This window comes from Ovis aries, chromosome 1 (assembly GCF_016772045.2).
Source record: "Ovis aries strain OAR_USU_Benz2616 breed Rambouillet chromosome 1, ARS-UI_Ramb_v3.0, whole genome shotgun sequence".
Classification (NCBI taxonomy): Eukaryota; Metazoa; Chordata; class Mammalia; order Artiodactyla; family Bovidae; genus Ovis; species Ovis aries.
Window position 1 is genome coordinate 61,665,282 of NC_056054.1, and position 143,287 is coordinate 61,808,568.

At 41.1% G+C, this 143,287-nt stretch overlaps 1 protein-coding gene and 2 pseudogenes across 14 annotated transcripts; 1 reads left to right on the forward strand and 2 right to left on the reverse strand.

Annotated features, from left to right (window-relative positions):
* Nucleotides 1–11,249: 11,249 nt before the first annotated feature.
* On the reverse strand, nt 11,250–69,541 carry SSX2IP (SSX family member 2 interacting protein). 14 transcript variants are annotated; one of them, XM_042250427.2, is made up of 14 exons: nt 69,429–69,541; nt 40,285–40,404; nt 39,516–39,685; nt 38,853–39,065; nt 30,038–30,148; nt 28,315–28,450; nt 25,701–25,776; nt 25,442–25,619; nt 21,529–21,679; nt 19,958–20,094; nt 19,444–19,614; nt 16,474–16,588; nt 15,842–16,007; nt 11,250–12,104 (listed from the first exon to the last, which is right to left on the reverse strand). In XM_042250427.2, exons 2-14 carry the CDS (start codon nt 40,313–40,315, stop codon nt 11,930–11,932), a joined length of 1,830 nt encoding a protein of 609 aa, XP_042106361.1. In that variant the 5' UTR covers nt 40,316–40,404; nt 69,429–69,541; the 3' UTR covers nt 11,250–11,929. The 14 variants fall into 14 exon arrangements, with proteins under 14 accessions (XP_042106361.1, XP_042106359.1, XP_042106357.1 ...); XM_042250425.2 differs by having other exon boundaries at nt 11,250–12,107; XM_042250423.2 differs by having other exon boundaries at nt 19,444–19,617.
* On the reverse strand, nt 62,439–64,367 carry LOC114115566 (activator of 90 kDa heat shock protein ATPase homolog 1-like; annotated as a pseudogene).
* A 10,139-nt stretch (nt 69,542–79,680) lies between the features above and the next one.
* LOC105612208 (large ribosomal subunit protein uL11-like) lies at nt 79,681–80,252 on the forward strand (annotated as a pseudogene).
* Nucleotides 80,253–143,287: the final 63,035 nt, after the last annotated feature.

The following is a 143,287-nucleotide window of genomic DNA, read 5'->3' on the forward strand; positions in this document are numbered from 1 at the left end:
GTGACAAGAAACGGAGGAAACAGTCTGCTTGTGCCATGCTCCTGCTCGACGTACAGCGTCACCGAGAGGATAAATTCAAAATCCCTTGTATCCAAGACCTCTTAGCCTGGCCCCTGCCTATCTTCCCACTGGTTTCCTAGGTCTTTTACTCTGTGCAAACAGAACCACTTAGAGTTTCAATAAAGTTCATGTGGTTTTGAAACCATTCACCTCAGATTGGGACTTGAACCGGCCAAAACACAGTCTTCCAACTGAGGTCACACACACGGTTTCAGGACCTAATGAAACTCAGGTTCTTGATATCTCATCACAGAAAGAATTCCATGAGAGATAAAAGTGACAGGTAAGAGGTGGATTTATTTAGAGGGAAACATTCCACAGAATGTGGGTCATCTCAGAAGGCAAAAGCAGCCTCGAAATGTGGTATGGTTAACTTTTACTGGCTGGCAATTTCATAGGTTAATGAGTAGGAGGATTATTCCAACTGTTTTGGGGAAGGGGAGGAGATTTTCAGGAATTGGGCCACTGCCCACTTTCTGGTCTTTGAAGGTCAACTTTGGAACTATCATAGCACCTGTGAGTGCATCCTTTAAGTTGCTGGTGTGGTACAATAAGCATATACTGAGGCTTAAGCTCTAGTGGAAGTTGACTTGTTCACCATCTTGGACCCATTTGGTTCTATCAGTTTGTGTTTCAAAAGTCGTGCTCTGCCCCTTTCCCTCCTGTTTCAATTTGACCTTGACTGTTCTGTTTCCTTTACCTGGAATGTCTACTCTTCAATATTTAGCTCAAACATCCTCTCTGATTTCCTACCTCCTAGTCAAAGATGCTGCCCTCCCTCCACCCCGCTTCTCTGATCCTCAGAGCATTCTGAGACCTCTGCTGTATTAATTTTCCAACTGCCTTCAATGGTTCATTCGTTGCCCCTTGGAAGATTGTCAGTTTCTGACAACAATCAAGTTATCTTCAAGGCCACAGCCCTTGCACCTAGCGCTACAATCCTAATAGCTCAATAAACATTTGCTGCGAGAATAAAAGAAAGTTAAATTCTGAAAGAAGAGAGGTGACTGCCTGCTTATAGAAGGAGGGGAAGTTGTGTAGACACAAGAACTTTTGAGTTTCTATTGAAGGAAAATAGACGTTATCAGATTGAGAGAAAATGCCATAAAATAATTTTAATTCGATTCCTATGCTCCATTATATATTAGCTGTGTGGCACTCGGCAAAATTCTCTCTCCTTGGTTCAGTTTTCTCATCTGTCAAGTGAGGATAACTATTGCTCCTACCTATAAAGCTGTTAGGAGAAGTAAGAGAAATTGCTTAGTATGGCTTAGAGTCCTGTCTGGAACACAACAAGGGATATTCGAAATTAGATAAGTTTCTATCCACAAAGATCAGTTTGTGTTACAGATGTACAGATCAAGGGAAGCTGGCATGGAATTTTGAGAGGCTCCCCAGCAGCCTCAACTATAAACGGTTCACTAGAAGGTTGCTCTTTTCTATCAGATCTGCTCTCACATAACACACTCCTGAGACCAACATCTGCAAAACTGCACCGTAATAAACACAGGGTGTTTGGGGAAAATAGGATTATGGGCACAACACTCAAAAAACTTCATCAGTGACCCAAAAAACAAAAGTCCTAATAAAATCAACAGCAGTGTTTTATACAGTTTAAGGGGTTAAGAAACACATGAACACTGCAATAAATACGCAACTTTAACCTTGGGAAAGACTGGAAGTTTGCTTGAGGAAGGGGTGTTGGAAATGTCATTATAGCTTGTGAGTTATTGTAAAGTGGTGGCAGAAGGTTGTCTGAAATGGAAGGGGAAATTATAACGCTAAATAGGAGCAGGCATTGCTGTCACACACATGATAAACTGAGGCTGCTGGTGGATATTTAAGGTGTCTGTGTGTTTTTTCCTCCCTACCCAGATCAGTTTGGCTGGGGGTAGTTTTTGCATTCATCTAGTGTTTCTCGTACATAAGCAAATGCAAATTTTGCTCTGTGATTAAATCATTCCCAAATATATCAATTACACTGAGACAAATTTGGTTGTGTGTTGTTTGTAAACCAAGTATTCAAGGAGAACTGCTCAGTAAGATAGACTATAACTCAATTCTATCTTTTGGAAACCATATCTGAGGAATGAACTAAAGGGAGCAGTTTTGAAGGGATTAGGATTCAACAATCGAAACTCAAGTCAGAGTTCTGGTTACTTAGAGGAGCCTTCAGCCACACAGTCACACACACTTCATCCCGCTTCACACCTCTGGTGTGGACCTCATTACAAACAGCTCCCTGTTCATTTCTGAAAATTCTCAGTTTGGACAGTAATTTATAGGTTTTAAATTAAAAGCATGAATTGAATTGGTTTCCTCAGATCTTTGCCTTTGATAAAAATGAGCAATCGTGTGTCACAAAAGGATCAAAGCTGAACTATTTCCAATTAAAATTTTCCATGGTTTTTAAAATCAAAATAGTTTCTTAGAACATATGCCACAGTTTTCTGTGACTAGTTTTCTGTGACCTGTTTTTCTTCAGGGCATTAAGTCTAGAACAAATAACTGTTTGGAAAAGTTTGCTTTCACTAATTTATAGAGATTTTCACTATGTAATATTTTTCACTTAAAATTTAAGAAATGAAACTATCAAAAATAATCTATCAAATAGTTACTTTTCCAGGTAAAAGCGACTGATTAAGGGAAAAGGCTAAGAGTTTAAGCTGATACTTCACAAAGCATTACACTCCTGGGCAGCTCTGAAAGGGCTGTGTTTCATTGAACATTTTCGTGAATATAAAATTAGGGGAGGGGAGGGGAGGTTATTTTGAAAGTCAGAGTTACAAGTATTTGGGGTAAATTAATTACGACATTATAATCCGATAATAACCTCAGAGGCGGACAGGATGAGGGGCAGATATTTGTTAGGGCTGAGAATCAGCAGGGTCTTATCCCGCCCCTGGCTGGACAGTTTCCACCTCAGCTTAGACAGCAGGTACTTTAGAGAATTGGTCCAGAGAACTGGAATGGAGGCAGGTTCTAGAAAGTCTGAGGGCTTAGGGAACATGCAAAATCTGCTTTTTTTTCTAATCAATGCACTGGGTTGGGGCAAGGTTTGCTTTTTGGAGCTCTATAACCAGAAAACTGCCTTAACAGACAAACCAGAAAACTAAACATCTAAATGCAGACACGACAGGGGAACTAGAAAAGCTCCAGCTGCCCTGCAAGCAGTTGTTCTTTTTCAACTAAGTCAAATATTCATGCAAATTACTTCATTCTACTACTGTAACGTTCATTTTTCATGGTGACATCCGAGAAAGGTTAATGGACCATTGGACAAAACAATCTTTTGGCCACTGTGACTATAGTCACAGAGCGACATGGTGCACATACTAAAAACAAGAAACCTGGCAGAAAGAGAGGCTGTCTAGGTATGTCTTAGCATTACTTGGTGGCCTTTCGTTATATTATTTGCTATTAATTTAGCTACTTCAATTAGATCCTTAATGTCCTAAACTTGAAATGGTAGAGATTCAGCTCATGGTCCCCATTCACAGAAACAAGGGTGAGTCTCGTCTATGGACCAAGTGGTCAGTACCTTTGGTGTTGAAGATGATAGCATGGTGGATTAAGGGTTGAGAACTGTACAGTTTCATTTAAAAAGTCATATAGAAGGTACTACAGCAGTCTGGAATAAGCCGAAATTTAGGGATTGGAAGATCTGGGGTGTTAAGTCTTGATTTTGTCACTTGTTATGTGACCTTGCATTTGTCCCTTGAAATCTGGGTCTGTTACCAAGTCTCTAAAAATAGGAAGGTTAACCAGAAGTGAAAGAGACACATGTACCCCAATGTTCATTGCAGCACTGTTTATAATAGCCAGGACATGGAAGCAACCTAGATGTCTATCAGCAGATGAATGGATAAGAAAGCTGTGGTACATATACACAATGGAGTATTAGCCATTAAAAAGAGTACATTTGGATCAGTTCTAATGAGGTGGATGAAACTGGAGCCTATTATACAGAGTGAAGTAAGCCAGAAAGAAAAACACCAATACAGTATACTAACGCATATATATGGAATTTAGAAAGATGGTAACAATAACCCTGTATGCGAGACAGCAAAAGAGACACAGAGGTATAGAACAGTCTTTCAGACTCTGTGGGAGAGGGAGAGAGTGGGATGATTTGGGAGAATGGCATTGAAACATGTATAATGTCATATAAGAAATGAATTGCCAGTCCAGGTTCAATGCAGGATACAGGATGCTTGGGGCTGGTGCACTGGGAAGACCTGGAGGGATGAAATGGGTAGAGAGGTGGGAGGGGGGTTCAGGATGGGGAACACATGTACACCCATGGCGGATTCATGTTGATGTATGGCAAACCAATACAATATTGTAAAGTAATTAGCCTCCAATTAAATAAATTCAAATTTTAAAAAAGTACATAGTACACAGATATATTGTACAGCACAGGGTCAGTTCAGTTCAGTTGCTCAGTCGTGTCCGACTCTGCGACCCCATGAATCGCAGAACGCCAGGCCTCCCTGTCCATCACCAACTCCTGGAGTTCACTCAGACTCATGTCCATCGAGTCAGTGATGCCATCCAGCCATCTCATCCTCTGTCGATATCTTCTCCTCCTGCCCCCAATCCCTCCCAGCATGAGTCTTTTCCAATGAGTCAACTCTTCACATGAGGTGGCCAAAGTACTGGAGTTTCAGCTTCAGCGTCATTCCCTCCAAAGAAATCCCAGGGCTGATCTCCTTGGAGTCCAAGGGACTCTCAACAGTCTTCTCCAACACCACAGTTCAAAAGCATCAATTCTCAGCTTTCTTCACGGTCCAACTCTCACATCATTCATGACCACTGGAAAAAACATAGCCTTGACTAGATGGACCTTTGTTTGCAAAGTAATGTCTCTGCTTTTGAATATACTATCTAGGTTGGTCATAACTTTTCTTCCAAGGAGTAAGTGTCTTTTTATTTCATGGCTGCAGTCACCATCTGCAGTGATTTTGGAGCCCCCCAAAATAAAGTCTGACACTGTTTCCACTGTTTCCCCATCTATTTCCCATGAAGTGATGGGACCGGATGCCATGATCTTCGTTTTCTGAATGTTGAGCTTTAAGCCAACTTTTTCACTCTCCATTTTCACTTTCATCAAGAGGCTTTTTAGTTCCTCTTCACTTTCTGCCATAATGGTGGTGTCATCTGCTTATCTGAGGTGATCAATATTTCTCCCAGCAATCTTGATTCCAGCTTGTGCTTCTTCCAGCCCAGCGTTTCTCATGATGTACTCTGCATAGAAGTTAAATAAGCAGGGTGACAATATACAGCCTTGATGCACTCCTTTTCCTATTTGGAACCAGTCTGTTGTTCCATGGCCAGTTCTAACTGTTGCTTCCTGACCTGCATACAGATTTCTCAAGAGGCAGGTCAGGTGGTCTGATATTCCCATCTCTTTCAGAATTTTCCACAGTTTATTGTGATCCACACAGTCAAAGGCTTTGCCATAGTCAATAAAGCAGAAATAGATGTTTTTCTGGAACTCTCTTGCTTTTTCAATGATCCAGCGGATGTTGGCAATTTGGATCTCTGGTTCCTCTGCCTTCTCTAAATCCAGCTTGAACATCTGGAAGTTCACAGTTCACATACTGTTGAAGCCTGGCTTGGAGAATTTTGAGCATTACTTTGCTAGCGTGTGAGATGAGTGCAATTGTGTGGTAGTCTGAGCATTCTTTGGCATTGCCTTTCTTTGGGATTGGAATGAAAACTGACCTCTTCCAGTCCTGTGGCCACTGCTGAGTTTTCCACATTTGCTAGCATATTGAGTGCAGCACTTTCACAGCACCATCCTTCAGGATTTGAAATAGCTTAACTGGAATTCCATCACCTCCACTAGCTTTTAGTGATGCTTTCTAAGGCCCACTTGACTTCACATTCCTGGATGTCTGGCTCTAGGTGAGTGATCACACCATCGTGATTATCTTGGTTGTGAAGATCGCTTTTTTACAGTTCTTCTGTGTATTCTTGCCACCTCTTCTTAGTATCTTCTGCTTCTGTTAGGTCCATACCATTTATGTCCTTTATCAAGCCCATCTTTGCATGAAATATTCCCTTGGTGTCTCTAATTTTCTTGAAGTGTAGTTAGCCAATATTTTATTGTAACTCTAAGTGAAGCATAACCTTTGAAAATTGTGAACCAATAAGTTATATACCTGAAACACATAATATTGTCCATCAACTATACCTCAACAAAATTTTTAATAAAAATTAAAAAAATAAAAATAGGTTAATATTCTTTTTCACAGCGTTGTTGAATCAACATAAAATACATGTTATGTACACTATGTTTTAGTAAATGTGTAAAACTACCATTTAAACTTTTAAAAACTTCATATTATGGAAAGGTTAGAGACTTAAAATATATCCCTTCCATAAATTAAGGCTATTTGAATCTTTAATAATTAATCAGCAATAAATGCTGTGCACAGAGAAGTGTGTTTTGCCGATTTTAAAAAAAATAATTTACGTGCGGGGTCTTGGTTGCTGAGCAGGCTTTTCTCTAGTTGTAGAGGGCAGGGGCTACCTTCTAGCTGCGGTGTGTGGGCTTCTGTTCGTCGTGGCTTCTTGTTGTGGAGCATGGCCTCTAAGGCACATGGCCTCAGTAGTTGCAGTTTCTTGACACTACAGCACAGGCTCCATAGTTGTGATGCACGGGCTTAGTTCCCCCATGGCGTGTGAGACCTTCCTGGATGAGGGATCAAACCCTCCAGCATGTCTGCTGCATTGGCAGGCAGATTCTTCACCACGGAACCACCAGGGAAGTAAGTCCCTGGCTGCTTATTTTTTAAATAAGTTAACTCACCAAACGTATTACGCAGCCAAGTAAGCTCTCAGTGCTCACCAAATAGCTACATTTCCTGTGTCCTCCAGTCTGGTTTGTTGTTAGGCTGGGGCTGTAGGCCTAGGTTCTGGATGAAGTAATGTGTAGAAAGCATGTCTCTTTCAGATCTGGTTCTTAACAGCCAACATCACCAACCGGTCTGCTTTTTCCCAGATGTGACAACACTGTGGGCCATATGAGCCAGATGGCATGAAGGAGGCTGACTGCCCGGCCGCACTGGTCATTTCACAAGCAAGAATTCAGTCTTTGTGCACAGCCACACCAGTTTGGTATTTTTCACTGTAGAATGGCTTACTCTATTCCAATGCCCTGTGTGAGGAATCAAACTACATCAGGTTGGAAATCAACCCAAAAAGGTGCCTATCACTATTGAGAAAGAAGTTTCAGGATTCTGACCGGAAATTTAGTCCATTCATGCCAATGAAGCAATGTGTTTCATTATACAAGTATAAATACTAGGTTCATTAGTATTTCACACCTTTCATTAACAAATATCCCATGCTCACTATGCATTAAGCATCTTACAAGGTACAAGTATTTCTGGATGTAAAATATGAGTATGGAAGGATCTCTACCAGGATCTTTATATATTACTGGCATTACAGTACTTTCTGAGACCTCTGAAATGAGGTATTTATAAATGTTAAAAAAAAAACCAAAACACTCAAGTGAAATATTTTTATATAAATCAAATAATTTAATTAGTTCCATTTCACTTTAATCTACAACCAACCTGAAAAAAATGCATCCTATTTAGAGAAATGACCGAGATAATCTACCTCATTATCCTTATCTACATGGCCCAAATCTTTGCAAATTCTTTCTCTATTAGATAATAATACATGTTCTTGTGGGCAGTAATTCTTAATGCTGCTTTGCAGGTATTTTGATTGTAGAAAACAAAACCCAACACCCAACAAAAACAAAATAATATATTAGTTACATAGTTCTTCCCATAGGAAATAACGCAAAGACTCTAACTAGAAGCTTGCCACAGCATTGTTATGAGATGGATATACAGTCCTGGAATAGAACAATCAGTCCACGGTTATCACCAGACTGAACATCTGAAAAGCATTTCCCATCGTTTACAATTTAGGTTTTTATAGCTGGTCTTTCACTCAACCCAGAGATTCTCAGTGGCAGAAAGCATTAGTTGTCTTTCTCTCCCTAGTGACTGACTAGAAGGTATTAATAAGGCCTGACACAGCAGGTACTTTATTTGCTTATGAAAAGATTTTTTAAAATTAAGGATAAACATAGGGAAAAAATATATTTAGTACACTCCCATGACTCACACGTATATTTTAAATACAATCTAGAAATAAGAACATGATTTACATCAGGCAACAAGGCATTCAAGACTTTTAGAACAGCGAATCACACAGGGGCTCGCTAGCTCACAGTCTGCAAAACCTCTCCCTGCATCCCAGGTGTTTTCAAATGCTCCATTAGGGTGAGTCAAGACTGGATTCTAGGGTGCTTTCCTTCTCACCATGCACCGTGAAATATGTTTTCCCAGAAAACCTGTTACATCACAAGCCTAAGAACAAGCCTGGTCAGCAAAGGTAGGAAAAATGGAACTTTTAAGTAACAATAGTATTTTAATTATACTATGAAGGAAACAATTTGCTGTGGACTGGTCTATGAATCTAAACACTTGATGCATTGCTTCTATAAGAAAATACCTATTTATTATGTTTAATTTTTATCTTAATTTTCTGGTAGGATTATTCTTCTATTAAGTTTCTCATCATATCCTGAAGATATAAAAATTTAAGAGTAGGAAATAAAATTTTTCTCTATTTCCTTTGCCACTTTTATGCTTCAAAAATTCAAAATGGGCATGTCAGGCAAAAACAAATAAGGCACAAAATATTTCAGATTTGCATCCTGATAAACAAGAAGATTGCCGGGAGAAATATCAATAACCTCAGATATGCAGATGATACCACCCTTATGGCAGAAAGTAAAGAGGAACTAAAAAGCCTCTTGATGAAAGTGAAAGAGGAGAGTGAAAATGTTGGCTTAATGCTCAACATTCAGAAAACGAAGATCATGGCATCTGGTCCCATCACTTCATGGGAAATAGATGGGGAAACAATGTCAGACTTTATTTTTGGGGGGGCTCCAAAATCACTGCAGATGCTGACTGCAGCCATGAAATTAAAAGATGCTTACTCCTTGGAAGAAAAGTTATGACCAACCTAGATAGCATATTGAAAAGCAGAGACATTACTTTGCCAACTAAGGTCCGTCTAGTCAAGGCTATGGTTTTTCCAGTGGTCATGAATGGATGTGAGAGTTGGACTGGGAAGAGAGCTGAGCGCTGAAGAATTGATGCTTTTGAACTGTGGTGTTGGAGAAGACTCTTGAAAGTCCCTTGGACTGCAAGGAGATCCAACCAGTCCATTCTAAAGGAGATCAGCCCTGGGTATTCCTTGGAAGGAATGATGCTAAAGCTGAAACTCTAGTACTTTGGCCACCTCATGCGAAAAGTTGACTCATTGGAAAAGACTCTGATGCTGGAAGGGACTTGGGGGCAAGAGGAAATGGGGACGACAGAGGATGAGATGGCTGGATGGCATCACCAACTCAATGGACATGAGTTTGAGTGAACTCCAGGAGTTGGTGATAGACAGGGAGGCCTGGCATGCTGCAATTCACGGCGTCGCAAAGAGTCGGACACGACTGAGCGACTGAACTGAACTGAACTGAAACAAGAAGACATTTAAGATGGTCAGGAGGGCTTCCAAGCAAAAGTGAACATGGTGCTCTCATGCACCATCATAGCTAAATGTAAGACTGCCACATGGCTCAACTACTAGAACACAGCAAATACCTACAGAAGGAAGGGAAACAAACTCTAGTAGGAGTTTTATATGTGGAGTCAGGAGTTATCCAGCATGGAAACCTTTTTAACATTTTGGGAAGCTTTGCGAAACTAGGAACCATTGTTGGAGCTGAAACGTAACTTACACTGTTAAGTAAAACACATGACTTCTGGCAGATCTATGCACACTTTTTTCAAAAGTATGATGACCCTGGCTTTCATTTTCTTTCTTTCACACCTGAGATTTCAAAGTAAGTCTCAAGGGAATTTTGCTTTTCAATAAGAGAATTCAACCAACTCCAAAATGGAAAGAAAAAACATGCTGCTTTGTAGAAATTCATCACTATGAAATGCAACATTCCCTAAAATAAGATCTAATTTAAAAACTAGAGCAAGTTTCTAGCCAAGTATATCATGGAAACCCCTGAAAAAAACACCCAATTCTTGACAAATATATCACTATTTAGAAAATTTGCTTTTCTTTGATATCATTATTGCTCAGTTCAGTTCAGTCGCTCAGTCACGTCCGACTCTTTGCAAGTAGCCAAAGAATTATACCACCAGCTGTTTCTTCCTTTGGAATATGGTACTATTTCTGAAATTCTGCATAATTTCTACTATTTTAAATGGTAAAGAAAGGGCATGCACCAAGCTGAATGTAGTGAGTGACTAATTTGCTTTTACTCAAGAGCCAGCTTTTTGAGACTGTAACTGCAGTACTTTCACTAATGTCTTATAAGATACTCAATGATATGCTATTAGCCCTGAAAAAGTTTTCTATACAGTGAGTGGGTGACAAAAGTACTATTTAACACGACAAATTTCAATGGGACAGCCGCAACCAGGTGAGTGAATATAAATGGTTAAAACTACTAGAAAATGGGAAGGCAGATGGGCCTCAACTACAATACCTGCAGCAAGGACTGGGTATGTGTAGGTTTCTACATGCAGAGATAAATAAGGGTTAGGTACTTAAAGCTTTCTGATGAAAACCCTGGAAAGGGCTTGGGCCCACACTTACATTATTCTTACTATAAATAATAACAACAACAACAACCATGAAGAAACATGCAATTAGTCCAGAAAATAAAACAAGTCTGTCCAGAGTATCATAGTATCTGGACTATAAAGTCTGATAATTTATGTTGTCAGATTCCCTTATTACTAAATATCTCATTGAAAAATTATTAAATAATTATTGGCAACTATACAAAGCCTTTGCTGGTACAGGCGTTACAGTATGGGTACCCATCTGGTAAAGAAAATATCACCATCCAAACATCTTAAATATCAGTATCTTCTAACATCGAAGTATCCTAAGCCAATACTCTTAAATTGTTTTATCCAAAGGTACTCTAATCATCTTACCTCTATTACCCTAAAATCAACAGTCCTTTGAAAATTGTAATATCCTTCATATTAAAAAAATCCAATGCTATAGAAATCTCAAAAATGGAATGTTAGTAATATTAATTATCTAAAGAACTTGGCTTCATGGAATAGCTTTTGAGTATTTATTGCTCAGATGGGTTCAAAAACTTCTTAAACATAATGCTGCAATGGCTTTCATACATCTGTAACAGAATATCACTAATAAAAATTTACCGGCATGAAATACTATAATTATGGATGTGTAAAATCTTTAAATCTTAAAGCCTCTTAACATAATCATGTATATCTATGTACAAAACATACATAAACTTCACTTTATTTAAAACATATGAAAGAGGGAATTTCAAATCACATTAAACATAATAAATATAGAACTTGCTTTGTTAAAAATCTACAGTATACATTCAAGGAAAGGCTAAACTTCCAATGCCAACTATGTATGAGACAAAATTAAACATTTACAATAATCAGTTTCCTAAAAGTGCTATTTTTAAGATCTATAATAGGAAACTCATTCTAGTGCTTTGTTTTCATCCAAACATGTATACATTCCTTTATTCACAGAACCAGATGCTTCTGTTACTAAAAATACATATCCAAAGTTTTTATATCCTTTTAAATAGATTTAACATTTTAGCTCTTTGGGGAGGAACAGGGAAGTCCAAACAAACAACACAGACCACCTTAAATTATTAAGAGATCACTGACTTTATAACATGCCCTGTTTCAACTCAGATGTGAAATCTGATGACCATGTTAATGAAAAAAAAAACTCCCTGTTCATATATCTAAGGTAAGTCATCCTTCTCTACATGAGAATTTGTGTAGGCCAAGGAGCATCCACTATAGCAACCTTCCTGTGACCCAGGCCTTGACGACATGCTCCACTTCTGATTTGTACATTCTCTTCCAACCTGATTTGGCTTAGTTTCTTCAGGGGTGATATTCAGTACATTGATTGAACTGCTGGGGAAAGAAAGGCAGATCTTAATTATTATCTCCTCCCTTCATACCTTAGATATGCCTGAATGTCTAAAATCTGATTTCTCCCTTGCCCCATGCTAAACAAAAATTTTGAGGACACACTGGTCAAGAACATACAAGTGCTTTAACATGGTCTAGTCTAATTTATCACTTTGATCTATCCATCTATTTATTTATCTGTTCAGTCTACTCTGAAGGATGCTACCCAACCAGAGCCTAAGGCAGACAGATAACATGTGAATTTTGAAAGCTAATGTCTCCCATACCACAATGTCCTAGTCTTTTTATGCTTTCTTTCTTCACTCATTGATTTGTTCATGCACGCTTGCATCCTCCATCCATTCAGCCATGCAGATATTTAATGAGGGCCTACAAAGTAGTGAAGAGTCTAGGCCCGAACAGATGGTTTAGGTTCACATCCCAGCTGGACACTTAGTGCATCATTTCTGGCAAGTTAAGCCCTGCTGTTCTTCAGCTTCCTCAGCTGTAAAGTGGAAATAATATTAGAACCCATAACTCATAGGCTTGAGGTGGAAACTAAATGAGTTAACACACACTAAGCACGTGTGATGATGCTCAATTAACTTTAAGTGTCAGACAACAACAATTTAAGTGTCTGAACACTGATACAGACCCCTAACTTCAGAGATACTGTCTGAGGTATGCTCTGCAACCAGCCTCAAAGCAAGGAAATTTAGTTAAATGACTACTCGCAAATCATGGGCTGAGCCAATGAACAATACATTTTTATCAACTAAATAGCTTAATTTTTTCCATAAAACTTATTTTCCCTAAATATTCATTTTTTGATGTGACTTTGGTTAATAACTCAACCTTATAATGTGGCAATCCTTAAAAAAATTAAGGTGCTCCAATTCTAAAACTCTAAACCAAAAACACTGACAATTTTATACTTATTTGCTTTAAAAAAAAAAAAAGGCACTTGCTTATAAATCAGATTCAGAATCCCTGCCATCTCAGATGAGATTAGATCAATGGTGAACTAAGTTTCCTACATAACTTAGTACGTGAGTTACTTTGCCGTTACGTTGCTGTAACGTGAGTTACAGCTGATATGTAACATTCCACTCTACAGTGAAGGAGGAATGAGGATGTGCTATAGAAATTAGGCATAAATACTCCTAATTATTTTGCCATAATCTTATTACAAACCCAGATCCAAAGTGCTTGAAGATCAGGAATTCAAATACACCAAATAATTAAAAATTTCAAGGCCGATGTCAAGCTGCACAGCTTCTTGCTTGATAACTAGTCACGTGACTCTTATTTTATCCTCAGAGGCCAGCAACTGGGAATAGCTTAACGAAATTTTCTTAAGCTCCAAAATTCTGTTTCTATGCCACTGATACTGTTCAGTGTAGCTCTTGGGATACAAGAAACAGAAAAGCATTTTTATAATCCATTTATGCTTACATATATTTTTATATGCTGCTACTGAAGGTTTACAAAGGGCCAAGTACTGTTTTAAGTGCTTTACATATACTGGCACTGCATCTCACACAGTACCCTTAATGTAGGTACTAAATGTTGGCCTTTTCATTAAACACAGTCTTCAAGGAGTTATAACTAAAAATAATTATGTAAAAAAGTAAAAATTCTAAATATATAAATATAATTGAGGCAACTAGGCTACATTCTCCTTTAGGTACAGAATGCATTATAAGCATACTTCATTTTATTGCATTTCAACTTACTGTACACTTTGCAGATATTGTATTTTTTACAAACTGAGGGTTTATGGCAATCTTGGGTTGTTTCCTAGTGATGAAGTATTTTTTAATTATGGTAGGCACACTGTTCTCTAAATACACTGCTACTGCACACTCAATCGATAACAATACAGTGCAAACACAACTTTTACATGCACTGGGAAGCCGGCAAGTTCAAGTAGCACGCTTTGTTGTGATATTCCCTTTTGTCTCAGTGGTCTGGAGCTGAGTCTGCAACGTCTCTGAGGGCTGCCTGCATTTGTGAATTGCGACTAGAATGTGTATCTAAATCTATACGCAGAGTTTTGATTGGTCAATTTGGGGGTTTCAATAACATTCTACACATATACTCTGAGCTTACATTATCTTTTGATTGTAAATTAAACAAACTTTACCTTCCCACATTTAACCCATCAGTCAACCCACTGGCTCTAACTGCAGAATACAGCCTAAATCTAAGCATAGCCCTATCTTCAGGTTATGACCCCAGAGTCCAGATGACTACGTCTCTCATGTCCACTCCACTGACGTCTTCTAACTGGGTCTCCTGGCTTATATTACTGGCTTCTACAATCTGTTTATCACATAATAAAATGAAGTCATCTTTTTAGAACTTAGGTTTTTAAAAAATCATTCTCTCACTTATAAGGTCTCCAATTGTCTTCCAATGCCTTAGAACAATCCTACTTACAAGTACAGACTAACATAGTTTACAAATGAAATCTTAAGTGCATCATGGGGGGGAGGTGTCAAGCACAGCAGGGTTGTATACAAACATATTAGTCATGAGTTGACAACTAACGAACCTGGGTGATGGGTACACAGGGACCCTGACCGTATTCTCTTTGTATCTGTATATATTTGAACTGTTACATAAAATATTACCTCTCACCTTCACACCACTTGGTTTTACTCGCACAAACACACCTGTGTCCTACTTCAGGGTCCCTACACTTGCCTGGAGGGCTCATCCCCCAGTCTTTTTTTGCCCCTCCATATTTAATATTTAGAGCCCGAATCCTTTTAAAAGTCAACTATAAAATAGAACGCCTTGTCCTTTTCTAAAACTTCACATTTTTGTTTAAAAATTCTTAAATTTTGTTTCAAAAATGGACAATTATTGGTTCAAGGGCTATTTGGCCTCTTCAGCACTGGGCTCCATGCCAGTCTGTCACTGGACAGGCCAAGTGTACGCCAGCCCCAGCTCCTGCGGTTCTGAGATGCCTGGCCAGGGCCAAGAGCCACTATCTCCTACTTTAACGGCGAGGAACGAGATCATGCCACACGTTGCGACACAGCCCTTTGCTCTTTTCTGTTCTTCTCTACCTCCCTAGGAATGTTCCATCTGCTTAGTTCAAAATTAATCTTGAAATAGGCTCTAAGGTAGTGCTGACATTATACCTTAGAAAATGATTTAACAACTTAAGACCAAGGAAAATACTGAAATGCAGCAGTTAAAAGCAGTTATCTGGCTTTCCTGGGGGGTGTGGAGCAACTCTGCCTGTCCTGTCACCCTTGGACACAGATCCTCGTCACCAGTCAAAGGAAGGTAGCTTTTCTCAGGTCTTTGTCCTTCCACATCCATAACATGGGCATACCACATGAGATGCTTAAAGAGGTACTCTACAGAAACTATCAATGCAATATCCTTCTATTCAATACAATTAAAATATTAAGTAACTCCTGAGATAAGACTGTACTTTAAGTTGTATTTTACCCGTGAAATAAAAAGAATCACATATGTATATGACTCCGCACCCAGAAGACAGCGACCAGAGCTACCTTGCTCACCACTGTATTCCCCACGTTAATAGGCGTCTCTATGTAATGGGTACCCAATAAATATGTGTACAATGAATGAGTCAATCTACTCAGTTCCTCTTCAGAGCCTTTACTAGTCCTCATCCTAGACAGGCCAGCTCTTCCTTCACAATGCCTCTCTAGCACTGTAACAAGTGTGTGAGGAGATCACCTACAGGCCAGTACCTATGTTCAGATGCACAAGAACGTGTCTGGCAAAAGTCTGAAGTAGAAGGAGAAGCAGGAAGAGACTTAGTCAGTTTAGACGTGCAAACTGGAGACCCGCTAGGCACACCGTGAGGCTTCTTTTGCCGTGACCTCGAGTGTAATGTAGGGGTGTCCCGATCAGAACCTATTAAAAAAAAGAAGAAAAAGAAGGAAGAAAAAAAGGCAGTACATATGAGGAAGCATTAGTAATAAATACACTGAAGGTAATCAACTAGGAGCCTAGACTAGGTTCCTTTGCAGCTCTAAGGGAGGTGTGAGAACAATCTGAATATCTTCTGTACGTATGAGTGTAGTCTAGCTAATCTGGTGAACTTTGCTACATTCAGTCCACAAACATTTAGGAGGATCTAGTTTAAAAAATATTTCTAGATTGTGGATTTTCAAAACTTGACATTACACTCACAAAAGTTGTCTTCGGTATGCAAAATCCTCCTGTCATTTCTATTTTGGTTACAGTAAATTAAAATATCAAAGTTGACTTTTATTCCAATTAGAGAGTTCTTACTGGTGACTGCTAAAGTTATATATTAATAACCTACAGTACTTTATTTACATGTATTTTCAGATTAAAAAGCTTACGAAGTACTCACTTCCTGAGAAGGCACTGAAAAGTTTCACATTTTCTGAGTTCTGGTGGTCAAAGGTAGTCATATTTAAAAACTGTTGCTTTAACCAACTGGCTCTTTCTTCTTCAAATGCCTTTCTCTGCCGTAACAAGCAAACCAAAGAAACAATGATCAGTATTCCAGCATTCACATAGTTGCCGATTCGCACGATTTCTGTAGGCACTTGTGCTTGCTCTCTGACTGTCTCTATATATTAAGTCAGAGGAATTAACCCTAGAAAACCAAAATTAAACCTCATTTAAGAAAGCTGTTAGAAATAAAAATTCACCTGTTTCTCCTAACAAGTCAACTACTATTTTCACATCCATTCTGAATAAATTCAAGAGTATAACACAGAAAAATAAGCACATTAGCATAACTTTAAACATACAGAATATCAGCATAACTTTTGAACATACAAAACATGGTAACTATAAGATTACAAACAACAGAAAAATACCCCATTGTAAACTAATCACTTGGGGAAGAAAAAGGCTTCACTGAGCACCGCTCTCTTCCTCAAGCCACGGCCCAGGGCCTAGCAGCCCTCATCACTTAGGACCACAAGAGGGCGTATGTGAAACCTCCCCCTTCTGAAGGCGCAGGGGATGGATCCTAAATTCTCCCTCACCTCTCAGGTCTCCCTTTCAGGGAGATTCGTATGCAAAGTAACAAGAGTATCTCTTGGACTGGCACGGAGAGAGGTGAGGGATATGAGCTCAGAAACAGAGGTGATCCCGTAAGATGGGAGAAAATGCTGGCACAAACTGTCTGTTTCCTGAGGAAGACAATAGCTATAGATAACACAGAATTTCGTAATGAAGGAGGAAGGCGTCGGCTACTTAAGATAACATACAGTCTTTCATTCATAAACATTAATACAAAATCATGGATCACCAGACATTTGAAGAAAAGTAATAGCATAGAAGAAAAATGCCAGGAGAAATAAAGAGAACTGGCCATGGGTAAAGCTCAAGGCAAGTTTTTTTAAGATAACACAAATTATCAGACAGACTTAAAGACATCTGTAAAATATAATATGAGACACAAAACAAAAAATACACTATAAAACTTAAAAGATAAATTGTGAAGTAAAAACTCAGTGGATGAAGTGAAAAATCAAACTGACCTTGCTGAATACCAGGTTGGTGCTGCACAAGATAAAAGAGAAAATATTCCCAAATTCGGAACATAAAGTCAATCTATAGATGTAGTCAGAAGGCCAAATATTTGTCTAGCAGAAGTTCCAGAATGCAAGAGAAGTCAGAGAAGGAAAAAATACAGAATTGAAGAAAATATCCCTGAACTGAAGAAATAGAGCATCTTCAGGTTAAAAGGAGCTACCCAGACCTACCCTGGTAAAATTTCACAACTCTTAATTTAAGAACATAAAATTGCAAAAGCTTCCACAGAGGGGGAAAAACAGCACAGCTGTCTAAAATTAACCCAGGGTATTTTATAACCAGGCTGCTCATGAGCAAAATCAAACAATGGAAGAATCAGAATAACTCACAGTTTTGAAAGGAAAAGTTGGAAAACAATTCTACATCCAGGCAAACCAATCAAGTATGAATATATTTTTGGATAGTCCAGAATTCAGAATATTTGTCACTCACACACACTTGTGAAAAAATTACTCAAGAAGGTAATACAACAGATTGAAAAAGGAACCCAAGAAAGAGAATACGAGATAGAAGCTGAACCTGATTCAGAAATCATAAAGCAAGCACCCACAAAAAAGTCACAGAATTCACTACAGATTCTCTTCTGCGTGACAGTTTTAACAACAAAGAATGCTATATAAAAGTGTCCAAACGTATTACTCGGCCATAGAATGAATATTCATATAATCACAGGGTTATCAATGTTCTTTCTGGTTTCCATTCTTAAATCGCAATCCTGGACAAAGTACTTACACTTGAATTTGTATTAAAAATCAGAGTATAAATGTGGTAACACTTGACAGTGAAAAATAGCATCACTGACAAAAACTGAGCAGTCGAGGGGTAAAAGCACTGCAACAAGGGTAACTACAAGGACGCCCTCACCTTCCATTTCAGGGATAAACCCATCCTGTCTAACGCTGAGCAAACATGGAATGGAAGCATTAAACAAATTTACTCCGAGTAAAAAAATCAACCAGGAGAAACAGTTCTTTAAAAATTAGCTTAAAAAAGTAACAATATTATGGAGAAATCATATGTATATGAGAAATAGTGTAGATGGGAGGTATGGTAAGGGCACTAAACTCCTTGTGTTTCATAGTGGGGAGTCAATAGGCTGACTGTAAGAAAAAAGGCTGAATTTTATTCAAGCTAAAATAGTTTTTCCCAGAAGAATCATAAACCTTCAATAGTGGTACCTCTGAGGAATGAAACTGAGAAGAAGGAAGGATACTTTCACACCTTGTAGCTTTTTGGAATGAGTTTCTTTTTTTAAATCATGTCCAGACATTACTTCTCTAGGTTTGGATAGGGAAATAGTGCATGTAACACACTACTAAATAAAAAGGCGAGCTGCTGAAGCGCATACACACAGTTCATCCCTGGGTAAGGCAATGGTACTGTACTCTCCCTTCCCTTAAAAAAAACCCAAGACACTCTCTCGGCTGAACTCTCTCCTGACTTTACACCTACTAACAGCGGAGAGATGACAGATGCCCAGAAGAAATCTCCTTCGTGAAGCAAAACTCTTAACAGCAAGCAGAAAGCTACCCAGAAGGCATGACAAAGGCCTAGTTTTTTCAATATAAAATTTTTTTCAATTCCCAAATCTGAAGGCAAAATGATACACCTCTATTACAGCTTCCGTTTCAAGCTATTTTGTGAAATCACTGGTAAAATACTTGAGGAAATGTACAGCAAAAAAACAAAAAATAAGAACTTCAATGCATTCTAGTGAGGCTTCTCCAGGACCTTCAAACATTCTACAAGGAAGGCCAATTGCTTAAAATACCTCCAATCCTAGGCGAATAGCTGCTTCTGTAAAGCTTCGTCTTTCCTTCTCGAAATTCTTTTTCTGCTCTTTAAAAAGGGACCACTCTTCTTTGAGGCGTTCCTTTTCTTCCAACAAGTAACAGTCTCGTAGCAGTGAAGTGGTGTCATCATCACAAGCAGTAGCGAGCTGCTGCTATTAAATTTTAACACATAGTAAGTTCCAGAGGGTCCCTGCAACACTCCAACAAGTTGAAATGAAAGCAAGCAAAAAAAGCAGGCCTAACTTCAGGGCAAGGAGAGAGATGATGAAGAATCAGAAAGTCAATGGAAATGAGAAGCCTCATTTCCCAAATGCTTCTACTCTAAAAGGCAAAGCATCGACTAATGATGCTTTGTGGTCTATCTGCTAGCAAGCAGAGAACTTAGACTGTAAAACATATCTTACGAAATAAAGGAGCAAAAATCTAGTAAGATTCAATAAAATCCTGACCCTTCACAGGGGAGAACAGCTTTAAAAGGTGTCCTGCGTTTACCTGTAAAAGTTGCTGCTGAGTTTTAATCATCTCTTTACACTGCTGAATTTCCAACTCGAGTTTTTCAGTTTCTTGTTCATGGTCTTGTCGTGAGATTACATCTTCGTCATTAAAACCTTCTAAGTGTACCTTTGAAACTAATACAAAACCAATAATTTGACATAAACCTTATAGTCTCCATTTTAGTTTATGGCATTTGGGGACATATATTTAAAAATCAAGAAATAAATTTAAAAATCAGAAAGGTTTTCCCTTTCTGGAATCTCAACGGTTTTCTAAAAGGTAGTTATTTCTTTTGTCCTTTAAAAACTCCACTAGCTATAATAAAATAGAATAAAAGGTATATTATTTAACACTAAAATATTTTTTTAAGTAAGCAACTGTAATGAGTTCGTGGTAACTATAAAATTCACGCTATTTCTGGACTAAATGATATCCTTACTTACAAAATTCTATTTCCAACATTTAACCTGTAATTTGTATTCATTCAAGATGATGTCCTAATTAGAAATGCAAACCTATGTTCCCAGAAAAATTAACATTCATAAACTATACTCTTTTGACACTTCCTCAAAGATCAGTGCAAGATTACAAATCTTGCTGTTATTAAATCTGACAAATATCAGGTCCAAAAATACTTGCTATTTACTAATAGACAGTGATAAATGAAATCAAAAAAACCTCATGTAAACTAATTTTGATACTTTAATTGTTCTGACTTCACTTTTTAAGACAATTAGCACTGAGATTGTCATTTCTGACCATTTAGAATAAATTTTCTTTAAGTAAAATGCATTTACTTAACAGACGTCTTAATTTTCTTGATTTAAAAACATGCAAGCTTGAACAAATATAAAATGTTAAGGATATACTCATCAACATCAATCTACTAGGTATCTATAATGACAGGAACTGGTTATCTAAAAATAATACACTGTTGAGTGAAAAAAGAACAGTATAGAAAAAAACAAGTAATATTCAACTTATGGCTTGTAGACATTTAAAATAAGTATTTTGCAAATGCAGAAAGGTCTAGAAAGGTATGCACCATAGGGAACAGAGACCTGACTGTTCTCTTGGGTTAGCCAAAAAGTTTATTTGGATTCTTCAATAAGATCTTATGGACAAACCTGAATGAAGTTTTTGGCCAACCCAATACCTTATATACTTCCTGATATTTTGAATCAAATGTCTATTATTTTGAAAATAATTTAAAAATGAATTATTTGCAAATTAAGAATATGCAAGTATCTATGAATAATAAGAAAAAGGTATATATTTATACTATATTATGATTAATATTTCCTGATTGCCAAGATATAGTAGAAGACCCAGTTTACTTTATTCAACTGTCTTCTGCACTTGGAATGGATGGACAATAAGATGTCCTTTTTTGAGAGATTCTGAGAGCAAAGCATATTTTCTCAAACCGCACATCTGGAAGTAGGCAGAATTTTGCTTTTCAAATTGCCAAGCTAAGCTAAGGACTTTAGTCTGAGCCCGTACATGACTTTCCAAGTCGGCTTCCTGAGTGTCACAGCTTACTCTATCTGCATTCAGGCGGTACTTACCTTGGTTATCAAGTTTTTCTACGTGACTTTTCAAAATTCTCCACTGTTTTCTGATGCTGTTGGTAAGCTGCTCTCTCACAGTCTCACAGGAAAGGTCCCATATACTCTCTCTACTCAACTCCCCAGCATCCTCTTCAACATCAGAGATAACCTACAAGTGGCCAGAGATGAGAGGGAAAGACCAATATCTTAAAAATGATTTGAGACACTTCAGACAAAAATCATCAGACTGATGGTCAGAGACACATATCAAAATCATTTCTATGTTGTATGTGCAACATAAATGACCTAGTTCTTAACATAAATGTCTTAAGAAAAAATAATTAATACTGGAGATAGAAATTCCCCAATTCAGGTCTCTTTAAACCTGAATTTGAAGCCAAACACAGTTAGTGACAAAGGCATAGAGCTGTGTGAGGAAGAGCCTCACAACCTGTCTCATGCTGTGTGAGGTGCTTTCACATGTCAACTGGTCCTCAAATCATGTTAGCATGTGAGGAAACTGAGGCTTAGAGAGGTAGACTATCCCGATGTCACACAGCTCTAATCCAACCTGCTTCCAATTTTGGCTGTTCAGACAACTAAAACTGTGAAAAAATCTCCGAAGTAAAAGCAACTAGTAATACTGTTTTTCTCAAATACTTTCTAAAATGAAATTGGAAATATTTTTCTCTGTATTCTACCAGGACATTAAATCACTGTAAAATGTAGCAACCTTTACTACTATGATCGAATAGAATCAAAGCAGGAGAAAGAACACTACCTGCATCTACATAAAATGGTCCTAATTTGTTATTAACGTTCAGGAAAGTAGATACATATACTTAACTAATTTGAATAAGAAATATCTTCCTGGAGAAAAAAAAAGAGAAGATAAAAACAAAGAAGGGCTGATTAGACTGTTCCCACAAGCAGGGACAGAAGTGAGGTAGTGACGGAGTCTGAAGAACTGTATCAATATCTGAAGTCAGCAATGGACTGACAGAGGTCAGGATCTCCCAGGGAGCACAGATGAGGGAAAAGCCCAGGGTATGGCTCACTATGACTCTGGTTCTTTCCAATCAACATTCTGGAGCTAGCTGACAATGATTTTCCCAAGGAGTTACACCATGTCTGCTATACATTTCAAGGAATACCAGAACACTACAAATTCATTATTAAAATTAATAATTTCCAGATTGAGTGTAAAACCATTAAATGAAGATTAAAAAACACTGAGCAAAAAAAAAAAATCACACTTAACTTGAATTTTGGGTATATATTTTGGCTACAATTAAGTCAGCAAAATAAAAAATGAAAACTTGGATGCTAACTAGGCATTCCAAAGTTTTACTAATGAGCCTAAATCTTTCCCTACAAGTAAGGAATAGCTGAATTACTTTTAGGAGAAATTGGATCTAGAGAAAGATCTTCTAAAACTAAGAAATATACAAGAAATTATTGTTTCTCCAAACTTCAGCATTTGAATTATGAAAAACTATACAGGATACTATCATTTGTATTAAATTTAATTTAATTTTTAAATAAATTTAGTTTAAAAGACACTTGCTCTTTGGAAGAAAAGCAATGACAAACCTAGACAGCATATGAAAAAGCAGAGAGACGTTAGTTCGCCGACAAAGGTCTGTCCAGTCAAAGCTATGGTCTGGTAGTCATGTATGGATGTGAGAGTTGGACCATAAAGGAGGGCGAATGACAAGGAATTGATGCTTTTGAACTGCTGTGTTCAAGAAGACTCTTGAGAGTCCCTTGGACTACAAAGAGATCAAACCAGTCAATCCTAAAGAAAATCAACCCTGAATATTCATTGGAAGAACTGATGCTAAAACTGAAGCTCCAATACTTTGGCCACTTGATATGAAAAACTAACTCATTAGAAAATACCCTGAGCTGGGACAGACTGAACGTGGGAGGAAACAGGAATGAGAGAGGCAGAGATGGTTGGATGGCATCATCGACTTGATAGACCTGAGTCTGAGCAAGCTCTGAGAGATGGTGAAGGACAGGGAAGCCTTGTATGCTGCGGTCCCTGGGGTCACAAAGAGTCAGACACAACTGAGAGACTGAACAATAACAACAACTATCATTTCAGAAAGACCTCCTTCACTTACCACCTACTTTTGCTGACTAAAAGTTGGTAATGAGAGGTGAGGAAAGGCTGGGCCCAAAACTGAAAAACTAGAGGAGTTACAGGAACGATGCCAATCCTGGCAAAGTGTTAGCGAGTTATGAACTGACCCAAAGTGATGGAAAACCTTTCAGAGAAAAGGTTAATTAAGAGAATATAAGATGTCAACATCAAGCAGATCTCAAATTGGAGAGTCTAAAAGAACATTCAGGTTCTTCTTTAAAGAAGAAAAAAAAGGTAAAAGATGAGCTTATCAGTTAGACTGATTTTTGATACTACAAAATAATCCTCAGATACAGGTTAAAAAGGGGCTTCCCAGGTGGTGCTAGTGGTAAGAACCCGCCTGCCAATGCAGGAAACGTAAGAGACATGGGTTCGATCCCTGGGTCAGGAGCATAGCAACCCACTCCAGTATTCTTGCCTGGAAAACTCCATGGACAGAGGAGCCTGGGGGGCTACAGCCCATGGGATCACAAAGAGTTGGACACAACTGAAGCAACTTAGCATGGCTCAGCACATGTTAAAAAAACAAGTCTGGTGACTTACTGGTAATTTTAGCACTTTCCATCAAAATCGTCATTTTCACATTTTAGTTACTAATGTGAACTTGCCTGAATTTAAATGTCTATGTAAAGAACTAAGTTTAAAAAACTTTTCACCAATATATGACTTGTTTTTTTCAGACCTCTACACATTAGACCCTTATCAAATGATTTCCCTAGGCTTTCTATCTCAAAAATACCTACTAAGGGCTAATTCAAATGTGACTTTCTGTGATGCCTTCCATAGCTGTTTTGTTTTATACACTGTATCACCCTATGTACCTGTTAATGTGTATAATAATCACTTCTCTATATACCTATCTCTCTCAAAAAGAGCTTCTTGCAGGATGCAATGGTCTGAATGCTTGTGTTCTCTCAAAACTCATATGTTGAAATCCTAACCTCACAGCATTAACAGGTGGGTGATCTTAAGTAAGCGAACAGATCATGAAGGTGTAGCCTTCATAAATGGGGCCCCTGAGTTCTCTCGCCTCTTCCCACCAGATGAGGACAAAAGTCAGCAATCCAACCAGGAAAAGGGCCCTCACGGACACCCACTCTGCTGGCATCCAGATTTTACATTTCAGTCTCCAGAATTGTGAGAAAACTTCTTGTTTTTTATAGGCCAACCAGCCTATGGTACTCTGCTTTAGCAGCCTGCACCAAGACAAAGCAAACAGTCAAAATCTTCTAAGCTTTTCCTTTCCAGGGATTAGAACACATAACAGACATTCAATAAATTCATGGACTAAGTGATCATTTGGTTCACAAAGTTAGTAAGCGTTTCACTCTGAAAAGTAAAGCCTGAAGTTACTGAAAACTGAAGCTACTTAAAGGACACTTGGCACAATGCTTAGAAGCAGGGGCTGTGGAGTGAGACAGCCTTGGATTCAAATTCTAGTTTTATCATATGTTGACATTAAACTGGCTTTTGTGCCTCAATTTCCTCACCTACAAAAACAGGGACAATTACAGTACCAAAGCCATCAAATTATTGTAAGACATAAGTGAGACAATGTGCTTTTCAGGGTGCGTGGCAGAGATTGAGTCCCCAGAAAATCATTTCCATCATTTCCCAGGACATGTCAGGATACTTAGAGGGACATTTTTGGGGGCTGTCAGAGTGACTGGGTGTAGCACAGCAGTATCAACATAGCAAAATATCAACAGCGACCTATTTACTGTTTAACTTATTCTAATGAGCCATCTGAAGACTATATTAAGAGAGGAAAGAGCCACTTACAGTTCCTGTACTATCATCTGCTCTTTCTCTAGGTTTCTGCTTTTGGGGAGAAAGAAGAGAAATCATTTCCTTTTTCATTTGCTGAAGAACCTTCTTAAGTTCAGCATTTTCCATTAGGATTTGTTTCTGACGATATTCATAATCATTCAAGAGAATTTTATACATTTCATCTTCATTCCTGAGAAAGAAACTGTATGTATGAAAACGCAGTAGAGAAAGGGAAGTCTGGTGAAACGTGTCAGTTTCAATTGTGCTTTACCTGGCTTCGGTTTTACCCGTCCTCCAGGAGCCTCTTTTGCCATCAGCTCTCCCCACATAATTTAAAACTTCCATAGCTACAAACATGAACACAAAGAACAAAACCAATTCTTACATTACATGTTTAAGTGTTTAAAACCCTAACACTCTATATGCATGAGGGACGTAAGTTAACCTGGTATACAGATTAGGATTTGGGCTCAAACAGCCCAGAGTTTAAGTTTCCATTCCATCATTCACAAACATCTTGGCAAGTTACTTAACTGCTAAGCCTGTTTCTTCATCAATGGGGTAGTAATAATGAAAGTATCTAAGAACTGTTGTGAAGATTGAAAGAAACATTGAAGTACTTAACATAGTAAGTACTTACTAAGCGTTAATTATCATTATTAAATTTTATCATCAGGGTTGACAAACTATGGCCTGTAGGCAACTGCCTGATTTTTTAAATTAAGTTTTTATTAGAACATAGCCTCACCATTTGTCTATATATCTTCTATAGCTACTTCTGCACCACAATGGCAGAGTGACAAAAGACCATAGAACCCACAAACGCCAAAATATTTACTATGTGGACCTCTACAGAGAAAGCCTGCCATGCCTTGTATCTTGACCACCACTGACATCATCATCAAAGCAGTCAAGGTTCCTAACAGTATTAATGTGTCCTCTGTCCCAGGTGGAGATGAAAGCAGTTGACACAAAAAGGAATAAGATGAGAGTAAGTATTGTAATTTTAGAGCTGATTAAAAATTCATTACAGAATGGTCACTTCCAGTTGGGTTTGGAACAGGAAAAGAACCGCTACTGCTGCTGCTGCTAAGTCGCTTCAGTCGTGTCCGACTCTGTGCGACCCCAGAGGCGTCTGGGATTCTCCAGGCAAGAACACTGGAGTGGGTTGCCATTCCCTTCTCCAATGCATGAAAGTGAAAAGTGAAAAGTGAAAGTGAAGTCGCTCAGTTGTGTCCATCCCTCAGCAACCCCATGGACTGCAACCTACCAGGCTCTTCCTTCCATGGGATTTTCCAGGCAAGAGTACTGGAGTGGGGTGCCATTGCCTTCTCCGAGGAAAAGAACTAGATACCCATAATAAAATGGCTCTGCTACAGAGTTAAATATTTAATAAACTTCTCTAAGTGTTACATTTTATACTTCTAGTATTTCATCCTGCTCTTTGTTATTTCTTTCATGAATGAATAAGAGGTTAACCAATCTTAAAAAGTATTAAGTGTCCAAACTGAGTTTAAGATTTATAATCTCAGAATACGTTTTTCAATTAATTTTAAACGAAAATGTTCAAATAACTGTAACAGTGCTCCTGTACTGAATGACAGTGACACAGTCAACACTGAACCGCTTGCTGGGAACAGGCTTAGCCACCATGTGACAGCTTGAAACATCTGCTCATCAGCTGTTGTATGCAAGTCCAAGTTCAGAATAATGCATAATGTGGGTTAGATGACAGCGTACAGTCCACTTGGAAACCACTCTTCAATAAATCAATGCACAGATTTCCTGTTCCCTGAATCTTGGCAGGCCTGCATAACTTTATCTGTGTAGCTCTACTTTTGTGTGTCTGCAGTTCTCTTTTTTTGAAGTATAGTTTATTTACAATGTTGTGCTAATTTCTGCTGCATGGCTAAGTGACTCAGTTATACACACATATACGTTCTTGTTTGTATTCTTCTCCACTATGGCTTACCCCAGGAGATTGCATATAGTTCCCTGTGCTATACAGTCGAATCTTCTTATTTACCCATTCTGACTAGTTTGCATCTACTAACCCCACACTTCCAGTCCATCCCTCTCCTTCCCACCCTTCCCCTTGGCAACCAGAAGTCTGTTTTCTATGTCTGTGAGCCTGTTTCTGTTTTATAGATAGGTTCATTTGTCCCATATTTTAGATTCCACATATAAGTGATATCATATGGTATCTGTCTTCCTCTTTCTGACTTACTTCACTTAGAATGATAATCTTTAGTTATATCCATGTTGCTGCAAATGGCATTCTTTTTTATGGCTGACTAGTGCAGTTCTATTTTTTAATCTACACTATTTACCTTTTTGAAAGCATGCATCAACTTAGATGAAATAAGTGGCAAATTAAAGTTTCAAAAGAATAATAGAAAAAAGTATATTTTAACAAACTTGAACTTTCACTGTCAAACTGTACTTCAAAGATGCACAGCTAAAGTAACTGAAAAGAACTCCAAGTGACATGAATGATTTGGCCTGATGAACAATTTTATGAAATTAACTAAAAAAATCATACTTTTGAGACTCAGGAACTGATCCTAATTTTAATATTATCACAGTTCTTTGCTACGAAAGATTAGTGTGTCCTCTGGCTTAGCTTTCTTCTGTGGATTAATCCTACATCTGTCACGGTAAAAAAAATACATGCAATTCTTATATGCAACTAAAGTAGCAAAGCAAAACCACTATTTTTCAAGTAACCAGTTGTCTCAATTTCTAGTTCATATGGATATATACCATCTACAATCAATTATATAAAGAATGAAAATGACACTTCAGGAATTACTGAGCTCAATTCCTCTACATTTCTTAGCGTAATACTAATTTATTTCCCTTTATCTTAGCCAGCTGCTTTTTACCAATTTTTTTATCCTTCTTGTTCATAACAAGTTGATGTAAACGTTCCTTTAGTTTATTATATTCACGCTCTTTTCTCTTCATATCATGATTATACTGAGTAGCTCGACTTGCAATGATATTTTGTAATTTCTGCACCTAAAAAAAAAAGCATTTTCTATTAAATGAGTCCCTTTTGGATGGGTAAACTCAGTTAAAATTTACAAATTCAAGAGAGAGAAGTCATCCTAGAATTTAGCTCCTCAGAATAGTTTAAAAATTATAGGATTATTCTTCCTTCTCTATAGCCACTGGAAACCACTCTTTAAAACATCATTAAATAAAGCACATAGAGTGCTTATTTTTTAATTCTGAAATTTCCAGAGCTTATAACTCTCTAAATTATCTTCTACACCTTTCACCCTAGGTATATAGATTCTGATCATTTAGAAACCACAAACGCTTATGGAAGTATTAATGTGATTAAAGCTTCATTTGAAACAAGTAGATCATTTGTAAGGACTTCCTTTTACCACTGACTTGAATCATTTTATTCTTTCTCAATCTGTGACAAGCCCAATTAGTCATGGCATGTGGCAGCAGATAAACAGGTTTGCTTTTCTCTCATCAAAAACAGTTCTCAAATTAGAGTGAGGCAAACAGCAGACAGAATCTGGTTCAGACATTTGCTAAGTACATATTATATGCCAAGCACTACTGGTCAATGTTCGTATCTGCTACGACTGCTTAGGCAGCCCTGGATGGGAAGTAAGTTCTTTAAAGACATTCTTTATCTCTACTAGAGATGATCATGTTTAACTTAGTCCTTACGAAAGAAAAACGATAGTCAAACCATTTCAAGTATAATCAACAGAGTAAGTCAAAATTTTCCGTGAAATAACTCAAGGAAAAGTATACATAACCTTGTGGTTTAGGTAAGATACTTCATTATCCAATTACTAAATATACTACTACATAATCAAACATGCCAAAACAAACTTGTCTAAATCACTGTAAGGTTCTTCAAGAAATATGCTCCCTTAAAAGTCTAATTATCATCAAAGTAACATATACAACACTGAAAATGTTCTGCTTTTACAGTGATCACGTGGTCAGAAACCAAACCACAGAGCAGTAAAAACCTAGTGATTTCTTCTTATATAAATTCAAAGATAATTTCAAATGCATTATTAGTTCTACAGGTCCAAATACCAAGTAATCAATAAGGCAAAAATGAGATTAGAATTATAATGTCTTCAGCCTAGAAATTAGATTTCTAATGTGAATTGCTTTTTTCAAACAGTAACTCGTGTGTTCATTTAGTCAAGTAATTGTCTCACTAGATGGACAATGTCAATATTTCAGATAGTTCAGGAAGAAGCATTCAAGATACAAGTAAAGGTATGACAGAGAATAAAAGATGTGCATTTAAAGCACCCCTGTGTCTGACAAAAAGTGGCGTGCGTGTTGAGCCCAGGATGGATGGTACAGAACACTGGATGTCACAAGCTGCGCACTGACACACTAAGCCAGATAAGCCCCTAGGGGAGAGGGAGCTAGAGAGGGTTCCTGACCTCTCAGCTGAGTACGATGCAACACTATACACACAGAGGTCTGCCATACCAATCTGATACAGGATGAACAAACGGTTTTCTTGTTATAAAGTTAAGTGACCGTTACAGTCACCTCAAATTACAAACAACAAAAAATTCACTTCAACTTTATCTGCAACAACTGACAACTCACCTCATCTTTCTCATTTTTCAGTAGCTGATGCAAATTCCTATTCTTGCACTGTAATTGTCTGTCTCTTTCCTGAAGACCAATCATTTCTCTCCTGGAGGTTTCCAGTTGTTCCTAAAACATTCGTATGCAATTTTGACTAAAATTAACACTGGATTCAGAGCAACTGAATCCTTAAAAGATTAGTAAAAACAAGTTACATGCCCTAGGATTTGTTACCCAAAATTGAAGTTTAGCAGCACACAAAATATTTAAAACAATTATAAAGCTTGATACTATAGTTACAAATTTTAAATTTGGATAGCAAATTTTAATTTAAATACCAATTTTAATATAAATGCAAAAGACCTTCAAAGTGGATCCTTCAAAAGGCCCTTCACCTATTTCAGTGATATTGCCACTGAACATTTTCATAATTTCCTTTTAATACTTTTTAACACTTCTATGACACACTCTTAAGAAAGATCCAGAAATGATTTGGAGCTAAGTCTAAAGACAGGTGACTATGCAAAGAAAAACACTCCAGGTCAGAAAAGGTGGGACTGCAGCATATCAGTCCTGCCTTGCAAACAGTAAAGTCTCTCAAAACCTTTCCCTAAGGGCAATGGCAGCATTGCCAGAATCAATATGGGATTAAAATGTGTGTGTGTTAGCCACACAGTGTGACCCCATAGACTGTAGCCTGCCAGGCTCCTCCATCCATGGGATTTTCCCGGCAAGAGTACTGAAGCGAGTTGCCATCTCCTTCTTCAGGGGATCTTCTCGACCCAGGGATTGAACCTGGGCCTCCCACATTGCAGGGGGATTCTTTACCGTCTGAGCCACCAGTGAAGCCCTGGATGTTCACTTGCAATTCATTTCACACATTTCCAGAGGAACTGTACCAAAGTATGCATGAAGCTGCTAGAATATTTTTTTAATCCTCTAATATTTATAAAATATAAAAGGCACTCAAGTGATGTCACAACTAACCACAAACAACTTGTATGATCTCTGGAACAATGGACCTCAAGAAAAATTTAAGAATAAAGCTTAGATAGCTACAAGGTTGCCAAAATTTCCTATCATGCTTACAACTTCCTATCATGCCAGACCATCTGGCACTGGGCCAGCTGACATATCCCACACACATCAAATCAGATTCTCTCAGAGTCATCCACACTTTACATGAACTTACCATCTTCTCTGCAAATCTATTTCTTATCCCAGTGAATCATACCGCCATCATCAGTAAATTCAAATCAGAGACCTGAACAGTATCTTTAACTCATGACTCTCTTTTCCCCAAATTCAATTTTTCATAAAATTCTACTCATTCTACTTCTTGAGTTTTCCTCACGTCTCAGTCTTACTCTCTTCACTGGCACTTTCTCAGTTCAAGCCCCAACACCTCTGGACCGAGCGATTGCTAAGGACTGCTAAGAGATGACCTTTTCACCAGGCTTCCTGAGCCTTTTCCTCCATTTCTCTATCTTCTACACCTCCTCCTCTAATCTCTTCAACCAACTCCAGATGGATAGTCACATCCTTCCTGGTGCTTACATTCCTTGGTGCCTCCAGGTTTCTGCACGATGTCTTTCATACCTGGAGACAGAGTCCCAGCCTCATGTCTTACTATTCTTCATCATGTATCACATAGATCAGCCCCTACCGAGCTGTTTGATGTTCACTGAAAGGAAAATACTCTTATCTCCATGCTTTTATATGGGTCATATGCTCTGCCTAGAATGGCTTTCCCAACACTAGTGAATTTTTTTTTATTAATTTATTTAATTGGAGGCTAGTTACTTTACAATATTGTAGTGGTTTTTGCCATACATTGACATGAATCAGCTATGGGTGTACATGTGTTCTCCATCCTGAACCCCCCTTCCCACCTCCCTCCCCATCCCATCCCTCAGGGTCATCCCAGTGCACCGGCCCTGAGCACCCTGTCTCATGCATCAAACCTGGACTGGCGATCTATTTCACATATGGAAATATACATGTTTCAATGCTAGTATCTCAAATCATTCCACCCTCGCCTTCTCCCCCCGAGTCCAAAAGTCTGTCCTTTACATCTGTGTCTCTTTTGCTGTCTCGCATATACGGTCATCATTACCATCTTTCTAAATTTCATATATATGCATTAATATATTGTATTGGTGCTTTTCTTTCTGACTTACTTCACTCTATATAACAGGCTCCAGTTTCATCTACCTCATTAGAACTGATTCAAATGCATTCTTTTTAATGGCTTAGTAATACTCAATTGTGTATATATACCACAGCTTTCTTATCCATTTGTCTGCTGATGGACATCTAGTTTGCTTCCATGTCCTGGCTATTATACAGTGCTGTGATGAACACTGGGGTACATGTGTCCCTTTCAATTCTGGTTTCCTTGGTGTGTATGCCCAGCAGTGGGACTGCTGGGTCATATGGCAGTTCTATTTCCAGTTTTCAAAGGAATCTCCACACTGTTCTCCATTGTGGCTATACTAGTTTGCATTCCCACCAACAGTGTAAGAGGGTTCCCTTTTCTCTGCACCCTCTCCAGCATTTATTGTTTGTAGACATTTTGATATCAGCCATTCTGACCAGCATGAGATGGTACCTCATTGTCGTTCTGACTTATATTTCTCTGATAATGAGTGATGTTGAGCATCTTTTCAAGTGTTTGTTAGCCATCTGTATGTCTCCTTTGGAGAAATGTCTGTTTAGTTCTTTGGCCCATTTTTTGATTGGGTCATTTATTTTTCTGGAATTGAGCTGCATAAGTTGCTTGTATATTTTTGAGATTGTCAGTTGCTTCATTTACTATTATTTTCTCCCATTTTGAAGGCTGTCTTTTCACCTTGCTTATACTTTCTTTCATTGTACAAAAGCTTTTAAGTTTAATTAGGTCCCATTTATTTATTTATTTTTGCTTTTATTTCCGTTACTGTGGGAGCTAGGTCACAGAGGATCCTGCTGTGATTTATGTCAGAGAGCGTTTTGCCTATGTTCTCTTCTAGGAGTTTTATAGTTTCTGGTCTTACGTTTAGATCTTTTATACATTTTGAGTTATTTTTGTGTATGGTGTTAGAAAGTGTTCTGGTTTCATTCTTTTACAAGTGGTTGACCAGTTTTCCCAGCACTATTTGTTAAAGAGATTGTCTTTTCTCTATTGTATATTCTTGCCTCCTTTGTCAAAGATAAGGTGTCTATAGATGCATAGATTTATCTCTGGGCTTTCTATTTTGTTCCATTGATCTATATTTCTGTCTTTGTGCCAATACCATACCATACCATGACTGTAGCTTCGTAGCACAGTCTGAAGTCAGACAGGTTGATTCCTCCAGGTCCATTCTTTTTTCTCAAGAATGCTTTGGCTATTCAAGGTTTTTGTATTTCCATACAAATTGTGAAATTATTTGTTCTAGCTCTGTGAAAAATACTGTTGGTAGCTTGATAGGGATTACACTGAATCTATAGATTGCTTTGGGTAGTATACTCATTTTCACAATATTGATTGTTCCAATCCATGAACATGGTATATTTCTCCATCTATTTGTGTCATCTTTGATTTCTTTCATCAGTGTTTTATAGTTTTATATATATATGGTTTTTTTGTTTCTTTAGGTAGATTTATTCCTAAGTATTTTATTCTTTTCATTGTAATGGTGAATGGAATTGTTTCCTTAATTTCTCTGTTTTCTCATTGTTAGTCTACAGGAATGCAAGAGATTTTTGTGTGTTAATTTTATATCCTGCAACTTTACTATATTCATTGATTACCTCTAGTAATGCTCTGGTGGAGTCTTTAGGGTTTTTTATGTAGAGGATCATGTCATCTGCAAACAGTGAGAGTTTTATTTCTTCTTTTCCCATCTGGATTTCTTTTATTTATTTTCCTTCTCTGATTGCTGTGGCTAAAACTTCCAAAACTATGTTGAATAGTGGTGAGAACGGGCACCCTTGTCTTGTTCCTGACTATAGGGGAAATGTTTTCAATTTTTCACCATTGAGGATAATGTTTGCTATGGGTTTATTATATATGGCTTTTATTATGTTGAGGTATGTTCCTTCTATTCCTGCTTTCTGGAGGGTTTTTATCATGAACAGATGCTGAATTCTGTCAAAGGCTTTCTCTGCATCTATGGAGATAATCATATGGTTTTTATCTTTCAATTTGTTAATGTGACATATCATATTGACTGATTTGCGAATACTGAAGAATCCTTGCATCCCTAGGATAAAGCCCACTTGGTGATGATGCATGATCTTTTTAATACATTGTTGGATTCTGTTTGCTAGAAATTTGTTAAGGATTTTTGCATCTATGTTCATCAGTAACACTGGCCTGTAGTTTTCTTTTTTTGTGGCATCTTTGTCTAGTTTTGGTATTAGGGTGATGGTGGCCTCATAGAATGAGTTTGGCAGTTTACCTTCCTCTGCAATTTTCTGGAAGAGTTTGAGTAGGATAGGTGTTAGCTCTTCTATAAATTTTTGGTAGAATTCAGCTGTGAAGCCGTCTGATCCTGGGCTTTTGTTTGTTGGAAGATTTTTGCTCACAGTTTCGATTTCCATGCTTGTGATGGGTCTGTTAAGATTTTCTATTTCTTCCTGGTTCAGTTTTGGAAGGTTATACTTTTCTAAGAATTTGTCCATTTCTTCCAAGTTATCCATTTTATTGGCATATAGTTGCTGTTAGTAGTCTCTTATGATCCTTTGTATTTCTGTGTTGTCTGTTGTGATTTCTCCATTTTCATTTCTAATTTTGTTGATTTGATTCTTCTCCCTTTTTTTCTTGATGAGTCTGGCTAAGAGTTTGTCTATATTATTTATCTTCTCAAAGAACCAGCTTTTGGTTTTGTTGATTTTTTCTATAGTCTCCTTTGCTTCTTTTTCATTTATTTCTACCCTAATTTTTTTATTATTTCTTTCCTTCTACTAACCCTGGGGTTCTTCATGTCTTCCTTTTCTAGTTGCTTTAGGTGTAAAGTTGGGTTATTTATTCAATTTTTCTCTTGTTCCTTGAGGTAAGCTACATAGAGTTACATAGGGAAGAGAAGAGGGAGGAGGGAGATAGAGATGACCAGGAGAAGAGGGGGAGTCAAAAGGGGAGAGGCCAATCTAGCCAATACTCAGTTCCCTAAGTGTTCCCCACAGCCCAGAACACCCAAAGAGATTCACAAAGTAGAGAAGAGAAGGGGCAGGGAGGAGATAAGAGGGGACCTGGGGGAGAAAAGGGAGAGTTAAAAGGGAAGAGTAATCAAGCCAGTAATCACATCCCTCAGTAAAAATAGGTACTGAATTTTAAGATTCTTAAAGGTACAAAATTGACAATACCAAAAAGCAAAGATTAAGAATCTAGAGTAGATGTTAGACTCTCAAAAATACAATATTAAAAATACAAAACAAAATCAATCACAAAAGTTATAAAAAATAAATATATGAAATTTGCTTTAAAAACAGGGTCTTTTTTTTTGCAAGTTAATAGTAGGTTATAATAGTAGGTTATAAAATTAAAGGAGTAATAAAGAACTTAGAAAAATTTTTTTTAATTTTTAATTAAAGAATTATAATAGTAAAAATATATCTAGAAATTTCTCTGGAGTTGTTCAGGGCAGTGTGAGGTCAGTTCAGTTTCAGATAGTTCTTTGTTCCAGCTAATACTTCTTCTCAAGGTCTACAGGCCCATTCCAAGCTTCTTAGTCAATGCTAACTACAGGGTTTTAATCTGTTGCACCTGTCACTTCCAGAGCAGTTCCCTCTTCTTTATTTTGGTTTCCTCTGTTTCCAAGTCTCTTCAGTGTCTGATTTCCACCCTGACACAAAAGGGCGAAGGTGGTCACTTATTTAGGCCTACTTTGCTGTGGGGAGGGAGGAACACTGCACACAAATATCATTGGCATGTGTGGGGAATGCTCGCAGTGTATGGACCACAGTGGGTTTGCCCCAGCTCACAGCAGCGTGTGCTTTCCCGGTCTACACTGCTCAGGCTCCAGGTTGCTCTGCAGGGGAACTGTCTAAACCGGGCCCTGATCTCCTGCACTTCACAGTCTAAGCTGCTCAGATACAGGTTCTCAGGTACTCCACAAAGCCACAGACTCAGTTGGGTATGCGTTTTGTGCCCTTTCCAGGTCTGAGCAGCTCAGGCAGCCAGATGCTTGGCGTGCACTGTCCCAGGTGGGCTGTGTGTCTTAATCACCTCCCAGGTCCCAGCAGCTTGGTTTCCCGGTTACGCCACAAGAACGCTCTCTCAGGCATGCTGTGTGTCTCCTCTGGGGACCTGATCTCTGGCTGCGACCCTTCTGGCAGATGTCAACTGTCTTGGATCCCAGCAAGACTTGGGTTAGCAGCTGGGAGCCTGCTCACTGGTGGAGGACGCTGGTCTCTGGGGCCGAGACTGCCCTTTGTCTTCTGGCTCTGGCTGTCACCAGCCTGCCTCTCTGCCTCAGGTGGGCAGATGGGCCAACCTGCAGCTGGCTAGCTCTCTTTTGGTATTTGCGCCATCTTTTGTTATGTGAGCGGGCCAGGCTTAACCTTAGGTTAGAGCTTTCGCAAAGGTTTTTTTTTTTTTTTTTCCCTCTTTCTGGCTATCCCACAGTTTGGGTTGCTATCTCACGTTAGCTCCCTCAGATTGTCCTCAGGGCATTCAGGCCCGGTCCTTACCCTAAGCGATGCAGCCTGTGCCTCCCTGTCCAGCCCATGCTTCCTGGTGGCGGACACAGCGTCTGTGCTAGTTCTCCGCTGGGAGTTGCGGTTAGGCGCATATTCTGTGGGGGGTTTTTTTCTTCCCCTCCCAGTTATGTTGCCCTCTGAGATTCCAAAACTCCCCACAGACCAGCCAGTGAGAGGGTTTCCTGCTATTTGGAAACTTTTCCTCCTTCACGACTCCCTCCCCAGGACAGGTCTCCACCCCTGACTCTTTTGTCCCTCTTTTTGTCTTTTATATTTTGTTATATCTCCTTCTGAAGAGAATGGGCTGCCTTTCTGGGTGCCTGGTGTCCTCTGCCAGCATTCAGAAGTTCTTATGCAAGTTGCTCAGCATTCAAACCATCTTTTGATGAATTTGTGTGGGAGAAAGTGGTCTCCCCATCCTATTCCTCCACCATCTTAGGACTGCCTCCACTAGTGAATTTTTATTCATTCCTCAAATCTCAAATCGAGTGTTACTTCTCTCTGTAGCATTCCTTACCTCCCACACCAAGAATGAGTGAAGCAAATAATTACAGATCAACCTGTCCCTTTACAATGGACTACAATCTCCTTGCAAACAGGCACTGGGTTCTACTCATATTTGAAACCCAGTGACCACCACAAAAATACTCCATAAATTCTGCTCAACAAACCGAGTGAATAATAGTCAGATCTAGAAACTTTTCTAGGATAGATCAGCAACTTCTCCCATTGTACACACATTTCTGTCCACAGCTGATCCAAAATACCTGATTTTGGCCCAGGTCAAATCCCAAATTAGAAGATTTCTTAAAAAAACACTCTACGCTTTGGGTCGTCCCAATGAATGATCATTTCTTAAAGGAAAGGTTCAACAGTCCCAGATTATCAATATTATTATGTAATTACTCACTACCTATTTATAAGACAGTGAACCAAAGGTGCCTAGAAAAAGTTTTAATGCAGAATTACTCCCTTCTAGGACTTAAAACTTTGGGTCTAACTTATAAGATCTTCCATAAGTTTCTCTGATAGGTTGGAGGGTATCAACTATCCCCTCTATCACAGTTCCCCAATCAGCCACGGCATACAGAATGTACAAAAACCTAATATTATTATAATAGAGAAAATATACTGTTATATACGTATATGAGCTAAGATGACAACATACAGTAGTATTTGGCAATGACAGGCTGGTATGGGCAAGGGCTGCTGAGAAGCTAAAATGCTTCCCTATTATATATATTTTATATTATACACTAGAGATTCTATTATTTTCCAATAGAGCTTAGAGATTCAAAATGCTGAGCAGGTTGTTGTTGTTATCTGTTCTTGGAGTGGGGTAGGAGAAGATACAGAAGAAAAATAAAAAAGGAAACCCATTATAGAACAATATCTTTTAAAAAATTTTGCTTTGAATTGACTATTACCTCCTTTATAATATACAATCATAAGTCCCTACCAGACTGTGATTTGAATACCTTCTTTCCTCTCAATAAATGAGAAATTCATTTATTAAATAATTGAATAATACTTTTTTTTTTAAAAAAAAGGAATACATCTGTTCCTTTAAAAGGAAAGAATGAACAAAGTAGAGCCAGCAATAGATGTTCTATAGTTCAAGGTAGCAGGTCAATGTAAAAAATACTTCTTTTGTTCTGAGAAATTAGCAGGTCTCTGAAAGCATTCTTCTCTGGTCCTCTCTAGAGTCCCAGGGACTTCTAAGACTTAGTAGTTATCTGGTCTGCTTTCATTATTGAGCTTCAGCACCTGTGGCATAGATCACCTCAAGAAAATTATTCTTGAAATAAACTGATGCAGTATCATCAGTAAAATTATTTTAAATTAAGCATTTACTTTATTAAGCAAGACTGGATAGGGTGGGGGAAGGTCCTCATTTTATTTTCCTCAGATGTAAGTATTTCCTGAACTAACTTTTCAAAGATTCAGCAAGACACCAAACAGTTCATAAAATCATTGCCTTCGACATTGATATCAGAGAGCGGCACAGTTGATTTGTACAAACCATGCTTTCACTCAGCAATTTAAAAAAATCCTAAAACTTAAAAAAAAAGAAAACCATTAAAATTTGTTTGATAAAGTCCAATGAAAATTTATAGTATCAAACTACATAACAATGGCATTGAAATACATACTGAAATATAATTTCTACCTTAAGTTTTGCATAGCAGTTCTGTAGATGGTCCATATCGCTTCCCAGTTTCAAATTCTGTGTTTCCACATTTTCCTGAGCTAGAAGGTTCTTCCGCTGAAGTACAAGTAGCTCATTCATGCAATTTAAAACAGCAACTATATTTAATTCTCTCTTTGTCTCTTTACCTTTGGATTCTTCATATAATGAAGGAAAACCGAAAGTAGTCAATTCCTAGTAGGAGAAAATGTTTTCCTAAAAGTTGGTTACTGACAACTTAGTAAATAAACAAAAGACATAAATCTCTCCTGAGAAAGAAAACTATCCTAAGATACTTAAGAGAATAGTACCTATGCCAAAGGACAAAGAATTAAGAGACCTGGGCTCTTTCAGCCTCTGCTCTATAATTACCTGTGATCTGGAATAGGCACTTAGGTTTCTACATGTAAAATAAGGGTAAGGCACCCCTGGCAGAGCTCCTGGAGTGATGAGGGAGCTGACCGGCTCCAGACAAAAGCATTCAGCTGGTATCTAGACTAGATGGTCACCAAGGTTCTCTGCAAATCTTATATAAGTTTCAGGCCAATATGTAACATATGTGTGCTTGACAAGTTTACCACTCTTATGTACTACTGTATAACATGATTTCTGTTATTTATTGTATCTTACAAAAACAAAAGTTACCTGATCAAGATATGAGATACTTTGCTCAATATTCTCTTCTGTGCAGAAGGCACTAAAATAACTGTGCACATTTTTTGATAAAGGTATTGAAGAACATAGCACTTGCTGTGAGTATAAACTTGATGGAGACATCTTTGTTTCTGAGGTATATTGAGAGAGAGTTTTGCTTTCTGAAAGAATCAATAAAATGCATTTACATAAATAATTTGTAAAAATGCATGCAAAGCTAATAACATGATCTTCATTACCAAAGATTGTGAACTACAGAAACATTGTTTTTTCAAGTTAAGGCAAAGCTGGTTTTTGTATGAAAACTATACAATATTTTCCAGAAAATATACAATAAAGTGGTGCTCTTAGAAGGCATGTTAAGTTGCAATATTCTACCTTAAAAATTAGCAGTACTTTAGATTTATAAAACTGCTAGGCAAAACCTACTTGTCTGTGCACTCAAACTTTATGTGATTAAAGGAATAAATCAGAGAAATATACTGAGGTAGCCAATGAATTTATTTCAAACGCAGAAAAATCTCCTCCTCAAGTAATCAACTATTCAGCCAAAGCACTTAACCCTACTAATGAGGCACAATTCTTAGCTCTCCCTGATGATTTTACTAAAGAAAGATGAAAATTATATTTTACTCCTATTTATGTCTCTCTCTAGGTACATCTTCAATATTTATGGCAGTTATAGTGTCACTGAAAATTAACATTTGCAATTACTGTTCTAGCTTACAACTATTCTAAACTCTGTTACCTGAAGACAGACCTGGATCTGTAACAGTCATCCAATCTCCCATAGCAATCACCAGAGCCAGGATACCTGAGGAACCAATTCAGCAGTGACACATTCAGCCCAGCTGCTGTCAGGCTTCTATGTAGGCATTTCCTTAGAAAACAAATCACAGAATAAGAGCATCGAATTAAACATATGAAGGCAAATGTAAAGTCAATATGTCAAGAGATAGTCACACGTGCTTCAAACCAGGACTCTGTATTACTCTCATGTACTATCATACAGAACACAGTAAAGCACAATAATAAAAATCGTGTGTGTGTGTGTAAGTTCAGTTCAGTTCAGTCACTCAGTCGTGTCCAACTCTTTGCGACCCCATGGACTGCAGCACACCAGGCCTCTCTGTCCATTAGCAACTCCTGGAGTTTACCCAAACTCGTGTCCATTGAGTCGGTGATGCCATCCAACTATCTCATCCTCTGTCGTCCCCTTCTCCTGCCACCTTCAATCTTTCCCAGCATCAGAGTCTTTTCAAATGAGTCAGTTCTTTGCATCAGGTGTCCAAAGTATTGGAGTTTCAGCTTTAGCGTCATGATTTTCTTTAGGATGGACTGGTTGGATCTCCTTGAAGTCCAAGAGACTCTTAAGAGTCTTCTCCAATACCACAATTCAAGATTCTAGCTTGTGCTTCATCCAGCCCAGCATTTCACATGATGTACTCTGCATGTAAGTTAAATAAGCAAGGTGACAATATACACCCTTGACGTACTCCTTTCCTGATCTGGAACCAGACTGTTGTTCCATGTCTAGTTCTAACTGTTGCTTCCTGACCTCCATACAGATTTCTCAAGAGGCAGGTCAGGTGGTCTGGTAGGAATGGCAAACCACTTCAGTATTCTTGCCTTGAGAACCCCATGAACAGTATTAACAGTGTGTGTGTAAGGATCCAGGTTAAAAGGCTTCTCAAGTTATAGTAAGGTATTCGCATTACTTCACATATACAAAGTACATGATCTGACTCACAATATAAATCTAAGGTACAGAATTGTACTAGAATATTGGAGTGGGTTACCATTTCCTACTCCAAGGGATCTTCCCAACCTGGGGATCAAACCCGTGTCTCTTGCATCTCCCACACTGGCAGGCGGGTTCTTTACCACTGAGCCACCTGGAAAGCCCTAATAAATATTTCCAAATTGCATCCTTTAAAGTAAAATCCCTACTTTACTTTACTTTTTTGAAAAGAAAAAAATTTCTTGGCCAGCATTCCCATTTGTTTGTTTGAAGTTTTTACTAACTATATTAGCAGAACTTTTAATTAGTGTTGGCATGGATGCAGTGAAATGAATACTGCCATACACTGCTCTCCAGAAAGATTAGATCAATTTATACTGCTGCTGCTGCTGCTAAGTCGCTTCAGTCATGTCCGACTCTGTGCAACCCCACAGACGGCAGCCCACCAGGCTTCCCCATCCCTGGGATTCTCCAGGCAAGAACACTGGAGTGGGTTGCCATCTCCTTCTCCAATGCGTGAAAATGAGAAGTGAAAGTGAAGTTGCTCAGTCCTGTCTGTAGCAATTCGACAATATGTATCAAAGTCTTAATAATGAAAATATATTTTGATCCAGAAATTCCACTGTTAAAACTTAATCCTAATAAAATAACATCTTCCACAAAGATTCACCTACATATTGTTCCTTATAATATGAAAAAGACAGAAATCACTTATATGTTCTACAACAGGATATTGGTTATATAATACATTTATATACTGGAACACTGTGCATCCTTTAAACACAGTCATTCGGAATTAGAGTGGCTAACAAATACACAAAAGGCAAGAAATGTATATGAATCAAGTAGACTAAGTATACGAAACACATAAACTTTTTAGTCTACCATTCATACTTCTATTTTTCTATAGAGATAACGGAAGTAGTAAATATTTCTCCACCATGAAAAATTCAAGTGAAATTATAAATGGCAACTGGAAATTGATTTCAAGGTCAGGGACAGGAGAAGAGAGGTGAAGACGGGAGGCAAACTGGAGAACACACGTCAATACTTTGGACAGCTGCTTCCCAGCCACAATAAACTGTGGCCCAATGAGAAAGCAACTCCTATGTTGGTACATCATTTCGAGAGATGTTGAGATGCTGGATTTCTCTGTGAAATCTCCAAATAATATTAGCAGCTAATTACAAACATGAACTATGCCTGTGCAAAGGCGGAATGGCTAGAAGGGGGAGATCAGAGCACCACACATTTTGATCTGAGAGGTGGTTACTTAGGTACACATATCAGTACAATTCATCAAGCTGTACACTTAAGACCTGTGCACTTGACTGAATAGAATTTATACCTCAAACACCACCATGTTTTAATAAGCCAAATAAAATGTGTCTTTAGACCAGATCTGGACTATAGCTGGAGAGTTTATCATACCACCTCTCTTTTGAATATTAAAGATGTGGGAGAATATTCACAATATGATGTCAAAGTGAGACAAAATCTTTCATTCATTCAGTAAAATTTTAACTGTGCTACTTACACGCTAACATGCTTTTCTAGGCATAGGGAAAGCCCTGCTCTCAGGAAGTCCATATTCTGGTGGGGTAGAAATAGATCGGAAGTAAGCAATAAATTACAGTATCATCACACTCATTGTGATGAGAATAAGGAAAATAAAACACTAATGAGAGAATGCAGGGGGTGGGGGGAATATCTGGATCAGTCAAGGACGGCTGCACTGAGATGCTGATGTCTGAACTGAGACCTAAATGATACGGAATCATCAACCACAAAATATAGCCAATGACCAGAGAAGCCCAGGTGGAGAAAACAGCACATACAAAAACCCAGGATGGAAAGAACCTGGTACATATGAAAACCTTAAAAACAGCCAGTACACCTGAAGCACAGTAACAGAGGTACAAAGCTGGATTTCCTCTAAACTGCAATGAAAAGCTCTCAAAGCAGTTTAGGCAGGAAAGCAATGTGATCCCCTTTAGGCTTTAAAAAATATCATTACGACCACTCTGCCCTATGAGATTACAGGGGGCAACAGTGGGCACTGAAGAACTCAAGCTACTACAATAATTCAGGCAAGAGGACCAGAGTTACAGTATGTCTCTTCAGTGAAAGCAGAGACACATGGATAAATTAAGGATGTGTCCTGGAGACAGAACCTTCAGGATTTATAGATGGATTGGACCAAGGTCAAAAGAGACGACAATTCCTAGATCACACAGCAACATAAAATATATACTCATGCAAATCACTATATTCACAATTACGTGATATCACATATCACAATTACGTGATAAAATGTCACATATTATACACATAACATATTATGATGTCATACACATACACATAGAAGGTTTTCTAGGCTAGCACTTATCTTTTGCTATTTTGCTACTTATGTGTTTTGGGAAGAATACCTTGAACTCTTGTACTTTCCACTGACCTTAAAGGGGTGTCTTTAGCAACAGGAAGAACAGGGTAAGAGTTGAATCTGCACTTAGAATGAAAAATGATCTCACTTTTGGTTTTCAGAAATAGTAGCTATAAGCAAAACAGAATCCAAGGGACAATAAACCCAACAATTCTAACCTGACTTTGGTTTGGGTAAGTTACTTTAACTTCTCCAAGTCCTAGTTTCCTCACTGGTAAATTGCCATTATCTTCTAAGGACTGAGATAATGCACATTAAATATTTATTTAGCAACTGCCTGGCATATGGGACACATGTAATTAATATCAGTTGTTATCATCATCATCCCAACATGGATTTGATTGGTATAAATGACAGGATTCTAAAATGCATTGCTGCTCTAAGACTTCAACATAAATCCTCAGAAGACCTGAGACACATCACTAGAAAACCTACCACTGGCTCTAAGTGCCTTTTCTCCTCATACAGAAAGATTATTAAACACCAAAATATGTCTAATACAATTCGTTGTTGTTCAGTCACTAACTCGTGTCTGACTCTGCAACCCCACGGACTACAGCACACTAGGCTTAAACCTCCACTATCTCCCGGAGTTTCCTCAGGTTCGTCGTGCCCACTGAGTCAATGATCTGCTACATATCCACACTTTAAAACTGTAACTTAAGTGAGTTACTCTTAAGCGTGTGTTTAGCTCTCCAATGTCTACAGGTTTCAACAGTAAATTGTTCCCTGTCCTGCTAAAAACAAAAACATAGTTGCAAATATTCAGGTCTAGTTAAATATCCAAAGTGAAAACCAAAACTACTCTTCTGTTCAATGAGGTACCAAATTATACACATTGAGGCTTGTGATAAAACATCACCTAGCCACTTTTCAAGAATAAGCAAACTATGCTATACGTGTCTCCTGAGAAACCTGTATGAGGGTCAAAAAGCAACAGAATCAGACATGGAACAACTGAATGGTTCAAAATTGGGAAAGGAGTACGTCAAGGCTGTATGTTATCAACCTGCTTAGTTAAATTATATGCAGAGTGAGTTCAGTTCAGTCAGTCAGTCATGTCCGACTCTTTAGGACTCCATGGACTGCAGCACACCAGGCTACCCTATCAATCACCAATTTCTAGAGCTTACTCAAACTCACGTCCATCAACTCGGCGATGCCATCCAACTATCTCATCCTCCATCGCCCCACTCTCCTCCCACCTTCAATCTTCCCCAGCATCAGGGTCTTTTCCAATGGTCGCTTCTTCCCATCAGGTGGTCAAAGTATTGGAGTTTCAACTTCACCATCAGTCCTTCCAATGAATATTCAGGACTGATTTCCTTTAGGATGGACTGGTTGAATCTCTTTGCAGTCCAAGGGACTCTCAGGAGTCTTCTCCAAAACCATAGTTCAAAAGCATCAATTCTTCAGTGCTCACCTTTCTTTATAGTCCAACTCTCACATCCATACATGACTACTGGAAAAACCAGAGATTTGACTAGATGGACCTTTATTGGCAAAGTAATGTCTCTGCTTTTTAATATGCTGTCTAGGTTGGTCATAGCTTTTCTTCTAAGGAGCAAGCATCTTTTAATTTCATGGCTGCAGTCACCATCTGCAGTGATTTTGGAGGAAAAAAAAAAGTCTGTTACGGTTTTCAGTTTCCCCACCTATTTGCCATGAAGTGAAGGGACCGGATACTATGATCTTAGTTTTCTGAATGTTGAGTTTTAAGCAACTTTTTCACTCTTCTCTTTCACTTTCATCAAGAGGCTCTTTAGTTCTTTGCTTTTTGCCATAAGGGTGGTGTCATCTGCATATCTGAGGTTATTGATATTTCTCTCGACAATCTTGTTTCCAGCGTGTGCTTCATCCAGCCCGGCATCTCGCATGATGTACTCTGCATGTAAGTTAAATAAGCAGAGTGTCAATATACAGCCTTGACATACTCCTTTCCCAATTTGAAACCAGTCCATTGCTCCATGTATAGTTCTAACTATTACTTTTTGACCTGCACACAGATTTCTCAGGAGGCAGGGAAGATGGTCTGGTATTTCCATCTCTTGAAGAATTTTCCAGTTTGTTGTGATCCACACAGTCAAAGGCTTTGGCACAGTCAATAAAGAAGATGTTTTTCTGGAACTCTCTTGCTTTTTCGATGAACCAGTGGATGTTGGCAATTTGATCTCTGGTTCCTCTGCCCTTTCTAAATCCAGCTTGAACATCTGGAAGTTCACGGTTCATGTATTGCTGAAGCCTGGCTTAGAGATTCTGAGCATTACTTCGCTAACATGTGAGATGAGTGCAATTGTGCAGTAGTCTGAACATTCTTCGCCATTGCCTTTCTTTGGGATTGGAATGAAAACTGACCTTTTCCAGTCCTGTGGCCACTGCTGAGTTTTCCACATTTGCTGGCATATTGAGTGCAGCACTTTCACAGCCTCATCTTTTAGGATATGAAAGATCTCAACTGGAATTCCATCACCTCCACTAGCTTTGTTCATAGTGGTGCTTCCTAAGGCCCACTTGACTTCACATTCCAGGATGTCTGGCGCTGGGTGAGTGATCACACCACTGTGGTTATCTGGGTCATGAAGATGCTTTTCGTATAGCTTCTGTGTATTCTTGCCACCTCTTCTTAATATCTTCTGCTTCCATTAGGTCTATCCCATTTCTGTCCTTTATTATGCTCATCTTTGCATGAAATGTTTCCTTGGTATCTCTAAGTTTCTTGAAGAGATCTTTAGTCTTTCTCATTCTATTGTTTTCCTCTTTTTCTTTGCATGGATCACTGAGGAAGGCCTTCTTATCTCTCCTTACTATTCTTTGGAACTCTGCATTCAAATGGGTATATCTTTCCTCTTCTCCTTTGCCTTTAGCTTCTCTTCTTTTCTAAGCTATTTGTAAGGACTCCTCAGACCACCATTTGCCTTTTTGCATTTCTTTTTCTTGGGGATGGTCTTGATCACTGCCTCCTGTACAATGTCATGAACCTCCATCCCTACAGTTCAGGCACTCTATCAGACCTAATCCCTTGATTCTATTTGTCACTTCAACTGTATAATCATAAGGGATTTAATTTAAGCCATACTTGAATGGTCTAGTGGTTTTCCCTACTTTCTTCCATTTCAGTCTGAATTTGGTAATAAGGAGTTCATGATCTGAGCCACAGTCAGCTCCCGGTCTTGTTTTTGCTGACTGTATAGAGCTTCTCCATCTTTGTTTTTTTTTTTTTTTTCAGTTTTTTTTTTAAATTTATTTTTTAATTTTAAAATCTTTAATTCTTACATGCGTTCCCAAACATGACCCCCCCTCCCACCTCCCTCCCCACAACATCTCTCGAGCTTCTCCATCTTTGGCTGCAAAGAATATAATCAATCTGATTTCAGTGTTGACCATCTAGTGATGTCCATGTATAGAGTCTTCTCTTGTGTTGTTGGAAGAGGGGTTTGCTATGACCAGTGCGTTCTCTTGGCAAAATTCTGTTAGCCTTTGCCCTGCTTCATTCTGTACTCCAAGGCCAAATTTGCCTGTTACTCCAGGTATTTCTTGACTTCCTACTTTTGCATTCCAGTCCCCTATAATGAAAAGGACATCTTTTTTTTGGTGTTAGTTCTAGAAGGTCTTATAGGTCTTCATAGCACAATTCAACTTCAGCTTCTTTAGGATTACTCGTTGGGGCATAGACTTGAATTACTGTGATACTGAATGGTTTGCCTTGGAAATGAACAGAGATCATTCTGTCGTTTTTCAGATTGCATCCAAGTATTGTATTTCAGATTCTTTTGTTAACTATGATGGCTAGTCCATTTCATCTAAGGGATTCTTACCCACAGTAATAGATATAATGGTCATCTGAGTTAAATTCACCCAATTCCAGTCCATTTTAGTTCACTGATTCCCAAAATGTTGATGTTAACTCTTGCCATCTCCTGTTTGACCACTTCCAATTTGCCTTGACCCATGGACCTAACATTCCACATTCCTATGCAATATTGCTCTTTACAGCACTGGACTTAACTTCCAACACCAGTCACATCCACAACTGGGTGTTGTTTTTGCTTTGGCTCCATCTTTTCATTCTTTCTGGAGTTCTCCACCATTCTCCAGTAGCATACTGGGCACCTACCAACCTGTGGAGTACATCTTTCAGTGTCCTATCTTTTGCCTTTTCATACTGTTCATGGGGTTCTCAAGACAAGAATACTAAAGTTGTTTGCCATTCCCTTCTCCAGTGGACCACACTTTGTCAGAATTCTCCACCATGACCCATCTATCTTGGGTGGCCCTACAAGGCATGGCTCATGGTTTTACTGAACTAGAGAAGGCTGTGGTCCAATTAATCAGTTTCATTATTTTTCTGTAATTGTGGTTTTCATTCTGACCGATAGATAAGGATAAGAGGCTTATGAAAGTTTCCTGATAGTAGAGACTGACTGAGGGGGAAACTACACCTTGTTCTGATGGGCAGGGCCATGCTCAGTAAATCTTTAATCCAATCATATGCAGAAAGAAAGAAAGAAAGTGAAAGTGAAGTCACTCAGTCGTATCTGACTCTTTGAGATCCCGTGGACTGTAGTCCACCAGGCTCTTCCGTCCATGGGATTCTCCAGGCAAGAATACTGGAGTGGGTTGCCATTTCCTTCTCCAAAGGATCTTCCTGACCAAGGGATCGAACCCAGGTCTCCTTCATTGCAGGCAGATGCTTTAAGCTCTGAGCCACCAGGGAAGCCAATTATATGCAGAGTATGTGTGAAATGCCAGGATGGATGAAGCACAAGCTAGAATCAAGATTGCCACCAAAAACATCAACCGCCTCAGATATGCAGATACCACCACCTTTATGGCAGAAAGTAAAGAGGAAGTAATAAGCCTCTTGATGAAGGTGAAAGAAGAGAGTGAAAAAGTTGGCTTGGTATCCAGTCCCACCAGTTCATGGCAAACAGATGGAGAAACAATGGAAATAAGTGACAGACTTTATTTTGTGGGGCTCCAAAATCACTGCATATGGTGACTGCAGCCATGAAATTAAAAGACGCTTGCTCCTTGGAAGTAAAGCTATGACCAACCTAGACAGCATATTAGAAAGCAGAGCCATTACTTTGCCGACAAACATCCATCTAGTCAAAGCTATGGTTTTTCCAACAGTCATGTAGGGATGTGAGAGTTGGACTATCAAGAAAGTTGAGTGCCAAAGAACTGATGCTTTTGAACTGTGGTATTGGAGAAGACTCTTGAGAGTCCCTTGGACTCTGCAAAGAGATTCAACCAGTCCATCCTAAAGTAAATCAGCCCAGAATATTCACTGGAAGGACTTTTGCTGAAGCTGAAACTCCAATACTCTGGCCACCTGATGTGAAGAACTAACTCACTGGAAAAGACCCTGATGCTGGGAAAGATTGAAGATAGCAGACGGAGATGACAGAGGATGAGATGGTCGGATGCTATCACTGACTCTATGGACATGAGTTTGAGCAATCTCCGGGAGTTGGTGTCAGACAGGTAAGCCTGGCATTCTGCAGTTCATGGGGTAGCAAAAAGTCTGACATGATTGAGCAACTGAACTGAACTGAATCTGTAACCCCCAATTCTCTTTATATACCTTGGATTAGAGTAGCTGCCCAAATTCCCAAAATCATGAATGAATTTTATGAGCAAGACATAAGGATTAAGAATTTAATATCTGGTGAAAGATACTTCATTCATTTAAGATGGATGGAACAGTCATGAAATAAAGAAAAAAATCTATAAAGTAACCCATAAGTAACAATTTTTTCTCCTACACATCAGAAAGACATAGTTTTGTTCCTTCCTAGTGAATAACATATATAGGCACATAATAAACTTTCACATTTCAAGTACTCCTCAATGTACATTCCAATAAATCTTCATAAGAGAAAACCTTACTAATTGCAGTAAAATTGCAAACTTCAGTAAAAATGTTATCTCACTATTTCTGAAGAACTACTTTGGCATCCATCTATGTCGCTATGGGACCCAAGTACAACACAATATACCTCAGTGTAAAATAAGCAAGGGTAATCTGGTCTTTTCTGGGTGGATTATGCAAAAGTCAAGAATTATCAGGTAGCCATTTTTTAGGTTAGAATCCCGGCACAAAACTGAGAAGCAGTGAGACAGCATATTAAAAAGCAGAGACATTACTTTGCCAACAAAGGTCCGTCTAGTCAAGGCTACAGTTTTTCCAGTAGTCATGAATGGATGTGAGAGTTGGACTATAAAGAAAGCTGAGCACCGAAGAACTGATGCTTTTGAGCTGTGGAGAAGGCTCTTGAGAGTCCCTTGGACTGCAAGGAGATACAACCAGTCCATCCTAAAGATCAGTCCTGGGTGTTCATTAGAAGGACTGATGTTGAAGCTGAAACTCCAATACTTTGGCCACCTGGTGCCAAGAACTGACTCATTAGAAAAGACCCTGATGCTGGGAAAGATTGAGGGTAGGAGGAGAAGGGGACGACAGAGGATGAGATGGCTGGGTGGCATCACTGACTCGATGGACATGGGTTTGGGCAGACTCCGGCAGTTGGTGATGGACAGGGATGCGTGGCGCACTGTGGTTCATGGGGTCACAGAGTCGGACATGACTGAGCGACTGAACTGAACTGAGACAGTTGAACATAACGATTTACACTGTTTCTGAACGAAAATGAGGATTTTAGTAAGTTTCCAAAAAGAAATCCATCACTCTTCATGTCAAATTATTTTCTTTCATATGTATTTATCGATATTACAGACAGGAAACTCGGGCTCAAAGAAGTCAACAAGGACTGCCTGAGGTCACACTTGTAATGGGTTGTGAAGTTCAGTTCAGTTGCTCAGTCGCGTCTGACTCTTGAAGCCTAGACACAAATCTCCATCTTTAAACTGGTGCTCTTTTCACTCTACCATTCAGTCTTTCAACACCGTACACACAAATCCATTGATTAATCTCTCTATGTTAAAAGTAGAATATAATGAAAGATTTTCATAAGGTTCTTTAAAAGATTGAGTACCTCTAATTCATTTTAAGTGATTCCACTCAGAACACACAATTCTTAAAGGATCTTACCTACTATTTAAATTGAGATACACTTCTGAACTTCTCCCCTGCTGTGCTACCAATAATAGCTTTTTACTCATTTATGAACACTCTGCTTTAAAAAGGCATAAAGACAATGCCTAGAAATGAGATCAGTTCCACAAAAAGTTTAATGAGGGTGGAAGTAAGTCATTTTACCATTTATCCCTAAAATATTAAGACATCATCAAATACAAGTTTATGGGTCTTTAGCAAGAACATTTGTGGTTCTAGGTTAATTACATGTGTTTTTTCCAATAGAAATGTTCCTTGCCTGATTCTTCTTCCTTCTTCCCCAAAGACTCAGGGTTGCACAATATATATCAACCACGTATAGAATTTTAGGGTGGGCAGCCTGTAGATTATTCTGTTCCTTTAGATTATTCTGTTCCTTCAGTGTGGGCTGTATTTAGTGACTAGCTTCTAATAAACAGAATAAAGCAGAAGTGATTGGATTTTACTTTCATTAGGTTATAAAAAAGGTCGTGCCTTACATTTGGGGTCATTCCTGGTAGCTCAGATGGTAAAGAATTTGCCTGCAGTACAAATTGGCTTTGATCCCTGGGTTGGGAAGATTCATCTGGAGAAGAGAATGGCTACCCACTCCAGTGTTCTTGCCTGGGAAATTTGAAGGACAGGGGAACCTGGCACACTACCGTCCACAGGATCTCAAAGAGTCAGACACAACTGAGCGACTAACACCTTCACACTTTCACTCACTCAAGGATCTTAGATCCCTCTTTCTGGAGAAAGCAAGCTGTCACAGCTGTCCTGTGGCAAGCAGCCCCATGAAAGGCCAATGTGGCAATGAACCAATGTCTCCAGCCAACAGTCAGTGAGGGCTCGAGGCCAGCCAGCAGCCACGCGAGTGAGTCTGGAAGTAGATCCTCCCCAGTCAAGCCTTGAGATGCCTGCAGCCTTGGCCAACACCTACAGCAGCCTAGTGAGAGACCCTGGGCCAGAGGCACCCAGCTAAGTGGCACCCAGATTCCCAATGGACAAAAGCTTGGAGATAAACGACTTATTTTAAGCTGCTAAATTCTGGAGTAATGTGTTATGTATGCAGCAATAGATAACACAAGTTTATATACACGTATATGTATTAAATTTTTGAGTCCCTTCCATAATTATGTTTCCTGCTGAAACATAACTAAAGTGATACCATGCACAACAAAAGCAACTCATCAGGTTTATGACAATGATACCATGCAGTATTACAACTAATCATTTCATACATTTTTAGTTTACTAGTTTATCAACTTCTAAACTAGGGTGAGAAATGTATTCATCTCTGTATCCAACAGTTCCTGAAACACAGGAGATGCTCAAGCAGACATTTATTACATGAACCAAGTCCCACATCTGGCATACTCACTTCGGCCTGTGTGCTCCACTTGTGCTTTCTCCTTTCACCCGCCCCCAAACTAACATTTCTTCAAAGCCCAAATCACCCACCATCATCCTGTTCACAGAGTCCAAGGAACTCTATTCTCTGGGTCCTTCTAATTTATTTCACTTTTCCATCTAGACTCCTGAGTCACATTCTCCCCTTTGTACCCATCTCCCATTTTAATAGAATAATCAGTGAATACCCAAGTAAATAACTGATGATAAATTACCACATTCATTCCAGCAAGCAGAAGTGGATAAACAAAAACAGCAATGGAAGAGAAGCACAAGATGTGAGTCCTTTAGAGAAAAGAACTACTCTTCATCATCTCCCAAATCTCTCCTAACACTTCTACCCACGGAAAGAGAGCTTGGCAGAAACCTAAGTGATGTTTTGATTACAAGATTTCCTTCACACAGTACACTATTTTAACTGTTCTTTTCAAGTTCACTTGAAATTCAAACTTGAGAAGGCACAACTGCCTACCTAATCAGAGTTCTAAGACAAACTTCAATCAAGTGTCAAATAACATTGCTTTTTTCATTATACAGGAAGGTAGTAACATGATACTATCTGGACTTCTAAACATTACACAGAATTTTCCACAAATAACCAACTAAAGTCTTTGCTAAAATCTCACAGAGTTACCCAACTTTGGGTTAAGAAAATAAAATTCTTAAAGTCTTTAAACATTAGTCCTTACAAATTCAGCCATAAAACTTTAGAATTTAGTTATCTGCATACTTTAATAAATGCTATTACTCTCAAAAACCAAATACTTTATGATTACATGGAAAAATACTATGTTCTACTATGATTTTATTCCAAAGTAAACTATAGCTTTCAATTCAATTATTAATACCTGTTACCTCACATAAAACTATTCAGGTACGCATATCAGTACAGATAAATACTAAATTCAACCTCTTAGAATCTACTTTTTACAAATTTAAGATCTAAATGATTTCATCTGAGTGGCATAATAGTATAGATTTTTCCATAGAAATAAATTCTCCATAAATTAAATTTTAATATATATCTGAATGGCTGAAACTCAAAATCTGATATCCCTTTAATCACCCGCCTTGTTGCTGAGTTTGTGGTTCTGAGGACCTATAGTTGGGGACACAGTGCAAACACTGTGAGCCTTGCAAGGCCTGAGCAGACAGGTCATATCCTAACCAAGTCTCTCAGCTGGTTTCCTTACCCAGAAAACAGGGTGACACGACCTACTTTGCAGGGTGGTTATGGGTATTTAGTGACATAAGTGGTAAAAACTCAGTACCGAATACCTAAGGAACTGATCTAACAAATACATGTCAGGTGCTGTTCTAAATGCTATAAAAATTTATGAAGGCAACCTTCACAACAACCCTGAGTCATCACATTATTTCCCTTTTCAGTGATAAGGGACATGAAGTACAGAAAAGCTAGGTAATTTGCCCAAGGTCACACAGCTGGCAAATGGGAGAATCAGAGGCTATTGCCCACTCCACACTCCAGAGCCCAGGTTGCTGCTTCATGGGTGAGAGGCCCAAGTACAGTACCTGCTACCACCACTCACTAGAGCATTTGGGCAAAACTGCACAAAATAGTGTACAGACACAAACTGCAGGAAAAATTTTCCCGTGTATCCTTTTGAGCTGAGGGAGACAATTGCCGCGAAACTCCAAGTCAGAATCTTCCATTAGAAAGCTACCCTCTTAGCAGCTTACGGAGCAGGAAGCTACGTCAAATCCCTTATAAACACCTTGACCCAGATACTGCTGCAGTATGAGAAACAGTACTTAAAGCACAGGGTCCAAAGTCAGACCACCTGGTTTCAAACTCAGTTCCAGCACTTACAAGGTAAGTGGCTCTGAACAGAAATATCTGGACCTCATTTTCTTTATCTGCAAAAGGAGAGTAAAACCAGTCTTTACCTCAAAGGATTATGATAAAAAATCCAAATTAAATAATTATGGTTAAGTAATAAACTTAGCTTTAAATGTACTTATAACTTTATTAAATAAGTATATTCATGCAAAGGACTTAAAACAGAGTCTTGGGTATATGGTAAGTGCTCAATAAATGTTAGCTATTAGATATTTTACTAATTTGGAGTATTTCCATGATATTTTATAAGTTTAAAGAAAAGGCTGTAGGACAATAACATGATCTTATTTGGTCTTTTTAAAAAATCTAAAGAATGTTCAAACTACTATACAATTGTGCTCATTTCACATGCCAGCAAGGTAATGTTCAAAATCCTTCAAGCTAGGCTTCAACAGTACGTGAACAAAGAAATTCCCAACATATAAACTGGATTTAGAAAAGGCAGAGGGACCAGATATCAAACAGCAAAATCTGTCAGATTAAAGAAAAGGCAAGGGAATTTAGGAAAAACATCTACTGCTTCACTGACGAGGCTAAAGCCTTTGACTATGTGGATCACAACTAACTGTGAAAAATTCTTAAAGAGATGGGAATATCAGACCACCTTACCTGCCTCTTGAGAAACCTGTATGTGGGTCAGGAAGCAAGTTAGAGATGAACATGCAACAAAAGACTGGTTAAAAATTGGGAAAGGAGTACATCAAGGCTGCATATTGTCACCCTGCTTACTTAACTTCTATGCAGAGTACATCATAAGAAATGCCAGGCTGGATGAATCACAAGCTGGAATCAAGATTGCCAGCAGAAATATCAACAACCTCAGATATTCAGATAATACCAACCTAATGGCAGAAAGTGAAGAACTAAAAAGAGCCTCTTGATGAAGGTGAAAGAAGAGAGTGAAAAAGCTGGCTTAAAACTCAACACTCAAAAAACTAAGATTACGGCATCTGGTCCCATCACTTCATGGAAAATAGATGGGGTAAAAGTGGAAACAGTGGCAGATTTTATTTTCTTGGGCTCCAAAATCACTGCTGATGGTGACTGTAGCCACGAAATTTAAAAAAACGCTTACTCCTTGGACGAAAAACCATGAAAAACCTAAATAGCATGTTGAAAAGCAGAGACATCACTTTGCCAACAAAGGTCCATACAGTTAAAGCAAGGTATTTCCAGTAGTCATATATGGATGTTGAGAGTTGACCATAAAGGTTGAGCACCAAAGAATTGATGCTTTTGAACTGTGGTGTTGGAGAAGACTCTTGAGAGTCCCCTGGACTGCAAGGGGATCCAACCAGTCCATCCTAGAGGAGATCAGTCCTGGGTGTTCATTGGTAGGACTAATGATGAAGCTGAAACTCCAATTTGGCCACCTCATGAGAAGAGATGACTCATTTGAAAAGATCCTGATGCTGGGAAAGATTAAGGGCAGGAAAAGAAGGGGACAACAGAGGATGAGATGGTTGGATGGCATCACCAACTCCATGGACATGGGTTTGGATGAACTCAGGGAGTTGGTGATGGACAGGGAGGCCTGGTGTGCTGTGGTTCCATGGGGTTGCAAGGAGTCGGATACGACTGAGCGACTGAACTGAACTATGGTGTTGGAGACGACTCATCTTGAGAGTCTCTTGGACTCTTGTAAGATCAAACCAGTCAATCCTAAAGGAAATCAACGCTGAATATTCACTACAAGGACTGATGCTGAAGCTCCAATACTTCGGCTACCTGATATGAAGAGCTGACTCATTGGAAAAGACCCTGAGGCTGGGAAAGACTGAAGGTAAACGGAGAAGGGGATGACAGAGGATGAGATGGTTGGATGGACATGAGTTTGAGCAAACTCCAAGAGACAATGAAGGACAGGGAAGCCTGGTGCGCTACTGTCCATGGGGTTGCGATTGAAATAACAACAATATACGGATGTATATACACATAAAAGTTTTGCTCTGTAACGTTTGTATAAGAACAGAAAAAATTAGAAGATAAGACCAAGACCAACCTGGGAGTAGAAAAGAGAAGGACAAGGGCAGGACATCCATCCCCTTCACAACGTATTTTCACACACAAAGGTATTATGAATAATCCCTTTTTTTGCGCCTTCCAAATTTTCTATAAGTGAATGCGTTTTTCGTATGAGAAATAAAATCCACATTTTAAAAAGGCAATTACAGAGATAAGCAGAGAAAATGGGGGAGAGTAGCACCAAAACTCACCAAAACTAAAAGCAGAATGGCATGATTGATAAAAAATATAAAACACTTATCTTCAGACTAACCAGTTAAGCGGCCCTGAAGAGCAAAAATTGATTAGAAATATACAAATGTCCCGGAGTTATTCAGACAGTCAATTATGTAAGTGAAATAGAACTTTACCAGAGGTCAGTAGTTTGCAGTTTTAGATGGCAACCCAGCAGTCCACAAAAATTTGAAATGCATAAGTCTTTCTGCTAATCAATTATACTTCTAGGCATCTATTACTGCATATTCAATCATACAAGTTAGCAAGCATGACATATAAGAACACTCTTGACTACAGCTTTATTTTTAATGGCAAGAAATTTGAGAAAATTTAAATATTAATAAGGAGGGAATTCCCTGGCGGTCCAGTGGTTAGGACTCCATGCTTCCAATGCAGGGGGCCCTGATCCGGGAATCAAGATCCTACAAGCCCCATGACGCAGCCAAATGAATCAATGAATGAATAAATAAATATCAATAGAGAAACAGTTAAAAATCAATATATATGGTATAGTCAAAAGAAGGGGTACTCTGGGATTAATAAAGTGAAGTAGATTTGCATATAGTGTGAAAAAAAAGTGATGAAAAACAAAAATATTTTGACTACCATTTTTTGCTACATTATCTAAATACGTTTAGGCAAACAGTATGGAAAGGTTATGAACTGTTAGTGAAGACGGCCCCGGGGAATGGGATGCCTGGGTGTAGTGAGGTCAGTGTTTTCACTTCTACAGCACACCTGTATACAGCTGGATATACTAAGGCATGTACTGTTCTGCAACATTTTTAGAGGTAGTGGATTCATGCACGGTTAATGAGATGGTATGGATGCACTTTAATCCCAGACAGAAGCACCGCTACCTTTTAGTGAAAACATCAATGTAGACAAATGATAAACGTTCCCCATCAATCAATGACACTTCCAGAACCTACCCCCTCCTCATGATCACATATACAAGTGAGCAACGGTGCTGCACTCTTCACACTGACCCTGGCCATGTCAGAGCATGTCTGTGGGGAACCAGCCCACCAGGGAGGAAGGTCTGCCTTGCACTGGTGTGAAGAGCAAAAACACCAGAGTACTGACTGGCCTGGCAAAGATGGACTCTTCCTCCAGATCAATTACAATCTAAACTCAGTAGGGAGAAAGAAGACGGAGGTTGACTTTGGTTTATAACTATTGATATTCTTCTCAAAAAAAAAATGCTCTTAATCTACCAACCTTCTAGGACTCAAGCAGCTAGTACAATGCATTTCTCTCCTTCAAGAGAGCAGCTGATGAAGTTAGATGGGTATGTCCTTACAGTCTATGCCACACCATCTGGTATTTCATTATACAATGACTTCTTATTGCTCATGTTTTCATCTGTTTTGGTCTTAGCTCTTCAAATAAACTCATCTTTTTCAGGGCACTGTCCCCTCAGGGAAGCTGCACAAGGTACTGAAAAAGCACCAGACAAGAGTCAAGGGCCACAGTTCCCAGAGCCACTTCCACACTGTGCAACTCTGAGCAAGGGATCATTTCTTCGGTCTTCAGTTACCACATGTGTAAAATTAGGAGTTTTAAAGACTTTTCCATTCTACTATCTATGATTTTTACATTTCTCATGGGACCTATTATAGAATAGAGTACAGCTATTTATATCAAAATTTTCTCACATTTTTAAGCAGAATATGCGCACGCTATCTTCACAATCATCAAACAAGATTATACTTAATTTTAAGAATTAATTAAGTATAAACCATTTATTTGAAACAAGTAAACTGAAATCATTTTACATGTATTAACTGCTTAAATTTTACAATAACTCAGTCAATTGCCCCTATCAGAGATGAGGAAACAGGTCCAGCAAGCTTTCTTACCCAAGGTCACACAGCTAGAATATGATGAAGTCAAGGAGCAAAGCATAGGAGTCCAGCACATTTAACTACACACCCTCAGTTCAGTTCAGTCGCCCAGTCGTGTCTGACCCTTTGCGACCCCATAACTGCAGCACGCCAGGCCTCCCTGTCCATCACCAACTCCCGGAGTTCACCCAAACCCATGTCCATCAAGTCAGTGATTTCATCCAGCCATCTCATCCTCTGTCATCCCCTTCTCCTCCTGCCTTCAATCTTTCCCAGCATCAGGGTCTTTTCAAATGAGTCAGCTCTTCGCATCAAGTGCCCAAAGTATTGGAGTTTCAGCTTCAACATCAATGAACACCCAGGACTGATCTCCTCTAGGATGGACTGGTTGTTATCTCCTTGCAGTCCAAGGGACTCTCAAGAGTCTTCTCCAACACGACAGCTCAAAAGCATCAATTCTTTGGTGCTCAGCTTTCTTTATAGTCCAACCCTCATATCCATACATGATCACTGGAAAACCATAGCCTTGAATAGATGGACCTTTGTTGGCAAAATAATGTCTCTGCTTTTAAATATGCTGTCTAGGTTGGTCATAACTTTCCTTCCAAGGAGTAAGCATCTTTTAATTTCATGGGTGCAATCACCATCTGTAGTCATTCTGGAGACCCCCAAAATAAAGTCACCCACTGTTTCCACTGTTTTCCCATCTATTTGTCATGAAGCGATGCAGCCATGAAATTAAAAGACGCTTACTCCTTGGAAGAAAAGTTACAACCAATCTAGATAGTATATTCAAAAGCAGAGATGTTACTTTGCTGACTAAGGTCCATCTAGTCAAGGCTATGGTTTTTCCAGTGGTCATGTATGGATGTGAGAGTTGGACTGTGAAGAAGGCTCACCGCCGAAGAATTGATGCTTTTGAACTGTGGTGTTGGAGGAGACTCTTGAGAGTCCCTTGGACTGCAAGGAGATCCAACCAGTCCATTCTGAAGGAGATCAACCCTGGGATTTCTTTGGAAGGAATGATGCGAAAGCTGAAACTCCAGTACTCTGGCCACCTCATGTGAAGAGTTGACTCACTGGAAAAGACTCTGATGCTGGGAGGGATTGGGGGTAGGAGGAGAAGGGACGACAGAGGATGAGATGGCTGGATGGCATCACTGACTCGATGGACGTGAGTCTGAGTGAACTCCAGGAGTTGGTGATGGACAGGGAGGCCTGGTGTGCTGCGATTCATGGGGTCGCAAAGAGTCGGACACGACTGAGCGACTGAACTGAACTGATAGGACCGGATGCCATGATCTTTTCTGAATGTTGAGCTTTAAGCTAACTTTTTCACTCTCTTCAACTTTCATCAACTACACACCCTACACCCTACTATATTGTAGGAGAGGAAGGAATATACAATTTGTGAGTTGCTTTCTCAAATCTGACACAGAGATTCTTGCTTTCTAACACCTCTCCTTGAGACTAAATTATAATCCAATAGTGTTATTCCAATTGAATAACTATATAGAAGCATACAAAATATTAAATAGCAACACAAAAAAAATTCTGAAAAAAAATCTAGTGAATATATAGCCCTTCTCCAGGCTTTCTCCGAATGGCTTTGCAGAACACTTTGCATTAACTCTGCAGTACAGAACCAACTGTAATAACACTTTCTCTCCCACCACCTAAGCTGCATTCCTGGCCAGCAGGCCTGTCAGTATACTGCTTGTACCCTTGCTTTGGTATGGCAAACAGATGGGGAAACAATGGCAACAGTGACAGACTTTTACTTTGGGGAGCTCCAAAAATCACTGTAGATGGTGACTGCAGAAATGAAAGTAAAAGACGGTTGCTCCTCGGAAGAAAAGCTATGACCAACCTAGACAGCATATTAAAAAGCAGAGACATTACTTCGCCCACAAAGGTCCATCTAGTCAAGGCTGTGGTTTTTCCAGTAGTCAGGTACGGATGTGAGAGTTGGAGGATGTGAGAGTTGGACTATAAAGAAAGCTTAGCACCAAAGAACTGATGCTTTTGAACTGTGGTGTTGGAAAAGACTCTTGAGAATCCCCTGGACTGCAAGGAGATCCAATTAGTCCATCCTAAAGGATATCAGTCCTGAATATTCATTGGAAGGACTGATGCTGCAAGTTTAAGCTCCAATACTTGGCTACCTGAGCAAAGAGCTGACTCACTGGAAAAGACCCTGATGCTGGGAAAGACTGAAGGGAGGAGGAGAAGGGACGACAGACGATAAGATGGCTAGATGGTATCACCGACTCGATGGACATGAGTTTTAGTAAGCTCCCGGAGTTGGTCATGGACAGGGAGGCCTGGCATTCTGCAGTTCATGGAGTCAAAGAGAGTCAGACACGACTGAGTGACTGAACTGTACTTGCTTTGGTATAGGTATCATAACTGACCCTCAGTCAATATGGAATCCAATAAAATTTGCTGAATGAACGTCAACTAAGTTTGATGATGTATTAATGTGATGTATGCTGCTTTAAGGGCTTCCCTGGTGGCTCAGAGGGTGAAGCATCTGCCTTCAGTGCGGGAGACCCGGGTTCAATCCCTGTGTCGGGAAGATCCCCTGGAGAAGGAAATGGCAACCCACTCCAGTACTCTTGCCTGGAAAATTCCATGGACAGAGGAGCCTGGTAGGATATAGTCCATGGCGTCACGAAGAGTCGGACACGACTGAGTGACTTCACTTTCACGCTACTTTAATACTGTGACAGACCAGAATCAACACTTCAGTCATGCTGCAACTTAGTAAGGCTTTCAATGGAGTCTTGATCATCTCTAAGTCTTTCAGCTTAGAGAAGCAGGAAGATGATTAGATGTTTGAATCAAGAACACTTAAGAGTCAGTATGAAAGTGAAAGTCACTTAGTCATGTCTCACTCTTTTCGACCCCAAGGACTGTACAGTCCATGGAATTCTCCAGGCCAGAATACAGGAGCGGGTAACCTTTCCCTTCTCCAGGGGGTCTTCCCAAGGCAGGGACTGAACCCAGGTCTCCCACATTCTTCCAGGGCAGAGCTAGGAATAGCAGCAATCATTCTTAAGAGAGGATTAAGGAAAAAAAACAAAAAAAAACCCACATTGATCTAACTTTGTAAACCTGAAAGTGAGCTAAGTGAGAATGAAATACCAATAAATGGCAATTATTTTTTAAATCTTATTTGGACTTCTTAGCCAGCTTAAAAGTAGAAAAACAGGCAGTTTTGGCCACAGTTTCAGAGGGTCCATGAAGCCATCCAGAGATTGGCCAAGGATCATGGACAGGGACTGAAGAACTTGTTTCAGATAACTATGTGAAGCTGGTAGGTGCGAAGAACTGCTGCTCTTAGCTTTTACCACCTGCCAAATGTGTTCACCAGCCATGTCACTCAGCCTTACCATGGCCCTAGGAAGGAGTAAATACAATGCTACTTTCTTGATGGAAGAATATGAAACTCAGGGAGGTAAGATAACTTAGCCAGTTGCACACCTGAAAGACAGAAAGGAAAACTTAGCTCTTTAACCAGGAAGGTAAGAATAAGACTAGCTTACAGCCTCACCTTGGAGATACTGTGGTTTGCTTCCCGATTACTGCAATAAAGCAAGTCACATGAATTTTTTGGTTTCCCACTGCATCTAATAGTTATGTTTACATCACACACGTAGTCTATTACATGTGCAATAACAGCATTATGTCTGAAAAAACAATGAACATGCCTTAATTAAAAAATAACTTTACTGCTAAAAAATGTTAATCACACCTGACAATGCAGGGTTGCCCAAAACCTTCAATTTATTAAAACACACAATGATGTGAAGCAAACTGAAGAGGTATGTCTGTATCTGATTCCAAAGCCTCATAAACCTTGGCCTCCTCTTGACATTCAACAGGTATCTGGAGCAAATGATGTAAATTTTTTGAGACCATCTCTTCATAAACTAACACAGCTGGTGATAGACTGTATTAAATGATGAATTCTAAAAGGTCTTTTGCTTCATTTTTAAAATTACATTTATTTAGCATAGGTACACCTAAAGGAGAACTCACCCTCTGTTCCCACCCAGCAGAAAGCATGCACAAACCCAAGGTACACATGAAGGGAAGGGACCCTGGTGCCAAGTTAGTGGTCAGGATGGTGCAATCCTCTGAGTCCCAAGCCTCAGTCAGGAGAGGGTTGGACTGAGATACTGGGCAGCCTGTACTCCCGCTGCTGGCCCTAAGAGAAGCGTGCCCTATAGCCAAAGGTCTGTTTGATGCCCTCAATGTAGTACCGCTGCCAACCCTGCCGCATTCTCTCCTCCTCATGGGCAGAATGCCTCAGCCTTCCAAACACAGCTCATTCTCTCCATTCTTGTCAATGAAGGTCAAGGTGATGGTGGCAAAGCCACCTTCTGGCCAAGATTTAAACCTCCACTTCATCGCAATATGTTTCTCAGGGACCAGTTCAACGAATTCTCCAGACACTGACACCAACCAACTGAAACTTGCCACCTTTCTCTGCTTCTAACATTGCAGGAGGGCTTTCCAGGTGAAGCGGAAATACAGGAAATGCAAATTTAATCCCTGGGTTGGAAAGATCCCCTGGAGTAGAAAATGGTAACCCACTTACTCCCGTATTCTTGCCTAGAGAATTCCATGGACAGAGGAGCCTGTCAGGCTACAGTTCATGGGGTCGAAAAGAGTAGGACCCAACTAACTGACTCAACACAAACACATAACATTACAGGAGCATGGGTATAGGGCTGAACCAAAAAAAAAAAAAAGGGCAAACCAAAACAACTCTGTAGCGCTCTGATCTGGGTTTTTGAAGGGGCAGATTTGGCCTTGCGCTCCTCAGTTTTCAGTGCTGGCTGCCTGGCTGGGTCTACTGACTCTCCATGATTGTATGGAATATCGTACCCTATGTGAACTCTGTTTTGAAGATGCTGCTGATTCTTTAAGGCCATGAGATTTGTGTCTGGCTCATTTCTGGCAAAGCTCACACTAATCTCCATTTCATCCACACTATTTTCATCAGACAAATTGAGGATCTCCACATGGCCCTTGTATTCTCCAGAGGTACCTGTCCAGTTTAGTTTGATGCTCCACTCATAAAAGAAGGTAAATTTGCCTTTGTGATGGTTAATGGATGACTTCCCATCAAGTTTATTTGCTCCTGACACCTTGAACTTCTCATTTAGCACACACATAAGAACAGTGTTTTGAGTTTACCTGTGGACGTATTCAAAGCATCCCTCTCAATGCCAGCTGTTGACATTGGTGGTATCTGCTTATTCGTACCTCCATGGTCCAGCATGGGTCACCCTCACCCTACCTGGCCATCGGCTCTCCTCACATGCTGCCACCAGCTCCTGAGCAGCCACAGTCTCAGGACCATTCAGTCCCAGCCTCCCAGCAGTGCCTGGAAACTACTAGAAGCCAAAATGTCTTCTTGCTATTACATGCTTAATCCTATGCAGAAGGACATTTCTAGAGCTTGAATCCAGAATACAGGCATATCTCACTTTACTGTTATTGTGCAGATATTTGCAGATATTGTGTTTACAAATTGAAAGTTTATGGCAACCCTTTATCAAGAAAGTCAACTGGCACCATTTTTTATAATAGTATTTGCTCACTTTGTGTCTCTGTCCTCATTTTGTTAATTCCTACCTAATATTTCAAACTTTTTCATTGTTACTGTGTTTGTTATGGTGAACTGCAGTCAGCGGTCCTTGACACTACTGCTACTACAGAAAGATTAGGATTTGCTGATAATGGTTAGTATTTTTTAGCAAAAAAGTACTTTTTAATTACGGTATACACATTGTTTTTCAGGTATAATGCTACGCGTACTTAAAAGACTATAATACAGTGAAAACATAACTTTTATATGCACTCGGAAACCAAAAATTCACGTGACTCACTTTATTGCAATATTCACAAAACTGGAACCAAATCCATTATATTTCTGAGGGTGGCTGTGGAAGAATGCTGAAGGTTCCATCTTTTCGAAAGGAAGCACAATCATATTAAAATCAACCAGCAAAAGACTGGGAGAAGGCAATGGCACCCCACTCCAGTACTCATGCCTGGAAAATCCCATGGACGGAGGAGCCTAGTAGGCTGCAGTCCATGGGGTAGCTAAAAGTCGGACACGACTGAGCGACTTTCACTTTTCACTTTCATGCATTGGAGAAGGAAATGGCAACCCACTTCAGTGCTCTTGCCTGGAGAATCCCAGGGATGGGGGAGCCTGGTGGGCTGCCATCTCTGGGGTCGCACAGAGTCGGACACGACTGAAGCGACTTAGCAGCAGCAGCAGCAGCAGCAGCAGCAGCAAAAGACTGACAAACTCAAGACTCTATCCTTTATAACCTAAACTATTAACCATTAGGCAAAAAGTACAGTCGTCCTCCAGGATCCAAAAGGGGTTGGTCCCAGGGCCCCCGCAGATTCCAAGCTCTGAGGATGTTCAAATCCCTTATAGTACAATACAATGAACACAGTCAGCCCTCCTTATCCACAGGATTCACAGTCACAGATTCAACCAACCTGGGTTCAATTCAATTGATTCAATTCAATCTGTGGTTGGTTGAATCTGTGGATAAAGAGGACGGACTATATATATGCAATGGCTGGTATCCACCTCGGATTACATGTATCTACTGGCCACTCATGAAACTAAATTCTTTTAGAACAATATTATTCTAGAAGTCTCCTCCCACATTATGCTTACGAAATAGGTCCCATTTTCAGTAGCCCTGCCACAAAAATATTATAGCAAACATGGCAATAATGGTCGGGGCTGGCTGGCCAGATTAGCCAGTGACAATGAAGACAGTGAAGGAAAGATAAGAAAAGCTTCAGAAGCTGGGCTGACAAACATGGTGACAGATATACAAAAGGGAGGCGTGTATTCTCTCATGGAAAAATGTGTTTGTGGTACTAGTGTCACATAGATAGAACACAGAAGTAAGGTTAGCAGCAGGTTTGGTGACGTGTGTGAAGTATAAAGGGCTCAGTGTAGAAAGTTAGTTAAGTCACTCAGTCATGTCCGACTCTTTGCAACCCCGTGGACTGTAGCCCACCAGGCTGCTCTGTCCATAGGATTCTCCAGGCAAGAATACTGGAGTGGGTTGCCATTTCCTTCTCCAGGGGATCTTCCCGACCCAGGGATCGAACCCAGGCCTCCTGCATTGCAGGCAGACGCTTCAACCTCTGAGCCACAGAACTCACTGGGTTCATACAGGTCCTCATGAAACATTCCGGAGAAGGCAATGGCACCCCACTCCAGTACTCCTGCCTGGAAAATCCCATGGACGGAGAAGCCTGGTGGGCTGCAGTCCATGGGATCACTAAGAGTTGGACACAACTGAGCAACTTAACTTTCACGCGTTGGAGAATGAAATGGCAACCCACTCCAGTGTCCTTGCCTGGAGAATCCCAGGGATGGGGGAGCTTGGTGGGCTGCCATCTATGGGGTCACACGGTTGGACATGACTGAAGCGACTTAGCAGTAGCAGCAGCAGCAGCAGCATGAGACATTCAAATGAGGATAAACTCTAGGGCCTGGAGATTAAGATATCAGGGCAGATTTAGGAGTCATCAGCATACATGTGGTAGTTGAATCTTTACAGAAAAAAAGGGGGGAGGCAGAAAGAACCTTCAAGAACATCAGCATGTAAGAGGTGAGGGCAAGTGACCTTGATCTAGGAGATAAAAATACAGGAGTCAGGGGAGGTTTTAGGGAAACCAAGGAAAACGAGTTTTAGAGAGGAGGAAATGAGGAACAGCAGCAAATGCCACAGAAAGAGCAGAGCTAAATAGAATATTATGTTCAGTCCGGTAATTAAGGACTCTATGACAAAGCTGAGGAGTAAAAATGGAAATCAGATTTCAGAAAAATGATCAGTAAATAAAAGCAGATAATAAACAAAGATCACTCATTCAAGAAGTTTAGTTTAACAGAATATATTTACCCTCTCTGAATGTAAAGGGTTTAGCTGATATTCACAAATAGAACAAAAAAGAAAAAATTCTGCCTTTAAGTTAGTTCTTATTCAATTGCAGCATTTTTATGTCAAACAGTTAAGTATTCAAAAGATGTAAAGTGTTTTTCCAGGCACCATTCTGGATACTAACATATCATTTAATCATCACAAACCTATGAAGTAGGTTTTACTATTCCTAATTTACAAATGAGACAACTAAGGCACACAGAAGATACACTACTTTCTGAGGTCCAATAGCTAGTAGTACGGTAGTCAAATCTAAAATTTCACTCAAAAGAAGTGGGGAGGGCAACCTGAGAAGTGAGGGTTAATAGATGAAAACTGCAAATGTTATAGTAAGACTGCACTGACTGTTTAACTGGACACATTTTAACATCTATTCAAGAACTTATTTTTAATTAGACAGAATCTGTGTCTTCTCTCATCTCAGAATCCCACATTGCTGAGACCTGACATAATCATGCCTCTTGTGACACCCAGATTCAGCACTGTTAGAACTGTCATTTCTCTTACTGAATCACAAGTTGATTGAAAACGGATGTGTATATTATTTATCTTGGTGTATTTATTCCTCTAATCCTAAAAGTAGAAGATTCTAGACTTACTATGGTAACCATTTCACAGATATACAAGTATCAAATTATGTTGTGTACCTGAAACTAATACTGTTATATGTCAATTATACCACAATTTAAAAAAGAAAGATGCTCAATAAAAGCTGGTTGTATGAATGATCATTTTTACTTTTCAGAACATCCTGGGGGCTTCAATAACTTATTTTTAAAGTCTTAAACTGCTATGTACTAATCTGACTCAGATATTATTTAAATCGTCTATGGACCACTCAAATTACTGATTTTGCTGGAAATACCATTCTGAAGTAAAAATCAAGTATAATTCCCCTGGATAAAACTTTTTAAGGATTCTCTATCACCTACTAGTCAAAGGTCATAGCCCTGTTTTCCAACCTTACCTCTAATCCTAGTTACCTGCTTCCAACTACCAAACTGGGATTCCCTGGTGGCTCAGTGGTAAAGAATCTGCCTGTCAATGCAGAAGACGTGGGTTTGATCCCTGGGTCAGGAAGATCCCCTGGAGGAGGAAACGGCAACCCACTGTGGTATTCTTGCCTGGAAAACTCCATGGACACAGGAGCCTGGCAGGCTATACAGTCCATGGACTCACAAGAGTCGGACACAACTTAGTGACTAAGCCACCGCAGCAACAAACAAGTAGGTGCAAGTCACCAGCCTCGTGGGACGTACTTACGTTTTAGTGGGGGGAGATAAAAAATAAAGCTGACATTTTATTAGATTTTTGTTAATTGCTCCGTTTTAATCTGTCTTTTGGTCATTGTTGTTTATCCTTTTTAAATAAAATTTAAAAATCCAACGATACACATACAAAGCTCTGGAAGTGCTCCGACTTAAGTGTGTAAAATGAATTAAAATGACACAATTCTGGAGCAGTGTCTTTTTTATCTTTTTATTTATAGATGCATACCACAATGAAAGCACTCAATATCTTTTATAAAACCTGAGTCATAGCTAGTTTGGTCAAAAGAAGCTATGTGAGGTTTTCAGACAGCCCCAAAATATAACGTGTCAGCCTTGAGGCCGTAGGCACATCATCTTAACAGTTACTGTTTTCTCTTACAGACTGCCTCAGCATGTTTCCAACACAATGTGCTTTAACAAGCCCTGTCACAAGGCGCAATGTGTTAGGAGGAGATCTTCACATTTCATCCTAGAATAACTAAGTCTTTGCAGTTATCTTCAAGCTGCTTCATCCATGTTACTAAATCCTGGGCCATGATTATCTTCATTGTACAGATGGGGGAAGGAAGGATATAAAATGACTTGACTGAAGAGTCCCAGCAAGTCACTGAAAGAGCCTTCATTTTAACTATCCATTCCTGTTCCTTTCTTCAACCAACCATTCTGAGAAACTCTCACCGCCAACAGGCAGAAAAGAGCATCAAACTAGTTATTTGCTTTTACTTGTTTAACGTCAATGAATAACAGAAGCTTCCTAGACCTGCAGGTTATGATAGCTGTAGGATAGGAGATTTGATAGATTAAGGTTTGCTGACTGAATTCAAATTCATAAATCTACCTCTAACTTCTTCTAAATTTCAAAAGAGCATGAAGCAAACTTTAAAGGCTTTTTTTTTTCCCCCCTCTCTCCCCTGATCTCTAATTCTATCGAAGTTTGCTCAGTCCCCTAAATGTGTCAAGTCATACCTACCTTTTCCGTTCAGGATCCAGGCTGCCCAAATTTTCTCCTACTTAAACTGTAAACCAATCCCTCCTGAGCCAAGACACCTATCATTCCTAGCCAACTCTAGATCTAGACACTAATCTGAACTGTTAGAGGAGCCCAGCAATGTTAAATTCCAGGCAGCCCCCACCTCTTACACCTCCAAACCACTCTGGGAGGAGTGCCTCTTCTAATCGTCGCCCCATTGTGGGGTCCAGAAAAGGGAAAAGTCAAGTGTCTCAGATTCAATAAAAACTATTATCCACGTTGGGAATTTGGAGATCACAACTACTAATGGAAGTAATAACCTAAAGATTCCCACGTTATACGTGCTGAGGACAAATTACTTAGCAGATGAAATTTCCTAGCCCAAGTGACTTGCATAACTGGGCGATTAGCACAGGCTCGAAAAAGAGCAGGAAGCTCATACTTCAGTTTACTGTACTTTACTACAGAATTCTACACCAAAACATCTTCACACACGCCTGCCTTGAGATGATGTAAGTTGTTGCCCTAGTCTTTTAACCAGAACGGTAGGGGGGTTCTCTTCCCCTACAGCGGCCACCGACCACTCCTGCTAACGACTGGCCCCTGTGGCTCGAGCTAACAACCTCGAAGCCCGCGAGCCCCGCAGCTTCAGCTCGGCGGACACCGCAGCCCCAAACTGGCCATCCCCTCCTCCCCCACGTCCCCGCGTTGCTCGTCATCCCGCGCCAGGCGCCACCCTCTCTCCATCCCGGAGAGGGTTTGGGGCTCCGCTCTGCGACTATCAGCGGGAGCGGTCCCCGCGTCGACACCTACCTCCCACCTCCTCCTCCAGGCGCCGCCGGGGGTCAACGCTCGCCCGCCTCCTCCAACGGCCCCAACGGCAGCGCCAAGCCTCCCGCAGAGAAGCGGGGCGCCGCTCCAGGTGCCGGCGCTCACCTCCGCGCCCGCCCTCCCGACCCCGGCCGGCGCCCGCCCCCCGCCCGCCCTCCTGCCCCAGTCCCCGCAGGCGCCGTCGCCGCTCCCCAGGCGGGCGCGTCACAATCCCGGCGCCGGGTGAGGCTCTCACCTTCACGGCCCCCGGCTGTGGCGGGGAAGCACCGCTCGGATCCTAGACCTGCTCGCGCAGCCCGGAGGGCCCGCACAGGCGCGGCTGCACGCTGAGCCCGGGCCGACGGCCCCGCCTCCACCTCCGGCTCCCGCCTTCCCCGCCCCCGGCCCGGCTCCGCCCCACCCCTCGCGGCCACCTCCCCTGCCCCGCAGGTTCGCAAGGCCTAGCCGCTTCCCATTGGCTCCGCCAGTTGCTAGGCGATGAACAACAGCGGCCTGCATTGGTCCGGTGGCACCTCCAAAAAAACCCGGAGAAAAAGAAAACCTCATCCCTAGAGCCCGAGCGGGATGCGGCCGCAGCTGCGGCTCTCGGCACCTGTTACGCCCTGTGATTCACCCTGCTGGGTCCTCAGGCTCTCCACCCCCTCCTCACGCCCGCGGAGCCCGGGGCCCCGGGCTTCATGGGGCTAGGGGCGGGTGGCGGGGTCGTGGCTGCTTCAAAGCACAAGTCCCGAGCCCCTGTGAACCCCAGCACCCACCCGAGCAAAAGTGAAGCGCCCAATAAAGCTCTGTGGGCTTGAAAAAGTGGGGAAATAAACCAAACAGCCGGCACCCAGAATTAGGTCAGGCCCAGGGGAAGGGAGGTTCCAGCGCTGGGAGTCGAGGATGCCAAGGAGAAAAGTTCATGTAAATTTAGGGCAAGAATTGGACCTAGGCGAAAGACAGCGGGAAGTCTAAGAAAAGGCATTCGTGAATTAGAAGTTTATGCAAAACTGCCCCACACCCAGTGATCAAAATATGCGCAAAGAAAATGTATGCCCGCTACTCCCTTAGCCAGGTCATGGCGGCTCCGCTCGTGCTCCATGGCCTCCTAAAATTCTCCAGCGGAGATGAGACGCCAGAAAAAGGAAGGAGATCAGATGGAGAAATCGCAGGCTTATGAGTTGAGTTATAAAACAAAGACGTACTTGGATAGATTTTTTTTAAGTGAAGCCAAGAAATTTACTCAAGAGAGTAAAAACAGGTTTGGTATTTTAAGGAGGATCCTGAGAGCACTTTGAAACCAAAATACTATGAGAGAAGGACAAGAATTGTTAAAACTGAAGAACAAGGGAGAAAGGAGTGCCTTCTTCCAGTTCACACACGTATATCCAGCCCCAATCCTGGATGAAAGATCAAGGCGAGAAAATGAACATGCCATGGCGACAACTTCAGAATCCAAGGTAACCCTCCTGTTGCTTTTGGCCTAAGCTATCGGGAGGCCAGGACTGATGCAGGTAAGCATAGGTGAATGACAGGCCCTCATTATAAAGAGAGACGCCCCAGTGCAGGCTGGTGGTAAGGTAGGCCAATTATTACCAAAAGTTAATCGCTAACCCGGACAACTGATGAGACTAGAGTGGGGTTACCCCTGCTCCGGAGAAGAGTTCTGAAATTTCAACTGTCCACCCCTTAAAACCCCACACCCCTTCCCATCTTAAGAAGCAAGTTCGTGTGACGTTTGTCTTTGAAGTAACACTTCCAGCTTCATTTTGACCATTTAACTGCCTCACTGTCAAAAAGCAAGAGTTTACTCTCCGATTAGCTAGAAGCATGGAGATCCGTTAATTCAATAAGCTGTGTCTGCGACTTCCTTTTGTGGCCTAACAATTTACAGAGTAAGATTTCAAGAAGGCTTGGGTCAGAAAGAGGAGAAGGCAATGGCACCCCACTGGGTCAGGAGGAAGTGAGTTAGGAAAAGTTCAGGCTCTGCCTCAGGCCACAAGGGTGAATCAGACCTGTCAAATTAAACCAGCGCTTTACTGTCTTGCTCTAGAGACCCACTTTCCATTTCTAAAAGTTATTGAGGGGCCCCAAAAGCTTTTGTTTATGTGGGTTATATGTATTAATATTTACTATACTAAAATTAAAACTGAGAAATCTAAAAATATCTAAAAAATAATTACGTCTTACCATAAATAGCACATTTTAATGAAAAATAACCATGTTTCCCCCTAAAATAGTAGCAAGAGTGATGTTACTTTAAAAATTTGCAAATATCTGTAATATCCAGCCTAATGGAAGAAAACTGGAGTTTCAAATCTGCTGCATTCAATCTGTTGCACTATTTCAGATGGCCCCTGGAAAACTCCATTGTACCCTCAGAATGGGAGTTTAAAACCAAAAAGGCAAATAACATTTTAGTATTAGAACAAAATAGTTTTGACCTTGCAGACTCCCTGAAAGTGTCTTGGGGATCAGCTCTTAACACCCTCTCCCCTTCCTCAGATTAATGCTCTGCAAGCCACCAGTCTACACAGGTCTTGCTTCTCTGTCCCTCTTTGTCAGTGACTGTTTTAGGAACTAAGTGTGTGGTGTGAACGTAATGGGAAGGTGGAAGAAAGAGACTCCAGGGGGAGGGTTTTATTTCTGAGAACCCCTAAGAAGTTTTTTCCTTACTTCTTGCCTTGGCCATCTTCCAGTTAGCAAGATATGTTTCAACCTATGGTGGCACATCCTGGAACAATGAGCAAAGAAAATATAGGAATGGTAACCTAGAACCAAAAGGTCACTAAGTGGCTAAGTTAACCTACCCTGGCTCTGCATACCTCATGACTACTCACGTATGACATAGTAAGTGGTCTGATGCCTAAGCCATTTTAGTTCAGGTATGCAGTTCCTTGGGGCTTCTCCGGTGGCTCGGAGGTAAAGAATCTCTGCAATGCAGGAGACGCAGGAAATACAGGTTCGACCCTTGGATTGGGAAGATCTGGAGGAAGGCATGGCAACCCACTCCAGTATTCTTGCCTGGAGAATCCCATGGTCAGAGGAGCCTGGTGGGTTACAGTCCGTAGGGTCACAAAGAATCAGACACGATTGAAGCTATTGAGCGATCATGGGATGCAGTTTCTTGCAGCCAAGAAGATCCTGGCTATCCTTTAATCAGGATAAAGATTAAAGAACTTGGCTGCAGCCTGAAAATGGTCTAAGGACACTTTGGGCCCAGGGACAAAGGAATTGGGCCTAATAGGACTTTGCTCTAAAGGAAACAAAGGGGAAAGACATGATCTGGAATGTTTCTTAATGTTTAACTATGGTTACTTTCCCCTTTCCTGGCAAAATTAGGAGATTGATTATCAAGTGATGTTGTTTTCCAAAAAACATAAAAACTTCCATCCTTGCTCCTTGTAGTCTGTATCACAGTGGTCAGAATAACGTGTCATGCCACTTTTCTGCTTTGCTTCCCTTCAGTCAGTGTTAAAGTCAAATTTCTTTCCATGGCTACAAGTTTCTTATCACTTGTCCTCCATCTCCTTATCTCTTTGATCTTGTAGCCTACAAAATCTCTCCCTTACTCAACCATTAGCCACCCCAGTGCTCCTCATGCTTGCTGGGACTTTCCTACCTCAGAACCTTTACACTGTCAGTTTGAAGTTTCTTCTCCTTAACGTCTGTATTACTTATCTCTGCCCTTACAAATCTAACCAAAGTCGTCATTTTTGTGAGGCCCAACCTAACATTATTTAAAATTGGACACCCCCCCCCCCCACAGCTTCCTAAAGCTCTCTTCCCTTGCTCTTATATAATCTTCAACCATAATACAGAGTTCACTTAGTTTTATTTGTTGTTTGTTTGGTACATCTCCTTTACTAGAATGTAAGCCCAGCAGGATTGGAGAAGAAATGGGCACCCCACTCCAGTACTCTTGCCTGGAGAATCCCAGGGACGGGGGAGCCTGGTGGGCTGCAGTCCATGGGGTCTTGAAGAGTCAAACATGACTGAGCGACTTCACTTTCACTTTTCACTTTCATGCATTGGAGAAGGCAATGGCAACCCACTCCAGTGTTCTTGCCTGGAGAATCCCAGGGACGGGGGAGCCTGGTGGGCTGCCATCTGTGGGGTCACACAGGGTCGGACATGACTGAAGTGATTTAGCAAACCCAGCAGGGACAGATTTTGTCTCATTGTTCACTGCTGTGTTTGTGCTCAGTCGCATCCAACTCTTTGTGACCCCATGAACTGTAGCCCACCAGGTTCTTCTGTCCCTGGAATTTTCCAGGCAAGACTACTGGAATCAGTTGCCATTTCCTTTTCCAGAGGATCTTCCTGACCCAGGGATCGAACGTGAGTCTCACCTCCTGCATTGGCAGGAGGATTCTTTACTACCACTGAGCCACCTGGGAAGCCGTCACTGATGTATGTCCAGTGCCTAAATCAGTGCCTGGTACTTAGTGATTAGTACTCAGTAATTATCGGTGAATAAATATAACTTTAAATGGATGTTTTTCATTCCAAATAAACCACCTTGGCCAAGTATATACATGTTCCTATGCTGCTGCTTAAAAGTATCACATTTGTAGACACGGAATTTTTGAAAAGAATTCTTTCTTTGAGAATAAATCTGATTTTTGGAATAGTCCAAAAGTTATTCAGACCCAAATCTGATGAACACATTCTGGAGTCATGTTAAAAATGCCAAAACCTGTGTTTTCCAACTAAGTTACTGCATTTGGGTGGATAGGGAAAGGTCAAAAAGCAAAATGTGTTTGATTTTCTGAGACAGTAAAGTGACTGTGAACATAATTTCAAAGAGGAGTTCTAAAAATAACACTAGTAGCAAGTTGCAGGAAGAGTGTACATATATTTTAAGCTCTATATGTTTCAGTGTATGTGTGAGTGAATCTCTTCCAACATGTCTGGTCTGCAGACTTCCATTCTTGCCCTTATTTTTTTTTTTTCAAAACTGAAGATCAGATTCTCCCTGCTGCCCTCTCCTTCAGTTAAGAATCTTTCATGGCCTTTCATAGTGCTTAGATGAAATTGACCTTCCTACCCAGATCTTGCATGATCTGACCCCTATACTCCTCTTGGAATGCTCACTTTGGTATACTGAAGTGATATACTATATGCAGTGGCCCCCTTTTTTCTTGTCTGGCCCTTTGAACCTGCAGTTCAGTCTGCCGGAAGGTTCTTCCAACAAGAGTTCAGCAGTGTGACTTCATTTTCCATCATTGAGATCCCACTTCCATATATCCCATGTCTGATTTGTCTACTTATTTGCTTGCTGATTATCTGTTTCCTCCCACTAGAATGTAAACCCCATGAAGGCAGGGATCTTGTTGATCATATTTGCCTCTGTAGCCCCAACCTCTTCATGCCTTCACTGGACGGTTGCTAACCATACTGTTAGAAGTGAAATTGCTTTACATTGTATTAACTCCTGTGATATATAAATTTTTATAAGTATGTATTATTACAATTTTAAAGTATTTTAATTTTGCTGAAATAAACAGGCTCTGATTTTTAACACATGTAATAAATTAATAATCCACTCCATATTTACTTATTTTTTTTCAAAAACCAGTTTTTCAAATAACCCAGCAAGCATGCAGGTCACATTGCTTCTAATAACATGTATCTTCAAATCTGGATAATAGTGGGCCAACTTATAAAGGCTTTCTGGTATAATTCGTACCATCTGGATTGTTTCAATAGCAGCAACAGTTTCTGGATCTAGTGAGGAACATTGCTTGTCAAGGCCTGTGTACTATAACAGATGAGAAGAAGGGCTGAGTCACCTCTCCCTAACGCCCCCACTTTCATTATTTCTATGCCCTGGCCAGAACTGTCTTTCAAGGGGTGATAGAGTGGAAAAACAAAGTCTCGCTAGATTCTGTACCAGGAACTTTCATTATCTATAACCTCATTTGATTCACAAGATCAACTTAAGCTGTTTGTAATTAACTACAAAATACAGGACAAATTCCAAAGGCCCTGAGACTTCAGAGTCCTCACTGTGGGCTGGAGTGGCCCAGGGAGTTCTCCATGGAGGAGAAGGAAAGGGGCTAGGGCCTTGGGACAATCTGACTCTGCAAGCCTGACAGTAGGCAGAGACCAGACCATTTTTAGGTCTGCTTCCTGGTCTAAAAGGTGGCCTTACTCTTAGCTGTGCTTGGCTTCTCTAGCTCATGAGTGAGTCTCTGCATCATGCTGCATTTCCAAAGATGATTCGTTTCTGGCCAATCCCATTGGATTTAGGCCAGTAATAGTTTAGCTTGAAACGAGTCCTATGCCGTTTATAAAGTGCTGGCTGAGTTTGCAGAAAAAGCAGACCCTTATAGTTCCATCTTTTTCTCATCTCTACCCAGGTGAAGATTCTCAGAAAACTATCCATTACCCATCCTGCTGCTTGTCACTACCCTACCCCCATCCGGCCCCACCACCAGAGACAAACAGAACAGCAGACAAAATACTTGATCATCTTCTAGGAATTTCACTGTTAGTGCTTTAGATTTTTGTCTGGTGTGCTGAATGTTCTGCTCTATCATTTCTTTTGAAAGTGGATTTTTTTTTTCATTTGTTGAGTGTTTTGTTGTTGTTGTTCATTTGTTTTTGAGCCTAGTGATTTTTACCAAGCTCTAACTCCGATTTTCAACTTTCTCTTTGTCCTAAAATTGATATGTCATGTAAAATTTGATTTTGCATAAATCACTCCAACAGTTAATAAGGGGCTATCATAGAAAATCAATCAGGTACCAACCAGAGTAGTTCTCAAACACTATATTTCCAAAAGAGAAGTATTTCCCTTAGGAATTGCAGTCAGTGCACAGGCAGAACACAGGAGCACAGAATCACTCCACACAGCTTACCTTGCTGACCACAGTGACCTCCAGACCTTTCTCGTACAAAGCAATGTGGCTCAGTCCTCATTTCTACACTTGCAAATTTTAAACACCGAGCATCAAGAGGACAACAGAAGAGACTCCAAGGAAGTAGGAAGACTATAAATGACCCAAAATGTTTTTTAGTTATACTGAAATCTATTTAAAAACCACATAGCACAAAGATCCAGCCTTAACTTGAATAGTTGTGACATCATTCAACACCAAACCACCCTTTTATTTCACATAGTCTTAGTTTTCCTGCTCTTATTTTAAAATTTCCTTAACTGTTTAATGAATACTTATTAAATGATTACCATTTGAGAGACTGAGAGATTTTAAGTCCCTGTTCACTACAAGAGGGCTTCCCTGGTGGCTCAGATGGTGAAGAATCTGCCTGCAATGCAGGAGACCCATGTTTGATCCCTGGATCAGGAAGATCCCCTGGAAGAGGAAATGGCAACCCACTTCAGTATTCTTGCCTGGAGAATCCAATGGACAGAGGAGCCTGGTGGTCTACAGTCCACGGTGTTGCAAACAGTCAGAGACGACTGAGCAACTAACAACTGCCTTCTTCTTCTTTTACTACAAGAACTCAAAGTTTCCCAGGAAGACAGAATGATCCATTGACACTTGAGTCTGACTGCCTGCACTGAAATACTGTCTAGCCCACTTGGGTCCATGTTGACATCACTGAGCTCCCAAATCCACCTGGGGTTTTCTTCCTCCAGGCATTCTTTTTAGTAAACAATAAGTGCTTCATGGTCTACATCACTTCTAGTTAGGTTGTTTGATAATTGCAGCCAAATACAATACATTGAAAAAAGAACTTTCATGAAATGATCTCAGGGTGTGATATTTCACTTTATTAATACAAATATATTCAACTGCCACATGTGGAAATAGTCAAGTGAGCAAAAACGTCAATGAAAAATGAAGTATAGGAGTTATTTACAGAGGGCTGAATGAAATAATTAAAGAAGTAGGAACATGTGGGACTGTGTCTTTGCTTTGAACTATAACTATGTATCTTGGATATTAACATTTTTCTAAATTTTATTTTTTTCTTTACTGATTTAACTAGGTCAGAAAAATTAAGACACATTGATAAATACAACTTTTCATGAAATAATTTGCTATTCTGAAAATTTTAGGTTTCAGCTCAATGTCTTCTGGCTAGTCTTTATGTTATATATATATTCCAACAAAAGTCATATGTAAATAATGTATTTAGAAATCAAGTCATAATCTAGATGTACTAGTGAAGCTAAATATTTAAAATTAAATCTATTTGCATAATGAATGACACTTTTGTAGGAAAAATAATCTCCTTATTATTCATCCAGTCTATAAGATCACATTTTAATATGTTGGATTTTCTTAAGAGAGTTCTACTTATCCTTACTTCCTAACCTCAGTTCGCTGGGTTTTTTTTTTTTTTCTGTTTTCTCTATTTTTTGGCCACAGCATTTGGCATGGGGAATCCTAGTTCCCCAATAGAAATCGAACCCATGCACTCACTGTGTCATGAAAGTATGGCGTCTTAACCACTGGACAATCAGGGAAGTCCTTTCACCTAACCTTATTTAAAATCCAAACTTTTGTGTACTACTTTAATGAAGAGTTTTGTGCTATGAATCCCAGTACAGAAAACAGAGATGTTGCAATCAACAAAACAATTTTTAGCTTTTTATTCTGCAACTGGCAATGCAGTTTTGTCTTAGTAATAAATTTCCATTTGATCTCATTATTTCTATTCACTAGGTAAAGTTTTGTTTTGTTTCTACATTCTCAGTGAAGAAATCTGAAAGCTTGATTCCTGGTGGATTTTATTTTCTGCTTTGTAAACCTCTATCAATGATGTCATCAAATAATTGTTTAAATTGAAATACAGTGGAAGAGAATCCCCTTTATATCTCATATTATCCATACAGGATAAATCACCCCATAAAAATTCAGAGTTGAAAAACTTAGATATCAATTAAAATATAGTATTGATTTAAAGTAACTGATTAAGGTTTTACAATAGTGAGTGAATCTGCCTGTCCCTTTAAAAAGAAAAGCTATTGCGTTCTGGTTGCTGAGCTCTCTTGGATTTATTTTATCTTAGCAGCTGTTCCTGAAGTCACTGTTTTTCAAATGAGGGTTTTCAAGCTCTCTGTTGTGTTTTTTCATAACTTATGGTATATGCTATCAAACATAAAACTCAAATTTAGAATGGGGTGGAGGTGAGGACAATTAGAAATACAGGAGAAATAAAGTAATACTGAAAAAAATCTCTAATTTTCATTTAACAAAGACTGTTGAGTATGATCTCCTGAAGCCCCAATGATAGTAGCAAGGCAAAACCCCTGAACCTCTAAGCACCAGAAGTTTGGATGGTATATTTAGTAATAGCGTATGTGTGGGGGAAGATATCCTAAATGGAAATAATGGGACTTTCTGTGGTTATAAAAGATGGGGAAAGAACACATCAAACGCTTTTCTTGCCACTTCAAAATAAGCAGATCATAAATTTTACCTAACGTAGGCTATGCTTTGATCTAGAAAGAATAACTTTATATCTCATATTGCCTTTTGTTTCTTTTATTTTTGTTGTTGTTTTCTTAAGAGGTAGCATAAGTCTGTAAACTCTGAGCAAGGAACCTGGCTTTGCCTCATACTTTTCATTTAATTTACAAATTAAATGATTAGTTTTGCTAAGAGCAAAGTATATATGGAATTTTGATTTCTTTAGGACTCAGTCTTATGAAACTCATTTCTAGTCATGTATAATCATTTCCTAGTATGAATGTCAATGATTTATTGAGTAATTATTGTCAAACTGTATTCTAAGTGCTTACATATTAATTCTTCGAATTCTCAATACAACCCTATGAGGTAGGTATCATTATTGCCTTTATTTCTAAATTAGTAATTAAGAAAGCAGAGGTTAATTTGCTCAAGAATACCCTGCTAGGAAATTTCAGAGTTAGGGTTTAGAGAGCTCTTGTCTTAACCACCATGTCATACCCAGTATTTAGGACTGCCTTAAGCTCTCGTTCGCCAGTCATTTTTGTTCAAATGCCTGCTGACTAGTGAATAGAAATCTTCAAACCAGAATAACCATATCTGCCCATGTTTATGAAGACTCCCCAGTAGTACAGAGCATGGATAGTTTTAAGGGACTCAATTCCACATTCTTAACTTTCATTTCTTTTTTAAAAAATATTTATTTATCTGCTGCTCCAGGTCTATGGGAAGCGGATTCTAGTTCCCTGACCTGGAACTGAACCCAGGCCCCCTGCTTGAGAGCACAGAGTCTTAGCCACTGGACCACCAGGGAAGTCCCTCAACTTCCATTCTTATACATTCCTAAAATTTATGTGCCTGAAAATATGCTTTCAATCTCTTTTCCATACCCCCCCTTTTTTTTTTTTAACAATTTCCATTTTCCCATTCAACATAAGAAAGTCTTTCTTCTCACAAATTCTATATCATATTGTGGTGTGTTGACTTCAGTTGCACAAAACATGGAAAATCAGAAGCCTGTGTGAGTGCTGAGAAAGGGAATAACCATGATGACTGGGGAACAAAAGTGTGTCACCTGCTAGAGTACGAACGATAATTTAAATGGCTTTAGTTCAGATTTCAGCTTGAAGGGGGCTGAGGTGCAATTTTCTCAGTCCTCTGCTATCCAGGTTTATCTGACACCAGCTGCCTCACCATGTCGCCTAAGTGAGACACTAAGGAGACAGTTGTATACCTGAGGGGCACCCGTGGGGAAATCCATGCCACGTCTGTCCTGGCCCCCGAGCTCAGTCCCCTAGGTCTGTCTCCAAAAGAGGTTGGTGATAACATTGCAAAGGCAGCTGGTGATTGGAAGGGTCTGAGGACTACAGTGAAATGGAGCATTCAGAACAGACAGGCCTAGATTGGGGTGGTACCTTCTGTGTCTATCCTGATCATCAAAGCCTTTAAGGAGCAACCAAAAGACAGAAAGAAGCAGAAAAATATTAAGCACAGTGAAAACATCACTTTTGATGAGATCATCCACATTGCCCAGCAGATGCAACACCAGTCTTTAGCTACAGAATACTCTGGAACCATTAAAGAGATCCTGGGGACTGCCAGGTGTGTGGGCTCTGATGTGGATGGCAGTCATCCTCATGACATCATAGATGAATGACAATAGTGGTGTGGTGGAATGCCCAGCTAGTTAAGAACTGCAAAGGAACGTAATTCAGTAAAGGGTTATTTGACAACCAGTAGGAAGAAAAGATACTTTAAGGAACGGATCATCACATGGTTTTTGGCATATAGTTGAAACCAGTTCAAGGAACTGAGTAACAGGGCTACAGCAAATCCCTTCAGCTCCCATCTACTTACTTCTGTGATCTAACTGCTTCAGCAATTATATCTATAAGAACAGTATCAAACTCATGATTAGAGTCGGGGTGAAACTCAGTATTACTCTATAATACTCATTCCCAAATCCACTGGGGAAAAAAGCCCCTTCCATTTTGCTAACAGATATGTTTTATTTTTATGCTTAAAAATAGTCATCAATTTGTAATATAGCCATGTTTGATCAGTTGTGTACTGCTACCAATTTTAGTGACAACTCCATCCAGAGACAAAACTAGGACCTTAGAGTTAACAGAAAGCAAAATTATGTAAAGATATAGTTGCAAAAAATGATACAGTCATCAATACAAATTTTTCAAGTATGAAAATATGCAATAAAATAGCAGTCTGTGGAAGCAATGGAAATATGGAAATGAAAACAGTTCAAGAAGAAGGAACAATGTAAAATTTCTGGCTGTTAAAGAATAAATAGGTCACATATTTAAAATGAATAATGTTGGGTAAAAAAAGTACTATGGGATTTAGACTCTTTGGGGTAACTTTAAAAGAGTGAGCTAACAGCTTTATTTTAAAATATCATGAATTGCATGCAATATGCTGGAAATGATGCTCTGCAAACGTACATTGAAAAATTACAGGTGGCAACATAAAAATACAGGAAAAATGCAAATTTTTCAAAATTCTTTCAGGGAGGTATGTGAGCAGAAAGTTTGAAGACCGCTAATGTTGAAGCCACAAAAGATCTCCCCCGGGGTACTTAAAATCTGGTCCAAGTAATCATTAGCAGTACCATTTTACATACTAAAAACACGGTTGCTGTGTAAAATAAAATGCCCTTAGTCACTGCTCTTTGCCCTGGATATTCAGCAAATGCTAGCAAATGAGAACTGAATATACCACTTTGAGTTGTCACGGTTACTTTTCCTGTGCTAGTCTAGCATCTCTAAAGAGGGCTACTGTGTGTAACTATGTCCACCATACTGCGTATGTTTTAGGAAAACAGTGAAACAAAGCTTTTAAGATAAATGTGCCAAAAGATTTTCCTGTGATTTTTATATCAATATAAGTAAGCCTAGTCTATGAGCTCCTTAGGCTAAATATTTTCCAAACCCAAATTTAGGACCCATGATCGGATATGTGAAAGTGTCCTTTAAACAGGCAGCTTACTGGAAATCAGAAATTTCCTGAAAATCCAGGGACTCAGGTCAAAATAAGTAGGTATGATCCACAGCACATCTACTATCTCAAAGTGAAAGTCTTATAACATTTTCTAGTACGAAACTTGGATTCTAGAAAGCATGGATTCTCGTTTTATTCTGCTACTGATCCTCAATAAATCTTCTCTGGGCTTCATTTTCTTCATGTGTAAAAGAAGTGGGATTGCTTACTTATTTTTTGTTCCTTTTCTGTGCAGAAGATTACTGAGCACCTGCCATGTACTGGATTCAAAGGTGAATGAGACAAAGTAAGTCCCTTCCCTCCAGGTGCTTCCAGGCTGTGAGGACATTGAGACTGTTAATTTGTTTACAGATAATTACAACACAGACTGATAAATGCTGTAACAGAGGAGTGTGGAAAGGCATAGATATCGGTGGCTCAGTGGAGGAAAGTGTCAAGTTAATGCAGAACCAAACTCTGAAATGTATCTCTTTTTTTGGTCCATCTCATGCTTTAAATTTTTTTAAATTTTCATTCCTTTTAGTTATTTTTCTTTTAATTTATTTTTAATTGGAGGATAATTGCAAAGTTGTGTTGATTTCTGCCATACAACTAGAATTACCCAGAAGTATACATATGTCCTCTCTCCCTTGAGCCTCCCTCCCACCCCCGCATTAAATTTCCTTTGCTTTTGAAGATGTAGCAATACATCTATATAATATAAAATTCAAAATGTATAAAAAGGCATGCTATGAAAAGTTTCCCTGTATCTTCCCTTCACCAGCCTAGTTTCTCTCCTCCAACACAATCAGGACTGCCAATTTCTTGCATATTCTTCCAAAGATTTTAATCATGTCTTAAAAAGAATGGGTGTAAGATAATCAAGTAAAAAAGAGACGGAGGGAGCATTGCGACAAAGGGAACAAGCAGAGTTTGTGGGGGAGTTGGGCCTTTGGGGCTGCAGGGCAGTGCTTCGAGGGCTCTTTCCATGCTAAGTTTGGATCTGATCGTGAAGCATTAGGACAGCCACCCATGCTAAGCAGAGATGGTGCCTGATTAAAATAATGATTTAGAAAGAGCACTCTGGCAGAAACGAGGAGAACAGATTGGAGAGAGGTAAGATGAATGAGGGAGACCAGTTAGGAGGCAATCGTAATAATCCAAGGAAGTATTAATGAGAAACTAAGGCAGGACAGAATCAGTCAGCATTGGAAAGGGGGCCAACATGGAGTTATTAAGGAAGAAGGATGAACAGCATTACTGGATCAATTGGATTCCGATGGATTTAATTCCTGTCTGTTTTCACCTAAGAATTGCCTGCGTCAAGTTCTAATAATAAGACATAATTATACACACACACACACACACACACACACACGCCACTGAAGCAGTCACCAGGGTACTCCATATTGTCTTAGATGTTAATCTCAGTGAGGTAGAGATGTCCAAGCTTCCCAGGTCAAATTTCATCACTTAAATTCTTATCCCTGGGCTTCCCTGGTGGCTCACTGGTAAGGAATTCGCTTACCAATGCGGAAGCCAGGAGTTTGATCCTTGGTCATGGGAAGACCCCACGTGCCACGGAGCAACTAAGGCCGTGTGTCAAAACTATTGAGCCTGTACTCTAGAGCCTGAGAATTGCACCTACTGAGCCCACGTGCCGCAGAAGGAAAGCCACTGCAATGAGAAGACGGAGCACCGCAACTAGAGAGGAGCCCGGAGAAAAAACGAAAAATCCTTGCAGCAGCAAAGACCCAACGCAGGCCAAAATAAAATGTAAATAAGTAATGAGTTTAGTTTTAGAAAAAAATACTACTCTGTCATCAGAAAAATCCTCTGTAAACACACTCTTCTCTGAACAGCCCCTTCCCTTTCTATAATAGTTCTGAGGGAAACCTGTGTTCCCTGAGGATACTGCATTCCCTGCAGCCCTCGTGAGTGGTGGCCAGCTTTCTTTGACCTCAGGCACCACTGGGTGAGAAGGTGCTCCAGGTGTTCCAAGTCCTTGTCTCTTGGCCTCCCCCAGCAGGGTCACTGAAGCTCATGCTCTGAAGCTCACCTCCAGACCTCTTGCTGTGGTCTCCTCCTGTCCTCCTGGCCTTTCCCACACGTTCTTCAGAGATTTCAGCACCAGGTTTACCGTCTCTCTCCCATTCTCCTGTCATTATTCTTGGTGATTTCAATATCCACACGGCGGGTACATCCAATCTCATGGACTCTATCCCTCAACCTCTTTACCTCCAGTGATCTTTTCTTCTGCCACTCCACTCCAGCCAAAACACCCCGCAGTTATCCTTGTCATTTTTTATAACTGCCTCCTCTCAATTATCTCAGTGTCAAGCGTTTTACTTCTACGTCCAGCTCATGCCCTCAGCTCAAAAATTCTTCCACTCTACCAGGCGCTTTGTTCATCTGAGCCTATTGCCTTTTCACTGTTTTATTTCCATCCCTCAGGCCCTCATTCTCTCCTTACCTGACTTAAATTCCATGGTCCTGTATTATAATTACTCCTTTAAATCCTCTGTTACCTCTTTCAACCTTTTATTGCTTCCATTATATCATTCTTTAAAAAAAAATCCCCACTCTAGGAATAGTCCTGTCTCTACCTTCTCTGTTTCTGCTCTTAAGAGTCTAAATATACCTCAAGAAAAAAACTGATTATGCTGACATCAGACCTTATGTTGACTCTTACTGCTAATTGTCGATTCTTCTGTATTTTCTTAATCTATTTATTTGACTCTCCCAGGGCTATTTCTTTCACAAAGCTTCATCACCTTCCCCCTATTTCATTGACCATTACTCTCAGACAAATATAAGCAGCAACAGAAATTGCCACCATCCAACGCCCCTGCTTCTTGCATCTGTTCCCGTATGCCATCTTTCCCTTCTATTGCAATGACTGAGCTGTTCAGTCTGTGCCTACCATCCCCTTCACCGGTGCACTGGATTCCAGGCCCCGCTATTCCCATGGTTACCTCACTGTCTTTCTATACGTTCAACTTTTTTTTTTCTCTCTGTTGAGTCATTCTCATTAATGAACAAACCACTTTTAAAAACATTACCCCCTTGACTTCATATTTCCTCCAACTACCATACCATCTCATTCTTTCACTTACCTTTACAGAAAAAATTCCTTAAAATAATTGTCTGTGCTCAGCATCTCCACATCTTTACCTCCAGGTGGCTCCTAAGTTACTTATTATGGCTTTTCACCAAAGAGAGATGAGAATTGGATGTATTCCAGGAAATTCTGAGAAGAGACTTTGTTTCAGCTTGGTTGATGTGCCTACTCCTTGAACCAATCACCGTGTTATGAGAAATGTGGTCACATAGCATAGTCTGGATCATGAACTAACACCTTCTGCCAGAGGCAGAGTTACCCTGATTGGCAGTTCCAGTGGAACCACAGGGAGTAAATGAGGAGCAGTTAAGGAGTGGTGCTCTTACCGAAGAGAAAGGGACACAGGATAAACGTAAAAAACAGATATCCTGATAAAGTTCCAAAGGAGGAATAGGGGCTTGGAACTGGGTGGCAGACAAATCCTAGAAGGATGTCTGCAGTATAATTTAAATCACAGTTCATTCCATAATAAAGCAGAGTGGGCGAAATAAATTTCAATGCCTTATCTGATTATCTGGGCTTCCCTGCTGGCTCAGTGGTAAAGAATCTGCCTGCCAATGCAGGAGATGAGGGTTTGATCTCCAGATAGGGAACATCCCTGGAGAAGGAAACGGCAACCCATTGCAGTATTCTTGCCTGGAAAATCCCATGGACAGAGGAGCTGCTGGGCTACAATCTGTAGGGTCACAAAAGAGTCCAACACAGCTTAAAGACGAAACAACAATCCAATCATCTATAAAATATAAATAACAAAAATAATTTTAAAAGTACTTTTCTAAAATAATATTAGGCAAAGTCTCTATAAAGTAAAACTTAGAAAAAGAATCTAGCTTGTGTTGCAAACTGGCAACACATCCAAATCAGAGCAAGACAATAAGTTTTACTCATCATTGTCATAAGAAATAAAGGTTTAAGTTCAGCACACTTTAAATTTAGCACACTTCTTGCAAACCCAGAGTAGGAAATAAAAAGCACGAACACATTCTAAAATATTCAAACAAAAATAGCCTTAAGAAACAAAAATAAGCATTTGAAGTTATGTGTGTACAGAAAGTTTTGCTATCTCATTTGTTTAGTGTAATGATAATTGTTGACAAAATGCCTCTTTTCTCAACTTTATAAAACAAAACAAACGAAATAAAATAGGAAAAAAAAAAAAAAACCTGCTGGAGATTTTGAGACACGAAAGTTCTCAGAACTGCTGTTCGCATTATGTAATATGAGGAACTATTTATAATCCCAGCATTTTCAGAATTCAACATATTTAAATGTTGCTACCTGATTTTACAAGCCAAGAGATTTAAAGCTAGAACTGCAAGCAATATGGATAGAACAGTCAAACCCAGACCAGATGGCTCTTTAATGCTTTTTAAGTAGGCTGGTGGTAACGCCGTGTTATCTGAGGACCCAAAATAGCTCTTCAAAAATCTCTCTCTTATCTAACAGACTTGGTGCCTGAAACCCCACCTTTAGCAATTGGGGAAGGTTAGAGGATATATCCTGGAGGAGGGCATGGCAACCCACTCCAGTATTCTTGCCTGGAGAATCCCCATGGACAGAGGAGACTGGTAGGCTGCACATCCATGGGGTCGCAAAGAGTCGGACACAACTGAGTGACTAAGCTCACACATACCCCCTTGTACTTAGTTGCTCAGTCACGTCCAACTCTTTGCAACCCATGGACTGTCTCCCACCAGGCTCCTCTGTCCACGGGGATTCTCCAGCCAAGAATACTGGAGTGGGTTGCCATGCCCTCTTCCAGGGGATCTTCCCGAACCCAGTTCTCCCGCGTTGCAGGTGGATTCTTTACCACCTGAGCCACCAGGGAAGCCCTAAAGTTATATTATTATGCCCCTCCTCCCAAGCTTTCTGATCCAATCTTTAAAGGCATGGGGGCAAGCTGATTTTCAATTGTAGAGCAAATTTCATCAACTTTTCACAAGGGTTTTAGGCTGAGTGACAACCTTCTGATGTCCCTGTGGGTCCAGCAGTGTTCACCAATTTCTGCTTCTGATTACATCAATATTGTCCTTCAAAAGCTGATATTCAAACCCAAAATGTGCTCCAGTAATATGGTTCTGGGTTTTTATTTCTTTAAACTTCTTTCTGCTTGCAAATTTATTTGTTAGAAACTGGAACTTAGATGCAATAAAAATAACTGTACTCTCCAAAAAGATAAAATAGATCTGAAGCTACGTGCAACAGGAAAGTATTTATAACAAAGTCAGTTTACAGGAATTATTCATAACAAGATAGTTTAAAGATGTATTTAGCCGAGTGGCATGTATCTGCCTTAGGTAATAGTTTGGAGAGGCTTTTAAGTTCTTTAAAGAGTTTTGAAGCCAAATGAGTGGTAGAAGTCAACACTGCTGCTGCTGCTGCTGCTGCTAAGTCGCTTCAGTCGTGTCCAACCCTGTGTGACCCCATAGACGGCAGCCCACCAGGCTCCCCCGTCCCTGGGATTCTCCAGGCAAGAACACTGGAGTGGGTTGCCATTTCCTTCTCCAGTGCATGAAAGTGAAAAGTGAAAGTGAAGTCGGTCAGTAGTGTCTGACTCTTAGCGACCCCATGGACTGTAGCCCACCAGGCTCCTCCGTCCATGGGATTTTCCAGGCAAGAGTACTGGAGTGGGCTGCCATTGCCTTCTCCGGAAGTCAACACTGCTATCACCCAAAAGGCCAAAGCTAAAAAAACAATCATGGTACCACTGAGTATTCACCCACAGGAGCTTCCAATTTGTCAGGTGATGAATGGTTTATCTGATTAATAAACTCCAACAACCTGCTCTGAATACAGCACCATACCCTCCCTCTTCGTTTGCAAGAGTTCTTGGCTGTGAGTATATCAAATGCTGGCTAGAATCAGGCCCACCTTCTCCCAGGGGAGAGTCCACTGTCTGTCTTCTCTACAGAGGCCTGAATAGAAATAAATCAGCCATTCAATATGCCTACTCAGTTAAAAGCCTATTCCCGGAGGGCTGACCTCAATCCCACAGTGAATGGGGAACCGATTAGCATATCACCGATCCCAGAGTACCAGGCATTGTCTGGTAAACAAAAAGAAATTAGAAACACAGGAGTGGGACACAAAAGCAGAGACAAATTAATGCTCTATGTGTGTTAATGTTTATCTTTGCTTAAATAAAGATTTTTGAGACAAGTGGTCAGTCATCTGTAAATAAATGTCTAGTTAGATGGTGGGGTGGAGGCAGTGTTGGTCATTCAATAGAACACTCAAGATTTAGATTTCACAGGTGAGCTTTAGGATCATTAAAGACTGCCTCCTGCCATTAAACTCCTATTACCTATTGGTTTTGCTTTTAGTAGCGCAAAGAGCCGGACACGACTGAGCAACTGAACTGAACTGAACTGAGGGCTCTATCAAACTGTATTTATATGTTTAGCTGTTTACTTTGTTAGACAGAAAAATGAGATGCAGGAATCAACAGTGGTTAGCAGAACAAGCTAAATGATTAGATGAAGGTCAGCAAAGCTCAGAACATGGAAAAGTCTACAAGATAGATGACATAGATTTTCCAATAAATAAAATACAAGAAAAATAAAAAATAAGAGGAAAGAGAAATCTATAAAAGAGACATAGAGACATAGTGACTACATGCAATGTGTGGACCTTGTTTGGATTTTGCCGTAAATAAATGTTTAAAACATTATGAGAAAATTGAGGATATTTGAATACTGGAATTAAATAAAGCCTTTATACTGAATATACATAGTTATACTGAATATATATAGTTAAAATGATATGATGTCTAGGATTTGTTTCAAAATATACAAGGTTATTGATTGTCCATGGTTAATAATTATTAAGGTTGAGAGATAAGTATATGGAGATTCTTTATATTGCCCTCTCTTCTTTTATGTTTGAAATTATCCATAATAAAACTTTTTTTTTAATCAGCAAGATATGAATAATAAAACAGAAACTATTCTTGTTAGAAATACACTACAGTACTTCTACATGTTCTTATTTAAGGACACTGTAAAAGTCCAATCAAAGTTCATAAACATTCATCCTTATGTGAATGAATAGGCATCACTTCAGTTCAGTTCAGTCGCTCAGTCATGTCCGACTCTTTGCTACCCCATGAATCACAGCATGCCAGGCCTCCTTGTCCATCACCAAATCCCTGAGTTCACTCACTCACATCCATCCAGTCAGTGATGCCATCCAGCCATCTCATCCTCTGTCGTCCCTTTCTCCTCCTGCCCCCAATCCCTCCCAGCATCAGAGTCTTTTCCAATGAGTCAACTCTTCGCATGAGGTGGCCAAAGTACTGGAGTTTCAGCTTTAGCATCATTCCTTCCAAAGAAATCCCAGGGCTGATCTCCTTCAGAATGGACTGGTTGGATCTCCATGCAGACCAAGAGACTCTCAAGAGTCTTCTCCAACACCATAGTTCAAAAGCATCCATTCTTCGGTGCTCAGCTTTCTTCACAGTCCAACTCTCGCATCCATACATGACCACTGGAAAACCATAGCCTTGACTAGACGGACCTTTGTTGGCAAAGTAATGTCTCTGCTTTTCACTATGCTATCTAGGTTAGTCATAACTTCTCTTCCAAGGAGTAAGCATCTTTTAATTTCATGGCTACAATCACCATCTGCAGTGATTTTGGAGCCCCCCAAAATAAAGTCTGACACTGCTTCCACTGTTTCCCCATCTATTTCCCATGACGTGATGGGACCAGATGCCATGATCTTCGTTTTCTGAATGTTGAGCTTTAAGCCAACTTTTTCACTCTCCTCTCTCACTTTCATCAAGAGGCTTTTAGTTCCTCTTCACTTTCTGCCATAAGGGTGGTGTCATCTGCATATCTGAGGTGATTGATATTTCTCCCGGAAATCTTGATTCCAGCTTGTGCTTCTTCCAGCTCAGAGTTTCTCATGATGTACTCTGCATATAAGTTGAATAAGCAGGGTGACAATATACAGCCTTGACATACTCCTTTTCCTATTTGGAACCAGTCTGTTGTTCTATGTCCAGTTCTAACTGTTGCTTCCTGACCTGCATACAGGTTTCTCAAGAGGCAGGTCAGGTGGTCTGGTATTCCCATCTCTTTCAGAATTTTCCACAGTTTATTGTGATCCACACAGTCAAAGCCTTTGCCATAGTCAATAAAGCAGAAATAGATATTTTTCTGGAATTCTCTTGCTTTTTCAATGATCCAGAAAATGTTAGCAATTTGATCTCTGGCCCCTCTGCCTCTAAATCCAGCTTGAACATCTGGAAGTTCACGGTTCACGTATCGCTGAAGCCTGGCTTGGAGAATTTTGAGCATTACTTTACTAGCGTGTGAGATGAGTGCAATTGTGCAGTAGTTTGAGCATTCTTTGGCATTGCCTTTCTTTGGGATTGGAATGAAAACTGACCTTTTCCAGTCCTGTGGCCACTGCTGAGTTTTCCAGATTTGCTGGCACGTTGAGTGCAGCACTTTCACATCATCATCTTTCAGGATTTGAAATAGCTCCACTGGAATTCCATCACCTCCACTAGCTTTGTTCGTAGTGATGCTTTCTAAGGCCCACTTGACTTCATATTCCAAGACATCTGGCTTTAGGTGAGTGATCACATCATCGTGATTATCTGGGTTGTGAAGATCTTATGAATAGGCATAAAGCACTTGAAATGCTGCTATATACACTACATAATAAGTGCTTAATAATTGTGTTAAAGGTAGTAGGTCTAAATCTTGGCTTGTAAATGCAAGCATTTAAGAAAGAACGTATTTTTCTATAGCAGAATACAATCTCTTTTTCAATTCCACTTTCTACTAGGGTGGTAGAAAAACAAATTATCAGTCAACTGTAAGATCTGCCCAGATTTTCACCTGTATTTTACCTAAATTGCAGAGGCGTCCCTAGAACCAGGTGTTGGAGTCGGGGACATGGGGTTGGGGTAGGGGGAGTCTTTCTGGACCTTTACACCTTCTGTTCACACTTAGCATTTTCTGAGACCTGTATCATCGCACAAGACTCTCCAATCTTGGGCTGGGTGGATCTCTAATCTTCCAGGCCATTCTAAGTTCTTGGAACTCATACTGCTGCTCACCACAGTGGGCCATCCTTAAGGCTCTCCAAGGCCATTTTGCTTGGGGTTTCCCTCCTTTCTGAGGCTCTACCTGGGAGACCAGCCACCGATCTCTTCTTTCGAACCTCACAAACCTAGTTGGGGTCTTGCCCAGCTTCATTCTCCTCTGCAGTACCCAAGTCCAGACTGAGCCTAGGGAGCTGGTACAGAGCCCCCTTCTCTCAGGACCCATTAAAACAATTTCTCTATCATTTCCTTTCAACAGTCTTCGTCTGCAGCCTTTGAAGCACTTGCTTTTTATCAGCTATATTCCCTTACATAATTTTTTGGGCTCAAGTGCTGTAAAGGTGTGTTTTTCCTTCTTTCTCCTATCATATTCCCTCTCTGAGGCAATGCTTGGAGAGAGAGTAACTGATTACATAGAGAAAGGAAATAAGTGATGGAGTAATGTGTCCATAAATATGTCAATTATTTTTCCTTCCATTCCAACAATGCATGAATGGAAAAATTACACAGCTGAGTTCCTTAACCTTTTCAAAGTCCCATAATGAGTTAAGACAGCCTTGGCTATGATTCAGAACATCCAGTATGAGGATCAGATTGGGTGGGCACCCATAACTCAGTCCCCAAAAGAACAAATGAACTCTCCAAAGTGGCCTTACACGTTCAAAAGAGAATCCCCCCTTCAATGTTTTCCAAAAATCTATCCCAAGAGAACTAGTGAAAGCTAACAAGCTCAGACCCAGAGAAATGTGGCCAGATAGCATCCACCAATTGTTGCACTTCAAATCTAGGATGAAGGTTCAAGTTTGCAGGAAAATCTCTTTTTTTTGCAAACAAAACAGAAGCTAGGAAAACTAAAATTTGTGCTTTTAGTCCTGAGTCGTCCCCTCCCACTGTACATTTGCAAATCATGTCATGCTGGTGGTTTCACTTATTCATCTAACTGTTCAGGCATTCAGTAAACATGTGTATCAATGTGCCAGGCACTGTGCTAGGAACCTATTCGCAACTAAGACTGAGGCCATTGGAAGATCACGTATCTTCAATATGTATTGGATTTTGTTTCCTGATCCAGATTGACCAATCTGTGGATATATATTTGAATAAAACATTAAGCCAATGTTCTGGCCAGAAACATCAGCTATTATGGACTAAGGAATGTGTAGTTAGGAGATGTGTGACTAAGGAAGAAAAACACTAACAGTGGCTTTCAGTGAATAGAACGGACTAGAATGAAAAGGCCCTTTATTAGCACCATGATGGGAGTGCATTGTGCATCTGACTGTCAGGTTAAATGCCGCTGCGTTATTACTGGTCTAATGAATTTTAAAAGTATCATTCTAACGCAAATCCGGTGAGCAACAAAGATAAAGAAATTCTGCAACCACAGCTGAAAACATTGCCACCTCCAGGGAAGTTTATAAACCAGCCTACACTCAGGCTGGATTATGCTTGGGCCCATTAACCACTCACTCCTCAAAACAAACATCTCTTTGAACCCAAGTTAAGGGCCAAGAGAAAAAGCACTAATTGTCATCTAACAGTTGAGGGACCAGAAGGTTATGTATTCATTCCCCTTACTTCACAGCCTCACATATTCCCAGAATTTCCAGCTCACTGAAAGAAATTAATCACTTTGCCATTATATGCTATGCATTTTCTCTACCAATATGATAAGCTGATATTCGCTTTGTTCAGTTTCTATTAATTAGTGATAATGATGGGGCTTTTAGCCAGTTGAATTAGGTCACTGGTTAAAAAGAAAGGTCTTTATAGAAATTACTGGGTTTTTTGTTTTTTTTTTTTGCTATGGCATAATGCTATTATTTTTTAAACAGTTAAGAGGTCAAAGCTATTTTCATAAGACATTTGAACAAAGTGGCTGTTCAGGTGGGCTTTCATCTGAGGATTGGTGACTATGAAAAATTCAGTACATAAAAGAAAAACAAGAAATGCCCTTTCTCAAATACTTAAACTGTGGCAGAAGGATCACCCTTATTTTATAGACACACTTTGCTTCAAACCTCACTTTTGAGATGAAAACCATGTCTATGCAAATTTACATACAGAAAAGTATGCATGAAGAAAGAAACAGCTTCTTTGACTATGAGCCATCAAACCCCTCCGTATGGTGTGTGTGAGTAGTGTGGACCCGTGTCCCAGGATGCACCAGTGGAACCACAGATGCCTGATGACAGGGAGAGAGAGGGTTTGCTGACTCAGGGTTTTCCTCTGTCCCCAACATTAGGCACCTGCCACAGTCCCAGAGCTTCATTTCAGGTCCAGCTGGGTAATTTTTAGGTAACTCTATACATAGCATTAGCAATAAACACTATAATCACAGCCTTCAATCCAATGACTAAATGCAATAGATTATTTTGTTTTTCTCTTCCAATTAGCTCAGCTTCATGGCTGTCTTCCATTTTTGCACTTGGCTATTCTTTCCTTGTAAAAGCAGCAAATCTGCCTCCAGCTTCATCATCTCCAGCTTCATCATCTCCATATTTTTGACTAATAATTACAAATGTCTGATGAAAGTGGTCTTACAGTGTTTAAATTTGTAAACTGGAAACACTTTTTTTTTTTTTTAAGTATTTCCAGGTTTAACTGGAGGAAGATTAGACTCTGTGACTTTCTTCTTTCTCCCGAATCTATTTGTAGCATCAGAAAAGGGTTAACATTCTGGTTTTCCAACATATGCACTATGTACCTCTTCCCCGTCTTTCTAAATCTTTGTAAACTGATGGAGCACCAAAACCCACATTTATATTATATCTGATGATGAGTAAGGCCTTACCTGGTTGTGTCTTCATCACCTGCAGTTCCTAGATCTTCTCAGTGTAGTTGGCTGGTAGTTTTCTCATACTGCTTTAGGGTTGCTGATGCATAGGAAGCTTTAGTCCCATGGCTAGAATAGGAATTCTGGCTACCTGAAGGTTAACGCTAGACTCCTTTCTCATCATCCGTATGGAAGTAATCAGATACCCCTATCTTTCACAAACTCCAGCATGCCACAGTATGCCACCTGGTCTCTTTTATGAGTTAGTTTGAGCAACCTGGGTTAAAAGAGATTAAGTCAGCCAATGGATCCATTGCTGAGGGTGGTATAATTATTTCTCCCCACTTTCCCACGTCTGTCATTGCATCTGGCCCTGTCAAGTTTCAAGTGAAGAAAGAAATGAGATACAGGAGACACAAAAATGGCTTTGAATTTGTGGCAAAGCAGACTTGCCAAAATCCTCCCTTTATTGAAAGATTTATCCACCAAGTTATGGACATAGATGTGCAACCTCAGTCTCTGTGATAGGATCAAGCCCTGTCCATAACTCATAACACAGAGGAGGCCTGATAGGCACACCCTTTGGAGGATGGCAGCTCAAAGAAAAGGTAGAGAAAGAGACTGAGTCAGGTATGCTTAGTTACATCACCTAATTCACTGATCAGGAGGAAGCTTATTGAGATCTTTCCTTCCGGATGGTGAAATGGACATTCCTTTCTCTCTATGGTCACATGAACAGAGGCAACAAAGCATGCACCCGTTGGTCACATGAACAGAGGCAACAAAGCATGCACCCCTAGCAGAGTCTTAAGTGGTGCAAGGGTCCAGGGAAAGGAGTGTTTGGTTGAGTTGCCGAGGCTTCCTTGCCAAGATGGGTTTGTCTGGGCCCCAAGGGTAAGAAGTGGGCAGAGCCGCAGATGGACCCTCTCCGGCTGTCCTGCTGGCCAGTGTGTCTTGGCAGTGCCTACTTGTTGTTCCTTCTCTCTCGTTCTCCCATGCTAAGCTTGTAGAACTCACTGAGGCCTAGGCCAAGATGATTCTTTCTCACGGAATAATCTCAAACTTTCAAGCATAGTTTTAACCATCTCAGTTCTCACTCTCCCATCCCCATCCCACGCCAATTCAAAGACTGAACCAAGAATTTCTGGAGCAGACCCTGCATCCCTGAGCCAAACCTGATGGATAGGCTGTGGCCAAGAGGCCAGACAGAGGTAGGCGGTCTAAACTCTTGTCCTGGCCCTGCTCCTTCCAGATGTTGCTAGAAGTAGCCTAAACTGAAAATAATGATGATGATGACGTTAATAAGCTTCTTAGTTTAACCTGTACAGTACTGTACTTCTCTTTATTATCCAAACATCATTCAAGTTTTCTTGATAGTTTTAGAAGTCAACTATCACTGGAACAAGAAATTGTTTCTCTTTCCAAAAGAAAGGCAAATTGAAAACTGAGAGAAACGTATTTTCAGAGAAGTAAATCATGCTTGTAATCTCAAGATTTTCTTTCTAATCTATTTAGTTATAAAGTTGGCTGTATGTGTATTTATAGATATATAATATTTATATTGAATTAGACAGGGTTCTTTGTAAAAGCAACAGAATGCATTCTGGCTAGTTTAAGTAGAAATATCCCTTTAAAAAGGATATCAACAGATATTGAGGGGCTTATTGGGTGCCAGAAGCTAGGCCATCAAGAATTAGACTCAAACCACACTCCAAGGGATTCTCCAGTGAAAACACTAGAGCTCACACCATAAGGGATGGATACAAGATGTGAAGAATGCTGCCATGACTGCCCTTCTAATGTGAGATGTTTCCAAAACACCCTCACCAATAGCTCCATTCTTTACTATTGAATTTCAGTTTCCTCACTTCTAAATAAAAGATTTGCATGAACAGGACTCAGTCAGTATCACATGTCTGAACCCTAGCTGCAAGGAAGGCTAGAAGAGTAACTTGCGGAAGAGAGGCTTACAATGTGGAAATTTTCCAAGCAAAGAAAGAGTGGTTCAGATGCTGTGTGACCACAAGCATAAATAGTGTTGACTTCATCCACGTCTTGATTGTTCAACAGTGATCGTATACCTCTCCTTTCTAAACTTACATTTCCCAGCTCTTCATTTGAAGGGCCAGACATGCTCCTCTTCTTCATACCATTGTTGTTATTTAGCTACCAAGTCATGTCCAACTCTTTGCAACCCCATGGACTGTAGCCCACCAGGATCTTTCATCCATGGGATTTCCCAAGCAAGAATACTGGAGTGAGTTACCATTTCCTTCTCCAGTGGATCTTCCAGACTCAAGGATCAAACCGGCATCTCCTGCATTGGCAGGCAGATTCTTTACCACCGAGCCACCAAGGAAGCTCTTCTTCACGCCATACCCTTCCTCTAATATGTAGGGTTTGTCTGCAACTGATCCCAAATCTATACTCAAGAATCCTCTCCCCTCTTCCCTTTCCTGCCCTGAATGACTATGTATTTCCCTGCTTTTGTGAGCTTGTTAATGCAAAAGACTGTTAATTTTTTCTACTGTTATTACCTTGAGATTTGAGAGGAGTGGAATTAATTCTGGAATTCAATAACATCATATATTAAATAATAAAAGCTTTGAGACTCTTAAAGCTAGGAGAACAATAAAGTCAGAGGTAAGATTAGCACACAAAATTGTATGCACATATTTTTATATATTTACTAGAGATGGGTCACAGACTTGGCTCTAATATTTCTAGTGGTCAAAAGAAAGTGAGAAATCTAATTGGTTATGAGATTTAAAATGCTCTATAAGATAAAGCAAAAGGAAAATATATGTTCCACAGAAGACCAGTTTTCCTTGATTTTGAGTCTCCTACAAACAAAATATCTTCATAATATTCCTATTGAAATATTTACATATAAGATTTTCACATCACTGTTCATGATAGGGTATCCTAAAAATCTAGTTTTTCTGGGAAAAAAACTACAACAAAGCAAAATAACCCAGTATCAGTATGTCATTCTCTATAGCTTAATCCAAGGGCAAGATCTGAACTCTAAATAGATGTGTTTAACATGGTATCTTGGAAATTCTTGAATTTCAGGCAGGTGCTTTCAGGATCTTGTTTAGGGGGGCGGGATTGAGTTAGGAATATCTGGATTTTTGCATCTATGCTGATGAGGAATATTGGTTCATTGTAATAGCTTTGTCTGAATGATGCCAGCCTTATAAAGTGAGTTGGGTCGTATTACCTTCTCTTTTATTTTCTGGTAGACATTGTGTAAAGTTAGTATTGTTCTTCCTTAAGTATCTGATAGAATATACTGATGTCACTGCCTTATACTTCTCACGTCTTTGGCCAGGCCTCAGCTGGGTAAGGTTGACAGGTAAAAATACAGAATTCTAGGTTAAATTTGAATGTTACACAAATGACAAATAGTTTTTAAATATGTTTTTCCCATGCAATATTTGAGCCAAAATTGTATTAAAAATTACTAATTATATAATATATAATTGTTTATCTTTTTTTACAAAAATCCTCAACCAAAACATTAGCAAGTTAAACACAAAATACATGAAAAAGAAAACAGATGATAACAAAATTCCAGATCCTTCTAACTCAATCCTGCTCCCCTAAACAGGGCAGCTCTGAAAGCACCTGCCTGAAATTCAAGAATTTCCAGGATACCATGTTAAACACATCGATTTAGAGTTCAGATCTTGCCCTTAGATTAAGCTATAAAGAATGACATACTGATACTGGTTTATTTTGCTTTGTTGTAGTTTTTCCCCAGAAAAACTAGATTTTAAGATACCCTATCATGAACAGTGATGTGAAAATCTTATATGTAAATATTTCAATAGGAATATTATGAAGATATTTTGTTTGTAGGAGACTCAAAATCAAGGAAAACTGGTCTTCTGTGGAACATATATTTTCCTTTTGCTTTATCTTATAGAGCATTCTAAATCTCATAACCAATTAGATTTCTCACTTTCTTTTGACCGCTAGAAATATTAGAGCCAACTCTGTGACCCACTTCAGTATTTTTGCCTTGAGAACCCCATGAACAGTATGAAAAGGCAAAATGATAGGATACTGAAAGAAGAACTCCCCAGGTCGGTAGGTGCCCAATATGCTACTGGAGATCAGTGGAGAAATGACTCCAGAAAGAATGAAGGGATGGAACCAAAGCAAAAACAATACCCAGTTGTGGATGTGACTGGTGATAGAAGCAAGGTCTGATGCTATAAAGAGCAATATTTCATAGGAACTTGGAATGTTAGGTCCATGAATCAAGGCAAATTGGAAGTGGTCAAACAGGAGATGGCAAGAGTGAACGTTGACATTCTAGGAATCAGTGAACTAAGATGGACTGGAATGGGTGAATTTAACTCAGATGACCATTATATCTACTACTGCGGGCAGGAATCCCTTCGAAGAAATGGAGTAACCATCATGGTCAACAAAAGAGTCTGAAATGCAGTACTTGGATGCAATCTCAAAAATGACAGAGTGATCTCTGTTCGTTTCCAAGGCAAACCGTTCAATATCACAGTAATCCAAGTCTATGCCCCAACGCTGAAAAAGCTGAAGTTGAATGGTTCTATGAAGACCTACAAGACCTTTTAGAACTAACACCCAAAAAAGATGTCCTTTTCATTATAGGGGACTGGAATGCAAAAGTAGGAAGTCAAGAAACACCTGGGGTAACAGACAAATTTGGCCTTGAGTGCAAAATGAAGCAGGGCAAAGGCTAATAGAGTTTTGCCAAGAGAACTCACTGGTCATAGCAAACACCCTCTTCCAACAACACAAGACAAGACTGTACACATGGACATCACCAGATGGTCAATACTGAAATCAGATTGATTATATTCTTTGCAGCTGAAGATGGAGAAGCTCTATACAGTCAGCAAAAACAAGACTGGGAGCTGACTGTGGCTCAGATCATGAATTCCTTATTGCCAAATTCAGACTGAAATTGAAGAAAATAGGGAAAACCACTAGACCATTCAGGTATGACCTAAATCAAATCCCTTATGATTATACAGTAGAAGTGAGAAATAGATTTAAGGGACTAGATCTGGTAGATAGAGTGCCTGATGAACTATAGACAGAGGTTTGTGACACTGTACAGGAAACAGGGATCAAGACTATCCCCATGGAAAAGAAATGCAAAACAGCAAAATGGCTGTCTGGGGAGGCCTTACAAATAGCTGTGAAAAGAAGAGAAGCAGAAAGCAAAGGAGAAAAGGAAAGATATAAGCATCTGAATGCAGAGTTCCAAAGAATAGCAAGGAGAGATAAGAAAGCCTTCCTCAGCGATCAATGCAAAGAAATAGAGGAAAAGAACAGAATGGGAAAGACTAGAGATCTCTTCAAGAAAATTAGAGATACCAAGGGACATTTCATGCAAAGATGGGTCGATAAAGGACAGAAATGGTATGGACCTAACAAAAGCAGAAGATATTAAGAAGAGGTGGCAAGAATACACAGAGAACTATACGAAAAAGATCTTCACGACCAAGATAATCACGATGGTGTGATCACTCACCTAGAGCCAGACATCCTGGAATGTGAAGTCAAGTGGGCCTTAGAAAGCATCACTACAAACAAAGCTAGTGGAGGTGATGGGATTCCAGTTGAGATCTTTCAAATCCTGAAAGATGACGCTGTGAAAGTGCTGCACTCAATATGCCAGCAAATCTGAAAATCTCAGCAGTGGCCACAGGACTGGAAAAGGTCAGTTTTCATTCCAATCCCAAAGAAAGGCAATGCCAAAGAATGCTCAAACTACTGCACAATTGCACTCATCTCACACGCTAGTAAAGTAATGCTCAAAATTCTCCAAGCCAGGCTTCAGCAGTACATGAACCGTGAACTTTCAGATGTTCAAGCTGGATTTAGAAAAGGCAGAGGAGCCAGAGATAAAATTGCCAACATCTGCTGGATCATGGAAAAAGCCAGAGAGTTCCAGAAAAACATCTATTTCTGCTTTATTGACTATGCCAAAGCCTTTGACTGTGTGGATCACAATAAACTGTGGAAAATTCTGAAAGAGATGGGAATACCAGACCACCTGACCTGCTTCTTGAGAAACCTGTATGCAGGTCAGGAAGCAACAGTTAGAACTGGCCATTGAACAACAGACTGGTTCCAAATAGGAAAAGGAATACATCAAGGCTGTATATTGTCACCCTGCTAATTTAACTTATATGCAGAGTACATCATGAGAAACGCTGGGCTGGAAGAAGCATAAGTTGGAATCAAGATTGCAGGGAGAAATATCTATAACCTCAGATATGCAGATGACACCACCCTTATGGCAGAAAGTGAAGAAAAACTAGAGGGCCTCTTGATGAAAGTGAAAGAGGAGAGTGAAAAAGTTGGCTTAAAGCTCAACATTCAGAAAACGAAGATTATGGCATGTGGTCCCATCACTTCATGGGAAATAGATGGGGAAACAGTGGAAACAGTGGCAGACTTTGTTTTTTTGGGCTCCAGGATCACTGCAGATGGTGATTGCAGCCATAAAATTAAAAGATGCTTGCTCCTTGGAAGGAAAGTTATGACCAACCTAGATAGCATGTTCAAAAGCAGAGACAAAATGTTCATCTAGTCAAGACTATGGTTTTTCCAGTAGCCATGTATGGATGTGAGAGTTGAACTGTGAAGAAAGCTGAGCACCGAAGAATTGATGCTTCTGAACTGTGATGCTGGAGAAGACTGTTGAGAGTCCCTTGGACTGCAAGGAGATCCAACCAGTCCATTCTAAAGGAGATTAGTCCTGGGTGTTCTTTGGAAAGACTGATGCTAAAGCTGAAACTCCAATAATTTGGCCACCACATGAGAAGAGTTGACTCACTGGAAAAGACTCTGATGCTGGAGGGATTTGGGGCAGGAGGAGAAGGGGACGACAGAGGATTTGATGGCTGGATGGCATCACTGACTTGATGGACATGGGTTTGGGTGAATTCCGGGAGTTGGTGATGGACAGCAAGGCCTGGCATTTTGTGATTCGTGAGCTGCAAAGAGTCGGACATGACTAAGCGTCTGAACTGAATTGTTCATCTGAAATTAGAACTTAAGAGAATTGAAAACATGTACCGGCACATGGATGTTCATAGTAGTTTATGATTAATGGCTAAACAGTGGAAACAATCCAAATGTCTACCAACTGAAGAATGATAAGCAAAACATGGTGTATTCATACAGTGCAATATTATCAGTCATAAGAAGGAAGGAAAGTACTGATTCATACCATCACATAAAAGAAACTTAAAAACATTACACTAATGTAAAATAAATCAGACACAAAGGACTGTATATTATATGATTTATATGAAATATCCAGAACAGGGAAACCCATGAAGACAAAAGAAAAAAATTAGTATTGCTGGGGTCCAGAGAAAAAGGAGAATGGAGAGTGATTGCTAGTGGGTATGAGGTTTCTTTGGGGGGGGGTGATGAAAATATTCTGGAATTCAATAATGGTGATGGTTCCACTTTGTAAATATACTGAAAACTATTGCACTGTACACTTAAAAAGTATAAATTTTATCTCAATAAAATATATAATAAGAAGCTTAACTGGGCATCATCCTGTATTATTTGTTTAATCTGGATGCATTTGATGGGTGAAACGAGTTACATACTTCCGTATTCTAGGTGGAAGGGACTCTGGGAAATATTGCTCTGAGGCCCATAGTGTGAAAAACTATCAAATGCAGAGAGTATGTTTGAAACATGTTGAAGAGTCTCAAATGGCAGATGTTTACTGCAGATGCTGAAGTAAAATTGCCTGCATTGGAATGTCATTTCCACCACATACAGGCTGTGAGGCTAGAGAAGGTTATATAGCCATCTGTGTTATTTTCTCCTGCATACAATTTGTCAGTACTGGCACTGCTTGTTTACTAACGGGTCTTCCTGTTGGCTTCTCTGGTGGCTCAGATGCTAAAGAATCTGCCTGCCATGCAGGAGACCTGAGTTCAGTCCCTTGGTCGGGAAGATCCCCTAGAGAAAGGAATGGCAACCCACTCCAGTATTTTTGCCTGGAGAATCCCATGGACAGAGCAGTCCATGTCAGACATGACAGAGAGACTAGCACTTTCGCTTCTGGTTTACTGCGGTGTTCTTCCCTGCCATCTTTATTCAGCAGAACAACCAGAGGGATCCTTTTAAAACGTGTTAGATTGTGTCACTTCTTTGCTCAAAACTTTTCTAGAGTATCCCAGATTACTGAGAGTAAAAAGACTGGAAGACCGGGACTCATATGAGGTAGAACTTTTGTGAGTGGAATCAAAGTTGAGCAGAACAAGGACAAGAGAGATTAAAAGAAAGAGAAGTATGGATAAAAGTGGTAGAGGGAAAAGAGCCAGGAGATCTCAGAAAACGAACTGTGATATTTCCCAAACTCTGTGTGAAAAATAAGTAAGCAAATGGAATAGGGAGTTTCGTGATGTTAGAAAGGCTATCTCAAACTAATATTAAATAAAACTGAGCCACAGAAAGGACTTGCAATCACATTCTAAGCAAAGCTATTACAAGTACCAAAAGTCTAAGGAATAGGAAAAATTTTTGCAGTCAAGAAATTTAGTGATTTTTTTTTAAATTAAAGCTGTAACCTATTTTTTAAAAGCAGGCTAAAATACATAAAGAACAGAACAGAATATAAGACATGAAATAACAACACAAATTAGAATTAGCAAAACACAAAAATGATATGACAGAACTCAATATGAGGAATGAAGAAAAAATTATTTTAGACATGAAATCTAAACTGGAAAGAATATAGAAGCAAATGAACACAATAAATGATGGCATTAGAAGTTGAAGGCGAAAGAGAGAAAAAGGTTAAAAATAAAAAGATGAAGAAGAAAAAGTGCAAATGCTTGAAACAGGCAAAAAAGATCTATACTAATAACAGATCTTAGACTGTGGTCTTGAAATATTATTTCAAGAAACCAGGGCTTCTTGGTCTCATAGATCAGGCTGATTTCAGGCATGAGGAAGGAAATGTATAAAAAGAGCCTAGACCAGCTTGTCATTCTAGAAAACAAGGATGCTTGTTATCAGACTACAGGATCATATCAAAAAGACTTGGAGCCAACTCAAAGATGTCTACTAGCCAAAAATGGAATGATTTAAGTGTCAGCAATGATAATAATGACCATGAATTGCAGTACATTAAATATATATGAATTGTAGAACAGTATGAGGTTTAAAAAAAAAAAAAAGGAACTGTCATGTGTGTGTGCTAAGTCACTTCAGTCATATCTGACTCTTTGCAACCCTATAAACTATGGCTTGCAAGGTTCCTCTGTCCATGGGGATTCTCCAGGCCAGAATACTAAAGTGGGTTACCATGCCTTTCTCCAGGGGATCCTCCCAACCCAGGGACTGAACCTGTGTCTCCTGCACTGCAGGCGGATTCTTTACCACTGAGCCACCAGGGAAGCTCGGAACTGCCATATGACCCAGCAATTCCACTCCTAGGTTCGGTTCAGTTCAGTTGCTCAGTCATGTCCGACTCTGAGACGTCATGGACTGCAGCGTGCCAGGCTTCCCTGTCCATCACCAACTCCTGGAGTTTGCTCAAACTCAGGTCCATCAAGTCGGTGATGCCATCCAACCGTTTCATCCTCTGTCATCCCCTTCTCCTCCTGCTTTCAATCTTTCCCAGCATCAGGGTCATTTCCAATTAGGCAGTTCTTCACATCAGGTGGCCAAAGTATTGGAGTTCCAGCTTCAGCATCAGTCCTTCCAATGAATAAATATTCAGGACTGATTTCCTTTAGGATTGACTGGTTTGATCTCCTTGCAGTCCAAGGGAATCCCAAGTGTCTTCTCCAACACCACAGTTCAAAAGTATCAATTCTTCAGCACTCAGCTTTCTTTATAGTTCAGTTCTCACATTCATACATGACAACTGGAAAAACCATAGCTTAACTAGACAGACCTTTGTTGGCACACACACACACATACACACACACATATATAAAATAGAATGCTACTCAATCATAAAAAAGAATGAAATTTTACCATTTGCAACAATATGGATGAACCTGGAGGCTATTATGATAAGTGAAATATGTCAGACAGAAAAAGACAAATACTGTATGATATCACTTACATGTAGAATCTGAAAAATACTACAATCCATGGGGTCATGAAGTATGGGACACAACTAAGTGGCTAACACTTCATAAATGGAGTATAACCTTTAAAAATTGTGAATCACTATACTGTACACCTGTAACTTATATAATATTGTACAAAACAGTACTTCAATAAAAGATAAATTTGAAAATTTTTTAAATATGCATTTGAATTGATGAGTTCATAATGATATTTTTAAATGTAAAAATAACTGTTCATCTTTGAAGGATAATAGGGAAGCAATATATTACTATCTTGAATGCTATAAATAAATGGAAAGAATCAAACACTTATCCTTTCTTTTCTATGTGAATATTACTATTGTGTAACCAAACAGTAGAGAAAGAAATAATGTCTTTACAAAATTACTCCAGCTAATAAATGAAAACTAAATTATAACATTTGAATATTACTAATTTGAAACTACCAATGAATAATGAATCTAAGAAATGAACATCAATGGCTGCTAGCATCATTAAAAAAAAAGGCCATCCAGGCAATTATGCGCCTCCCAAGAAAGAAGATACAACCTATCTTCTTGCCAAAGGAATAGAACCTGCATCTGGTCAAGTCCTTAGATTCAGCATCCAATCTGCCAGAAACACAGAGGACAGTGGAACATATTGAATGCACCAATAGAATGCAATCAATTAGATTATAATAGTGAAAACATTCACATGTCAGTAATTCTTAGAGTGTGGTCCCAGACCAGCCACACCTGAATTATCTGGGAACTTGCTAGGCAAGTAAATTTGGGGCCCCATTCCTACCTACTGAATCAGAAACTCTGGAAATGAAGTCCAGCAGTTTGTATTTTGATGAGCTTTCCAGGTGATTGTGATGTAGGCTTATGTTTGAGAACCACTGCTATAGGTCAAATGCCCATGTTTCTTCAGTAAAAATGTAAGCAAAAGAAAAGATGGAAGAGAAACCTATAGATTAAAAGAAATATATCCAAAAAGTTTTAAATGGGCTAGAGTCAACCACAGTGTCTCAGGAACTGCATGTGGGTGAATAACCACAAGGATATTACTAGAACAAAGTCAACACAGTGCAGTTATTTTTGGAGAAACACGGGAAATTATGACTTTGCTAATGTCAGAGCACATGGAAGGCTCTCTGAAGTGCTGGCAAAGCTGTGTATCTTCACCTGGGTAGCAATTACAAGGGTGTTTAATAGATCATACTTTACTAAGCTATATATTAGTTTTGCGGCATTTTCTGTATTTTTGTTTTATTTCACAATAATAAGTTATAAAACATTACTGTTGATTGAATGACATTATTTAAACCTCTTGGGCCTTAGCTTCTGTGCCTGAGTTATGAAGATACAGCTTCACGCTCACGCTGAAATTTTATTTTACAACCCCAATAATGTTGACCTTATAGCAGTTATTTGTCATGGTTATGGCAAATGATTGCTTACGTTACAATCCTCCAAGCCAGTGCTTAAATCATGTCTGAGGAGTGGAAGGAGTAGAGAGGACTGGCTTAATTTTGACAATAATTGCCTGTACACTCCCATTTTCTCTTTACTGTGCCTGAGAAATACACTGTTTCACGAGGAGCCCATCAAGGAAGGGGAGAAAGCCACACAGTGAGATACTCTAAGGCAGTGAAACCTCCTGTTCTTTCTTTCTCTTGGGAGGATGTATGTTTATAATCATAAATCACTAACCTGCTTAGGACTGGGATCGTAACCCAGACAAAATCTGCTGAGAAATATCGCAGGATTTGAGGTTTGACAATTTCTTTCAGCCCCAGTAGAAGGGAGCCCTGGCCGGGAAGTTTTGCGTGACATTACATCACAAGGTCCAGTCCCACTGAGGACTGAGGCAAAGACTGAGCTGTTGACGTGGAGAGTTCAGCAAAAGGGCTAACCCAGGGTGGGGGGTGGCAAGAGCCATAGCGGGCTGGCTCTGCATGACCGACAAAGATCCAGCCGTACCTCTGTGACTGCCGGGCAAAGACAGGCTGTGCCCATGGGTCTGGGTGTTTGTGTAATCACAAACGTTTAAGTCTGAGGGAGCAGGAAAACACTCACTCGGTTTGGGAACATTTACCTTCCTTGGTCTTTCTTCCTTTTTAAAATGAACATTTATTCCTCTTGTAAATAAATACTATAATGGCTTTGCTTTGTATTTAATTGTTTATTAGTTGTTTTTTATTGTATTTCTCAGAAATATGTCTGTGACAGGGTGGAAATTAAAAACTGGAAAAAAAAAAAAGGTGCCACAGTAGTCTGAGAAGCACTAAAATAGACTACCCTAGAATCAAGAAATTCAGTTCATTAAAAGACATCATAAAGAGTGAAAGAACAAGCCACAGAATTAATCAACTAATAGAAAAAATGGGCAAAAAACTTGAATAGTCACTTCATATGAGAGGAAATCCTGATGGCCAATAAGCGTACAAAAAAAGATGAATTCATTTGGAAAATGAACATAAAACCACAGTAAAAAGCACACATTCACCAGATTGGCAATAATTTAAGTCTCCTAATTCTAAATAATGGTGGAAGGTACAGAAGCCCTCATAAATTGCTCATGAAGTACACCATTGGTGAAATCACTTTGAAAACCCTGACAGTAAGAATCTACCAGAGCTTAATATGCACGTGTCCTGAGCCAGCAACTCCACTCCCAGACACACCAGAGATATCCAGCACAAGTGAGTCAAACAGAAGGTTCAAAGATTCTCAGAGCAGCATTATTTGCAAAGCGTCTGCCTGCAATGTGGGAGACCTGGGTTCGATTCCTGGGTCAGGAAGTTCCCCTGGAGAAGGAAATGGCAACCCACTCCAGTATTCTTGCCTGGAGAATCCCAAGGACGGAGGAGCCTGGTGGGCTACAGTTCACGGGGTCGCAAAGAGTCAGACACGACTAGTGACTTCACTTCACTTCCAAACTGAAATAACTAAAATATACACATCCCTCATCTGAAGAACAGATGCACTCAGGTGTACCCACACTGGAACACTAAACAGGAAAGAAAATGAACCATCCACAGCTTCACACAACAACTTGGATGAATCTCTGAGACATAAACAGCTGTCATAAGGTTTCGCCATGTCCTGCTAGGGACACAGAATGTGTCAGTGGTCTCAACTAGTTTAGATACATCCTGCTGCTAAAACATTCTCCGCTAGAAACTCAGCTCCACTTTGGAGCTGGGAGGTCATACAGGAGGTAGATGTTGAAGTCACTGACGGAGTCTGGAACCAGGAGAAATTTCAGATTTTGACTTATGCCACTACTCACCAAAGGCTTCTGTGGGTGGTCCCTGCTACATAAAGAAAACCTTTCAGTTTTGCTTACAAACAAAGGGTTGTATTTGCCAACCATATTGAAAAAAAAAAAAAAAAAAGGAAGATGTTATTCTTAACTACAGGAGTGAGAATTAATTTTGGTTTGTCTCCCCTGCGTGTCTTGGGGTCAGCAGATTGCAGATTTTTGGAGCCAATGTCTCTGAGTTGACTCTCTGTTGAGAAGAAATTTCTCTCTAACTCTGGAAAAGAATGAAGATGAATAGTATGCTGTAAATCCTGTTGGTTCACAGTTTGAAAGCTTGTTTGCACAGATGTTAATACCAATGTGTGGCTTTAAAGCACTTCTTCCATTATTCCAATGGTTCCTTTCTAACATCCCCTGAGGAAGGTTACTATCTATTACTCGACTCCCTTAACACCAATCCTCTCCTGACAGCAAGAAACACAGTCCACCTTCTCATGTGCCAGAGCATAGAGGGAGGGCAACTTCCCTTTTGAGTTAGAAAAAGAGAGCTATATTTGTGAAGGGGAAAATCTATATGTCAGGCTTCTCTGGTAGCTCAGACTGTAAAGAATCCGCCTGCAGTGCGGGAGACCTGGGTTCAGTTACTGGATTGGAAGGATCCCCTGGAGGAGGATCCCACTCTAGGGCACTCTCCAGTATGGCAACCCACTCCTGTATTCTTGCCTGGAGAATCCCCATGGACAGAGGATTCTGGCGGGCTATGGTCCATGGGGTTGCAAAGAGACAAGACAAAGAATCGGAGATCTATATGTCAGTATTTATAAATAACAGATTTTTACTGTATTAATTATATCCATCAAAATGCATTAAGGATGTGGAATTCTATACTAGAATCATGGGGATGTGACATTCAATAAGATACACTCTCCAACCTTAAATTCTGACAGTCTAGTGAGGGATAGTACTTAACTACGTATGGAGGGATGTGACTTATAATTTTTTTACTAATCTTTAAATATTCCACACTTTTAGTTCAAGTCATCACTCATTAGCTTCTTCCTTTTGATTATGAGAAGGGAAAGCACCAACTTCAGTTTCTGTTCTTCTGCTCCAGTCAGCAATAATTATGGAGACACCTTCCTGAGATCTCTTCATCTAAAGAAGAGCAAACGCACAAACGTGGCAATGAATTCGTGTAGTGGCCCCATGTCTGCGGAGAAGTCAACATGTCATCACGTGACTATATTGTAAACCCTTACAACCGGAAGCATATTCTAAGGAGGGTAGCTCCTGTCAGATGAAAGCTGAGGGGTTTTTTGTTTTTGTTTTTTAGCTGAGCCCTTCCATGGGGGCTGAGTTTGGAAGCCAAGGCTGTAGACGTTTTAGTTGTTTTGCATAACAGGACGAGAAGAATTGAGTGTTCTCACTGCCAATCCCTGGGTTGTGGGAGATGGGGAGGGAAGGAAGTGGGGGAGGGAAGGAGAGAGGAATCTCTGGGGTGCCATGTGGGGTGGAATGGCAGGAGAACCCCCTACCCAGCGGTGGGATGGAGGGAAGGATGACGTCTGAGCATCTACCGGAAGTCGTCAGTGGAGCTGTAGCGGAGCGTCCTTTCCACGCTTCTCTCTTCCCCATCCCTCAGTGAAGTCTGCTACTTGTGTGAAAGTGTATTGTGTGTGCAGTGGGCAGAATAATAGCCCCCAAAGTTGTCCTAATTGCTGGAGCCTGAGAGTCTGTTAGGTGACTCTACGGAAGTGATGAAATTAAGGATATTGAAGTGGGGAGATGATCCTGGATTTTCTGAGTGAGCCTGATGTTAATCACAAAAAGTGAATTGGGAGGCAAAAGAGGCCAGGCAAAGGGAAATGGAACTACAGAACTGCACAGAGAGAAGCAATGTTGCTGGCTCTGAAGAGGAAGGAAGGGAGCTGACTCTGGGAACTGGAAAAGGCCAGGAAACCGATTGTCCCCTGGAGCCTCTGGGGGAACACAGCCCTTTTCAACACCTACATTTTAGCCCCAGGAGACCAGCATTGGACTTCTGACCTCAAAAGCTGTGAGATAATAAATTTATATTTTTAATCCGCTGTTTCTGATAATTTGTTACAGCAGCAGTAGAAAACTAATACCGGTTATAAATCAGGGAGAGGAGTTGAGTGCAAAGACAGAAAAATGTGAGCATGATTTAGGGGCAGTCATTAGACCCGAGGGTTGCTATAGTGAGTAGGACAGAATTTAAAGCCAGAAGGTCAGTTTTAGTCAGACTGTGGGGCCCCTTAAATGAGAGATTAATGAGTTTAGACAGGCTCTCTGGGCCACTGGAAAGCCACTGACAGGTTCCAGCATGGAGACTTAATGAGCAGAATTTCAGAGGCGGCGATGCGAGAGCGCTGAGGGCCTCTTGGAGCAAACTAGGTAAAAATGTGAGGGCTACCTTGTGGCTCAGCTAAGTTGGGGCAAGTGAACAGGCCCTGGGTCTCCCACCCCACTTCTTCAGAGCACTTTGCCTTGTTCCCTGATTCCTATTCTGGGCTTCCACTTCAGAGCTCAATTGAAAAAGGGATTTGCATCTAAAATAATAAAAAGGAAACAGAAAGTGAGCAGAATTTACTGCACAGAGAAGTTAAGTGTCTTGTCCCAGGTCATCCAGCTGGAAGGTGGGAAGACAGGGACTTAACCTCCAGGAATCCTGACTCCCAGTCCTGGGCTGGGCTGGCGGTGGGCTGGAGGAATTGGAGAGAAGCTGGTGAGGCCTTCTGTTGGATGATGCTGAGTCATGGACAATAGACGCTTTGAGTATGAAAGGTCTGGTCATAAAAGACAAGCCCCAAGAATCAACGTGTCTGGGAGACTTGATGGACCCAGAGGTAGAAGATGCCCATGAGAAACCCCTTCCCAAGTCCAAAAATCCATGGACAGGGAGACTGGATGTTTAGAGCTGCCAAGTGATGGAGAGGCACACTGGCAGACTCCAAGAGGATGCACGAATGAAGCAGAAATGCTTTCCCAAGGAGGGTCCAGTCTCTGGTTAACAAAGCAAGAAAATGAATGAAATGATAGAGCAGGAAGCAGAAACCTGGACTCCAGCTTCTGCCAAAGATCCCGGATAAATTACAGCCTGGTCTGTTAACCTCCTCATGACCCCGCTTCCAGGAAACCTGTAAAATCATAAACCAAAGAGCTCTGCGAAGGTTCAGAATGAATGTTTAGGGTTTTGTGGTTCTCTAAGTACGCCTTTTGATTGTCAGGGTGTTATTACTTAAACAGAAACATTGTAATTACTTTTGCATTATTACAATACACAAAGTGATTTAAGCAGTAAAAAGGCTTTGATGAATTAGTAGTTTTTTTATTCCGGCAGTTTTGTGGCTCATGGTCAAAGACGTCTGTTAAAAGTGTTCAGACCCATGGAAAAGTGGCTCTAGCTCCTACCCAGACTTTCTTTTCTCTGACTCCAGCCGGTGTATTTTTCTGCTTTCTGGGCACTCCACCCAGAATCCACCCTCATCTCCAACTCAACTTTACAAAATTAAAATTTACTTCCTTTCACTCCAGGCTCACTGCTCCTCCTGTATTTTCTTTCTGGGAGAATGGCTCTTCCACCCACTTGGTTGTCCCAGTCACATATTTGAGGAGTCATCTTTATTCTCTTTTTCGTCCTGTCTTCTGCCATCATCCTTTACAGTCATCAGTTACCAACATAACAATAATATGGGCCGCCGTTTTTGAGTGTCTGTTATACTTCGGGCACCTAGGATACTTTATTGTTAACCCTCACAAATTCTGCAAAATTTATATGGTCATCATTTAAAAGTCAAAGATCCTCAGATTCGGAGACATTATTTCAGCAAAGGCATTATACCAGCAACTGCTAGTAGAGGGTAGGATTTGAACTCACATCCATCTGATTCTAAGACATATGCATTTTCCAGTACCCAAGGCTGCATTCAATAGATCACAGAGAGTTCTGCCGAATTTTCCTGTTAATTATTGCTAAAATCCTCCCACTTGGCTTCATTTGCAGGGCTGTTCCCTACCTTAGCTTACACATTCATTGGTTATCAGCAGGACTCTGCACTGGTCTCCCTACCTCCCAATCTTGCTATATTTTCAACCAACTTGCCTAGTGGTGTATTGGTAACCTGACTGGCCACAAACATGTTCCTGGACCTACTAAATCAGAATCTCCAAGCCTACAGGTCTGTCTTAGTAACATATACTACCCCCGCGACCCTGGTCCAACACATATTGATTCTTAAGCTCAGCCAGTAAAGCCAAAGAGATCTCTAAGAGGGAAACCCTTTGCTTAAAACCTTCAGTGACTCTTTTTTTTTTTTTTTTTTTTAATTTGAAGATAGGGCCTTTGGAGGGATTGTGACGTCTCTTCATTGTGAGTGTTGTGGTGAGCAGGGGCTACTCTTCCTTGCGGTGCGTAGGCGCTACAGCACCAGCCCAGTAGTTGGGGTGCAGGGCCTTAGTTGCCCAGAGGCATGTGGAATCTTCCCAGACCAGGGGTTGAACCTGTGCCCGCTACATTGGCAGGCAGATTCTTAACCACTGGGCCACCAGGGAAGTCCCTTCAGTGACTCTTGATCCCCTACAGGATAGATTGAATAATCTTTAGCTTGACATATAAGGGCCTTTTATGATTTGGCTTCAACTATACTTTCTAATCATGCTGGTCCATAGAAGTCCCTCAGTAAACTGATGCACAGTGTGGTAAGCAGAATAATAAACCCCCAAAGATATGCATACCCTAGTCCACAGAACATCTGAATATGTTAGCTTACATGGCAAAGGAAATTTCAGAAGTGTGATTGAGGTTATGGACATTGAGATAGGATGATTGGCTTCAGTTATTGCGGTGCCTCTTGAGAAACCTGTATGCAGGTCAGGAAGCAACAGTTAGAACTGGACATAGAACAACAGACTGGTTCCAAATAGGAAAAGGAGTACATCAAGACTGTATATTGTCACCCTGCTTATTTAACTTATATGCAGAGTACATCGTGAGAAACGCTGAGCTGGAGGAAGCACAAGCTAGAATCAAGATTGCAGGGAGAAATATCAATAACCTCAGATATGCAGATGAACACCACCCTTATGACAGAAAGCAAAGCAGAACTAAAGGGCCTCTTGATGAAAGAGGAGAGTGAAGAAGTTGGCTTAAAGCTCAACATTCAGAAAACTAAGATCATGGCATCCGGTCCCATCCCTTCATGGCAAATAGATGGGGAAACAGTGGAAACAGTGTCAGACTTTATTTTGGGAGGCTCCAAAATCACTGCAGATGGTGACTGCAGCCATGAAATTAAAAGACACTTACTCCTTGGAAGGAAAGTTATGACCAACCTAGACAGCAGATTAAAAAGCAGAGACATTACTTTGCCAACAAAGGTCCATCTAGTCAAGGCTATGGTTTTTCCAGTGGTCATGTATGGATGTAAGAGTTGGACTCTAAAGAAAGATGAGCACCGAAGAACTGATGCTTTTGAACTGTGGTGTTGGAAAAGACTCTTTGAGAGTCCCTTGGACGGCAAGGAGATCCAACCAGTCTATCCTAAAGGAGACCAGTCCTGGGTGTTCATTGGAAGGACTGATGTTGAAGCTGAAACTCCAATACTTTGGCCACCTGATGCGAAGAGCTGACTCATTTGAAAAGACCCTGATGCTGGGAAAGATTGCGGGCAGGAGGAGAAGGGGATGACAGAGGATGAGATAGTTGGATGACATCACTGATTCAATGGACATGGGTTTGGGTAGACTCTGGCAGTTGGTGATGGCCAGGGAGGCCTGGCGCACTGCAGTTCGTGGGGTTACAAGGAGTTGGACACGACTGAGTGACTGAACTGAACTGAACTGATTGCGGTGAGTCCAACCTAATCACATAAGTCATTAAACCCAGAGACCTTTTTTTCAGCTGCAGTCAGAGAGAGATATGATGATGGGGAAGGATCAGAGAGGAGTGATGTAAGAGGGACTTGACCAGCCATTACAGATGGAGGAGGGGGCCATGAGCTAAGGAATATGGTAGTATCCAAAAACGAAAAGATTCTCCCCTTGGGCTTCCAGAAAGGAATGTACACACCTTGATTTTAGTGCCTGTTGGACTTCTGACATCCAGAACTGTAAAAGAATTGACCTGTTATATTTCATGTTGCTAGGTTTATAGTTATTTTTTTATAGCAGGAATAGAAAACAAATGTATATAGTTTTCCAAAGGTGATCTGCTCATCCATACTTCTTGCATGTACCACTTTCTCTGTCTGAAGTGCACTGTTAGGTATACTTGGAAAACTCCTACTCATCCTTCAAAATCCAGCTCAGATTAGCTAATTCAGATAGGCATTCACCTACAGTTCCTTCAACTTCAGTAGCGTCCAGTATTTTATTCATAAGTGCTAACATCACCTTGCTTCGTATTTATTTACGGTTCCCATTCTCCCCATTCTCCTTAGGATTGAGATCTTATCATGCTTATTTTATATTCCTAGCCTGGCACAGTGCCTGGCATTAAGTTAGTGCTCAACAAGTATTTTCTGGGTAATAGCTATGAGGATATTGAAGGAAATGTATTATAAAAGCAACTCATGCAAACCAATCAATGTTAGATTCTGTGAACTCTTAATAGAATATCAGGGTTTTAAATGTCAAAGGTCATAATTCCAAAGATGAGTCCCTTTGGGATTGACACTTGATGTTTACCACTTACACCTACTTTTGAAATCAGATCATTTTAATTTTCCCTATATGAAAACACTGATTTCTAATATTTAACTCCAGGCAGGCAAGACAGAAGAAAAAAATTGCTTGGGTTAAAGCAAGTTCTGCCAGTGTGGAGATTCCTTAAAAAATTGCAAATAGAACTACCTTATGACCCAGCAATCCCACTGCTGGGCATACACACCGAGGAAACCAGAATTGAAAGAGACACATGTACCCCAATGTTCATCGCAGCACAGTTTATAATAGCCAGGACATGGAAACAACCTAGATGTCCATCAGCAGATGAATGGATAAGAAAGCTGTGGTACATATACACAATGGAGTATTACTCAGCCGTTAAAAAGAATTCATTTGAATCAGTTCTGATGAGATGGATGAAACTGGAGCCGATTATACAGAGTGAAGTAAGCCAGAAAGAAAAACACCAATACAGTATACTAACACATATATATGGAATTTAGAAAGATGGCAATGACGACCCTGTATGCAAGACAGCAAAAAAGACACAGATGTGTATAACGGACTTTTGGACTCAGAGGGAGAGGGAGAGGGTGGGATGATTTGGGAGAATGGCATTGTAACATGTATACTATCATGTAAGAATCGAATCACCAGTCTATGTCTGAGGCAGGATACAGCATGCTTGGGGCTGGTGCATGGGGATGACCCAGAGAGATGTTATGGGGAGGGAGGTGGGAGGGGGGTGCATGTTTGGGAATGCATGTACACCCGTGGTGGATTCATGTCAATGTATGGCAAAACCAATACAGAATTGTAAAGTAATAAATAAATAAATAAATAAAGCAAGTTCTGCATCCCTATGTGATTATTAAAACTGAGTTTACACATTTTCCAGGAACTTGAACCCCACTGATTCCCTTGTTCTACAGCCGTGTGAAGAAGTTAGGAGCCTTGCCACATTTCTTCCACAATGTGAGAAAGCCCTTGGTAGCTGGGAAAGCCCTTCCTGGATCCCAGGGAAGAAACCAGATCTTCCAGAAGAAACCCAGTCATTCTGTCCCACCACCCCAGGCTTGGCCCCATTTTGTGTCACAAGGAGCCCAGGGTTCTGTCCCAACCCTGCCTCAGGGCCCAGGTAAGAAAAGAGGACAGGCATTGGGAGTGTCACTCACGCTTACTTCCCTCAGGCAAGGTCCCCAGCCTCCAGGATCTAATGTCTGCTGGTCTGAGGTGGAGCAGATATAATAATAATAGAAATAAAGTGCACAATAAATGCAATGCACTTGCATGCATGCTAAGTCACTTCAGTTGTGTCTCACTCTGCAACCCCATGGACTGTAGCCTGCTAGGTTCCTCTGACCATGGGATTCTCCAGGCAAGAATACTGGAGTGGGTTGTCATGCCCTCCTCCAGGGGATCATAGGATTGAACCTATGTCTCTTTTGTCTTGCATATTGGTATGCTACGCTAAGTCGCTTCAGTCGTGTCCGACTCTGTGCGACCCCATAGACAGCAGCCCACCAGGCTCCCCCATCCCTGGGATTCTCCAGGCAAGAACACTGGAGTGGGCTGCCATTTCCTTCTCCACTGCATGAAAGTGAAAAGTGAAAGTGAAGTCGCTCAGTCGTATCCAACTCTTAGCAACCCTATGGACTGCAGCCCACCAGGCTCCTCCACCCATAGGATTTTCCAGGCAAGAGTGCTGGAGTGGGTATTGGTAGGCAGGTTCTTTACCACTAGCACCACGTGGGAAGCCTAATGCACTTGAATCTTCCCCAAAGCCACCCTTTCCTCCCCCCACCTCCTGGTTTGGACCTGGTGCCAAAATGTTGGGGATCCTTGGAGAACTCTTACAGTTTGCTATCATAAATTGCTCTGTTTTCAACCCTGGTGGAAACCTAGAATCACATGGAGGAGGCTTATTATCAAAATCCTGGGGAATATTTATCAATCAGTCTGTAATAGGACCTGTGTACCAATATTTTTCTAAGCTCCTCAGATGATTTTGGCATGAAGCCGGGTTTGGATTCCCATCAGGCAGTGATTTTCAAATTTCAACTGGAATGAGAATCAGTTGTGAGTCTCCTTAGGTGAAAAGAGCAATGGCCTCCAGGGCCAGCAGGTCTGGGAAGAGCCTGGGAACCTGCTGGCTTGACCTGTGAGTCAATTCCTAGGCAGGTTGATAAGAAGTTCAGGGTTCCCGAGGAGGAGACACGGATCTGGAGAATTCTCAAGGAAGAGGAAAGGACAATTTTTTTTTTTTTTCTCTACATTCCTTAGTCTTCATCACATAAAACGTTTTTTCCTTTAAGCCCGGAACTGATGATTATACAACAAACAGTTTAAACCCTGTACTGCGATTCATGGGGTCGCAAAGAGTTGGACACGACTGAGCAACTGAACTGAACTGAAGGATTATATAACAACAATGTATCCTGTTTGAGGACAGTTTCTCCTTCCTGAAAACCATCTGGCTAATCCTGTTATCTTAAAATGTAAATTATGGGAGTGAGTCTAGTAAGATCTTTACAACCTTGAGACATTCTTGATCTATTCTAATAACTAATTAAAGTATATAATTCCCTTGCTAAGACTAGGGATGCGGTCACTCTCTTCTCCCCCTTCTGATGTCTATGTCAGAAGCTTTCTCTCTCCCTTTTTATACTTTAATAAAACTCTGCTATACAAAAGCTCTTGAGAGATCAAGCCTGGTCTCTGGTCCTGAAGCTAAATCTTCAGAGATCAGGAATCCCTCGCCATTCACCATAAGCTATCACCTGCAGTTCTAGCCTGGCAGCCCCTCTGGGGTGTGGACACTGCCAGCAGCTGCCATCTGGAGGCACCCAGCCCCACCTGTTGTCCAGACCAGGACACTGTCCTAAGTAGCAGATACACTAGGAAGGTACAGGGTCCCCAAAACAAAGGCTGCCGTTGTTCACAAGCACTGACTTTTCTGTGCAAAGCTGACGCCACGAAGGGGAGAGGAAAAAGTACGGTGTAGATTAATGACCACATAGCATACAGAACACACCCTTCCTTTTCCACCAAGTGATAAAGTGAATTGGGCCTTTATGAGTTCCTTCTTTCCCACAGTCACATCCTGAGATAACATATTAACCCATGGACTGAAGCCTACCAGGCTCCTCCATCCATGGGATTTTCCAGGCAAGAGTAGTGGCATGGGTTGCCATTTCCTTCTCTAGGGGATCTTCCCAACCTAGGGGTCGAACCTGGGTCTCCCATATTGTAGACAAACACTTTACCGTCTGAGCCACCAGAGAAGTCTATTAACCCATTAGTGAAGTGAGTGAAAGTCGCTCAGTCATCTCCGACTCTTTGTGACCCCATAGACTATACAGTCCATGGAATTCTCCAGGCCAGAATACTGGAGTGGGTAGCCTTTTCTCTCTCCAGTGGATCTTCCCAGCCCAGGAATCGAACAGGGGTATCCTGCATTGCAGGCAGATTTTTTACCAACTGAGCTATCAGGGAAGCCATTAACCCATTAATGTCTGGCAAACATCAAAGAAGCGTTCAGTACAAATCCACATATGAACTCTCACAACACACTGCAGACATCCAGTTCTTTTAGGTCCATCCAGCCTCTGTTCATCCAGTTCTTATTCACTCAGCTTAATCTTTGTAACAAAAACATGTTGTTTTTAATGACATAAGTATACTGGAATCTGTGAGTTTGTCACGATCAGGGACAAACCTGTCAGTCAGGCCAGCTTTGCTCAGTTATCTGTGGCTTTGGTTCCAAATATTTACATAGATGATCCTACTCCTCAAGGATGAACAAATATTTCCTTACAGGGAGTGTAAGAACACAGACTCCCTCGCTGCTCACATTCACCCTCCCCAGCTTCTTGGATACAAGATAGTGTAGAATGAATGAGACAGGTTGCCTTATCTGCTGAGACCAGGGGTATCTAACACATCCTGTGGACAGATCCAGATGCAGACTTGAGGCAATGACACAAGAATGGCCATCTCTAGGTCAGCTCTGCCTAGAGAAGGTTGGCGATGTTGAGCAGACGTCAGTTAGGCTGCATACACCAGACCACCTGAGCTGCCTCTTGAGAAATCTGTATGCAGGTCAGGAAGCAACAGTTAGAACTGGACATAGAACAAAAGACTGGTTCCAAATAGGAAAAGGAATACGTCAAGGCTGTATATTGTCACCCTGCTTATTTAACTTATATGCAGAGTACATCATGAGAAACACTGGGCTGGAGGAAGCACAAGCTGGAATCAAGATTGCAGGGAGAAATATCAATAACCTCAGATATGCAGATGAACACCACCCTTATGGCAGAAAGCAAAGCAGAACTAAAGAGCCTCTTGATGAAAGTGAAAGAGGAGAGTGAAAAAGTTGGCTTAAAGCTCAACATTCAGAAAACAAAGATCATGGCATCCGGTCCCATCCCTTCATGGCAAATAGATAGGGAAACAATGGAAACAGTGAGAGACTTTATTTTGGGGGGCTCCAAAATCACTGCAGATGGTGACAGCAGCCATGAAATTAAAAGACACTCCTTGGAAGAAAAGTTATGACCAACCTAGATAGCATATTAAAAAGCAGAGACATTACTTTGCCAGCAAAGGTCCATCTAGTCAAGGCTATTTTTCCAGTAGCCATGTATGGATGTGAGAGCTGGACTATAAAGAAAGCTAAACACCAAAGAATTGATGCTTTTGCACTGTGGTGTTGGAGAAGACTCTTTGAGAGTCCCTTGGACTGCAAGGAAATCCAACCAGTCCATCCTAAAGGAGATCAGTCCTGAATATTCATTGGAGGGACTGATGTTGAAGCTGAAACTCCAATACTTTGGCCACCTGATAAAGAACTGACTCATTGGAAAAGACCCTGATGCTGGGAAAAATTGCACGTGGGAAGAGAAGGCGACAACAGAGGATGAGATGGTTGGATGGCATCACTGACTCAACGGACATGAGTCTGAGTAAAATCCAGGAGTTGGTGATAGCCAGGGCCTGGCGTGCTGCAGTCCATGGTCACAAAAAGTTGGACACAACTCAGCGACTGAACTGAACTGATACTTATATACAATATACACCTCATATGATGTTCTTTTGCTTGTAAACTCTTGAGGTTGGTTTGGATCTTATATAAAGGAGGGGCAACCACGTGGTATTACCTGCACTGCTGAGTGTAGTGAAGAGTGTACCCTATCATTCAAATGCCCTCATTGGTTTAGGAAGGATATGGTTTATTCTTTGTTCCCAATGTATTATTCTCCATAATTACAGCCTGAAATGGAAAAGTGTCACACTGACCTGCTGCATTCTCAGCGTGTCTCGAAGTCACTGATGGCAGTGTCCATGCCTGTCTCTCATGCAGGCATGAGAATGCTTTGCCCTTACTGAACCCTGGCAACTGGTCACTGCATCAGAGAATTAAACAACTAATGACATGCTGTGCATTACTTGCTTCTACCCAAGTTTGGCTGTGCTTCCGTGGTTTCACAACCTGTGTTTGAAGGCTTCTATGAAACATTAAGGAGTAGAAAACAGTAGTTTATGGAAACTGACTAAAATCTCCTGTTGGCAGAAATCACAGATTTGCAAACAATTCTGACAAAATGGAGGTGTGTTAAGAGGCTCCAGGGCTTTGTGAGGCTTTGGTTGACTCCCTGCCTTGAACATTTTGTGGTCCTTTGACTTGTGTTTTCCTGCCCAGTGAGGCACGGTGTTCAGAGTGCTGACACGGTTTCTCTGGCCAGTCATGGGAGGTTGAGTGCTCACACACATGAGATGCAGAATTGAGAACATTTTAGTGGAGCTCCAAAAAAAGATTCTTGTTTTCAAAAAATGTTTATGCTAGCATAGAAGTGCTTTCTGATTCCACTAAATTATGGCATGAATTTACATATTTGTGAGCCCCTAGAGAGATTTAAGTATACATCAGAGGCTCTCTCCTGGTTCTGTGAAAGATGGAATCTTCACTCCCTAATAGCTCAGTTGGTAAAGAATCTGCCTGCAATGCAGGATACCCCAGTCCAATTCCTGGGTTGGGAAGATCCACTGGAGAATGGATAGACTACCCACTCCAGTATTCTTGGGCTTTCCTTGTGGCTCAGCTGGTAAAAAATCTGCCTTCAATGGGAGAGACCTGGGTTCAATTCCTGGGTTGGGAAGATCCCTGGAGAAGGGAAAGGCTACCCACTCCAGTATTCTGGCCTGGAGAATTACATGGACTAGATAGTCTATGATGTCATAAAGAGTCGGACATGACTGAGCAGCTTTCACTTTTCGCCTTCATGCAAATAGGGTATCAATACTCTTTCAAGGAAGTTTGTCCCCTAGAGTCTAAGAAAGGGATCACCTGGAGGGATGGCCACCATGCACACATTACGTTTAACTGAATAAAGTTTCCGCAAAATGAAGGGTTCAGTTGTGTCTGACTCTTTTCTGCCCCATGAACTGTAGCCTCTCAGGCTCCTCTGCCCATGGAATTTTCCAGGCAAGAATACTGGAGTGGGGTACCAGTATTCTTACTCCGTGGGATCTCCCCGACCCCGGGATTGAACCTATGTCTCTTGAGTCTCCTGCATTGGTAGGCAGAGTCCTTACCACTGAGCCACCTGGGATACTTTCCTTACTATGCAATGCCTTTTAATAGTTTCCATTCTAAGCTCTTACATCTTTCAAAATGCTGGTCACATTCACCATATTGATTACCTGACAAGCTAACGGACTGTGATCTGGTGTTGGAAAATACACAGTATAAACACAAAGAGTGTGCCCAAACTAAAGACTACCAGGAAGTCACAGACACTGCTTGGAAGGCTTGGAAAGGTTGTGATCCAGAACATCCACCTTCCAGAGCACACTCATCAGTAGTGACCTATAGCTCATGGTCTGGGAAGGTGTGCTGTCTGGATCCACTTGGGCGACAGCACCCTGGGCTCTGGGAAGAGTAGGGATGCTGGAAGGCTTTGCATCCTTCTGGGGCTAGCACAGCATGGTCAGGAACAAGCCAGCTCTCCTAGATCTTGGCACAGGCTCACAGAGCTGTCACCCCAGAAGGAAACCTCTCATCCTTTGAGATGAAACTCAAATGTCACTTTCATGAAACTTCCCTTTAACGCCTACAGTTCAAAGTCTTCTTTCTGTCTTCTTAACATCTGTAGCCCCTAATCTACACTTCACCTGTGTACATAACACTTTCAAAACTGTGTATTGATTGTGCTTTGACCTTACCTCCTTTACTCACTGTAAGTTGCTTGAGGACTATTATGATGTCTTACTTATTTTGTGTCCCAGATCTAGCACCATGCCTTGCACACAACAGGTGCTCAGTTAATATCTGGCATACACACAAGCAGGCCAGAGAAGTGATTTGCCTTACACTTGTAAGTTGAAAATGACTTATCTTTGGCAAAGTGTCACTAAATTCTGTAAAGACTCACTTATTCCGCATTGGTGTTTACACATCTCTTATCCTCTGCCTTTCCATCCATCCATCCATCACTCTGTCCAACACTTACTGAGATTCTACCATGTTCTTGTATTAATCATTATGGTTACTAAGATGGGTAAAACAGTCCCTGCCTCTGAATCCCAGAGTCTTGTGGTTAGAAGACAGTGTAGAGAGTAATGACAACATAGGAAGAGAAGGGGCAGGAAGGGACAGCTAAGACAGTTTGCTGACTCTCAGCACAGATTTTGTTTACTTATCTCAAACTTCTTAAACTCTGCCCCACCAGCAGAGATTTTAAGTTTTATATACCTATAGTTTGTATTATGAAAATCATAGCTGTGTGAAAATGTAAAATGATTATAACACTGAATACGGTTTTTCAAAGTGTTTATATATATCTAAAGTAAAGATAAAACAGAAATTACAATGCAGTGTGAAAAGCAGACTATTTAAGTGGAATAATCTCACTTTACTGCTGAAACTCTTCAAAGCCTTCCCTTTGCTCTAAGAAGGAAATGTGAACTCAGGTCTTCCCACAACGAAGCGTCTCCACCTGGTCTGACCTCTTCACGCTCTTCTTTCCCTTGTGTTCCAACCAGTGTGGTCCTTACTGTGCCTCTGTTTGGCACACAGCTCCACCCCTTGGTGGGATTAGGGGTGGGGTGTGCAGCCTAAAACCTCATCAGAAAGGTTTTCCCTGACCATATTTTTTATTTACTTGGCTGCTTTGGGCCTTAGTTACCTCATGTCATGTGGGATCACAGACTCTCTAATTGTGACACATGGGTTCCAGAGCACATGGGCTCCAGAGCGCACAGGCTCAGTAGCTCTGCACCATGTGGGATCTTAGATCCCTGACCAGGGATCAAAACCCCCAACCTTGCACTGCAAGGCTGATTCTCCACCACTGGACCACCAGGGAAGTCCCTCTGACCACCTTGTATAAGGACAGTTGCCCACCATTATTTCTATCACAGGTGCCCATTTTTTCCCTTCACAGACCTAATCACAATGTGTCATTATTTCACTTGATTACTTCTTTCGCTGGGCTTCCCAGGTGGTGCTAATGGTAAAGAACACCCCTGTCAATGCATGACACATAAAAGCTGTGTGTTCAATCCCAGACTCTGCAAGATACCCTGGAGAAGGAAATGGCAACCTACTCCAGTAGGACAGTGGAGCCTGGCAGGCTACAGTCCATAGGGTCACAAAGAGTTAGACGCGACTAAGTGACTGAGCATGCACACACACACACACACACACACACACACACACAAACACACACACTTCTTTTGTTAGGCTGTGAGCTCCACAAGTGTTAACCAGCCTATCTGCAGAGTCCCACATGGCGTTCAGCACACGGTAGATACTTAATATACTTTCTGAATAAATATGTTTTTTGAATGTTTGAGCGGCTCAAAGAGCACCGACGGGCTTGCAAAGGGAGGACGCATTCCACCAGAGAGGGAAAAAGCCTCTGCAGAACGCAGCAGTGGAGCAACAGCGCCACCAAGCGATCAGCCACCATTTCTCAAGGCATCTGCTTCTCTTCAGAAATCTTCGCATTACGGGGCTGTTCCTGGAATTTAAAGGTGAATCACAATCCATAAAGCTTCTTCCTTCCTTTTTTTCCCTTTTCTTTCCCCTATTAAAAAAGTCCAAAAACTACCCTCAAATTCCCTCCACCTCTGCTCCTCCACAGAGCGGGACAATTGACATGCGGAGGCCAGCGAGCTAGGCCGGCTTTGGGTGTTGCTATGGTAACTTTCCCGTTTATTGATAATCTTGTGGAAACCCTACATTTTAAAATCTGCACTCTTTGAAAATGTTTGCTTGCTGTTACTTTGTTTTTTCAAGCTTTGCTTTGCTTTACCGTATTTAATTTGCTTCACCTTCTGATTTGTTTAATGACATGTTATTAAAATTCCCCGAGGAGTCCGCAGGAATCTGCGCTGCTGAGAGGCAGAACTGCATTCTGGAAGCTTCGGTGATTCCTATCCGAGCACCCCTTACAAGGTTTTAAAACCCATTAGGGTATCACTGCTGAGCCGCTGAGGACAGACCCCGTGTTGGCCTGGAAGCTGCAGCAGGCAGCTCGCGTCTTAAGGTGATGCTGGAAAAGCCGGCCTCGTCTCTTCATCCCTGCCCCTCATCTCCGTTGCTGCAGGCCCTGGGTGTGAGAAGCGTGACCCTGATTGCCCATCGCACTTGCTTGTTTTCTCTCATTAACCGCCCCTACCAGACAGGAGAACAATGTTCCGCGCTCAATTAGAATGACGCTAACATGCCCCGCGGGGGTCTGTCTAGCGCGGAGACGAGAGGTAAGCGTGGAACAGGCCGTTAGGCGGTAATGGCAGGGCCCCGCCTCCTTCTCGGGCCCTGGAAACGGGGCTGTTGCAGGGAGGATGCGCAGTGCAGGTCTGCACGGCCACATGGAAGCGTCAAGGAAATACAGGCAAAACGTGGTTACGCAAAGGTTGCTAAGACTTACGGAGCTGCCAGAGCTCCCGGGAAGAAGGTGAAGGTAAAAATTTATATGTCATTTGAGAAAAATAGATCCCAGCACCCTCTTAAACGTTATTACACAGCCTTGAGGTCCATGTTGTTCTTCAAATATGAAGGGAAGCAATTTCTCCTGGCGAAGACCAAAGCCGCCCCCACCCCAACCCAAGCCTGTACCGTTTCTGGGAAGTAGTACATGCTTCCACCCTCTCCCATTTAATTTTTAAAACGGTAAATATGTGGTAGTTGTTTTACATGTTTCAGGTAAAACGTGAATAAGCATGTCCCTTATTACAGGGAAGAAAGTCAAGTAGAGAAACAGTACAGAGGAAAAATAAAACGTTCTCTCATCTCTCTTACCCCCTTTCTCAACTCTCTCTCTAGCAGTTTGGTGTCTAGTTTCCCGGGTGTGTGTGTGTGTGTGTGTGTGTGTGTGTGTGTGTGTGTGTGTGTGTGTGTGTGTACAACTGAGGTGAACCATTCACCTTTCAGACTCCATGATCCTGATATGCTGTTTCCAGAGTACAATCTTATTTTTTAAGTGGATTTTAAAACTTTATTGATTTGTTTTTAATTTACTTGCTTACTTATCTGCTTATTTATTTTGGGTGTGCTGGGTCTTCCCTGCTGTGCTCTGGCTTTCTTTAGTTGGGGGTGAGGCGGGGGCAGCAACTCTAGTTGCAGCGCTTAGACTTCTCATTCCAGTGGCTACTCTAGCTGTGGGCTCTAGGGCTCCATAGTTGTGGCTCCTGAGCACTAGAGTGCAAGTTTATTATTGTGGTGCATGAGCCTAGCCCCTCCTCGGCCTGTGAAATCTTCCCGGAGCAGGGATAGAGCCGTGTCCCCTGCATTGCGAGCATATTCTTAACCACTGGACCACCAGGGAAATCCTCCCAAGTACAGTCATTTTTGTTTTAATTTGGTCTCATGCAAAGCCTTCTTGGGCTGGTACTGCTTTGGTTGCCCCCAGAATCCCACTCCCCAACCCTCCTGACTTCATGCTGACCTCCCTGCAAACCATGCCCCTGCTCCTTGACTGTGTGTCAGTTTCATCCTGGACATCGTCTGAATTCTGTCCATGCCTTCTGATTCTCTCACTTCCTCGTTTTTTTCTAAAAGCCCAGCTCTGATACTGACCACCATGCTTCCCAGAATCATTTTGCCTGAGTGAAATCCACCTCATTCTTTACCATCAGAGTCACAAGACTCTCCCAGTGACTTCCATGGAATCTCTTTATCTTTGTGTCTGTGATATAAAATTCCAGCCACCCCACCCAGGGTGTTTATACTGACCCACTTAAGTTCTCATTCCACCAAATTTGTCATCTTGCCAGCTTAACATCAGGCTTGGTTCTTTCAACACTAGGATTCCCTAGATTTGGATAAATGAAGGGCACGTCTACCACACACAATCTGTTTGGTTGACGTTTTGCACAATTAAAGCAAATTTCCTTATGAGTAAAATAAGAAAAGAGGTGTCTTTAACCTATGTGTAAAAAAAAAAGGGGGGGGAGACTGTACTCAGTATTATATAATAACCAAAAAGCAAAAATAATCTGGAAAATAATATATATATATAGCTGAATCATTGTGCTGTACGCCTGAACATTACATAATATTGTAAATCAACTATACTTCAACTGAAGAATTTTTTAATGTGTCATTGTTGTAAAGCTGGTCATCGTAGCTCCGCAATCAGATCATTTGGCATTTCATTTCTAAGTGGAATTGTGATATCAGATGGCTACTACGTCTGTCTTCTTCCCCTCCCCCATGCATCCTTTCACATTCTTTATGTTTACCTATAATTTCTTTCACGTCGATTGAGAGAAAGTATTTATTCAGGGCATAACCCTGTGATAGGCACTAAGAGGGATATGAAAAAGCCATGGGCCAACTCTTTTAAAAAGGTGTTAATTGGATTTTTCCCATATAAAACCCCCCATAGCATTTTATTTCCTAACTCTGCTTCTCACAATCAACTTCATTTGCCCATTTAATGCAATTTGCTTCTCATGATAAGATTCTATTAAGTGATTATTAAGACAGTCTGAGTTACTTCAGCCAAGCACATCTAGAATCATTACCTACCTCCTGGGGGTGATGCGAGGTGTAATTAGTTAAAGCTCACTGTTACCTCTCAGCATCCGGAACTACAAACAGAGCCCATTTCCTCACAGTTAAGCCAAGAGCCCTGGACTTAGTCTAGCAGCAGGACCAACACAGCTGCTCACATTTACATAAGCCCCACAGACCCACGTTTAATGACAGTCAGTGTCAGATCTGTGGGAACAACGTACGAGAGGTTGGCCATCTGTTTTTTTAAACTGATGTATAGTTGATTTACAGTATTGGTTTCAGGTGTACAACATAGTGATTCAATATTTTAATAATTTTACTCCATTTAAAGTCATCATAAAGTATTGGCTATATTCCCTGTATTGTTGTTTAGTTGCTAGGTCATGTCCCATTCTTTGTGACCCCATGGACCGTAGCCTGCCAGGGTCCTCTGTTCATGGGATTTCCCAGGCAAGAATGCTGGAGTGGGTTGCCGTATCCTTCTCCAGGGGCTCTTCCCGACCCAGGGATTGAACCCGCGCTTCCTGCATTGGAGGCAGATTCTTTACCACTGAGTCACCAGGGTATTTATTCCCTGTGCTGTACAGTATATCCTTGTTGCCGCTTGTTTTATATCAATGAATAATCTGTACCTCTTAAACTCCCCCTGCCCCACATGTAAATCACTAGGCTGTTTTTGTTGTTGTTTTGGACTATGCCTATTGATATCAAATTATATCCTTAAGGATTGATTTCTGTTGGTTACAAAACCCTATTATATAAATAGCCCCAATCTTACTGTTAATAAAAAATCTTTCACTTAAAATAGCTTGAAACAAATCAGCCTAGCACTCCCCTTGAACCACTCATTCTTTTAGTCTTTCACAAACACTTACTAAGCTCTTACTCTACAGGAAGGGCTAGGCTAGGATCTAAGGCTACAATGTTGAGAAAGAAAGTCACCACCCTCAAGGAATTTATAGTCAGTAAACTATACAAATGGTTATAAAGACTTCAGGCAAACTTTCTCCATTTACTCAAAAGTCTACCAGGTACTTAAGGTAGTGGTTTAAAAACTTCACTGATGAGTCAGACAGAGAAAGTATCATATGATATCCCTTATGTGCAGAATCTAAAAAGAAAGGATACAAATGAACTTACTTACACAACAGACTCACAGACTTTAGAGAATGAATTTACGGTTTTGGAGTGGGGGATAGGTGAGAGGAGGAGGGGTAGTTTGGGAGTTTGGGATGGACGTGTACACCCTGCTACATTGAAAATGGATAATCAACAAGGACCTGTTGTATAGCAAAGGGAACTCTGCTCAACATTATGTGGCAGCCTGGATGGGAGGGGAGTTGGGGGGAAAATAAATACATGTATATGTGTGGCTGAGTCACTTTGTTGTCCACCTGAAGCTATCACAACAGTGTTAATTGGCTTTATTCCAGTAAAAAGTTAAAAAAAATTCACTGATTAAAGTACTTGAGTCAAGTACCAAGGGCCCAGAGGTCCTCTGGTCTCTCCCTTCTTGGGGAGCTAATGTTTAGTCCACTGGAAGATTGGAAGCCTTTAATTAGAAGAGGAAGTGAACTGCTTCAGTACGCAGCAGACAACAGTGAGAAAGGACATGGCTGTTGTGCAATTGCTGTGTCATGTCTGACTCTTTGAGACCCTCATGGTCTGCAGCACACCAGACTGCCCTGTCCTTCACAATCTCCTGGAGTTTGCTCAAACTCATGCCGTTGAATCAGTGATGCCACCCAACCATCTCATCTTCTGTCATCCCCTTCTCCTCCTGCCTCCAATCTTTCCCAGCATCAAGGTCTTTTCTAATGAGTCAGCTCTTTGCATCAGGTGGCCAAAGTATTGGAGCTTCGGCTTCAGCATCAGTCCTTCCAATGAATATTCAGAGTTTATTTCCTTTAGGATTGACTGGTTTGATCTCCTTGCAGTCCATAGGACTCTCCAGAGTCTTCTGCAACACTACAGTTCAAAAGCATCAACTCTTCTGTGCTCAGCCTTCTTTATGGTCCAACTCTCATATCTGTACATGACTAGTGGAAAAAGCATAGCTTTGACTAGATGGACCTTTGTTGGCAAAGTGATGTCTCTGCTTTTTAATATGCTGTCTAGTTTTGTCATAGCTTTTCTTCCAAAGAGCAAGCGTCTTTTAATTTCATGGCTGCAGTCACCGTCCGCGGTATAGTAAATAATAAGAGATCAGGATGAAAAACTCAAAAAAGAAAATTTCACAGAGTAGTGCCGTGTGGTTCATTTAGCATAAGGACCAAGAGCTCTGCAAACTCCTGCAGCTCCTCAGGGTTTCTTGCCTGATAGTGCCAGGCAATCATTTATTTGCATAATAGCTCTAACTCAACAGAAAAGGTTACAGTATGACTGCTAGGCAGGGGAATAAGTCATGGAAGATGATTTCCACTGAAAAACATTTCTGGAAATTTAAATCAGTTCTTAAAATGATTAAACTCAGCTCTTACAGTCATTCTTCAGTGATAAGATGTAGGAGATAATTTGTAACTCAGTATAAAGAAATGTGTTCTCGCCATTTTAGCTGCTCCTGAATGGATTTGGTGAGTTTGGGAGGTAGTGAGTGTCCTGTGGCTTAGAGGTATTTAAGCAAAGTCTGGACAGCACCCTTGCGGAAAACAAAGTACAAAGAGGTACAAAAGTACTACAAAGTACAGAGCTAAGAATGGTTTTTACATGTCTTAATGTACAGTATAAAACGGCCAAAGATCTGTTAGCTTTTCAGTGAGAGTTGCTCAGTTTTGCTTCTCAGCCTGGAAAACCTAGTTGTCCTGGGCTCACCCCTGCATTGTTCTCTTTCAACTCCGAGTGCTAGGGTCTGCACACACCTCATTTTCTGATAGGGTCTCCAGCAAAGTAACTCTGGAGCAAAGCTGCTTCACTGTGGACCTGAGTGTGCCTGCAGGAGACAGGACAGTCTCAGGAAACAAACCTGGATTTAGCAGGAAGCCTTGGCTTCCCTGGTGGCTCAGATAAAGAATCTGCCTGCAGTGCAGGAGACCCGGGTTCGATCCCTGGGTTGGGAAGATCCCCTGAGAAGGAAATGGCAACCCATTCCAATATTCTTGCCTGGAGAATTCCATGGACAGAGGAGCCTGGTGGGTTACAGTCCATGGGGTCGCAAAGAGTTGGACAAGACTGAATGACTAACACACTTTCATGCTTTAGCAGATACTGGATTGCCTCTTTCCTCTTTCTTACAAACTGCATTTTATACTTTCAGATTTTATTCATTAGCTGGCAAAAAGGATAACTTGATGATCTCTAATAGGCAAGTGGCAGGAGTAGGGCATGTCCCAGCCCCCAGGTCACCCCTCGCAGGGGAATGAGTCCTGGCATCCCGCACACAAGGGCAATCACCATCCTTCTGGGTCCCTCTGGGGAAGATGGTAGAGACAATGGCTATGGACTGTTGTGTTATCTTTACTCTAAAAGAGAAATACCCTAAGAAAATACAAGTGTTCACATTTCTTTCATTTTTGTTCTTAATTTTTTTTCTCTGAGTATAGGATGGGAGAATCTTAACTTGGAGAAATGCTATCTCCACCTGTCTTGCCTTTGCTGAGGGATTAGCCTTTCAAGGGGGCACCCTTGAAAGGCTCTGGTCCCTGGGGCATGCTAGGGGCAAGAAGGAGAGGGCTCATCTTGTGACGGCCCCAGGTGTGAGGTGGTGGTTTCAGGAATGGAATTATGATTCCTAAATCTCTGGGAGGAGGAAAAACAAAGGAGGAATAAACCCTATGCAGTCCAGTTAATCTTAGCTTAAGGTAATAAATTCCACTGCTTGGAGTTGAGCCAAGAGAACAAGTCTTTAGGGGGATTTTACAATCGCTGAGGATGAATGTTGGTTTTTAAAACATGCACTTATGCAACCATGAAAAATGTGCATCTATGAAAAGGCAAGTTTGTCGTCTACGTCCGTGAGTCTGTTTCTCTTTTGTGTATAGATTACTTTGTGTTATTTTTAGCTTCTACATCAGTTCAGTTCAGTTCAGTCACTCAGTCAGGTCTGACTCTTTGTGACCCCATGAACTGCAGCACACCACACCTCCCTGACCATTACCAACTCCCGGAGTTTACCCAAACTCATGTCCATTGAGTCGGTGATGCCATCTAACCATCTAATCCTGTCGTCCCCTTCTCCTCCTGCCTTCAATCTTTCCCAACATCAGGGTCTTTTCAAATGAGTCAGCTCTTCACATCAGGTGGCCAAAATTTTGGAGTTTCAGCTTCAATATCAGTCTTTCCATGAACACCCAGGACTGATTTCCTTCAGGATGGACTGGTTGCATCTCCTTGCAGTCCAAGGGACTCTCAAGAATCTTCTCTAACACCACAGTTCGAAAGCATCAGTTCTTGTGCACTCAGCTTTCTTTATAGTCCAACACTCATATCCGTGCATGACACTGGAAAAACCATAGCCTTGACTAGACGGACCTTTGTTGGCAAAGGAATGTCTCTGCTTTTTAATATGCTGTCTAGGTTGGTCATAACTTTCCTTCCAAGGAGTAAGTATCTTTTAATTTCATGGCTGCAATCACCATCTGCAGTGATTTTGGAGCCCCCAAATTAAAGTTTCTCATTGTTTCCATTGTTTCCCCATCTATTTGCCATGAAGTAATGGGACCGGATGCCATGATCTTAGTTTTCTAAGCCAACTTTTTCACTCTCCTCTTTCAGTTTCATCGAGAGGCTCTTTAGTTCTTCTTTGCTTTCTGCCATAAGGGTGGTGTCATCTGCATATCTGAGGTTATTGGTATTTCTCCTTGGAGTCTTGATTCCAGCTTGTGCTTCCTCCAGCCTAGCGTTTCTCATGATGTACTCTGCATATAAGTTAAATAAGCAGGGTGACAATATACAGCCTTGATGTATTCCTTTTCCTATTTGGAACCAGTCTGTTGTTCCATGTTCAGTTCTAACTATTGCTTCCTGACCTGCATACAGATTTCTCAATAGGCAGGTCAGGTGGTCTGTATTCCCATCTCTTTCAGAATTTTCCAGTTTATTATGATCCACACAGTCAAAAGCTTTGACACAGTCAATAAAGCTGAAGTAGATGTTTTTCTGGAACTCTCTTGCTTTTTCAATGATCCAGCAAATGTTAGCAATTTGATCTCTGGTTCCTCTGCCTTTTCTAAAACCAGCTTGAACATCTGGAAGTTCATGGTTCACAAATTGCTGAAGCCTGGCTTGGAGAATTTTGAGCATTACTTTGCTAGCGTGTGAGATGAGTGCAATTGTGCAGTAGCTTAAACATTCTTTGACATTGCCTTTCTTTGGGATTGGAATGAAAACTGACCTTTTCCAGTCCTGTGGCCACTGCTGAGTTTTCCAGATTTGCTGGCATATTGAGTGCAGCACTTTCACAGCATTATCTTTTAGGATTTGAATTAGCTCAACTGGAATTCCATCACCTCCACTAGCTTTGTTCGTAGTGATGCTTTCTAAGGCCCACTTGACTTCACATTCCAGGATGTCTGGCTCTAGGTGAGTGATCACCCCATTATGATTATCTGGGTTGTGAAGTTCTGTTTTGTATAGTTCTTCTGTGTATTCCTGCTGCCTTTTCTTAATATCTTTTGCTTCTGTTAGATCCATACCATTTCTGTTCTTTATCAAGCCTATCTTTGCATGAAATGTTCCCTTTGTATCTCTAATTTTCTTGAAGAGATCTCTAGTCTTTCCCATTCTGTTGTTTTCCTCTATTTCTTTGCATTGATCGCTGAGGAAGACTTTCTTATCTCTCCTTGCTATTCTTTGGAACTCTGCATTCAAATGGATATATCTTTCCTTTTCTCCTTTGCTTTTCACTCCTCTTCTTTTCCCAGCTATTTGTAAGGCCTCCTCAGACAGCCGTTTTGCTTTTTTGCATTTCTTTTCCATGGGGATGGTCTTGATCCCTGTCTCCTGTACAGTGTCATGAACCTCCATCCATAGTTCATCAGGCACTCTATCTATCAGATCTAGGCCCTAAATCTATTTCTTACTTCCACTGTATAATCATAAAGGATTTGATTTAGGTCATACTTGAATGGTCTAGTGGTTTTCCCTACTTTCTTCAATTTAAGTCTGAATTTGGCAATAAGGAGTTCATGATCTGAGCCACAGTCAGCTCCTGGTCTTGTTTTTGTTGACTGTAAAGAATATAATCAATCTGATTTCAGTGTTGTCCATCCAGTGATGTCTATGTGTAGAGTCTTGTCTTGTGTTGTTGGAAGAGGGTGTTTGCTATGACCAGTGTGTTCTCTTGGCAAAACTCTGTTAGCCTTTGCCCTGCTTCATTCTGTACTCTAAGGCCAAGTTTGCCTGTTACTCCAGATATCTCTTGACTTCCTACTTTTGCATTCCAGTCCCCTATAATGAAAAGAACATCTTTTGGGGGTGTTAGTTCTAGAAGGTCTTATAGGTCCTCATAGAACCATTCAACTTCAGCTTCTTCAGTGTTACTGGTCGGGGCATAGACTTGGATTACTGCAATATTGAATGGTTTGCCTTGGAAACGAACAGAGATCATTCTTTCATTTTTGAGATTGTATCCAAGTACTGCATTTCAGACTCTTTCGTTGACTATGATGGCTACTCCATTTCTTCGAAGGGATTCCTGCCCGCAGTAGTAGATATAATGATCATCTGAGTTAAATTCACCCATTCCAGTCCATCTTAGTTCACTGATTCCTAGAATGTCGATGTTCACTCTTGTCATCTCCTGTTTGACCACTTTCAATTTGCCTTTATTCATGGACCTAACATTCCAGGTTCCTGGAATGTAATATCGCTCTTTACAGCATCAGACCTTGCTTCTATCACCAGTCTCATCCACAACTGGGTGTTGATTTTGCTTTGGCTCCATCCCTTCATTCTTTCTGCAGTTACTTCTCCACTGATCTCCAGTAGCATATCGGGCCCCTACCGATCTGGGGAGTTCATCTTTCAGTATCCTATCTTTTTGCCTTTTCATACCCCATGTCCAAGGTATGGAGCAGCGGCTGCACTTTGCTTGAGCAGCCGTGAAGAGATACCCCACGTCCAAGGTAAGAGAAATGCAAGTAAGATGGTAGGCACCGAGAGAGGGCATCAGAGGGCAGACAGACTGAAACCACAATCACAGACAACTAGCCAATCTGATCACATGGACCACAGCTTGTCTAACTCAATGAAACTAAGCCATGCCGTGTGGGGCCACCCAAGACGGAGGGGTCATGGTGCAGAGGTCTGACAGAATGTGGTCCACTGGAGAAGGGAATGGCAAACCACTTCAGTATTCATGTCTTGAGCTTCTACGTAGATAGATAAAAATAAAACAAGGGGAAAAGTGTGCATCTATGTATGCCCGTGTCTTTCCCAGTCCCAGTGTGCCCAGACTTGGTGAGTCCCTCAGGACACAGCAGCATGCTGCACCTGACATTAGAAAACATGCATTGTCCATTGTTTTAATTGCTTCAAGGACCTGCTTCCATGTGCACGTGCGTGTGTGTGCATGTGTGCATGCGCACACACACACACACACACACACACACACACAGGACCCAGGTCAGTGCTCTGACTTCTGCCTTGGCCTCCTGCCTTGCTGTGTGTCAGCAGCAAAGTTCAGTACCTCCAGAAGGGCACAACCTGTGCCACCAGCCCTGCATGGGTTCTCCACATCTATCATTTCAGAACCCCGAGCGCAAAAATTATAGTTAAGCCACATTCTACTAAACATCAATTTTGAGACCCAAGTCATGCCTGAAAATACAGTTTTCACCCACTCTGGCTATTTTCACTGTGATGTTTTTCATCAGCACTTGTGCTAGAGGCCAAAAATTTCACAATACCTTTTAGAGTTAACTGTGGTTGCGTGAGAGTGCTTAGTTGATCAGTCATGTCCAATTCTTTGCCATTTCATAGACTGTAGCCTGCCAGGCTCCTCTGTCTAGGCAAGAATACTTGCTGTTCTCCAGACAAGAATACTGGAGTGGATTGCCATTTCCTTCTCCAAGGGATCTCCAAGGGATCCAACCCAGGGATCAAACATGAGTCTATTGTGTCTCCTGCTGTGGTGAAGGAGGAAATAGACAGAACAGGCTCTGTCTTGAAAGCAGAACTCCATCTTGGGGTGGATTGTGGACTTTGAGCTATATGCCCAGTATCTATGGAAACGACATACCAACTGGAAAACCAGACCCCTCTGGTTTGAAGAGCCCCAAGGTGCGTACCTAGACTCTCCATCACCTAAAAGAATGCCCTAATTATCTGATGTAACTGAATAGAATCATAAATTCTGTTATGCTTATTGGGGTATGACCACAGGCCTATTGATAATTGTCCACTGTTAACTACCTAGTCTTAAGGCATATGAATCACAGGTTTAAGGCCTATGAATCACAGGTTAACTTTGATTGTATCTTTCCTTTGTTCAGACTAGTTTCAGAGAATTTGGCCGGGGGAGGGGGCGGGGTTGAGCACGTACACTTAGGGTATATATTCAGTTCAGTTCATTTGCTCAGTTGTGTCTGACTCTTTGCGACCCCATGAATCGTAGCACGCCAGGCCTCCCTGTCCATCACCAACTCCCGGAGTTCACTCAAACTCATGTCCATTGAGTTGGTGATGCCATCCAGCCATCTCATCCTCTGTCGTCCCCTTCTCCTCCTGCCCCCAATCCCTCCCAGCATCAGAGTCTTTTCCAATGAGTCAACTCTTCGCATGAGGTGGCCAAAGTACTAGAGTTTCAGCTTTAGCATCATTCCTTCCAAAGAAATCCCAGGGCTGATCTCCTTCAGAATGGACTGGTTGGATCTCCTTGCAGTCCAAGGGACTCTCAAGAGTCTTCTCCAACACCACAATTCAAAAGCATCAGTTCTTCGGCACTCAGCTTTCTTCACAGTGTATATAAGGTTTTCACAAAAAACTGGTCAGGTCCTTGGCTAAGAGGAGACTCTGCCTTGGGCCCACCAGTGTAATAAACTGCACTCCACTATCTGCATTGTCCTTCGGAGTGAGTTTGTTTCCCGGAATGCGTGGCTACAACATTGGCAGGCAGACTCCTTAACCGCTCACCACTTGGGAGGCACCAATGCACCAATAATTGTGATCAGAAGTCTACAAGCAACTCCAGTTGTGAGTCTGGGTTTCCAGGTACCCTGCTCCCCTCTCCACTTCTCTTTAGACCCTTGTCCTTCACCTTCCTGCCCCGCTCCCCACTCACACACACACATAGGATCTCATGCTTCTTCCAGAGAATGGGTTTGGACCACGTGTATGATGATCTGGATGGGCGTGTCTCCTCAGTCACAAAATCACATCTTCACCCCCAACCTCTCTCCTACCCGCACCCCCCCCCCACCGCCGCCACTGCCCTGTTTCACAGTTAGAATTCAGCTCAGAGTGAAACAAGCTGGCACCCAGGAGATGGCTGCAGGCAGCACCTTTGCACAACCTGGACGCCCACTCCTCAGCAGAAAGAACCTTGGCAGTGCCATATGTCGGGGCTGCTAACGTTGCCAGCAAAAGAGGAGCTTTGTTCTATTGTTGGGTTTGTTTTGAAAGGGAACATAAATAATCCACACCCACTACTCCTTCCTCAGCAGTCTGGGCAGAGCTCGCTGGCAGGCCTTGTGGTGGCTCTGAGTGGCCTGAATTGTTCCCACAACACAGCTAGGGACGAGAGCTGGCCTCGGCCACCAGATGGGTGAAGTCTGATGAACTGCCAACAGTAAATAGTTCTCCTCTTGCTTTTCTCATATTTAATCATCAAATGAGGTTTGTTTGTTTCAGAAACAATCATGTTTCCCTGTAGAAATTCAGTATCTTTGTTTTCACACGACCCTAAAAGCTTCTCACAGTCGATGGGAGCAATGGGTGTTCTTACCTTCTGGGCCAACTGTGTGTGTTGGGGAGGGGAGAAGGGGGGAGTCAGGGGGATGGGGGAGGGCCAAGGTCTGAATGTCCTCAGGGTGCTTATGGAAATAGTGTCAGATGAGGGGCCCTGGGGGTCTGTTCTGCCTCAGCCAGCCAGGTTTGTTTCTCCTACAGAAATTCTGCATACTTCTCAAAGTCACTCATTTCAAGCTGTGAAAAGCATCTGAAAGCTTGGAAAAGCAGCCAGCCTTGCTCAATACCTCATCCAGGCTTAGCAATGCCAGCACATTGTCAATTCTCAACAATTTCTGTTGGATGAGTGAGTGAGTGAGTGATTAGATGAATGACTGCTATTTGCGTTAAATTTTGATAGCTTACAATGTGTTTTGGAAACAGATTTATGTGTGTGTGAGAGAAAGAGAGCTTGTATTATGTGCATATGTATCCAAAAAGGATCTAAGATAATCTAGCCAGGGCATTAAAAGTGTTTAATATTTATTGCTAGTCTCTATTTTCTACTTTTTATATATTACTTTGGTTATTAGAAAAAGATTAGCTTCATTTTGAAAAGGAAACATGCATCACTAAATAAACAAAAATAATATCAATCATCATCATTATAGTAATTACAATTTACCAAGAAACTTTGCGTGTCAGACACTGTTCTGAGCATCTCCCATGCATGACCATGCTATTAAGTAGGAATTATTATTAACCCTTTTTACCGAAAGGAAACCTATGAATGCAAATGATCTGTGCTCCTAAAGAGTGTGCATAATGCAAAGATAAAGAATGAACACAACATCCATTTTATAGCAATTTCCGGGCGGCAGTGTGGAACTGACAGCTAGGGTCTGAGACGCTGTATATGCGAAGTAATGCAGTCTACTTAAACGGCAATGTCTGCTCTGCTGGGTGTGAGAGGAATCAAACAGATACGGGAGTTTCTGGCACTGGTCTTGGCCTTGGGCTGGATTTAATAAATGCTAGTTCTCTCCTTCATCATTCAGTCCAGCCCCCACCCCGCCCCCAGCTTTCTCCTGGATCCTTCAGGGGTGAATGGTAACATCCAGGCTTGAGCTGTAGCATCCAGAAACATCATCATCATCAACAACAAAATAACCAGTTTGAGAGGGAGGAAGGACTTGCCCTGTGGTGGATGTTTTGTAAGTCTTCCCTCCTTCAGTCAGCCTGACTACTAACTCTGTCCCCTAGTTGTAGCCTGTATGGACTCCATCTGCCAGGACAGGACATCAACTGGCTTTATGCAAACAACATGAGACAAGACTGTCCAGTCTTCTAGAGCTCTTGACATCATCCCCTAAAAATCATGTTCCATGCCACTGTAGTGTAAAATGGATTTTGTTTGGAAAAAAAAATGTTGTTCCTTTCAAAGTCAGTAATCTATATATGGCTGTCATCTCCATTAACAACTCTTTGCAGTGAGTTCATGGATCATGCACCGAGTGAATAGGAGAGGCAGCTGTGACATTTTGTGGAAGATGGAGAGGTCAGGAGACCAAGTTAATCCTGACTCTGCCTCTCAGAAGCTGGGTGAAAGAGGGCTTTGGCTGCTCCCTGTAACACGATGAGGTTGGCTCTGTCTGGTTGCTTGCAGCTATAAAATTTCAAGAGTCTGAGCGAACAAAGCCCCTGGATACAAAAGGACAGCAGAGTTTTCCCTTTAGGCAGGGGTATATGAGGAGTGTACTCCCCCATAGACTTGTTAGGCCCCAGTTCTGAAACCGTGGACAGATCTGCATATTATTGACAATAGCCTTCTTTGAAGGGATGAGAGTGAAGTTGGTTTAGTGGGAATGGAGAAGAGAAGGCTTTCTCTTGAAGTGGAAGGAGATTAGAGAAAGGCGTCTGGAAAAAAGCTCTCCTGCTTGGAAAATATTGAAATCTGCTCACCAGGGCAGGACACGCAGCACGTGTATGCTCAGTCACTCAGTGTGTCCGACTCTTTGTGACCCCGTGGACTGCAGCCCGCCAACCTCCTCTGTCCTTGGGATTCTCCAAACGAGAATACTGGAATGGCTTGCCATTTCCTATTCCAGGAGATCGTCCCAACCCAGGGATCAAACCCATGTCTCCTTCGTCTCCTGCGTTGGCAGGCAGGTTCTTTACCACTAGCGCCACCTGGGAAGCCTGGAACAGGCAGTTCGGTTCAGTTCACTCAGTCGGGTCTGACTCTGCGACCCCATGGACTGCAGCACGCCAGACTTCCCTGTCCATCACCAACTCCCGGAGCGTGCTCAAACTCATGCCCATTAAGTTGGTGATGCCATCCAACCATCTCATCCTCTGTCACCCCCTTCTCCTGCCTTCAATCATCTTTCCCAGCATCAGGGTTTTTTCCAGTGAGTCAGTTCTTAGCATCAGGTGGCCAAAGTATTGGAGTTTCAGTTTCAGCATCAGTCCTTCCAATGGATATTCAGGACTGGAGAAGGGAATGGCAAACCACTTCAGTATTCTTGCCTTGAGAACCCCATGAACACTATGAAAAAGAACATGCAGTAGCCATATATTTAATAATAATAAAAAAGGGAACAGCTTACAATGAGTTAGTTCAATGAATATTTGTAGGTAGCTGCTGTGGGTCAGGAATAGACTGGTACTGGAACATCAAGGGGGCTTCTCTCTGGTCTCTGCCCTCATAGAGTTTCCAATCTAATGATCAAGCCTCGAGCAGGGCAGGTCACTAGAGACCTCCAGACATTTGGAAGAATGGCAGCAGTACAGAGACTCACATATTCAGGAAGTGTCATCTAGATCAGCAGTCCCTAAGCTTTTTGGCACCAGGAACCAGTTTCGAGGAGGACAATTTATCCACGGCCCCAAGGGATGCGAGCAATGCAGAGCAGCTGTAAATACAGGTGAAGCTTCACTCGCTCAACACTCGCTCAACCCTCACTTCCTGCTATGTGGCCCAATTCCTAACAGACCATGGACTGGTAGCGGTATGTGGCCCAGTGGTTAGGGACCCCAATTGATATCAATGTAAGATCATCAATCTAGCAATGAGCCAACCGTTAAGACTTTGACATGGCAGAGAAGAAGGGAGAGGAAGGGATAACATCCTTCCCTTTAAGACGATTGACTCCTTTCTCTAGGCTCACACTTGTGCAAACCTCTTGCCTGCTGCTGAAAAGGGGATCCTCCTAAAACATGGAGAGCCTTGGGTCACTCTTCACAAGCTCTCATCACCTCTCCATTTGCTGCAGAAAACTCCTAGTGTGGCACTCAAGGTCCTTCACAGAAGGACAGTCTTCCTGACCTCACCCCTCACATTCTGTTTCCTGGGGATATGCCAGGAGTGGACTTGTTTCCTTGTGGCTCTTCATGACCTTGCCCCTTTCTGATGACCATCTACTCCCTCTTTTCCTTAGGGAGCCAACTCAAATATTATCTTTCCTGGGAAGATTTCCCCATCCTACAAATTCATTCCATTTAGCGCAACAAAACCTCCATTGTATCCCTTTTCTCCCAGTGCCAAACACATTGCTCTAGATACATAGGCATTCTTGTGAGCAAAATCCTCAGAAACTGAAGGGTTTTGAATGAAATTGCTAATAGGGACTCTAATTTGCAGACTGGATTTTCATCTTGCATGCCAAAACCCTGTCCTCTGATGATGCAGAGAAGGATTTTAATGCAGCATTCTGATCTAGCAGGAAAAGTATGGTGGTTGATTAATGAAATCTGCCACTGTCACAGGAAGGGGTGGCAGCAAGCTTGCCATTTTCCCAGCATTTCACTAGAAGCTTCCAAAAGGCACATACTTTGTGTTGTTGTTAATATAATATAGTCCTTGCTGTTGATTTTTTTTTGTCAGTATAATATGTCCTCAGTCATTACGAGCCAGTTTTTCAGCTGTCCGTGGCCCTTCCAGTTGACTGCATCTGCATATGGCCCATAGATTCTTGGAGACTATCGCGTGTATTATCAACAGCTCTGGTTAAATAATGAGGAAAAGATCTGTAAAACAGAATGCAGCAGGATTAAAATGCCTTCCACTGATATTTTACAGCATTGAGACATTATTATGTAGACTCGTAGTTTTCAGTGCTCTGAGCCTCAAACGCTGCTGCTTGTCTGCATAGCCAATCCTGCTTAATACTGTCTTCTGCATTCAGTAAATAACGTGTTCTGGATGCTTAACAGTGAAGCACAATCTGGTCTTCATCCCAGCAGTTTGGAGAAAAAAATGCTCTTGCAAAAGACCAAATATACTTCTTCCAGTCCTTATTTGACTTGGGTGCCCACAGCGAGGCAATTTGCATCTGAAGCTCAAGACAGGGTCCCAGTCTTTGTGCAGACACTCCCTTGTGAGGTTTCTAACACAAATCAATAGTCCATGAAGTGCCGTGTGATCACAGTCAACTCAGGTAAAACAAGGATATCTCTTGAGTTAAGGCTGAAAGCAGTTTTATTCACTGAGGTATTTTTTCACTTCCTCTGTAAACTCTGAAAGTGATGATCTTCCCAATCAAGGACCATTGACTGCAAAAGAATGCAATACGTGTAACACAGGGCACACGGTTTCTCTCTCCAAATGGGAAAAATATGTCTCAGCCGCAGAGAGGCCACCTGGGTTGTCGCCACTGCCAGGGACAGGGGAGGGAACCAGAATGGAGCCAGGATGCTCTGTTGGAAGGGAGGTGGCTGCCTGTCTGAACGGATGCTTTTGAAAAGCTCCTGCTGGGAACACCCTGGGAAGTGCTAATGGATGTAATGAACCAACACTCCCAAGGAAGCCAGAGAGAGCAGTCCCATCAGGCAGATCATTTAAAATTAGAGCAAAGAAAACACTTTAGAGGTGAAACACAGTGGAGCCCTTCAGTGTGGCCCTGGAAATGGGCCAGAGCCCCTGAAATCAAGGGCTTAGTCATCAGCCCTTAAGCCCTGAAAGAAGGTATGTGGTGTGTTTCCAGCACACAGACAGAAGGTAGGCAATCAGCTCCAAACAAGAGTCTCCCACCTGCTTTGGGGAGGGGTCTAGGCTGGTGCAGATAGTTTTCCAAGGTAGACTGCGGTGGAGCGGGAAGCACAGGGCGCCTGAAGCTGGGTGCTCCCATAGACCCCTCCCTCTTCTTGGCCCATGTCTGCCTCAACTTGACCATCTCACCCTTGTCTGCACACGTTCAAGTGGGTGCCTGCTTCCACTTCTGCCCCTGTACTTGTTCCGATTCCTACTGTAACAAACTACCGCAAGCCAGGTGGTGTAAAACGCCACATGCTTATTCTCTTACAGTTCTGAAGGTGTGGCGTCGGAACGGGTTGTGCGTGTGTGTTTCACGCTCAGCCGCTTAAGTTGTGTTTGGCTCTCTGTGACCCCCTGGACATAGCCCACTAGCCTCCTCTGTCCACGAGACTCTCCAGGCATGAATACTGGAGTGGGTTGCCACGCCCTCCTCCAGGGGAATCTTCTGGACTCAGGGATCATACCTGCGTCTCCTGCGGCTCCTCCATTGCAGGCAGATTCTTTACTGCTGAGCCACTAGGGAAGCCTAAAATGGGTTGTAGTTGGCTAAAATGAAGGCGTCGGCAGGGCGCATCTTTTCTGGAGGCTCCAAGGGAGAACCCATTTCCCTGTTTCTTCCAGTTCCCAGGAAAGCCTACAATTTCATACGCTTACATTTTTCTGACTCATGCTCTTTCCTCCATCTTCAGAGTCAGAAGTTTGGAGTTTTCAAATTACTCCCTGAGCTTCTCCGCTCCGCTGCCCACCCCTCACCACCCCCCACCCTTGTTTTTTGCCATGGAAGGATCTGGGCAATTACATTGAGTGAAGTCACTCAGTTGTGTCCGACTCTTTGCGACCCCATGGACTATAGCCTATCAGGACCCTCCATCCATGGGGTTTTCCAGGCAAGAGTGCTGGAGTGGATTGCCATTTCCTTCTCCAGGGGATCTTCCCGACCCAGGAATCGAACCCGGGTCTCCTGCATTGCAGGCAGAGGCTTTACCGTCTTAGGCCCACTTAAATAATCCAGGATAATCCCCTCAGTTTGAGATCCTTAACTTAATCACATCTGCAGAGTCCTGTTTGTCACATAGGGAACATATTCACAGGGTCTTGGGGTTAGGACTGGCCCTCTTTGGGGAGCCATTATTTTGCCTACAGGGCTTCCCAATTGACACAGCAGTAAAGAATCCACCTGCAATGCAGGAGGCCTGGATTTTATCCCTGGGTCAGGAAGATCCCCTGGAGAAGAAAACAGCCACCCACTCCAGTATACTTGCCTGGAGAATCCCATGGACAGAGAAGCCTGGCAGGGTTACAGTCCAGGGGCTCACAAAGAGTCGGACATGACTGAAGGGACCAAGCACATTCTGCCTACAGCATCTCCCGACCTCAGCAGCCAGAGTGGCGAAAGTGCTGCCCCAGGAGCTACAGCTCAGGAGCCAAATGGGCCTGGGAGAGGGTGCAGCTATCATTCTTTACCAGTTGGATCACGGAGCTAGGGTGTCTTTCCTCTACTCAACGCACCCAGTAACTGGTGCACTGTCATCTTGACCCCTGGCACTTCTACCTTGTGGGTAGACAGCTTGCCTGGAGCTTAAACCGTTTCTGCCCATACTCAAGTGTGTGCATGCGAAGTCACTTCAGTCGTGTGTGACTGTTTGCAACCCCATGGACTGTACCTCGCCAAGCTCCTCTGTCCATGGGACTCTCCAGGCAAGAATACTGCAGTGGGTTGCCATGCCGTTCTCCATGTGGTCAGGTGTAACTCTTTGGTGCTTCAGATTTGGAGCTCACATATCACTGCAGATGGTGATTGCAGCCATGAAATTGAAAGATGCTTACTCCTTGGAAGAAAAGTTATGGCCAACCTAGATAGCATATTCAAAAGCAGAGACATTACTTTGCCGACTAAGGTCCGTCTAGTCAAGGCTATGGTTTTTCCAGTAGTCATGTATGGATGTGAGAGTTGGACTGTGAAGAAGGCTGAGTGCTGAAGAAGTGATGCTTTTGAACTGTGGTGTTGGAGAAGACTCTTGAGAGTCCCTTGGACTGCAAGGAGATCCAACCAGTCCATTTGAAAGGAGATAAGTCCTGGGATTTCTTCGGAAGGAATGATGCTAAAGCTGAAACTCCAGTACTTTGGCCACCTGATGCGAAGAGTTGACTCACTGGAAAAGACTCTGGTGCTGGGAGGGATTGGGGGCAGGAGGAGAAGGGGACGACAGAGGATGAGATGGCTGGATGGCATCACGGACTCGATGGATGTGAGTCTGAATGAACTCCGGGAGATGGTGATGGAATGGGAGGCCTGGCGTGCTGCAGTTCATGGGGTTGCAAAGAGTCGGACACGACTGAGCAACTGAACTGAACTGTACTTGACAAACATAGTCTTTAAAATATATATATTTATGTATTTTATTTTGGACTGTGATAGGTCTTATTTGCTATGCGCAAGCTTTCTCTATTTCCTGCTGGTAGGAGCCAATCTCCAGTTGCGTTTCGCGGGCTTTTCACTCTACTTCTTGCAGAGTACAGGCTCTAGAGCGAGGGTTCAGTGGTTGTGGTGCACGGGCTTAGTTCAGCGATTGCGGCGCACGGGCTTAGTTGCTCTGCCGCCTGTGGAATCTTCCCAGACCAGGGACGGAGCCCATTTGCATTGGCAGATGGATTCTTAACTACTGGACCACTAGGGAAGTTAGACAAATGTAGGCTTAATAAGTCATTTTCCCCACCCACTGCTCCTTATCCACTTATTAGAAGAAGCTCTTGAATCACCACATGACACAAAGGGTCATTTGAGTCTTGGCACAGCCCAGCAGAAATCAAAATGCATTTTCCAATGAAATCAGTGTTAAC

Excerpts from the sequence above, each read along its gene's own strand:
- SSX2IP (XM_015092071.4), bottom strand. The coding sequence starts at position 40,315 with ATGGGAGATTGGATGACTGTTACAGATCCAGGTCTGTCTTCAG. Across the intron at positions 39,686-40,272 it reads AGATCCAGGTCTGTCTTCAG|AAAGCAAAACTCTCTCTCAA; the intron begins GTAACAGAGTTT and ends TGATTCTTTCAG. Across the intron at positions 39,066-39,515 it reads GTATCTCATATCTTGATCAG|GAATTGACTACTTTCGGTTT; the intron begins GTAACTTTTGTT and ends TTCTCCTACTAG.